The following is a 144,179-nucleotide window of genomic DNA, read 5'->3' on the forward strand; positions in this document are numbered from 1 at the left end:
CGAAATCGTAAATAGGACTGCTTGGAGATGGCAGCGGTTGTTAACTGCTGCAAAATGCCATCTGTTGAAAAATTCTGTTAAGATATAGCAACAAATTTGTAACCGCTGCCAAATGTAGAGTTATACTTTTTAAAAAAAAATCCAAATTTATAATAATATATGCCAATTTTTTTATTCCTTATACGTTCTTTCACTAAGTTGCTTTAATTTATTAAAATAACCAATAGCCAATCAAACTAAAACACCCAAAATAGAACATAATTATGTATGATAAATTATAAACAAATTTGTAGATTTAACTATTAATATTATTTAAAAAAATAAAATTTTAATATAAATATTTAATTTAATTATAAACTACAGAAATTAATTTATTTATGGAAGTTAAAAATGTAATGTTCAACAATATTGTATCATGGTGAGTAATCCACAAATGTGAAACTGCTGAAGTCAGTAACCTGCAAAACGCAGGTTACATTTTGACTGAGCTGACTTCAAAAAGGCTGCAAGAATTGTAAAACGCAGCTTGCGTTTGGCATGGGAGGAGATCGAAATGTTGAAACGTGTCCCTGTGCCCCCTTACATGCCAACACCTCGAAGCTCCAAAACACAACATGCGTTTGGCAGGGTGCACAGCAAAACGCAACCTGCATTCGGCAACCTCCCCACCTACATGTGTGACACGTGTGAAGGAGAGTGGTGGAGCCGGCTTATAAAACCAAAACGCAGGCCATGAGAGTTTCATGGTGATCTTTCATTTTACTTGCTGTGAGTGAGTTTTAAGAGTGAAAGGGTTGGGGTTAAGGGTGAAAGGGAATAAGTTTGTGAGGAGGAAGAATCAGTGAAGATTTGGGACTTCATTTAGTACAGAAGAAAAAATGGTTCATAATTTTATTTTACCGGAAGAACACATTATTGAATATTTGAATCATCCTCAATGGGTAAGTAAATTTTTTTAATTTTATGATAAATAAATAAATTTATTTTTATGTTCTTTATTTATATGTTTTAACTAATAAATTTATTATTATTATTATTATTATTACATGTTTATAATAATCATGTCTATCAATAATAGTTTTTTTTATCATACCGTTAGTCATGAGATATTATTATTATTATTATTATTATTATTATTATTATTATTATTATTATTATTATTATTATTATTAGTCATTATAAAATACCGTATAATAATAATAATTATTTTTAATAATTTATTATTATTTTTTTAATAATTTATTATTATTTTTTAAGATAATAATAATAATACTGTTTAATTATTGTTGTTATTTTTTTTTGAATAAATTATTAACTGATATTATTTAGAATTTAATAATTATCATTTTTTTTGCAGGCTATCAGGAATTTGTTACCCAGAAAACTCGATCCGCTAGATACCTTTAACGAGGTAGCAGCAGTGACACTGGCATTGATTGGGTTTCAACACGTTTCGCGAGTAGGCGAAATAAGAGGTCATTCTGCACTACTGAGTGCCTTGGTGGAACGCTGGAGGCTGGAGACTCACACATTTCATCTTCCGGTCGGTGAAGTGGCAATGACGCTGGAAGATGTGAGCTATATTCTTAGTCTCCCGATTAATGGGGAGGCCATTACGGGTAGATCAGACAGCAGTCACCAGTTTTTGGTGGAGAACTGCATTGCGTGTTTTGGTCGGGAGCTCGGTTCACAAGATCACATGTTGGGGAAGGTTAATCTCGCATGGGTCCGGAGGTGCAGAGACACCGAGCCTTGTGACACTCAGGAGTTTGTTGAGCGGTACGTCCAGGCGCACATTTTCTGCGTGCTCGGAACAGTAGTGTTTCCTGATAAGTCGACCACTTCATTGAATTCGAAGTTTCTATCACTACTTCGCGATTTTCACCGGATTTCAGGATACAGTTGGGGGCAGCCAATCTGGCACACTTATACAGATCGTTGTGTCGTGCTTCACGATACAACTGTAAAGAGATGAACGGCCCACTGATACTGCTTTTTGTTTGGGCGTGGGAGTGTATGCCGCTCCTGACACCTATACCTCGCGATCAGTTCGGCGACGTTGGTATTCTACTTGCGCGACAGTATTGTTTTTTATTGTTATTGTTGTTGTTGTTGTTGTTGTTGTTGTTGTTGTTGTTGTTGTTGTTGTTGTTGTTGTTGTTGTTGTTGTTGTTGCTGTTGTTATTATTATTATTATTAATTTGTTATTCTTATTAATATTATTATTATGTTTTTTGTTAGGTGGAGTCATTGGCGCCGACATACAAGATATATACGAAGGCCAACTGCGTATTTTAGGCGAGGACTCGACGACATGGGAGTTGACGATGTAAGTTGTAACCATTAATGTCCAATATTTTTATTCAGAAGAATAATTTTTCTAATCGGCCTCTTGGTAACTAATGTACAGTTCTATATGGCAACCGTATAGAACTGTAACAGCGAGTTGAAATACCTGTGTTCACCACGAGTTTATGCAAATATGGAGCCTTGAACCTCCTTAAGAAGTTTGACCCGATGTGCCTGATGCAGTACATGTGCCACATCCTTGGTGGTGACCATGCACTGTTACTGTGAGCTATTGCAGCGTCGATGGAGGTATGGCGGTCAGAAATAATACCCACACCATCGAAAACTCCCATGCGTCTGCCGTCTCACCCTCGACTATCGCAAATGCAATAGGCACAATGTTTTTATTCCCATCTTGTGCAACCACTACCAGCAGTGCACCTTTATATTTTCCGTACAAGTGCGTGCCATCAACCTGCACCAGTGGCTTGCAGTGTCTGAATGCTACAATACACGGATAGAAGCTCCAAAAAACGCGGTGCAGAACTCTTACACCTTGAACCTCCTCACTCTCACGGTAAACGGGGAGCGTTTTAATTTGAACACGAGACCTTGGCATCTTCACCGTCATTACTTTCAACCATACTGGCAGAGTCTGGTAAGAAACTTCCCAATCACCGAAAACTTTTGCGACAACTTTCTGCTTTGCCAACCAAGCCTTGTGGTAACTCACAGTGTGGTTGAACCTGGATTGAACTTCTGAAAAATAACAGACTTCACCTTTATCGAGGGGTCTGCTTCGACCAATGGCCTAATGGAATCTGTAATTGTGTTTGAGTCCAACTTCGCATGATCTTGTGAAATCGTGCCCACGGTGCACATGTGCTTGCCATTGTATCTTCTGATCTCCCAACAAGCTTTTTTTCGAATCAAGCTAGCTCGGTTAAGCCAGTCGCACCCTGCACCATACCCCTTGCATTTCGCATAGAATGTCTGCGGCTTAGACTCATACACAGTGTAATAAACTCCTCTAGAGATATTGTAGCTTTTGATTGCAGATATCACCGACTCTCTCGAACCAAATTCCATTCCGACACTAAACTCGCCATCCTTCGCCGCAGCGTTGCCTTCACCTACGACATGCGCACAACCATCAGTCAGACAAGGCAAATAAAATAAGCACTATAGGAAACTTGAGTTAATAATCATAACATACCCGTATTCGCATACTCAGGAATTTCCGGGGCATGCATGACTTCGAGATCTAGAGTCCGCATAAAAGACGGAACACCAAACGGGTGCTGACTTACAATCGCATTCGCTTTATTTTGCACCGCCGGATTGCCTGCCAAGTCTCCGCCATCGTTTTTGTCATCGACTTCATAGTTAGCTTTGAATTCCTATTCACTGTCATTATTATCTTCTTCCCAATCTATATCTTCGAGCTCATCAACATTGACCTCCTCGCCGACCGCACCCAACCTGACTGTTGTTCAAACTCAACGTACAGCTCTATCATCGGCACGTGAGATTGGGTTTGTTGATAAATACACAACATCTGCTGTATACTGGCATCATCAGTGATGGGCATTATTTGAAACTGTATTAGCCCACCAAATACTTGCACATGACTTCTGTATAAAAGATCGCTCAACCTTTTCAAAATGTGGCTTTGAATGTTATTACAAAGCCTATTTTGCAACTCGACAAAACTCATGGTACATGGAATAGCAAATGACAACGAACATTCACAAACAAAAGTCATTCCTTCATGTAAGTTTGATATAACCTCATCGTTATAATGTACTCGCAAATTTGCAATATTTTCCATAACTTCAACCTCACCTAATTCGACTTTTTTGACACACCTAACTGCCAAAAAAACTAAGAACTACAATATATGTACAAGAAAGAAGAATATGATGAGTAGAAGTGGAGTGAGGCCATTTGGGCGAGCATTGTTTCGTATTTATAGAGAGGCCTCTTGATTAAAATATTTTTTTTCACAAAACACAACCTGTATCTTTTGTTTTCCAAAAAAATAATCTGACACCACAAAAAACACAGCCTGCGTTTTGCATTTTCCAAAAAAAAGCTGACATACAAGTATACAACACAAAACACAAGCTATGTTTTGTTATTACAAAAAAAAAAATACTGCCCATCACAAAACACAGGCTGTGTTTGGGCTAAAACAAAATAAAAAAAATTGAAAACTATGCAAAACACAAAACGCAGCCTGCGTTTATTTTGTTTTCTGAACCAAAAAAAAAAATAATGAGCCAAAAATAAATCGTAGCTTATGTTTTAAGCCTGACATCATAGTAGAGAAAAATTTATTCATATATCCATTTCATTGAACAACACCAACATTCATTTCATAACCAAAAAAAAAAATGAGCCCATAAACTATATATTACTATTAATGAATATTTGTTATTCTTTAAAAACGTACAAATAATTTTATTGTTCATTAATTTATTATTTTTAATATTGGAGGTAGTTAATCTTTAAATTTAATTAACTTTTCTGTGCAAGTTCCTCTGTTCTGTTCTGAAACAGCCATGAAGGGAGCACTGTTCAGAAACTTGTCTCTGTTCACGCGCCATCTTCGTCTTTCTCCTTTCAATGCGACTCCTCCTTCATCATCCTTCTCTCTTTCCTTAGCCGCTTCAACCGCACTATGCACCAGGTTCTTCTCTTCTAGTTCCAGAAACACCGTTTCGGATCAACCTAATTTCTCTCACACCCACAACAAGAACGATCCCATCGATGTCGAGGACATTAGCAACGAAGGTAACACTGCTAAACTCATCTTGGGATTCCCCCATTTTAAGATTAAATTTCGTTCTTTTTTATGCGTGTGCTTCAGGTGTTTGATATAATGCCTCACTGAAAGTAAGTATCTAATATATATATTTACAGTAAATATTATTTGGAAAAGAGAAGTTCATTGTATCTTATACGAAGTTTTGAACAGGTTTGATTTGTATGAGTATGACTATATATGGGAGCTAAATTATATGCAGGGATGAAGTTCTTTTTGATCTTTTGAGTATTGTTGTATATAAGCTGAAAGTTTTAGTCTTTTTGTTTTGTTTTGTTGTGGGGTTGAAGAGCTGAAGAGGCGTGTGGCAAGGCTTCGAGAGGGTGATGACGAGGCTATACCTTCTTTGTTTGAGGCTATACTGCAGAGGTCTTTAGCCGGCAAGCCTATAGAGGATGACCCAGAGTTGATGAGGGACATTTTGGGGAAGGGGACAGATTCAGAAGTTGAAGATGAAGATGAAGATGATGATTATTCTGATTGGGAGGAAAGTAGTGACATTGATGATGATGGTAAATGAATGAATGAGCTTTCTATTGCCAATGGCACTCAACATTTTCAAGTCAACCGTGGATTGAATGTTGTATAAGAGTTACAACAAATAAGGGTTTCACCGTTTCAGTGCTACATTGATGGAAAAGTTTGGAACCTTTTGATTTGTCTCAACAATGAAAATATACAAGATAGAGTTGTGTCATTTTATTCATTTTGCAAATCAGCCACAAAAAATCTTCTCTTTTGTTATATGATTATGATTTGTCCTTTATTGTGTAATCTTCCTATAACTATATCCTGATTCTACTAATACGATACTTAATATTGAACCAATTACTCATTTAGCTACAACCTATAAGATGTCTTTAGGGAAAAGGGGTAACGGATCCACGATATAATATATAATATCCATGTAAAAAAAAAATGAAGAAAAGCATGCTTGAATTGTGGTTCTGCTATGGTATGGTGTGGTGTGGTGTGAAATTAACGATGCAGAATTGAAGATGCCTTGCTTCTGTTTGAGGTCATCCTCCTTCTGCAGCCTTGCGTTGATCTTCCTTGAATTGAATAACTTAATTTTCAATAGTTTCAGAATATTGTTTATAAATAGTAAAAGTGAAGAATCTGCACCATAGAGTAAACAAGTGAATTCTGCAAAATCTTTGGACCCCAAAGATCTGGTCCCAGAAACTCTGCACAGGACGTAAAGCATTCGATTCTCTGTTTCACACACTCAATTTTTAAATTGTGTGCACTGTGCACAACATCTATTGGTGTCAAGAATCGAATGGATAGAATAGGAAGCAAAAGAATTTTTTGTTCCACTTTTGCCTCTAATCTCTCCACTTACTTAGACTTTACAGTATGCTAAATTGGAATGTGAAAAGCATCCTTGGAAACAAAGATTCGTATCTGATGAAAAAGGGAGATGGTGAAGGTCTGAAGGACACAACAACTGAAAAATCAAATCATAAACCTTATGCACACAAGATTTACATGCAGGTGCTTCATCGAAGTCACGAAGTGCATCATTTTCAATTACATTTGATGGTGAATTCATGCCTTTAAGCAAAGATGGGTAGCAAACTTGCCCTTCAAGAAAAGAGAAAAAGGTTTACATTTCTCAACAGGAGGAGGCAGAGCCATGACTCTGTTGATCATCATGCAAGCCATGCCAACCCCAAGAAACAAGAAGAAGAAGGCATCAAACCCAAAGAAAAATTGATTGAATTCCTGTGTAGCTGTTGCTTTCTTTGTGTGTGTTGTCCACTGGCAGCTGTGTGTTGCTGCTGCATCAAGATACCATGCAGATTCTGTCACAAAGCGCTACAGCATGTTTGGCGGTGGGCTTCTTCTTGTGGAACAAAGAGAAGGGTTTTCGCCGAGTATTCTTCCTTTTCCGACATTGATTCTGATGTCGCGTCTGGTAAGGTTAAGGCTAGTATTCATGGAACATAGTTTACTAGAAATTAAAGCCAGTAACGGTAACTATTTCTTGTGGTTAGATTACAAGTATTTTATTTAGAGATAGTTTGATATGCATTATGCAAAACAGTATGAAAGAACTAAGGTAACTATGTTAAATAAACAGATTTCATTTTGCTTAGTGCACCTTCATTTTTTTAGTGCAAGAATAATCTAATGATTTTTCCATTTATTAGTTGACGTAGGTATATTGAATATAAGATACAGTCCAAAAAGAATAAAACGTTGTTCGAAGACATGTATGGTGATAGCTTTGTTGAAGATTAATGATCTACATGTTTAAAATATTCTGGGTATTAAACTTTTTGTTTAAACTAAGAAAAAGAAAAATGTCAAGAATGGGATTCGAACCCATGCCCTTTCGGACCAGTACCTGAAACTGGCGCCTTAGACCAACTCGGCCATCTTGACTTTTAAACATCGGATGAAATATTCTTTTAAATAACCGCACATAAGATCTTTACTTTCTATTTTCCATTGTGCATGTTTTTTTCAGAAACATAATGATATACAAATTATTCATGAATATTTGTTTATAAACTAAGAACTTTTTTTTTTTTCCATTTTGGAGGGAGAGGTAGGATGGAGAATTATTAGTATATAAACTAAGCGTGTTGTTTTAAGATAAGTTACAAAAATGTGATGCTATAATTTTAATTAATTTGTTTTATATTTTTAAATAACATCGTATTAAAAAAACTATTGAATAATGAATACTCCATTATTATGCACATATATATATTCCTTAAGCAAGCTTGCACTTAATTGATTAGGAAATAAAAGATCAATGTCTTAGAGAAACAAGCAACATGATGCCAACTTGCATTGCCAAGGATAGATTGTCAACTAAAAAAAAGGGTGTAACTTTGAACTTCTGATTGGATCAAAATGTTTCTAACTCAACTAGACATTGCAAAAACTCTTCTCCTTAATTAACATTATTAGTGGCATTTATTCCTAAGACTCATTTACCTTATAGCAATAAGCTGCTCATAATGTAATAAGAAACTAATTAACATTGTACAATAATACTAAAAATCCACTTCAATGTGAGGATTCTGTGTGATCCGTATAGATTTGTGGAAGAATATTGAAGTAAGTTCTCTTCTCTTCTCTTCTTCTCATGCACCGCAGCCTGCGCCGCATTCGGCGCCGCATCCGGCTCCATAAGGTTCCGGATCTGCTGCTGCAGCTGTTCTATCTTTTGAGACACCATCAGCACAAGAAAAGATCATAGCTGAAATGATGCACAAGGCAAACAACATCACCCACAATATTGAATATGCATTATTACCAAAGAAACCATTTTGAGTTGCATATTCCAAGTTGTTCACTTCTCTCCATAGATTCCTCACCATCTCTACCACCTCTTAATAACTATGAGTCTATGACTCTTATTGATGTGCTCTAGAGGACAGGCCTTTATGATCTTTTCCGATTGATAGCATAGCTCATCTTCATACCTTCTTATATAAGCAACAAAGTCAATGTTTTAAAGAAAAGATATAAAGTAAACCCTAATCTTTCTTATTTTATTTTTTTAAATAAATACACCGCTAAAGTCCGAAACTGATTTTTAAATAGCTTTTTAATCGGTGTAATTTATTAAAATGGTTGTCTGGAGTAATATAAAAACGATGAAAAAATAAAGTCTGTTTTTCGCAACTTGTAAAAAATCAAAAAACAACCACATATAACAAAATATATATATATATATATATGCTAGTTGTTCTTTAATTTTTAGTTTTTAATCAATTTTTTTTAAAATATATTATTATTTAATTAATATACTTATTTTCACATATTAATTATTTAAAAAATCAAAAAAGTTACCTATTTTTTATTTTTTCTCTTTACTACCTGCAAAATGTAGAAAAAGACAAAAAAAAATGATTTTCGCAACATGTAAAAATTAAAGAGAGACAACACATGAAACAAGTTACAACATGCAAAAAAGTGTGACATATATCCTTGTAATACACCTTGCATACTCATTTGGCGAAATTCATCAATTTTAAATCCATATTCAACTTTTAAACTGTAGCCAATAAAATTTAAAAGTGATATATTCATAATTTTTTATTCGATAAATTTTGTCCCCTTTTTTTTTTGTCTTATCTTGTATATGTATATACTAAGTAATAAATTAATCAATGTTATATTTTAATTATATAGATAAATATCAAAAATATTATTTGTATATAAAATTAATCACTAAAATTAATCACTAATATATTTGTGTATAATTATATATGTTGTTTAATTTATTGAAAATATATATTTATATTTCAATATGTATTTCATACTAAAAGCTGATTTTTGTGACTAATTTTAATGTATACCTAATATAATTGGATAAATATATTATTTTCAAATCTTGAAAGATATTTTATTTCTCCATATTTATTTTATAAGAATGCTATTGAGGGTTTATATATTTGTGCATGCTTTTGAAGACGTTTTCAAATTTTTTTGCAACCCTACAAAAAAGCACACATGATATTGACAGAACTATTGCTCCTTTAGATTGTGGTGTGTCACTGCTCTTTGTCATGAAAATTAAATTTGTGGGAGATAACATGACCTGCACTCAGTCATATTTTGGTGACAGCCAAATCTCATGTTCCCAATGTGACTCCTCTTGTCACTTCCAATTATCAAATTGGCATAATCAATGTTTTCTGTTGCATACTACTAATTATTCTTTGGTGTTGGACATGGGGGAGGCTGTAACTATTTCTGTTTTCAGCATATAGCAATTGAGAAGAAAAAAAAGTTGTAATTATTTGGGGTTAGTTAGTGGCTGCTACTAGCATCAGCCTTTTAGACTATGAAAAACTATATAATAAAGAACATTATTTGGGGATCCACTTATAGTTTAGTGGAGCATGGATAACAACAATGAGGTGTTTGATATTGGTTGTTCTAAGCAAAATGCAAATATGAATCCTATGCTTCATTGATTTTTTTTTTTTAATTGTTGATTTTGCTCCACATGTTATGTTTCCAATTCAGCATCAACAAGCACTACCACTTAAATTATTGATATTTAGGTCAAAATACAATTTCGCTTAGAGAAAGGTTGGGTGCAATTTTCTTGACCCTTTCTTTCAAAGGTAATTAAGGGTCAACTTAGGTATGGGACGTTTTAATTTTTCTACTACAATTTAATTCAAGCAAACTCTTAACCATTTTCGAATTCTTAAGAATCTACTCTCAAGAAAATTCATTGATTTTTTTTCTTTTTCTCTTTTTTTTTTAAATAAATTTTTCTGTTTATTTAAAGAAAGTTTCAACATAACCTTGAATTTTTGTTCAAAGAAAATTTCAATTTCTGGCATCTATGATTGGATGTTGCATCTAGTGAGCATTTCAACATAGCTTGGCGTGAAGATTAGGTTCATTGATGAGGAAAAAGGGAAAATAAGTAATATAAGGCTAGATTATCAATATTATAACAGTTAATTTCATCTAATATTGTAATAAGTTGTCAAAAAAACTTGGTATAAAATTCACTAAAATAAGTTTACGTTGAGTTTGAATTTTGAATATTTTTATTTTTAAAAGTTTTAGATTTTTTTTTATATGTTGAATATTGACTACTATGTAATTTGTGTAACGTTGATTCTCAATATTATTTTCTTATCAATAACATTCCTTTAAAGAAGAATACAAATCCAAAGCGAAAAGTTTATCTATCACTCAACTAACAAGTTGAATTGCTATATGCAGTTTATTTTCACCTTCTAAAGTGAATTTTCTCTTTTTCCCTACTTAAACTAAACTATGTTCAACGTTACATAATAATTATGCTATTATGCTATATCATCTAGAAGCAATAGTTAGTTCTCAGTAACCAAAGGAAACAACAAACACTGAAACTTGAGGACTATTGAACTTTTTAACTTCTGATCCCAAGTAAGTCAGAATGGTAGTGGGATCCTTGTAATTCAAAGACAGCCACATGCTATTTTATTGTGCTACATATGCATGTGCCCAGCACATGTGCTAACATAGGTGTATTTTATTTGTGTTAAAAAATTCTTCTAATCTAAATTCTTTCACTTGTACTGAATTATTTTTATATGCTGTTGAAACATCTTATACCAATTATACCAATTATAAGCTAGTGCAAGTCAATTCGGTAAATAAATGTCTCTGGATATTTTTTTAATTATTTTTATATTATTATGTACTGTACTATCGCTAAATAAAAGAATTAGTCAACCAGTTTTTTCTTTAGCAATAATTAGTAAATATATTTTTTAATTTCTCTTTTTCTCCTTTTAATAATCTTTGTTCGTCCACTATTTTTTTTTTTTTTTGATGTTGGTTAAAAAAGAAATTAATTCCCTAGCAAAATCGACCAAATAAATGCATACAGAAAGCTTAAGGAATTTATTTTATTTTATTTTTTCATAATATTATTAGTGTCTTCCTATTTAGTTTTTATTTTATTTCTGTTATTGCTACACGAGAAAACATATTTAAATTCTTGAAGAAACGATACAAGACTTATCTACAAAAGAAGTGAGGGGAGCAATTATTCAAACAAGAGAGAATAAATGATTTAATTAAGGAAAACTAACAAATAAATTACAGGACTCAAATTAATTAAGGAAATCACCTCCACACACAGTCACACCACACATATAATCCGATCCAAGTGGTACCTTAGACATAAAATAAAAACTAACATCAATACATACATTTTTGGCTTTGATATTAGCGCTACATATCACCATGTAAATCTTTAATTCATTGCAAATTGCAATTAACTTCAAAACAATTTATATCCTTTTCTTTTCTTTTACTGATCCTCTTGGAATTTTGCTGAGATATCTCTTCTCAAACTGTTTGTACTTTTTCCTAAGGTCCACTATGACATTGCCAACTAGGTTGTTGATTTCTTCCTCATAACGTTCATACATAATTGGCAGTGTCAGCATGCAGAGAAAACCTTGTCAAGAATCAACCATAACAAAAAAAAAAAAAACAACTTAATCTTCAGACCAAATAAATAATAAATATAGATAAAATGAGAAAGGTCTTAGATGCGCAAAGTTTAACATGGTGCACCATACACTAGTTTATAAGGACTTATCCTAGTGTATGGTGCACCATAGCATTTTTTTCCGATATAACGAAACAATGTGAAGTAATGCTTGCTTACCAATGTATAACAGATTTACAAAGCTGAGGTAGGTTCCAATCACTGACAACATGTAGAGACTAACAATGATCTGAAATTGATAAATTTTGAGAATAGAGATTGTTGGTTTGTTACTTTTTATTGGTTGAGAATTGAGAAAATTTATATTTATAAAAGGATAAATTTAAACAATATATATATACCAGGAGAAATCTTGGAAGGTCAATTCCACTTGAAATATAATGAAGCATTGGTAATAACTGTTTGAATCCTCTGTGGAAGATTGTAGCAAGATCCTCAAACAAGTAATCCTGTAAAATAATATCTGGGATATTGGGTGCATTCCTGAAGACCAAGATCAGATATGTTTAAGTTTAACCATACCCAGGAAACTTCATAAAAAGGATATATTAACCATATTATGTTATTTAATATTTGATGAAGTAATATGAAAAAGTTTTACATATGTATTCAATCCTATATTTAATCTTAAATCAATCACCTTTTATTTAAAGAATCTTACAAACATAAACATCTAATTAGATAAATGTGTAATTTTTTTATTTATTTATTTTTTATCTTGGTGTGAAGCAATTACACTTTTATGAAATATAACAAAAATTGAGTCTTATTTTAATGATGTACTTATAGAAACAGATAATGTATAATATCACAAATTCAGAATGGGCCATTGGTAGCAAAAGTAATTCACTGTGAAACTAAGTACAAATGATAGAAAATATCTTGTAAGAGTCCATCATAGACACAAATTTGATGTAAAATTAAAGGGAAATTAAAATAATAAGTACCATTTGAAAATTTGTGCCATAGTTGACCATATGAACAGAACAAGCATAATTGTGATGGAAATGTGACAAAGCAGAGGCACCAAATTGTACTCAACAACCTCAAATAGAAACCATATCACTGTCATTCCAATCAAAATTGCAGCTGATATTTTCTTGTTCCTCCATAACAAAACATCTGCCACTGCAATTAAGTCAAATTTCCAATTTATTGTCAATGTCAACTCATTGATAATCAAAAGTCAAAGCTTCAATAAACAGCTACACATGGCTTCCAAAATATCAAGAAAGAAAAGCAAACAAAAAGAATAACGCTAGGATTTAATTTTTATGCATTGTCGATGTAAAAATTTTGCTGCAGACATTCAATCGTATATTGCGACATGTTTTGTGATCTCAAAAGATTAACAATGGATTTTTTTTCACTAAGTCAAACATGAATAAAGTTCTTCACCTTCTCTTCCTCCAAGAACTTGATGTATATCATGTTCAAAGAGCTTTCGCTTTGTTGTTGTAATTTCATTATCAGAATCAGATGGATTGTGAGCCATAATAACTCTTTGATTAGTATTATTGTTCTTGTGCTGCTATTTATTATTGATTCATGCATGAACAAAAGATTCTATCCTCAATACTAAAGTAAAGAATGACTTGGGATTCAACTTAAGGTGTTATGCCCTGAATCTTGATGAGCGTGCTATGTTATATTGGAATAATTAAAGTTTTATTAATCATAAAATTATTGTTAATGTCAAATCCATGCGCTCCAAAAGAGAATGATTTATGGCAACATATCAGTAATAATTATAACTATATATTTTTTTGGTTGCCCACCATATTCTCCAGTCCTACAGGCTAATGACCAATCCGTCATGGATTTGAGCTCCATTTAAGGGTCTGTCTGTTTTGTCGATTTTTAGCAGATCGATGGTGGTTCGATATCTAGTGGTTTGGGAGCGAAACCTACTCTTCTGTGCATGTACCAGTTTTCTAAAAGTGCATCAAAGTGTCTTTCAATTAGATGTACATCGAGATGACAAATAAATAAAGATTTATAAAAAGATAGAGAAGTTTAAAATAATCGACTTCAAAAAATAAATTGACTAAAATTGAAAGATTTGTGTTAAAAATAAAAGAAAACAATAAAATGCCTTGGATTGGGTCAAAGGGGCTTGGACGGAGAACTAAAAGTGTTGGAAAGTAAATTGAACAAGGAAGATTAAAGGAATACTTAAAAGATGAAATTGTTTGAAAAAATAAAGTTTTACAGAAATGTTATTGAAAGTTAAAAATATGGAAGGAATCCTACAGAAATGTGAGTGTGCTTGAGTGTTTTCTGAAGTAAAATTCCAACCCTAATTTCCAAAGGCTTCCTAGTATTTATAATCTACTTTTAGTAACTGACAATTAATTATAATCAATTACAATTAATTACAAATTTAAACTTTCAAATGTTTTTTTCCTTGGTAACTGTTCCCATGATTTACTCATGTGATAGAAACCTTTAACTATTCCACTACCATAACCATTCGACCTACTTTTCGAATGCCTTACTCGATTATCCATATCGAATAACTTACTCGATTAAGCCTATTCAATTAATAAGTCGCTCGAGTTCCAATCTGCGCCAACTACTTTCATCCCCACGCTTACGCGTACATCTTCTCGAGACATTGTCTTTGACTTATTTCGAATCAACTTACTTTCATCGAAAATATTTTTCAATCAACACTGTCGTTAGCTAATGAGTTGCTGCATACACAAAGCAAAATTTAAACTCCCGACACTATATATGACATCATGCATGGAAGAAGTCTGTTTAACATTTTAGCTGTGGGTTTATTTGGGAGAGTTATCTTTTAACTATTTTACAGTTCATTTAAGAGGTGCAGATTCATCACGTGAAAATTTTCAACTTTAAACCATTCAAAACGGTGGATGTTAATATAAGATAGTTTATAAGGTAATTGTTTTGTTCTTCCTATTATCTCTCTTATTTTTCTCTTATTTATCCTCTGTTCCCCTCCCCTATTATTTGAATAGTGTTCGAATTATTGAGAGTGAAAAACTTTTTATTGGATATTTGAGAGTAAATGCTATATGTAATTAGTGGAAACAAATCTATGTTATTGGAAAGTAAAAAAATCTTTGTTATTAGTTTTTTTTTCTTTTTTGTTTTTTCATATTAAAGGTAATAACCGATAATACTTAGATTTTGCACTAAACCACAAACAATAATACACAAATCTAAAAGGAGATAGACACCCAAAAAAAAAAAAATCTAGAAGGAGATTCTTTATTATTATTTTCCTATTCATCAACTTTAAATAAATCTTCTAAAACTATTCGGTTCTATCAAAGAACGTTATTGTTAAAGCTTGAAAACTCAGACGTTTTTTTAATGGTGAAAGAATGCAACGTTGAGGAAATCATATACATATAATGGAATGCATTTCCAATTGGGTTTTAGTTGTTGAGTTCAATCCTTTAATAAAATTGTGAAAGAATAGGAAAATAAAAGAATTGTGAAAGAAAAAGATGAAGAAATTTTATTGATTATTGATTGAATGAATTGTAAACTATGAAGGTAAAACTAAGTATATATAGAGTATTGGCCTACGAAAGATAAAATTAGATAAAGATAAGATATAGATAAAGATAAAGATAACTATAAGATAAGATAAAGACTAAATTATAATTTAATTTGTGTATTCTGTTGGGCTGAATTTGTGGGCCGTGAGACGTCTTTATTGTTGTCATGGGCTAAGGTGGAAGAGTGGTTTAATACGCCTCCGCAAGCTGGAGGATGAAAGATGTCAAGAACACTAAGCTTATTCAGATTAAGATGGAAGGGTTGAGGAGACAAAGGCTTGGTGAAGATGTCAGCTAGTTGCCCAGAAGAGGGAATTGGGAGAAGTTTCATCACTCCAGCTTGAGCTTTTTGTCGAACCAAGTGACAATCAACCTCTAAATGTTTGGTCCGTTCATGAAAAACCGGGTTAGCAGCAATATGAAGAGCACTCTGATTATCACAATATAAAACTGGTGGGCGAATAGGAGAGATGCGTAAAAATTGTAACACATTTATTATCCATTGAAGTTCACAAGTTGTGTTGGCAAGTGCACGATATTCTGCTTCCGTGGAAGAGCGGGCAACGGTGGTTTGTTTCTTGGTCTTCCAAGAGACTAAAGAACTGCCTAAGAAGAAACAATAACCTGTTAAAGATCACCGAGTGTCAAGACATCCGGCCCAATCAGAGTCACTGAAGCCGAGAAGCTGAATTTCTGATTCCCTTGGAAAGAAAAGTCCTTTGCCGGGACTAGTTTTCAGATATCGTAACACATGCTTGGCAGCTTGAAGATGAGATTCAGTAGGAGATGCCATGAATTGACTTAATTGTTGAGTAGCATACATGATGTCCGGTCGAGTAGTGGTGAGATAGATAAGACGGCCAACCAAACGACGATATACAAAAGGGTCGGATAGCAAGGGACTTTGGTCTTGATATAGTCTTGTGGTACTATCCATTGGAACAGAGGCAGGTTTAGCACCTAATAAACCAGAATCCTCCAAAAGATCAAGACAATATTTTCTCTGAGATAAGCAAATTCCCTTCTCTGATTGAGCAACTTCAATACCCAAAAAATATTTTAATGGGCCCAAGTCTTTAATTCGGAAGTGTTGGTGTAAAATAGACTTGATGGCAGCAAGTTCAGAAATAGAATTACCAGTGAGAACAATGTCGTCAACATAGACTAAAAGGATAGAAATTTGATCACCAATGAATTTGACAAATAAACTATAATCAGATGAGGTCTGCTGATATCCATGAGATAGCAAAAGATGAGAAAGTTTGTCATACCACATACGACTAGATTGTCGTAAACCATACAGTGACTTTAGTAGCTTACAGCATTGATTCGGTTGAGGAGATATAAATCCGGGTGGCAGAGTCATATAAACATCCTCAGAAAGATCCCCATGTAAGAAAGCATTATTGACATCCAACTGATGTATAGGCCAATGCTTCATAGAGGCCAATGCCAAAACTAATCTGATAGTGGCAGGCTTGACAACAGGGGAGAAAGTTTCCAAGAAATCAACACCTTCAGTTTGAGTGAACCCTTTAGCCACAAGGCGTGCTTTATATCGATCAACTGAACCATCAGGCTTGCGTTTGATGCGATAGACCCATTTACAGCCAACCGGCTTAACCCCTGCAGGGCAATCAACAAGACGCCAAGTTTTGTTCAGCTCAAGAGCATCCAACTCATCTTTCATAGCACTACGCCAATTAGAGTGTTGATTGGCGTCCTTAAAAGACTTTGGCTCAACGTCAGAATGTAGAGATAAAAGAAACTTTTTATGTGAAGATGAAAGAGAAGAAAAAGACATGACTGAAGATAAATGATACTTGCACTTTGAGGGAGATTGATTTGTAGAGATGAGAGAGGAATTACACAAGTAATCAGAGAGATATGCTGGAGGTCGGTGAGGCCGGTCGGAATGACGAGGATGGGGTTGCTCAGGTGGTGAAGAAGGTGACGGGGGATGAGAAGGTGATGGTGGGCTGGTGTCTAGTGTTGAAAGGGATTCGGTGGTCATGGGTTCAACTTGGTTAGGAAACGATAGTGAGGAAGAAGGAGAGGTTGTTGGAGAAAATAAAGAACTAGGTGGAGTTGGGTCAATGGGTATAGGTGAAGGTTCAACTGGAAGACTAACCGAATCTTGTTTTTGAGAAGGTGTGTTTGGCAATGTTGGGCTAAGTGTCTGGAATTGGACATTTTTTGTGACTAAGGGCAAGATCTTTTCATAAAAAATTACGTTTCTAGAAATATCAATTCTTTTATCTTCTAAAACATAAACAATATACCCTTTAAAACCAGATTGAAAGCCAATAAATACAGCCTTTTTGGCTCTTGGATCAAATTTTGATCTATTTGCCATTTGGGTAGAAACAAAACATAAGCATCCAAAAACTTTAATGTCATGATAATTTGGTGGAAGATTGAGTAAAATCTCAAATGGTGTTTTAAAATTAATTGCGGATGATGGAACTCTATTAAGTAAATAAACAGCATGTCTAACAGCATAAGACCAAAAAGATGATGGTAAATTAGATTGAAACATAAGAGCACGAGCTATATTCAAAATATGTTGATGCTTGCGTTCTACCCTTCCATTTTGTTGAGGAGTTTCAACACAACTACGTTGATGAATAATGCCCTTTGAAGCATAAAAATCAGGTAAAATAAATTCTGGTCCATTATCAGAATGAATAGTTTTGACTTTGGAGTTGAATTGTGTTTCAATTAAAGTAATAAAATTTTTTATTTGATTCTGTACTTCTCCTTTTGATTTTAATAAAGTAACCCATGTAAAGCGGCTAAAATCATCAACAATAGTAAAAAAAATATTTATGATTATGAATAGAATTTTGTCGAAACGGACCCCAAATATCAAAGTGTAATAAATCAAAACTTGCATTGGCTTTGTTAAAACTTTGAGAAAAAGAAAGTTTCTTTTGTTTAGAAAGATGACAAATGTCACAAGCCTCGTCATGATGCATAGAGATAAAAGGAAATTGTTTATGTAAATGATTAAGTCTTTGCCCAGAAAGGTGTCCTAAACGAAAATGCCATATATTGGAAGGTGTAATGGGTGGAGATTGGATGGAATTATGGAGTGTGTAGTGGATGAATTTTTACCGAAATTAGGTTCAAAGACATATAATCCCTCTCTCATTCTGGCCAAATCAATTGTCCCCAAATTGTTGCTCTGTAGAGTGCAAGAAGAAGATGAAAAAGTGAGTTCACATATGAGTGCTGAAGTAATTTTTGAAACAGAGATAATATTAAAGTTGAAATGAGGTAAATAAAGAACATCATGAAGAACCAAGGATGGTGAAAATTGAACGATGCCTTTATAAGAAACAGTAGTTCGAGAACCATTTGGTAAATGAACAATAATAGGAGAAATTTGTGTGTAAGAAATAAACCAAGACAAATTTGATGCAATGTGATCTGTGGCACCAGAATCAATGATCCAAGTATTCAAGAATGAATCTCGATTTGAAGAATTGTTAACAGTAGAAAAGGTATTGAAAGAACAAAGATAATGAGTAGTTGGACTTGGCAGAAGCTCAAGTTGGTTTGAAGGACGAGCTTCTTCATTGAAAGGAAGTGCCATGAAAGAAAAGTGTTGGGCTGACGAAAGGTCCAAAAGAGACTCCGGATGAAGTTGCTGGTGTGCCCTTTCTCCTTGATCCATGGATGTCAGCAGAGCTCAAGAGGAGCTCTGATACCATAATAAAATTGTGAAAGAATAGGAAAATAAAAGAATTGTGAAAGAAAAAGATGAAGAAATTTTATTGATTATTGATTGAATGAATTGTAAACTATGAAGGTAAAACTAAGTATATATAGAGTATTGGCCTATGAAAGATAAAATTAGATAAAGATAAGATATAGATAAAGATAACTATAAGATAAGATAAAGACTAAATTATAATTTAATTTGTGTATTCTGTTGGGTTGAATTTGTGGGCCGTGAGACGTCTTTATTGTTGTCATGGGCTAAGGTGAAAGAGTGGTTTAATATCCTTATAGTCAAGTTTGAAGTGAAGTGATAATCATGATGATGATGAATCTAGTTTTTTTTGCTTTATGACATGTGGTTGATTTTTTTTTATCACAGTATCCCTCATTCTAGCTGGACAAAGATTAATTCGTCGCGAATATGAGTTCCGTCTAAGAGTTTGTCGCTAGTTAATAAATTTTTATATATACAAAGTGAGATTCCAACCTCCAGTATTTACTTAAGCAAGCTTAGTAAACTAACTTGATTAATTTAACTTGGTTTTTTTTTTTTTTTGGATAAGCCATGACGTGGTTGATTAAGGGGGAAAAGCGCTTGTTGTTATAGTAGAATCCTCAGTCAACGGCAAATCTAAGAATAAGGAATAAATGAAGAAAAACAATCATAAAAAAAAAATCGTATTTTTGGAGTCAACTAGAACTCAATTAAAAATATACTTGCACACCATCTTCGTGAAATTGTGATTCACAATAATCATCTAGAGTAAGTGTTTGTGACTTTTTTTTATGATACCTACTTTATTGAAAAAATATAATTAGGATAAAGTATTTTTTAGTTTTTAATATTTAAGTTAAATTTTAATTTTATCTTTAATATTTAAAATGTTTAATTTTTGTCCAAAACATCTTTATTTTGTCTTATTTAATTTTTTGATTAAAAATATATTTTTTTTCCAAAAATATTCATTTTTTCTATTATCATCTTCTTCTAAATATTGGGTTTGTTTGGGTGAGTTTTTAAGAAAAAAAAAAAATTCGAGTTATATTTTTTTAAAAGATCTTATGAAAAAGTAGAAGTAATTTTATATTTGGATATCTCATGTAAAAAATTTTTTTATCTATCAATTATGTTTAGGTATAACAATATAAAAGTATTTTTTGTTTATTTATTACATGAAAAATATTTTTTTTAAAAAAAAGATGTAAATTGTAGCTTTTTAAAAAAGATATTTTTATTTTTCTAATATTTTAACTTTTACTACTAAAAATTACCAAACACGCTAAAAAATAAAGAAATTCAATAAAAATAAATTTTTTTAATAACTTAATGACGTCCAAACAAACACATTAAATAGTAGCAACAATTATAATTATAATGATAATGATATAATATTTGTAATAATTTGATAATAAAAGTAGTAAGAAATAAGAAGATAATAACAGAAAACAGTAATAATATTTTAAAATAATATTTTAATTTTTGATCAAATGATAAAAATATAACGACATAAAATATCTAAAAAATATATAAAATATTTTAAATGTTAATAACTAAATTAAAATTTAATCTAAATTTAAAAAATTAAGACAATACTCTGTACGTCCATGTGAAAATTAGGAAACTATCTCCGAGTTTCATTTGGGAGCAGTCTTATGCTAAATGCCAACATATATATATATATATATATATATATATATATATATGATGTGCAGAGACTCCAAAAAAACCACGGGCATGACGATTACAACTTCACATGATTAAACTTACATAGGAAGCCTCAAATCTCAGTCCTCGTGTCTCCTTCAATTCAATATCGCTCATGCAATAATCTTTGTCTTCATGATCTTTTCAAATGAGTAATGGTCCCATGAATATTGAGTATAAAATGGGGGAAAGTTGCGCCATCTAGTGAATGATGCTCTTCGAATGATCAAGCAGCTACTCAAGACTGCATAAAACATTTGTTTTTCTAAATTGCTTTCAATTTTCCACCTTTAATTACCACTAAAAGCAACATTATTTAGGCTGCGTTTGTTTATAGAAATATGACACTGAAATAAAAATACAGAAATACAAAATTATATTTAACAAAAAAAATATAAACAGAAATAATATATTTAGAAACATTAAATTAATATATATATTTTGTGTTAAACCCCAAAACTTCGGACACCCGAATTAAAGGAGCTCCTAAAAGCCCAACTCAAATGGAAGAAGATCTCTCCTCTCCGACCCGAACTGAAGAGAAGCTATCGACCTCCTCAGCTCAATCTAGACTCTGGAGATGCTGTTGACTTGGCTTCTAATGACAGAATCCTCTTTAATTTTCTTTATATGTGTTGATGGTCCGATTTGTGGGTCTTTATGAAATAACTTGTTTTTTTAATAGTTTAGATTTTGAGTACTCTTTTGAATACTTGTTTTTGATGAATTTTACTTTTTGCGAGGGCTTCTTTTTGAAGTAATATTCTGCTACACCTATTATTGCTTTATAGATATTTTTATGACTTATAAGATACCTTTGTAAGTTTTTTAACCCTTTTTTATTCGTATGAATTTTATAAAGAACTTTGGGAATTTTTTCTTGACAATCTATTTCGAAGACTTTGGCCCGACCTTAATAAAGTCGGTGCTTATAAGTTGTTTTTGCGATTCGTTTTAGGGCCTGATAAATTCATATTTTACGATGAATTTTGGTTAGAAAAGAGTAGAATTTATCAACTTATCTTGCATTTATAGTAGGCATTGAGTTAAGCCATCCATGTACGCAGCCAAATCTCACATACACGGGACACAAAAAACGTGCTTCATTAAATAGGTACGTGACTCGCAGTTTAGATCTCACTTTGGGCCCAATCCAACTCATTTCTAATGTTATTGAACAAAGGATTAAAAGGAGAATGAAAAAATAGAGTTATTTTACTTTTACATGATATTTTAGGCCAATTCTAGAAAGAGAAGCTCCAACTTCTCTCTAGAATTTGGAGTTGTTAGCTTAGTTTTCTCTTTAATTTTTTATTTTGTTCTTATTCTAGTGTAATTTCTTTATATTTTCTTATTCTAGTGTCTTAATTTCACTACTCTTGTTAATTTCTCATTTTTGCCACTTTTAATTATGAACTTTCTTGTTAATTTCAATTTTCTTTAATACAATTTGAAGTTTTATGTTTTCTTGATGCTTAATTGAATTGTTGTTAGTAATTTCTTGCATGTGATAGCAATAGATTTTACTAGTTCTTGTCATTTGTGATACTTTATGTTTATGCACTTTAGGTGTTTGATAAAACGCCTGCATTAGTTATGGAGTAGATTTTTGTATTCTTGGCCTGGGTTGGTAACTTGGGTAACCTTGAGTTACTAATGTCCAAGTTGATTGATAATTTAGAGATTTTAATTAATCTTGTTTCCATTGAAGGTAATCTTTTGCTAATTCAATTAGTAAGTTAATTATAGGACTTATGGATTAGGATTAATTAAGTCTATTTGACTTTCCTCCCATGTTGAGGATGACGAAATGAAATTGCTCTTTATAATTATCATGTTGTGGTTAGTAACAAGGATAGTAATTCTTAACCATTTATCCTTACCAAGATCTTTCTTAGTTAATTTTCTTAATTGTATTAGTTTAATTGTTTTGATATTTAGTTATTACTTGCTTCTCTAATTTCTTGTCATTTAAATTTCTTGTTAATTGCAATCCAAACCCCCCCCCCCCCGATTTCTCCCATAGCCAATAATTGAGCACTCGATTGCAATTCCTAGGGAGAATGACCCGGGATTTAAAATTTTCAGTTTTTATTGATTTGAATTGTGACAATCATTTAAACTTTAATTAGGGTCATTTGTTAGTTTGGAACTATACTACTAATGAAAAAATTCTTTTTGTGAAAATTCTAAACCGATAGTTGGCTCTCATCAAGTTTTTGGCGCTGTTGCCGGGGAGTTGCAATGTGTGCTTGTTATTGGCTCTTGTTAATATATGAATATGTGAATAGTTTACTTTTTAGTTGTTTCTTAATTTTTGTTAGTAGTTAGAAGTTTGTTTTTATTTGTTTTTCGATAGCTTTTTGTTTTTATTTCTTGTTTTCTCTATGAATTCTCACCCTTTTGGCTATGAGTTTGGTTAAAACTATGTTACAGGAAATGAGAACTTTAATGACGGATCGCTGATGCCTGAGCATTTTGGCTAGTTTCACAAGCCATTTTTATTAAGTTTTAACCTAGTTTCATGCATTACCTTCATCAATAAGCAAGCATTTGGATGAATTATCTTTGCATGTCTTGATTCATCAAACATTAGTGAATTACAATCATTTTCATGAAATTAATACAAGAACTAAGTGATGTAATGAATGATGAAATATCTTGTGATTATTTATGAAATAGCAAGTTTTGAGGCACTTGTTTGATTGATGATAGGCAAGGCAAGAAGAAGCAGAATGAAAGCGTTACCAACGCTGATAACGTTGGCAATAACGCCAGCATCAACATTACCAACGCTGGTAACTCCAGCAACAACGCCAGCTCAAGAAGGAACCAAGGGCATTGCCAATGTTGGCAACGCTGGCAAGAATGCCAGCATCAACGTTGCCAACGCCAGCAACAACGCCGGTAACGCCAGCAACAACGCCAGCTCAAGAAGGAACCAAGGGCGTTGCCAACGCTGGTAACGCCAATAACAACGCCAGCACTAACGCTAGGGATAACGCCAGGATGGAAGTATTATAGCGTTGGTTAGGGGTGTTCGCGGTGCGGTTTGGTTCGGTTTTTGAAGGAAAAGCCATCCGATCCGATCGTTTAATTAAGATGCGGTTCGGTTTGGTTCGGTTTTTTTTTCAAGGTCATCCGAACCAAACCAAACCAATTAAAATTGGTTTGGTTTGGTTCGGTTTGTTCGGTTTTTTCAATCAAATAAAAAAAATTCTACCATACTATTATGCAATGTCATAAGATTGAAATCAACAAGCCAAAATACACAATAGCTAACAAAGTCTTGATATAATAAAATATAACGACAATAGAATTCAAATACGACAATTAAAGAAGTTTAATATCTCAACACAACTGAAGTTTAATTCCCTCGGCCTCTACTAGCAATCTTCCTTGTGTTTCGTTGAGGAGCTGGCACAGGAGGCAAAGCAGTCAGAGATCTGATGCTTGTTGATTCATTCGGAATAGGAACTGGAGGCAATCCAGTGTCGCCCATATTCTCACTTGAACTAACGTCAAACTACATAAACAAGCAATAACCATTAACCAGCAATAAACAAGCAATAAACAAAACAGAACAAAACTTGATAATGCAAACAAGCAATGAACAAGCAATAAACAAATTAAACCAGCAAGGCAGCAAACAAATTGAACTTGATAATGTGAACCAGAATTAAACCAAACAGAATTGGCACTTGATAATGTGAACAAGCAATGAACAAATTAAACCAGCAAGGCAGCAATAAACACTAAACAGAATTTGCAAATTGAACTTGGCAATGAACAAATTGAACTTGCCAAATTAAACACTAAACAGAACAAAACTTGATAATCTCAAAATTAAACCAGCAATACCAAGCAGCAAGCAGCAATACCAAGCAAGCAATACCAAGCACCAAGCAGCAATACTTATAAACTATTTTTCAGGTTAAAATTAAAACTGAACATTGAACAATAACCATTAACCAAACAGAATTGGCACTTGATAATGTGAACAAGCAATGAACAAATTAAACCAGCAAGGCAGCAATAAACACTAAACAGAATTTGCAAATTGAACTTGGCAATGAACAAATTGAACTTGCCAAATTAAACACTAAACAGAACAAAACTTGATAATCTCAAAATTAAACCAGCAATACCAAGCAGCAAGCAGCAATACCAAGCAAGCAATACCAAGCACCAAGCAACATTGCAGCAATACCAAGCAGCAATACTTATAAACTATTTTTCAGGTTAAAATTAAAACTGAACATTGAACAATAACCATTAACCAGCAAGCACCAAGCAGCAATACCAACAACAAGGTAAGAATGAATCAGTAAAGTTTACCTGAATAGATGGCTCGGGCTCCATATGCACTTGAATCGGTGGCTGGGTGGGAGGCTTTCTGGGCGGAGGCCGCGAGGTCGGAGGTGGTGAGGGGACCCTACAGAACCCAGAAACGCTGCTGGGTGGAGGCTTTCTGGGTGGAGGCGGTGACGTCGGAGGTGGTGACTGGTGAGGTCGGAGGTCTTGTGGGTGGGTGGGTGACTGGGTCTTCGACTCTTCGTCTTCGTGTTCGCGGTGGGTGGGTGACTGCTACCTTCGACTTCGAGTATCAAGGACAAGGAGTGAAGAAGGTGGGTGACTGCTGGCCGTTTGGGTGCGTGGGTGCGTGGGTGGTGGCTCCGATCTGGGGTTTGGGCGGCGGGGTTAGGTTTCCATGGGGGGAGCCGGGGAGGGGAGGGACTCGCGCAGCAGTAACGCGTTTGGGGGGGGTGGGGGTATGGGGGTGGGGTTGGCCGGTTGGGGTAGTTTTAATTTTAGGGTTTTCTAAAGAACCGGTTCGGTTTGGTTCGGTTAGGGTTTTGGTGGCAAGAACCGAAAACCGAACCGAACCGTAAAAAAAACCGCAAAACATCATTTTTCGGTTTTTTTGGTTTTCGGTTATTTCGGTTTTCGGTTTTTTCGGTTCGGTCCATCGGTTTAGTTCGATCCGGATCGGTTTTGAACACCCCTAGCGTTGGTAACGCTAACGCTGTCCCAATAACGTCTTCGACCATGCACAAAGCAGAAATTGGAAGATTTGGGGAGGCATGCGTACGCACATGCGTACGCACATATAGAAGATAGCGTTAGCAACACTGGCAATGCTGAAAAGGGCCTGGGCATTTTCCTAACTTGCTTCACTAAGGCCAAGGGCCCACATCTAGAGACTTGAAGACTCACTTGAAGTTAGAGAAGTAGTATAAATAAGTGAAGTTTTGAACTTCGAGGGGGCTTACGGAGTAGGAATTAGATCACTACACTTTACATTTCTGTACTTGCTTGTACTTAGCGTAGTTTTACTTTCTCACAAGTTTACTTTGATGCAATTTTACTTTCATGCACTTTCAAGTTCTTTTGAGTTTTCTTAGAGCGATGATCAACTAAACTCACACTCATTAGGGGGAGGAGCTCTATGTAATTCCAATGGATTAATGCAATTCTTCTTCTCAATCCATTTGTTGTTATCTAAGGGAAAGCTTTTGTGCTTCATAGATCCAATCACTACCGAGAGGGGGATTGGATCTACTTGAATCTCTATGTGAGCCTTGAGAAAGGGATCATAGGATTCAGATTGAAGCTTATCTCTCACAATTTTCTTGATCAATATACTCTTAGTTGGTATGTGACATGTAACCTCTTTGAGTTGAGATCCTGAGAGTTGTGTGGCCTTTGGATTAGAAACTGAGCTTCACCTCTTCTCATGAACAATTAGATCAAGAGATTGGCGATTGATTGTGTTGAGAGAAATTGAGTTGCCAAGAGATTGGAATTCAATTATTTACAATCTGTCATAGATCTACTTCATATGATTGAGAAAGAAGTTGAGACCCATTGATTCACCAAGGATCACAACATCTCCGATCCCTAATAAATCTCACCCATTAGTTTTCTTCACTTCATTGCTTTTGAATTTCTAATTTCCTTTGACTCCCAGTACCCAGAACCCCTTTACATCTATGCAATTTACAATTCCTTTTCATTTACATTATTGTCTTTACTTTCTTGTCATTTAAGTTTCCGCACTTTATCATTCCGCAATTTACTTTTAGCCCTTTATTATTCAGTCGTTTAGATTCAGCACTTTTACTTTCTATGTCAATTACTTTTCTGTTGAGTTAATCACACAAAAATCATCAAATATTTGTTTGACTAGAGAAACCATTTAACTTAAATTGCTCAATCCATCAATCCTTGTGGGATCGACCTCACTCAATAGTGAGTTATTACATGGCGATTCGGTATACTTGCCGGATGAATTTATGTTGAGTAAATTCTATTCATCAATCGCATCATGGATCGTGGAATCAATTGAGAGAGGAGCTATGCGCTTATAAAAACCTTCTTGGTAACAATCTCCTCCGGTCTCTTATGGTTATAATCTGTCCTGTAATGCATATCAATCCAATGGATATTGTGGATTTTCTTATGGTTATCAACCACCACCATATGCCTATGAACCACCTCCTCAACATTACCCTCAACCATGCTCACAAGCCTCATCTTACACCAAACACCTCCATATGATCCTAACTCATATTCACCACAATATCACCAACCATATGCACCTCAAAAATAACCATATGAACCATAACTAGAATCACCACTATTCCAGCACCAATACTCCTAAGAACCACCAATTTTATATACACCACCTCAATATGCTTACCAATATGAACCACCTCCTATTTATGATAGTTACCTTCAACACAATTAACCATCTTCTACACCACAAACTTCCATGGAAGAGCATCCGCAACCATTGATCCTAGAGCAAAATGATCCCAATTATAGTAACCAAGAGCAACAAGAGCCAAGGAATCGTCTCATGGAAGCAATGGATCGGCTTAACACAATCATATTTCTCAAGGAGCAAGAAGAAGCTCAACACAATGAATCCTCCTTTCCACCACCAACTCCCATGGATGACGACACTCTCATTTTATTTCTTCAAGAGCAAAGTGAGGCAAGAAGGGAAACACAAGAATCAATTGAGCGTCAAAGACACTATCATAGCTACCATAGCCGAAGCCGAAACCAACTTAGCCTCACAACGCTCATGCAATCAAAGCACTCCCATTGATGAGCGAGGAAAAATAATCGAAGAGCATAGTATAAAAGAGAGTTTAGAATCTCAATTGGAGAACAGGGAGTGGACGCATGTATTGTAACAAGTAGAGGAAGTGGAGATCCTTGAGGATGAAGAAGTGTTTGAAGATTTAGGAGAAGTTGAGCAAGAGATGGATTTCAAGATTGAAGACACTTCCACACCAATTAGTGATGTTGGTGATCTTGTGGAAGTTGTTAAACCTTCTTCCAATAAGTTTGAAAGTGATGTTAAGGAGAATAATACGCAATCTCCAAGACAGATTGTGAACAATGAAGAATTGAAAGAAGTTGACAAGCAAGAATTGCAAGTTGAGGAAGTTTGTCAAGGGATGGTAGCTATCAAAGAGGAGTCAAAGGAAGTTTCAATCACCTTACCAAAGCTGGTTGGAGCCTCTCTGGTGCACAGAATCGTGATCACACTTTTCACAACTCCGCACAACTAACCAGCAAGTGCACTGGGTCGTCCAAGTAATACCTTACGTGAGTAAGGGTCGATCCCACGGAGATTGTCGGCTTGAAGCAAGCTATGGTCATCCTGTAAATCTTAGTCAGGCGGATTCAATTGGTTATGAGTTTTGATAATTGAAAGATAAATAAAACATAAAATAAAATAAGATACTTTGTTGCTTCTGAACCTCTGCTTTCCTATTGTCTTCATCCAATCATGCGTGCTCCCTTCCATGGCAAGTTGTATGATCCTCTCAGATGAAAAATACCAGGTACGGTTTCTGCACGGCTAATCAACTGTCGGATTTCTCATCTCGGATAAAAAATACCAGGTACAGCTACCGCACGGCTAATCATCTGTCGGTTCTCACTAGCGTTGGAATAGGATCTCTCTATCTTTTTGCACACTGTCACTGTGCCCAACATTTGCAAGTTTGAAGCTCGTCACAGTTATTCCTTCCCAGATCCTACTCGGAATACCACAGACAAGATTTAGACTTTTCGGATCTCAGGAATGCTGCCAATTGGTTCTAGCCTATACCACGAAGGTTTTAATCTCATAGATTCGGATGCTCTGTTGTCAGGAGAGGCGATGCAAATCATGGATTAGAGACCCAAGAGATTATACTCCGGATGTCGTCCAATGACTACGTTGAACATCATGTAGACCGCTTGTGGTTGTCAGACACACGGATCTTGGCTAAGCGAGTAACGAAGATAGTGGGTGATTGTCACGGGTCACCCCTTCATTCTGACTTAACTGAATTAAGTATGAGAGTATATCTTGGAGAAGAAGTAGGCATGAATTGAAAGAGAAACAATAGTACTTGCATTAATTCATGAAGAACAGCAGAGCTCCGCACCTTAATCTATGAGGTGTAGAAACTCCACCGTAGAAAATACATAAGAGAAAAAGGTCTAGGCATGGCCGTGTGGCTAGCCTCCCTAAAGTCCAAGGATAGCTACCAGCCTACGAATACAATAGTAAAAAGTGCTATTTATAATAAACTAGTTACTAGGGATTACAAAAAATAAGTAACTAAGTGCAGATAGTGGAGAAATCCACTTCTGGGGCCCACTTGGTGTGTGCTTGGGCTGAGCATTGAGCTTTACACATGCATAGGCCTTTTCTAGAGTTAAACGCCAGCTTGGATGCCAATTTGGGCGTTTAACTCCAATTCTGGTGCCAGTTTTGGCGTTTTACGCCAGAAAAGGGTCTTTGGCTGGCGTTGAACGCCATTTTGGGCCATCAAATCTCTGGCAAAGTATGGAGTATTATATATTTCTGGAAAGACCAAGATGTCTACTTTCCAACGTAATTGAGAGCGTGCCAATTGGGCTTCTGTAGCTCCAGAAAATCTACTTTGAGTGCAGGAGGGTCAGAATCCAACAGCATCTGCAGTCCTTTCTCAGTCTCTGAATCAGATTTTTGCTCAGGTCCCTTAATTTCAGCCAGAAAATACCTGAAATTACAGAAAAACACACAAACTCATAGTAAAGTCCAGAAATGTGATTTTTGCATAAAAACTAATAAAAATATAATAAAAAATAACTAAAACATACTAAAAATTACGTAAAAACAATGCCAAAAATGGTATAAATTATCTGCTCATCACAACACCAAAAATTAAATTGTTGCTTGTCCCCAAGCAACTAAAAATAAAATTGGATAAAAAGAAGAGAAAACACAATAAATCTCAAAAATATCAATGAAGATTAGTTTCAATTAGATGAGCGGGACTAGTAGCTTTTTGCTTCTGAACAGTTTTTGCATCTCACTTTATCCTTTGAAGTTCAGAATGATTGGCATCCATAGGAACTCAGAATTCAGATAGTGTTATTGATTCTCCTAGTTCAGTATGTTGATTCTTGAACACAGCTACTTTATGAGTCTTGGCCGTGACCCTAAGCATTTTGGTTTCCAGTATTACCACCAGATACATAAATGCCACAGACACATAACTGGGTGAACCTTTTCAAATTGTGACTCAGCTTTGCTAGAGTCCCCAGTTAGAGGTGCCCAGAGCTCTTAAGCACACTCTTTTTGCTTTGGACCACGAATTTAACCGCTCAGTCTCAAGCTTCTCACTTGACACCTTCACGCCACAAGCACATGGTTAGGGACAGCTTGATTTAGCTGCTTAGGCCATGATTTTATTCCTTTAGGCCCTCCTATCCATTAATGCTCAAAGCCTTGGATCCTTTTTACCCTTGCCTTTTAGTTTAAAGGGTTATTGGCTTTTTCTGCTTGCTTTTTCTTTTTCTTTCTTTTTCTTTATATATATATATATATATATATATATATATATATATATATATATATATATATTCGCCATTTTTTTCCCGCAAGCTTTTGCTTTTCACTGCTTTTTCTTGCTTCAAGAATCAATTTTATGATTTTTCAGATTATCAATAACATTTCTCTTTTTTCATTATTTTTTCAAGAGCCAACAATTTTAACATTCATAAACTTCACTATCAAAAATATGCACTGTTCAAGCATTCATTCAGAAAACAAAAAGTATTGCCACCACATCAAAATAATTAAACTATTTTCAAGATAGAATTCGAAATTCATATACTTCTCTTTCTCTTTTAGAAAACATTTTTCATTTAAGAAAGGTGAAAGATTCATGGAACATTCATAGTTTTAAGACATAGACACTAGACACTAATGATCATGTAATGAAGACAAAAACATAGACAAAACATAAAGCATAAAAACCAAAAAATAGAAAAATAAGAATAAGGAGATTAAAGAACCGGTCCACCTTAGTAACGGCGGCTAGTTCTTCCTCTTGAATATCCTATGGAGCGCTTTAGGTCCTCAATGTCTCTTCCTTGCCTTTGTTGCTCCTCTCTCATGGCCTTTTGGTCCTCTTTGATTTCATGGAGGATGATGGAGTGCTCTTGGTGCTCCATTCTTAGTTGCTCCATGTTGGAACTCAAATCTCCTAAAGAGGTGTTGAGTTGCTCCCAATAGTTTTGTGGAGAAAAGTATATCCTTTGAGGCATCTCAGGGATTTCTTGATGAAGAATTTCCTCATGCTCTTGTTGAGGTCCATGAGTGGGCTCTCTTGTTTACTCCATTCTCTTCTTAGTGATGGGCTTGTCCCCTTCAATGGGGATGTCGTCCTCTATGATAACTCCGGCTGAATTGCAAAGGTGACAGATGAGATGAGGAAAGGCTAACCTTGCCAAAGTGGAGGGCTTGTCAGCCACCTTGTATAGTTCTAGAGATATGATCTCATGAACTTCTACTTCCTCTCCCTTCATGATACTATGGATCATGATAGCCCGGTCTACTGTAACTTCAGACCGGTTGCTAGTAGGAATGATAGAGTGTTGGATGAACTCCAACCATCCTCTAGCCACAGGCTTGAGGTCAAGCCTTCTCAGTTGAACTGGCCTGCCTTTGGAGTCTCTCTTCTATTGTGCTCCTTCCACACAAATGTCTGTGAGGACTTGGTCCAACCTTTGATCAAAGTTGACTCTTCTAGTGAAAGGATGATAATCTCCTCTCATTATTGGCAAGTTAAATGCCAACCTCACAGTTTTCGGACTGAAATCCAAGTATTTTCCCCGAACCATTGTGAGCCAATTCTTTGGGTTCGGGTTCACACTTTGATCATGGTTCTTAGTGATCCATGCATTGGCATAGAACTCTTGAACCATTAAGATTCTGACTTGTTGGATGGGGTTGGTGAGAGCTTCCCAACCTCTTCTTCAAACCTCACGTCGGATCTCCAGATATTCACCCTTTTTGAGCATGAAGGGGACTTCAGGGATCACCTTTTTCTTGGCCACAACTTCATAGAAGTGGTCTTGATGGACCTTTGAGATGAATCTCTCCATCTCCCATGACTCAGAGGTGGAAGCAATTGCCTTCCCTTTCCTCTTTCTAGAGGTTTCTCCGGCCTTAGGTGCCTATTAATGGTTATGTAAAAACAAAAATCAAAGCTTTTTTCCACACCAAACTTAAAAGGTTTGCTTGTCCTCAAGCAAAAGAAGAAAAAAAGGAGGAGAAGAAGAAGAAATGGAGGAGATAGAGGGGTGTTTTGGATTCGGCCAAGGGGGAGTTTATGATGTGTGAAATTGAAGGTGGTAAGGAGGGGTATTTATAGGGAAGAGAGAAAGGAAAGTCGTGTATGAGGGGGTTGGGTTTGGGAGGGAAATATTTTTGACTTTGAATGGTGAGGTAGGTGAAGGTGGGGTTTTATGATGGGAATAGTGGATGGATGTGAGTTGTGAAGAGATTATGGGGAAGAGGATAGGATTTGATAGGTGAATGGTGTTTTGGGAAAGAGGTGTTGATGTGATTGGTCAAGGGTATTTGGGGAAGAGTGTTATGGAAAGGTGTCAAGAGGAGAGAAGAAGAGGTAGGGTAGGTGGGGATCCTGTGGGGTCCATAGATCCTGAGGTGTTAAGAAATTCTGCTCCCTACACCATTTTGGCATTTAAACGCCCTCTGTATGCCATTTCTGGTGTTTAACACCATCTCTGCTACCTTTCCTGGTGTTAAACGCCAGCCTAATGCCCCTTTCTGGCATTTAACGCCAGCCAGACACCCTTTTCTGGTGTTAAACGCCAGTCTGTCTGCCAATTCTGGCGTTTAATGTCAGCCAGATACTAGACACCCTTTTTTGGTGTTAAACGCCAGTCTGCCTGCCAATTATGGCGTTTAACACCCAGAATGCTGCCAGACTGGGCGTTAAACGCCCATTTTGCTATCCTTACTGGCGTTTAAACGCCAGTAAGCCTGTCCTCCAAGGTATGCTGTTTTTGATGCTGTTTTTGATTCCGCTTTAATTCTGCAGCTGTTTTTATGACTCCACATGATCATCAACCTAAAGAAAACATAACATGACAATGGAAAACAAATGTCTATAAAAATAAATATAATTAAATAACATTGGGTTGCCTCCCAATAAGCGCTTCTTTAATGTCAATAGCTTGACAGTGAGCTCTTAGAGAGCTTCACAGAGACTCAGAGCTTAGTGGTGGCCTTCCAACACCAAACTTAGAAGTTGAGTGTGGGGGCTCTGTTTGACTCTGTATTGAGAGAAGCTTTTCATGCTTTCTCTCCATGGTTACAGAAGAAGATCCTTGAGCCTTAAACACAAGGTAGTCCTCATTCAATTGAAGGACTAACTCTCCTCTATCCACATCAATCACAGCCCTTGCTGTGGCTAGGAAGGGTCTTCCAAGGATAATGGATTCATCCTCATCCTTCCCAGTGTCTAGGATTATGAAGTCAGCAGGGATGTACACGCCTTCAACCTTCACTAAGACATCCTCTACAAGTCCATAAGCCTGTTTCATTGATTTGTCTGCCATCTCTAATGAGATTTTTGCAGCTTGTACATCAAAGATCCCTAGTTTCTCCATTACAGAGAGTAGCATGAGGTTTATACCTAATCCCAGGTCACATAGAGCCTTCTCAAAGGTCATGGTGCCTATGGTACATGGTATTAAGAACTTTCCGGGATCTGGTTTCTTCTGAGGTAATTTCAGTTGAACTAAAGTATTCAGTTCATTGATGAGCAATGGAGGTTCATCCTCCCAAGTCTTATTACCAAATAACTTGGCATTCAGCTTTATGATTACTCCTAGATATTGAGCTACTTGCTCTTCGATAATATCTTCATCCTCTTCAGAGGAAGAATACTCATCAGAGCTCATGAATGGCAATAGTAAGTTCAGTGGAATCTCTATGGTCTCTGTATGAGCCTTAGATTCCTTTGGTTCCTCATTAGGGAACTCCTTAGTGGTCAGTGGATGTCCATTGAGGTCTCTCTCATTGTAAATCACTGCCTTTTTACTCTCTCTAGGTTCTGCCATTTTGGGTACATTTATGGCCTTGCACTCTCTTTTGGGATTCTCTTCTGTATTGCTTGGGAGAGTACTAGGAGGAGTTTCAGTAACTCTTTTACTCAGCTGACCTGCTTGTGCCTCCAAATTTCTGATGAAGGACCTTGTTTCAGTCATGAAACTGATAGTGGTCTTAGATAGATCAGAGACTATGGTTGCTAAGTCAGAGAGGCTCTGCTTAGAATTCTCTGTCTGTTGCTGAGAAGATGATGGAAAAGACTTGCTATTGCCAAACTTATTTCTCCCACCATTATTATTATTGAGGCCTTGATTAGGCTTCTGTTGATCCTTCCATGAGAAATTAAGATGATTCTTCCATGAAGGATTGTAAGTGTTTTCATAGGATTCTCCCATGTAATTTACCTCTTCCATTCCAGGATTCTCAGGGTCATAAGCTTCTCCTTCAGAGGAGGCTTTTTTAGTACTGCCAGATGCAGCTTGCATTCCAGTCAGATTCTAAGAAATCATATTGACTTGCTGAGTCAATATTTTATTCTGAGCCAATATGGCATTCAGAGTATCAATCTCAAGAACTCCTTTCTTCTGAGTCATCCCATTATTCACATGATTTCTTTCAGAAGTATACATGAACTGGTTATTTGCAACCATCTCAATGAGTTCCTGGGCTTCTGCAGGTGTTTTCTTCAGATAAAGAGATCCACCAGCAGAGTGGTCCAATGACATCTTGGACAATTTAGACAGACCATCATAGAATATACATAAGATGCTCCATTCTAAAAGCATGTCAGAAGGACACCTTCTGATCAATTGCTTGTATCTTTCCCAAGCTTCATAGAGGGACTCACCTTCCTTCTGTCTGAAGGTTTGGACTTCCACTCTAAGCTTGCTCATCTTTTGAGGTGGAAAGAATTTGGCCAAGAAAGCATTGACCAACTTTTTCCAAGAGTTCAGGCTTTCTTTAGGTTGTGAGTCCAACCATATCCTAGCTCTGTCTCTTACAGCAAAGGAGAAAAGCATAAGTCTGTAGACCTTGGGATTAATCCCATTGGTCTTAATAGTATCACAGATTTGCAAGAATTCAGCTAAGAACTGATGAGGATCTTCCAATGGAAGTCCATAAAACTTGCAATTTTGCTGCATTAGAGAAACTAATTGAGGCTTAAGCTCAAAGTTGTTTGCTCCAATTGCAGGAATTGAGATGCTTCTTCCATAGAAGTCAGTTGGTGCAGTAAAGTCACCAAGCATCTTCCTTGCATCTCCATCAATGTTGTTGGGTTCGGCTGCATATCTACTTCTTTTTCGAAAATTTCTGTAAGGTCCTCTCCAAAGTGCTGTGCTTTAGCTTCTCTTAGCTTCCTCTTCAGAGTCCTTTCAGGTTCAGGATCAGCTTCAACAAGAATGTCCTTATCCTTGTTCGTGCTCATATGAAAAAGAAGAGAATAAAGAGAATAGTGGAATCCTCTATGTCACAGTATAGAGATTCTTTTATGTGAGTATAAGAATAGAAGAATAGAACAATGAGGTAGAGAGAGAATAAGAAGAATTCGAACACAGAGAGAGGGAGAGGGTTCGAATTATGAGTAGAAGAGAAGTGTTAGTAAATAAATAAATAATTAGAGAGAGATGGGAGAGAGAAAGTATTCGAATATTAATTAAAAGAAAAGAAAAATATTTTTGTTTTTATTTTAATTATAAGTTAGAATTCGAAATTTAAGAAAAGAAATAAAATAAAATTGAAAACTAAAGAAATTAATTAATTAAAAAGATTTTTGAAAAATTTATTAGTTAGTTTTCAAAATTAATGAGAGAGAAAAGTAGTTAGGTAGTTTTGAAAAAGATAAGAGATAGTAAACTTTTTGAAATTAAAACAAACAAATCAAGTAGTTAGTTAAAAAAGATTTGAAAATAAATTTTGAAAAGATAAGAAGTTAGAAAAAGATTTTGAAATTAAAATTTTACAAAGATATGATTGAAATTTATTTTGAAAAATAATTGAAAAAGAAATTAAAAAGATTTGATTTTTAAAATTAAAGTTGATGACTTGACTAACAAGAAACTAAAAGATATGATTCTAGAATTTAAAGATCGAACCTTTCTTAACAGGAAAGTAACAAACTTGAAATTTTTGAATCAAAACATTAATTGTTAGTAAAGTTTTCGAAAATATGAAGTAAAATTAAGAAAAAGATTTTGAAAACTTATTTTGAAGAATTTTCGAAAAACATGAAAGAAAAATGGAAAAGATTTGATTTTGAAAAAGATTTGAAAAAGATGGAATTTTTAAATTGAAATTTTGACTTGACTAACAAGAAACAACTAAATTTTAAAAAATTTTGACTAAGTCAACCCAAAATTTTGAAATTTATGAGTAAAATAAGGGAAAGAAATTATTTTTGAATTTTTTGAATTAATGGAGAAAGAGAAAAACAACAAAATGACACAAGACATCAGAATTTAAGATCAAAACAACTAATGTATGCAAGAACACTTTGAATGTCAAGATGAACACCAAGAACACTTTGAAGATCATGATGAACATCAAGAACATATTTTTGAAAATTTTTAAGAAAAGAAACACATTCAAGACACCAAACTTAAAAATTTTTAATGTTTAGACACTATGAATTCGAAAATACATATGAAAAATAACAAAAAGCACAAAACAAGAAAATCACAAGATTAAACAAAAAAAATCAACAAGAACAACTTGAAGATCAAGAAAGAACACATGATGAATTTTCGAAGATTTTAAGAAAGTTTAAAAACATGCAATTGACACCAAACTTAAAATTGACACAAGACTCAAACAAAAAATTTTTTGGTTTTTATGATTTTGTTAATTTTTTTTTGTATTTTTTGAAATTATTTTGGAAAAAGAAAATAAAGAAATTCAAAATTTTTAATAAGAATTTTAGGATTCATGCAATGTTAGTGTAAAGTTTCGGTCCAAAAGAATTAGACATGGCCAAATGGCCAGCCAAGCTTTAGCATAACAATTACAGACATGCCCTTTCTACAAAGGAAAGTGGAAACCTCGGTCCAAAAGATTAGACATGGCTTAACAGCTAGCCAGGCTTCAACATATCTCATGAAACTCTAGAATTCATTCTTAAAAATTTTTATGAATTTTTCGAAAACTATATTTTTTCTCTTTTTTTTTCGAAAATAAAAATAAAAAGCTTAAACATAAAATAAAATTACCCAATCTAAGCAACAAGATGAACCGTCAGTTGTCCAAACTCGAACAATCCCCGGCAACGGCGCCAAAAACATGGTGCACGAAATCGTGATCACACTTTTCACAACTCCGCACAACTAACCAGCAAGTGCACTGGGTCGTCCAAGTAATACCTTACGTGAGTAAGGGTCGATCCCACGGAGATTGTCTGCTTGAAGGAAGCTATGGTTATCCTGTAAATCTTAGTCAGACGGATTCAATTGGTTATGAGTTTTGATAATTGAAAGATAAATAAAACATAAAATAAAATAAGATACTTATGTAATTCATTGGTGGGAATTTCAGATAAGCGTTTGGAGATGCTTTGTTGCTTCTGATCCTCTTCTTTCTTATTGTCTTCATCCAATCATGCGTGCTCCCTTCCATGGCAAGCTGTATGATCCTCTCGGATGAAAAATACCAGGTACGGTTTCTGCACGGCTAATCAATTGTCGGATTTCTCATCTCGGATGAAAAATACCAGGTACAGCTACCGCACGGCTAATCATCTGTCGGTTCTCACTAGCGCCGGAATAGGATCTCTCTATCCTTTTGCACACTGTCACTGCGCCCAACATTCGCAAGTTTGAAGCTCGTCACAGTCATCCCTTCCCAGATCCTACTCGGAATACCACAGACAAGGTTTAGACTTTTCGGATCTCAGGAATGCTGCCAATTGGTTCTAGCCTATACCACAAAGGTTCTAATCCCACGGATTCGGATGCTTTGTTGTCAGGAGAGGCGATGCAAATTGTGGATTAGAGACCCAAGAGATTATACTCCGGCTGTCGTCCAATGACTACGTTGAACATCATGTAGACCGCTTGTGGTTGTCAGACACGCAAATCTTGGCTAAGTGAGTAACGAAGATAGTGGGTGATTGTCACGGGTCACCCCTTCATTCTGACTTAACTGAATTAAGTACGAGAGTATATCTTGGAGAAGAAGTAGGCATGAATTGAAAGAGAAACAATAGTACTTGCATTAATTCATGAAGAACAGTAGAGCTCCGCACCTTAATCTATGAGGTATAGAAACTCCACCGTAGAAAATACATAAGAGAAAAAGGTCTAGGCATGACCGTGTGGCCAGCCTCCCTAAAGTCCAAGGATAGCTACCAACCTACGAATACAATAGTAAAAAGTGCTATTTATACTAAACTAGTTACTAGGGATTACAGAAAATAAGTAACTAAGTGCAGATAGTGCAGAAATCTACTTCCGGGGCCCACTTGGTGTGTGCTTGGGCTGAGCATTGAGCTTTACACGTGCATAGGCCTTTTCTAGAGTTAAACGTCAGCTTGGATGCCAGTTTGGGCGTTTAACTCCAGTTCTGGTGCCAGTTCTGACATTTTACGCCAGAAAAGGGTCTTTGGCTGGCGTTGAATGCCAGTTTGGGCCATCAAATCTCGGGCAAAGTATGGACTATTATATATTGCTGGAAAGTCCAAGATGTCTACTTTCCAACGCAATTGATAGCATACCAATTGGGCTTCTGTAGCTCCAGAAAATCTACTTTGAGTGCAGGAGGGTCAGAATCCAACAGCATCTGCAGTCCTTTCTCAGCCTCTGAATCAGATTTTTGCTCAGGTCCCTCAATTTCAGCCAGAAAATACTTGAAATTACAAAAAAACACACAAACTCATAGTAAAGTCCAGAAATGTGATTTTTGCATAAAAACTAATAAAAATATAATAAAAAGTAACTAAAACATACTAAAAATTACGTAAAAACAATGCCAAAAAGGGTATAAATTATCCGCTCATCACTCTCTCACTAAGCAACCATCCATCACATCATTTGAGTAGGTAACAATCATATCCTTAAGCTTTAATGTCCCACTTGAATATGGTTTGCTTGAAACATATGGTTAACTTAAAACTCTTTGTAGATTGAAGAGTAACAGAGATTTGTGTAGTGGTTGGCAAAATAATACTAGGCTCATTAAAGTTGAACCTTCAAGGCCTAGGTCCTATGGTTGGCGGAATGCTAAATTGAATGGATTTAGGAGGATGTTTGGGTATTCAAATGAGAATTCTGAAGTGAGCTCACCCGGATGGAATCACAAGAGTCAACTTGAAGACGGGTGTGAAAACAAGGTTTAAGATCTCGAATTACAAGATGAGGATCAATTTTGGGAGCTCCTGACTTGTGTGGAACTTCATCAAGGTTTGGTGCACTTGGTTGGAGACTCTGGCAATCAATTGAAGTCCAAGAATTGGTGGAAGTTCAAGGATGAATTCAAGCACAAGCCACCTTGACAAAGAGCTCACCAAAATGTCCAACTTAAGGTCTTTAACCAAAAGTGCTAGGTGGGAGACATCCCACTATGATAATATCTTTTCATTTTCTCTTTTTGTAAAAAGTTGGTTAATAATTTAAATCTCCTTTTTAGATAGGTTTGTTAGATTTTCTTGATGGTTTAGCATGTTTAATAAGGTTTGGTGTTGTTTTGGTATCTTGTTAGGTGTTTAAGAGGCTTAGTTTGGTGTAAGAAGTATGGAAAAGTCTGAAAATAAATAAAGAGCAATATCGCGTACGCAGCCATTTATCATGTACGCGAGACAAAGGGGTAGTGGCAATAGCTCGCATCGCGTGTATCTTCTCGCGTACACAGCCATGTCTCGCGTACGTGACATAACGGGGCAGTGGCAATAGCTCGCATACGCGACCCTTTGAATTTTGACATTATCGCGTGCACCGCATTTCTCGCATATGAAAGTTTAAATAAAAAGAAAAAAAAGCCAATTTGCGCGTACACATGACAGATGTATACGCACGACTTTAATAACATGAAACCTTCTTGTGCGAACCCTAATTCGCACCCCACTCTTCCCTTTCTCATCTCTTTCTCATACCTTCTCTTTATCATTATCCACCATCTCCTTTAGTTAGTTAGCTAGTTAGTTTAATTTCTTGTTTTAGTGGATTAGGTGTTTAGAATAGGTTAGATTAAGTGAAGAGTGTTGGGATTATTAATCTGATTTGCTATTTTTTGCTGCTGAATTATTCTTTCTTGGATTGAGATTGAAATTATAATTGATGCATTTATTGTTAGGTGATGCTTACTTACGTTGATTTTTATTTACATCACCAAGTTGATGCATTGTTCTTGCTTGAATGTTTTTTATACTCTTTTATTGCTTGTGTGTTTACCTTAATCTACAAGTTTTCTTTCAAGTATCTCGAGCACACTAAAATGAGTGAGTTACATATCTCTTTTAAATGATGGTGACATAAAGCTTTTGCTGCTAGTGTGTGAGTTTTAAACCACGCGCAAACTTAGAATTCACACATTTGCTTTCCTTAAAAGTCACAAACTCATCAACTCACTTCATTTTAGTGATTATTACCTCATTCCAACAATTTATACTTTCTTATCTCCGAGTTAACTCATCTTACTATATCCTGTTTTCTATCTTTCAGGATGAGTCATCATAAGTAAAAAAGAAGTCAAATAAGGAAAGCGCTACGACGAAAGCGAAGGGAGAAGCATCTTCCTCAGTCATAACAACTTGAAGATTCACCAGCTGAAGGTGGCAATCCGTTAAATCTACCCCCTAATTGTAGTAAGCGCACGGAGGACCGTGCAAATTTTTAAGTGTGGGGTGGTCATCTAACCGAATCGGCATTTTTTGGGTGAAAAGTTCTAATCCCAAACACTTTTACATTTGATTTTTTCTGTTATTACTATGTCTTTTAGAATTCTTAGTTGCATTTTTTTAGAGCTTTAATTGCATCTTATTAGTTTATTGTATTTCTTTTCATATATACATATATATAATAAGTTTAGTCAAAATAATAAAATTTTTCAAAGAATTTATCTATAAGGCATCCCAATTGATTTGAGTTGAAAACCTTTCATTGAACTTTCTTGAACAATAATTATAGAACATAGTTTAGAGCTAGAACACACAACCTTGTGAGTTTTTTAGCTTTAATGAGTGGTTACCTCATATTAACCACTATTTTTCTTCTTGTGTGTTATTCTCTTTCTATGATTGTAATATTTAATTTGTTTGATTCTTTATATTCGTTATTCTTTGTATAAATACATTTACATGATTGAGGCCTTTAGTTCAAGTTAGCTCACTTACTCATATAGCCTTACCCTTTTATCTACCATTGTTAACCAATTTTGATCTTCTTTAACTCTTTTTGTTCTTAATTTCAGTACATCACTACCCCTAAGTAAAAAATAATAAATGTCCTTCATTTGGATCTTTGATTAGTTTAGGATAGTGAGAGTGTGCATTATCTTAGTGTGGAAAAATTTGAGAACATTAGTAGAGGACAAAAAAGGAATATTTTGTATTTTTGTTGAAATTTTAGAAATTTGGTACATACTCATGCATCCAATATTGAACCATATACATGAATATTTTTGTATATATTATGTTATTGAAAAAAAAAAGAGAAAAAAAGAAGAAAAAAAAGAAATGAGAAAATAATAAAAAGGGGACAAATTTTATTTTAAAAAGAAAAGTTTGAGAAATAAAAATGCATATGTGATATGAATTGAAAGAATGCATGGGTGTGTGAAAAATTAAATAACGGATAGTTAGGTTTACATTATAGTTGAATAGGTTGTTGTAGGTTAGGTGAGAGTTTAAGTTAATCAAAGATTCAAATTCTAATTCACTTGACTATATACATCCTCACCTTTACCCTAATCCCATTACAATCCTTGAAAAGTCCTCATGATATTTGTATGCATGTATTGAATGATTGTTGATTATTAGAAGAAAAATAAGTCTTGGAGAGCAAGATTAGAAGAGAATTGAGTGAATCAACCCTATACACTTGAGCAATTAGAGCGTACACACATCTGGTGAAGGGTTCGATTGTTTAACTCTATGTTCCACATGTGATTATCTCTTATCTTGCAAGTTTGTAAATACTTTTTTATGACTCAATCAATTGTAGATTTGACTTGGTTGTTATTGTTTTCGACCCTCTTTGTTTATATATTTTCTTGAAAATTGATTTATTTTGACCAAATAGAAATATATAGATTTGGTAGATACATATAGTTAGATAGATAAATAGAATAAGAATAGGTTTAGATAGTTTATTTTCAATAAATGTTGATATCCCTTTCTCATGTCTTTCTTGACGTATACATGAGGATATACTTTTGTTTAAGTGTGGGGAGGTTGATAAAATCGTATTTTACTATGAATTTTGGTTAGAAAAGAGTAGAATTTATCAACTTATTTTGCATTTATTTATGAAAAATGCATGTTTTTGTGAATTTCTCCTAATTGTGCTTGATTATAAAAAATATATTTTTTATGCCTTTAAATTGTCAAATTTAATCCATATTTATTCTATTCAATGCCTTGATGTATTTCTTTAAGTGATTTAAGTTTTAGAAGGCAAGGATAGCTCGAAAGGATGAAGAAAAAGCATGCAAAAGTGGAGAATTCATGAAGAAGTGAAAGATTTGTAAAGTTGTCAATCTTGACCTCTTTGTACTAAAGTGATTATATCTTTAGCTATAGAGTTCCGAATGAGGCAGTTTTAATGTAATTAAAAAGCTAACATCCAAGGTTTCAAAATAATATGCATATGTCTATAGTGGACGTTGAGTTAAGCCGTCCACGTACGCAGCCAAATCTCGCATATGTGGGACACAAAAAACGTGTTTCATTAAAGAAGCACGTGACTCGCGATTTGGAGTACATTTTGGGCCCAATCCAACTCATTTGTGATGCTATTGAACCAAGGATTGAACGGGGAATGAAAAAAGTAGAGTTAGTTTTGTTTTACATGATGTTTTACGCCAATTCTAGAGAGAGAAGCTCCAACTTCTCTCTAAAATTTGGAGTTCTTAGCTTAGTTTTCTCTTTAATTTTAGATTTTGATCTTGTTCTAGTGTAGTTTTCTTTATATTTTCTTATTCTAGCATCTTAATTTTACTACTCTTGTTAATTTCTCATTTTTGTCACTTTTAGTTTATGAATTCTCTTGTTAATTTTAATTTTCTTTAATACAATTTGATGTTTTATATTTTTTTATATGCTTAATTGAGTTGTTGTTATTAATTTCTTGCATTTGGCAGCTATATATTTTACTAATTCTTGTAATTTTTGATACTTTATGTTTATGCACTCTAGGTATTTGATAAAATGCTTGCCCTTAGTTATGGAGTAGATTTTTACATTCTTGACTTGGGTTGGTAACTTGGATAACCTTGAGTTACTAATGTCCAAGTTGATTGATAATTTGGAGATTTTAATTAATCTTGTTTCTATTGACGCTAATCTTTTGCTAATTTAATTAGTAAGTTGATTAGGACTTATAGATTAGGATTAATTAAGCCTATTTGACTTTCCTCCGATGTTGGGGATGAAGAAGTGGGATTGCTCTTTGTAATTATCATGTTATGGTTAGTAACAAGGATAGTGATCCTTAACCATCTACCCTTGCTAAACTCTTTCTTCATTAATTTCCTTAATTGTCTTAGTTTAATTATTTTGATATTTAGTTATTACTTGCTTCTCTAATTTCTTGTCATTTAAATTCTTGTTAATTGCAATCCAAACCCCTAATTTTTTCCATAACCAATAATTGAGCACTCGATTGCAATTCCTAGAGAGAACGACCTGGGATTTAAAACTCCCGGTTTTTATTGATTTAAATTGTGACAATCATTTAAATTTTGATTATTAGGGTCATTTTTTGGTTTAGAATTATACTACTGACGAAGCAATTCTTTTTGTAAAAAATCTAAACCGACATTTGCCTCTCATCAGGCCCTTTCTTTTACCGACTTATAAGTGGTTTTCCGAGTTGTGGCCATGATCTGTGTATATAACTTCTTTACCCTAACTTGGACCTCGTCGCTTCATCTCGCTGACCATCCAGGTCGGGCAATGATTTTCGCATTTTTTCGAGTTTAAGTTAGGGCGTATCGTAATAGATAATAGAATAGAAATGAATTATCATTACTTGAAAATGATTTACAAGTGTTTTTGCTACTAAGATTTTTAAACAACTCTCAACCCTCGTTATGATGCCTCATTAAAATTCCCTTTAAGAAAATCCTTTTCGGTACAAAACCATGAAGTCGGAAAAAAAATACGTCAGAAAACAAGGATCGCTTTCTAGCTGTAATATCTCTTCATGTTGCATGTATGCCACAACCTACGGAGCAAGTTCCCTTGCAGGCCGGACACTTTGTAGTAACCTTTTTCCAAAATTTCTATGATCTTAAAAGGTCCTTTCGAATTTGCAGCTAGTTTTCTTTCACCCGACTTCTGAACCCTGATGTCGTTCCTTATCAAGACGAGGTCGTTTGTGGCGAAATTTTTTCTGATGGCCTTTTTGTTGTACCTTGTGGACATCCTCTATTTTAACGCTGCCTCTCTTATCCGTGCTTATTTTCGGACTTTCAGAAGGAAGTCGAGCTATTTTTTTGAACTTGGATGTTTTTCTCTTCATTGTAAAACCTTACTCGGGAGCTTTCTTCATTAACCTCAACAGGGATCATAACTTCTATGCCATAAGCAAGTTAGAATGGAGATTCTCTTATTGTAGAATGGGGAGTTGTCCGATATGTCTGTAACACCCTACCACACAGAACTTTACACTTAAACCATAAAATAGAGATGGTGTTATAACATCCCAAAATTTTAAAAATTTCATTGAGTTATTCATGATTTATTATTTTATTTAAAAAAATATTTTTTTTAAATAATTAAATTAAATTTTATGATACTTTGAATTTAAAATTTATTAGAATTTTTAAATAATTTTTATTATAATAAAATATTTCAATTATTACCTTCTTTTTGGCGAAGGCATTAAGGAAATTAAAGAAAAGAAAGGAAGGTGGCTTATATACGAATAAGCTTGACACCTAACCTTATTTCATGCATATAATTATAGTTTCCATTCAATATGACCGAACCAAAAACAAATAAAAAGAAAGAGAGAAACACCGTGAGAGAGAGGAGAACGGAAACCATGGAACCATTGAGCTTTCAGTTTCGATTTTTTGAGATTTGTAACTCTAATAAAAAATCTAAACTGATAAAAGTGTTCGTATTTTTTTTCTCTATATATTAGCGTTATTTTTGTTCAGTAAAAATTGACGGTGACGTAGTTTCCCTTCTCCTTAAGTTCGACAAATTGAAATTCTAAGAGGCATAGACGATTTCTGATGTTTTTTTCAACAGTTCGATAAAAAAGCTTTTACGGAGTTTCTGTGATTTTGATTTCGTATGGAGGTAGGGTTTGGTAACTTTATAATAATTAAATATGAATTTGATAAGTGAATGTTGATTCCGTTGACTATTGAATGAGTTTATGTTGAATTATTATTGTTGCTTGTGATTTGTTGGTTTGGCTATGAGGAACAGCTCAGCTGTTGTTGTTTTAATGGTTTTGAGACTGTTGTGATGTGGTATTTTTAGAAAATTGATGAGATTTGGTGGTTGAAAGATTAAATTAAAAGTTGAGAAAAATCAAATTGAAAGACTCGAAAACGGATTAAAATACAAGTAATATTTTGAAAGGAAAGGGTTAAGAGTTTCGGTTTTGGTATAAAAGAAAGATTATAGTAATGACATTTTATTTTTGAAGGGTAATATTGTATTTGTATATAAAAATTAAGGTACAATTTGTAATTATATAAGATTTTGGGTATTTTGGGTAATAAATAAAGTACGAGGGTAAAAATAGGTATTTTATAAAAGTTCAGGGTTATTTTCATAAATATGAAAATAAGTGAGGGTTTCAAATATAATTTTATAAAATATTAAGGTTAAAAATAGAATATTAAAAAGTTCATGATTTAAAAAGTAATTAATAAAAGTTTAAAAATAAGGTTTTATAAACTAAGTTTTAAGTAAAGATATATATTTATATATATATTATTTATTTACCATTTAAATTATTCTATTTATATTATTGTTAATATTTTATTACGAATATTAATTAGTAGAGATATTATTAATAATATTATAAGTCAAAGAAGAGCAAACAGAGTGATCTTAAAATCTTTAGAGGACGCAAATTTAATTAAAGTACTTTATAATTCTTTTTCATAAGACATTTAGGAAAAGGCGAGGTAAGAATGCGAAGTTGAGTTATGATAAAGAATTAAAAGATTAAAGAAAAGAAGAAGAAAGAATAGAAGATTATGTTTACGAGTTAAGTTGTTAGATTCTATTTTCCCCTCTCGTTTATGATTTTGGTTTTTAGAGGGATAAGACTTGTATTTGAGGATCTTTTGCTATATATATATATATATATTTGTGATTAAGTGGTTTAAAATAAAGAATATTCATTTTTTTAATTAAAATTTTGGTTCATATTCGCAAATGCTCGATATTAAATAAAGATAGTATAAAATAAAAAGGGTTGGAGGTAAATAATGCCTGAACTTTTAGTATGATCATGAGGTGCTAAAAGTTAGGGTGTTACAGGTGTGGTATTATGACCTCTAAACTAGAATATGCATAATATAATAATTAAAAGAATATAATATTCGATGAGTCTTGAAGGTTGGTTAAAGCAAAAACCGCAGAAGAAAATTGTATCATACTCAAAAACGTAAACCGATAAACTGATAAGGATGGAACATGAAATATATAAAGGATGGAGTACCAAAATATAGAATAGCAAGCTCCGGGCTCAACTTGCGGAGTCAATGTCGGCCGGAGTATAAGTACATATACTTATATACATATACCCAAAATTAACCCAAAACACAATTGACACTTATTTTCACCAAAAATATCCTATAAGAGGTACAATATCCAAAATACATAAAAGGAGAGTCTAAGTACATATATATAAAATGGCCTAATACAAGATATAGAATCATACTGATATTTCATCATTCTCAATTAACCAACATCATTATCTATCAATTATCATTATCATTATCATCATTAATTGTCTCATTCGTCATTCTCAATATTGCATTATTCTCAAAATTGCCTCATTCATTAACTTCATCATCTCATCAAATCAAGTATCCCATTCTTCAACCACAATTCATCTATTCAAAAGCTTTCTTTACTTCCAAATTGACTACTTCTCTAGGCTTAACCCCTCCCTAAGATTAAAATTAGATTTTAAGGTCTTAAAGAATAAAAATATATATTTAGAGGTTTAAAATCATATTTAAAACACAGAAGCTCAAAGTTACGAAAAAACAGGGTCTTACGTATGCATGCCATGTTGCACATACGCGGGAGTGCATTTTTGCCTTGCTCACATACGCGTGTATACTCCCGCGTATGCGGGGCATCAAAATAGACTAGAATGCCTGCGTCGCATGCGAGTGTCCGCGTATGCAACCCCCTTAAATTCTCATTCTTGCATACGCATGCATCCTCTCGTATACGCAGGACATCAAAATAGAATGAAATGCCCGCGTCGCATGTGTGCTCGCGTATGCGAATTCTGCAGAATGGCTAAATATTGTTAAGTGCTGCAGAATTTTATTTTACACACCAAACTTTCGACGCGCATAACTTTTTCATAAAAATCGATTTTCATCTATTCTTTGAACGACGTAAACTTTACAAACCCAGTTTTCATTTAAGAGAAGTTTGGAAAAGTTTGGGAGTCCGGAAGCCGAGTTATGGCTCGCCGAAATTCGATCAAAAATTAATTTTTCTCAACAAATCTCAAACCTCTATTTTTACCAATTTCTTTTACCAAAATCAAACTTTTACCACTCAAAATAACTCCAACCATATCCAACACAGCCAATATCCTATCATAACCATTCATACCTCAATTGAATCATCTTTATCTAAAAATTCTCAATTATACAAACAAAATTCTCAATTTATCAATATTCATATACCCTTATTCATTATTTTCATTCATCACCATCAAAGTCATCATTCATCAATCTATTTCACCAACCATAATCACATTCACATCATGATTCATCAATCTAATTAAACATCATCAATTCTACATACATTGTCAACTAAATTACTAAACATGCTCCAAACTCATGATTCAACTTATCCTAGGGCGTCTAGCCTAAGTTTTCACAAGAAATTATATATTACATACGAGAAACCAAAATCATACCTTGGCCGATTTCTCTTTACGCCAAAGGTAACCCAAATTAGCAAAATCACAAGCCTCTACCACCAAATTTCAACACCCAATGCTCCACCAAGTTTCTAATATCCTCAATTGTGTTCCAAATTCACACATACACAACCTAATACATATTACTACATTCATATACATAAGATTAATGCTTAACCGTAATTAATCAATGAATTCACAAGGGTTTGAGGATTCTTACCTTACCATGCCTCAATTCAACAAAAATCCGCTAATTCCTCAAGCTAATTGGACCCTAGAACATCAAAGAATAAAAAATTTCAACACCCACAACATATGATTTTTGAAATTGGGGAAGAGAGAACCGAAATTGAAAATGTGACATCCTTACCAAATTGATTACTGAGCTTTGTAGAGCTCGACGTGGTGGTCGCGTGGACGTAAACAGTGCGACGATCGGAGCTCTGGATTGAGAGATATGTGGATTTGAATGGAGGGTTAGGGTTTGGGAATTTTCTTTTTCTCTTCCCTCATGTTTCTAGCGTGAAGTTCATAATGTGGGGGTGAAAGTGGCTGAAGCCATTCATTAATATGATGTTGGGTTGGGCCTTGGGCCCGGTTTGGACCCGATTCAATCGGTTCGATCCATTCGACCCAAACAAAATCTTTAAAATTAGTTCAAAATTCGTATTTTAATTATTTCTTCCATTGTAAACTATAAAATTTAATTTTCTAATTTCTTTAAATAATAGTTAATTTATTGGTCATTTATTTATTTATTTTGCGGGTTTTAGAATGCCCATAGAACTTGTGCGAGTTCTTCATCCGATGCTCATTTTGCCTCTTGTAATCTTTTCTTGAGTCATATTAGTATGACTTTGTTTGCAGCCTCTTCTTGTCTATTGGCTTGAGGATATTCTACCGAGGTGAATTGGTATTTGATTTTGAGGCTTGCGACCAGGCTTTTAAAAGTCGAGTCACTGAACTAAGTGCCATTGTCCGTAGTGATGGAATATGGCTCCAAATTGGGTGACGATGTTCTTGTAGAGGAACTTTCGACTTTTTTGAGCTGTGATGGTCGCTAGTGGTTCTGCCTCAATCTACTTAGTTAAATAGTCAATTCTCACTATAAGATATTTTACCTGCATGGGTGCTTGAGGGAAGGGTTCAAGTAAGTCTAGCCCCTCATCTTGCAAAAGGCCATGTGGAGGTGACACTGATAAGTTCTTCTGGTGGGGCCACGTGAAAATTGGCATGCATTTGGCAGGGTGGACATTTTTTGACAAAGTCTGCCGCTTCCTTTTGCATACTCGACCAAAAGAAACCAGCTCGTGTTACCTTTTTTGCTAATGATTGGGCTCCCAAGTGGTTTTCGCAAATACCACTATGGACTTCTTCTAAGACTTCTTCCATCTTGGAGGTCGGGACGTACTTTAGTAAATGTGTAGATACCCCTCTCCTGTAGAGAATGTTATGGACCAATGTGTAGCTCTGTGCTTCCCTTATGAGCCTCCTTACTTCCCTTTCTTCTTTGGGGGATGATATCGAATTTAAGATATTCGATAATAGGAGTCATCCATCCTAGATTTAAATTGGAAACTGCTAAGGCTCCCGACTTGTCAAGTTCCTTTTCCACTAATGGTGTATGAAGAGTTTCCTAGATCAGACTCTTGTTATTGCCTCTTGGTTTGGTGCTAGCTAATTTGGAGAGGGCATCAGCTCGGAAATTGAGTTCACGAGCTATATGTCGGACTTCTATTTCTTGAAACTGTCCGAGTTGTTCTAGTGTTTTCTCCAGGTATCTTTTCATATTTGGATCCTTTGCTTGGTAATTTCCATTAATTTGAGAGGTCACCACTTATGAGTCACTAAACACTATAACCCTTGATGCCCCGACTTCATTGGCGAGCTTTAAGCCAGCAATCATGGTCTCATATTCGACTTGGTTATTGGAGGCTGGGAATTCAAACTTCAGAGAGAGCTCTATACGAGTTCCTTCTTCATTCTCCAAAATAATTCCTACTTCACTACCTATTTTATTAGAAGATCCGTCTATATATAAGTTCCAATTCTTTAAACTTCCTTGATTTTCCTCGTGTATTCGGCCAGGAAGTCAGCCAAATACTAAGACTTAATGGCTGTTCGAGTTTCATACTTTAGGTCGAACTGGGATAGTTCTGCTGGCCATTGCAACATCCGTCCTGCAATATCTGACTTGCTCGCAGGAAATAATGTTAGTTCAGACCTTAAAGATGTGGGCCTGAAAATAAGATCGAAGTCTTCTAGAGGCAAGGATGATGGCATAAGCGAACTTCTCTATTTTTGATAATTCAGTTTTGCCCCCTGTAGGACTTTGCTAGTGAACTAGACTGGCTGTTGTCCATCCTGATCTTCTCGAATGAGGGCAGAGGCTATGGCCTTACTTGCAACTGGCATATATAGTATGAGCTCTTCTCCTTCTTCAGGTCAAGTAAGGATTGGTGTTTGACTCAGGAAGCTCTTGAAGTTCTGAAAGGCCTGTTTGCATTTTGGAGTCCATTCGAATTAACATCCTTTCTTAAGTATTGAAAACAGAGGCAAAGACTTCAAGGATGATCCTGCTAAGAACCTGTATAATGTTGCTAGCCTTCTGTTTAGTTTGACTTCTTTAAGGCAAGTCGGGCTTTTCATTTTGATTATTGCTTGGAATTTGTCCAGGTTGGCCTCAATTCCTCTTTGGGTAAGTATGAATCCCAAAAATTTTTTGCTTCTACCGCGAAGGTGCATTTTGTGGGATTTAGCCTCATACTGTGCTGCTTTATTGTGTTAAACACCTCAGTGAGGTCAGACAGTAGACGAGTTTCTTCTTTAGTTTTTTTACGAGCATATCGTTTATGTAGACTTCCATTGACTTTCTGAGATGGGATGAGAACACTTTGTTCATTACTCTTTGATAAGTGGCTCTAACATTTTTTAATCCAAATAACATTACCACATAGCAACAGTTAGCCTTTGGAGTGATGAAAGAGGCTTTTTCTTGATCCGGCTTATACATTGAAAATTGGTTGTATCCCGAGTAGGCGTCCATAAAGGACAAATACCCGTATCCTGAAGCTGAATCCACCAAGGCATCAATGCTACGAAGAAGGTATGGATATACTGGGCAAGCTTTATTGATATTAGTGTAATCAACACACATTTTCCATTTCCCATTCTGTTTCTTTACCAGCACAACGTTAGCTAGCTATAAAAGGGTACTTTACCTCTCGTATGAACCTGGCTTCCAACATGGCTTGGATATGTTCTTCAACGACTTGCGCTATTTCAAGGCCTAGCTTTCATCGTTTTTGTTGTATAGGTCGTGAACCTGGATAGACAACAAGCTTATGACTCATGAGGTCAGGATGTATTCCTGGCATATCAGAGGGCTTCCAAGAGAAGAAGTCGGCATTTTCCTAGAAGAGCTTTATAAGGTCGGCCTTTAACTCATCATTGTTTATGTTAGCTCCTACGTTTGTGGTTTTCTTGGCTTGTTCTCCAATTTATACCGTTTTGACTTCTCCATCAGGCTGTGGTCTTAGTTCTCTCTTGTTCGGACTTCTTTGAGCTTGATAGTGTTGAGAATTTCATGCAAAGGTGATGAGTAAAAACGACCACAGCAAATCGATTTAATATTGTCCGACCTATCAGAGCGTTGTATGCGGATGTTACATCTACTACAATGTAGTCTACACTCAGAGTTCGAGACTTCATTCCTTTGCCAAAGGTGGTGTGCAATCTAGAGGTTGCATGGTTGTGTCTCCCAATCCGAAGAGGATATCGGATATGCCCTTAACTGCTTTTCTTCAAATCCTAACTTGTTGAAGGCAGGTTTAAACAAAATGTCGGCGAGCTTTCTTAGTCTACCAAAGTCCTGTGAAGGTTTACATTGGCAAGTATCATTGTGATTACCACGGGGCCATCATGTCTCAGTGTTATCCCTTAGGCATCTTCTTTTGTGAAGGAGATTATAGGTAGGTTGGGGGCTTCATTATCTTCTCCGACTTGGTAGACCTCTTTTAAGTGTCTTTTTCGAGAAGACTTGGTTAGCCCTCTTCTGCAACCCTCTAGCTATCATGTGGATATGTCGCTCAGAAGTTTGGGTTGGTCGATCTCGCCAGCTTCCATCTTCCTCTTATATTTTCCTTTTGCCCCGGTCGTTCAATCTTTCTCTCAGGTATCTTTCCAACCGATCTTCTCTGGCCAGTTTTTCTATTACATTTTTCAAGTCATATCAATCATTGGTGGAGTGCCCAAATATCTTATGTTACTCGTAGTATTCCGCCTGATTTCCCCATTTTTTGTTTTTGATGGAACGTAGGGGTAGAACCTTCTTAGTGTGGCAGATCTTCCTATAGATATCGACAAGAAAAACTCGCAGGGGAGTGTAATTATGATACCTTTGAGGCTTGTCTTCCTTTTCCTTATCCCGAGCTTGATAAGGATGGTTTTGTTTGGGAGTGGACTCTCAAAGTCGGGCGTTTTCTTCCATGTTGATGTATTTTTCTGCTCGCTCTTGCACCTCATTCAGGGAAGTCGGGTACCTTTTTTATATGGATTGGGAGAAAGGTCATTCTTTGAGGCCATTGACCAGTCCCATTATTACTACTTCTATAGGCAAATTCTGAATTTGCAAGCAGGTTTTGTTGAATCTTTCCATATAAGCTCGGAGGGTTTCTCCGACCTCTTGTTGAACTCCAAGGAGGATGGGGGCATGTTTTACCTTATCCTTCTGAATGGAGAAGCGAGTGAGAAACTTTTTCACGAGGTTCACGGAACAAGTTAGACCTAGGACGTAGACTATCAAACCATTTCGCTGCTTTAGTTAGCGTTGTTGGGAAAGCTTTGCAACAGGTAGTATCTAATGCGTCGGCCAAGTACATCCGACTTTTGAAATCACTTAAATGATGTCTTGAGTCGGTTGTTCCATCGTAGAGATTCTTGTCGGGGCTTTTCTTCTAATTCTCTTCATTGTCGTACCTCTCTCCTCTGATCTCTTTCGACTTTCTTTTGTCGTTCTAACTCCCGTTCGAGTTGTTCAAGTTGCCCTTGGTGGCCATGCACTAGACCCATGAGTTCTGTCGAATGTGGATGCTTTTCATTTTCTGGTGAGTGTACCTTTGAGTTTATCCTTCTAGATTGGGGGTTTTCCGATGTTCCCTCATTAGAACCACCTGTCCTGTTTTGTCGAGGGGGAATCATTATTTCTCGGTCATCGTTGTGAGGCTCTGGTTTTGATTCCAAAGCCGTGCGTCCGTTTTCGAACTAATTGTCCGCCATGGTTGGGTGTAGACTTCCAGGTCCCCGGCAACGGTGTCAATATTCTGAGAGTTACCTGAAATTGGGTTGCTTTGGGCCTGAACGTGAGGTCCATGCTTCTTTTAGGGCAACGTCTGAGTTCCTCGTGAGGAGGTGGGGGTGGTACTTGTAAGGGACTCCGATACTTAAGTTAGTAAGGGTTTGAGCAGGTTTTTTAGTAGATTGGATTCTAAATATACTTGAGAGAATTTGGGTATTTATAATTGTATAGTTGATAACCACCACCTTTGATGGTATATAACTGTTTCTTTTATTAGGGGTTGTTGAGATCTCTCTTCTAGAAGTAGGTGAGAGATAGTAGGAATCAGTTATGACTTGGATAAGTAGAGCCATTTTTATATTTGTCACGTCCGACCTCTATCAGGTCGGGTATGTGTGGTTCATAGTATGTAAATACATTTGAGCTTTATTCATTTTGGGCCTGGCTATATTTTGGGATAGGGTATGAACAGGCGCCAATGTATTTAATTACAGAAGGGATGTGTTCGAATCGGATCTCACATTTCTTGGCTCCAATGGCCTCTCCTCCGTGGGCCTTTTATTGATGGGCTGCTTTGGGGGCCGCAGCCCGAATGGTTGAGAGTCATGATCGAGAATAAAAATCTTATGTTTAACTTATTGAAATTTGTTCATAGTAGCAAATAAAAAAAGAGCGAACGTTAAGAGCAATAGTTGTGAAATTAAAATTTAACCGTTGGAAGGCCAGGCATGCAAAAGTTAAAGCAAAATAATTATGTGGGTTAAGTACGGTTTTAATCCCTAAGGTATAGGCTAAAAAAAATTTTCGTCCCCAACTTTTTTTTACATACAAAATCGTCCCTAAAGTTTAACTTGGTTTTAAAATCGTCCCTACCTGAGGGACCAAAATCGTATAGAGGTGGCGGCGGAAGCGGAGACAGAGGTGGATCGTAGATAGCTTCTTCTTCTTCTTCTCTTCCCCTTTTTCTTCTTCTCTGCCCCTTCACAAGAGCAGAAATACTCTCTCTCTTATTTTTTTATTTTATAATTTTTTTTGTTATAGGTAATTTAGTCCAAAATTTTAATATTTAAGTAAAAGGATAATTTTAAAACTTGGTTTTGAGCCTGAGGGATGATTTGTATGCAAAAAGAGGTAGGGGACGAAAAAAATTTTCTGTCTATACCTTAGAGACCAAAATCGTATTTAACCCTAATTATGCTAAAAGGCAAATAGTTAGCCATATTTTGGGTCTTAGACAAGTCAAAGTGTTGAACCTGTTTGAAAGTTGAAACCAATGATGTATGGATACTGACACAAATACGAGACACGACATAATACAGGATACATAGATATACAAATTTTATATTCTTATAAGACATGAAACAAGACATATATATAAAATATAAAGTATTTCTTAGATAAATTATAATAATATTTTAATATTTTATTGATATAAAAATATAAATTAATTTTTAATTTTTTGTAATGTCATTTTAATTATATAAAATATCTTTTCATTTTAATAAATAATAATATATACTATTTTTAAACTTATTTCAAGAATATATGTTAAGGATAAGGCTGAACATACTAACACGTGATAATATTTAAGTGTATCAGCGTATCTAAACATGTCCAAAAATAAATGAATTTTTATTAAAATACGATTGGACATAAAAGACACGCATCGAAGAAGTATCATGAATAAGGCATATCGGATCGGATCGAATATGACCAAAATTTCGATTATTCGATCCGATCCGCACTAAAATCATCGCATCGAATCCAATATTCACAATTTTTAAGTGTAGATCCGATTTAATCCGCAAAACATAAAAATATTTTTAAAAGTCTATTTTTATTAAAAAAATATTAAATTTTTTTCTATTTTTTTAAATATATTTACTTTTAAAATAATATTAAACATATTTTTTTAAATAATAAAAATAAAATACTACAACATATATAATAACTATTAGTTAAAATAAAATATAACAAGAATATAATTTTATTAATGTGGTCAAATCTAATCTAATTAGATAACTTTGCAAATCAAATCTATATGCTCAATTTTCAAATCATTTTCAAATTGCATAAATATGGCGAATATGTAAATTAAATCCGCCCCATGAATATCCCGAGTCGTGAGTAAGGTTGGAATTTGGAAATGTATCCCACTCGCACAGACACAGGACAAGAGTGAAGTACGATGAGTGTGGCTAACTTATTCTTGTCCGAACACACTAACAAACTCGGCTTCCATTTCCACTTTTACCCAACGCGCCGCCTTGCTCTTTAACCTCCAAAACCTCTCCAACCCTCGTTTCTCTTCACTTTCTCTCGCGTTTTTCTTGAATGGGCACGTCAGTCATGTTTCCCATTCTCACAATCCATTCTCTCCAATTATTCTTCATTTTGTTATGCGTCGGATCCTCCAATCGGTCGTTTTTCTTTGTTTGAGAATTATGATCTGTGCTGCGGATTGTTTTATCCATATAATAGAAATATGCTAACTTTGAGTTATGGCTTCCTTCAATTTGTTCATTATGTGTTTAATTATTTAATTTATTATTGTTATTTTATTTGCCAGTGTGCTCTTCCCCCCGCCCTCTTTAGAATTCCTTTTGAGATGGGTTGGTTTAGCTTAATTTGTATTTAGAATAAAAATAAATGGCAGTTTTAGGTTTAAAAGTTAGTAAAAACAAAACCTGCATTGATATGTGATTACATTGAGATGTCACAATGGGTGATTTACATTGAGACTGAGGTTGTGAGGTTCCAATTTGTAGTCTTGCATTGTGCCTTTAAAAATTTTGACTTAGATGAAGTAGTTAAAAATTGAATGTTTTTCCTAAAGTATGGCAAAGCAATTGTACTTTTTTTCTCTTAAAGAAAATGGGACAGTTGATGTTAATGCTTATGTGAATTTTGTTTGAATGCTAGATATCGAGGAGGACATTCGTTCTTTACAGCTTGATTCTGTGGGTAACTAAATATCCTTGCAATCTTTTCAATATCTTTTAGTGGTTTTCAACTATACGAGAGTGTTTAGGTTCCTAGTTCTAATATCCCCCCAATGCAGAAGAGACTAATGGACCTGTAAAGCTAGAGGATGTGAAGCCAGGAGTAGTTGATAAATCTGAACATATGGATGAAGGTTGGTAGTAAAAAAGTGGTTGATTCCCATTATTTTTGCAGGAGTATGCATTTCCAAGGAAGAATACTTGAAGTCAAAACAGAAAGTAGAAGAAAAGTCAAAGGTTTTTTGTTTGTTGCAGGATTTTATGTAAAAAGATGTCATTCAGGCTCGGGTGTGAAAATTTAGTTTAATTCTTAGCTACCGTCATGATTTTCAGGAGAAGGAAATAGAGTGGGGCAAGGGCTTGGCTCAGAAGAGGGAAGCTGAGGCTCAGCTGAAGGAACTTGAAATTGAGAAGCACAAGCTTTTGCACGCAACAGGTATACAAAGAGGAACTAGCCTCTTGCCTAAGTTTTTGACTCATTTATAACGTAAATTGACAAAGTTTTTTATTTTGTCTCTTGAATCAATTGAATATTTTATCTCATTTTTATGGCTTTTCTATATTTGGCGATCTCCTAGCTTTACTGTTACATTTTATGAACATGGATTACTCTACCAAACTCTCAATGCTACTATGTTTTCTAAGCAAAATAAATGGATTTTCATGGCAATTTGAAATTGGCAAAGGTAGCAAGGTTAAGTATGAACTGGACAAGGCAAGTGGTTCACATCTTTCATTGCTTAAATTGTTCTTCTGTAGGTGTGTTTCCAATTCAGCGCTTTTAGTTTGTGATTGTTAATGTTCTTTTTAGTATATCATGCAATATCATGCAATCATTTGCCACCTTACTATACATTGCTACTTAGCAAGTGCATGTCGAAAAAGGATACTTACAAAGTGCTGTTTTTTATGATTGATTGTTTTTCATGTATACTGAAGCATAACTAACTCGTTAGTTGAATATCATAGGTTGATTATGTTATTTTTTCATGGTTTTTGCTTATTAGTTCTCTGTTGTGCATTTTGTGTTAAATGAAAAATAACTTCTTTATATTAATGCCAAAGTTTCACATTACAAGTTATGTGAAAGAAATACAACATAGAATCTCTGTTGCCTGAGCTATTTTTTCTGCATTATAAATAAACAAATATTAGCAACTCATTAAAACTCACGTAGGATATTAGTCCGATAAAAATCTAGATTAGAATTTACCGATGCATACCTCATTAGCATTTTCTCTATAGAGAACCTCTATAGAAAAAAGAACATGGAAAATGAAGTAATATTTGAAGGTGTATCATATGTTTACTAACTATGTATCCCTGCAATGAAGTTACATTCCCCCCCCCCCCCCCAATTATATGTTTCGCGAAGTACAGGTGTACCATAGCAAAACAGTTGTGTTTCTAAGGTTACACATTAATAGGAAGTAATAGTTTTGTTGATCGAATTATTGTATTGGTTCTAATATTATGTTATTATGTTTGTTAGTAGGTAAGACAACATTGGCTGTTTTATCTTCCGTTGTTTAAACGATTAATTTCTTCAGTAGGTTTTTTGATCGAGAAGGAAAGCTTCGAGCTATTTATGTTGGTGGCCGGTGTCATCATTTGTTCTCAACTTTTGGTGCTGATGGCATTCCTTCCTGTGGTTTTGGATTTGGTGATGCAATTGTAGTGTAAGTAAATCTATAACTTTTATGAATTACTTACTTCCTCCATCCTTCTCACTTTATTTTAAGTTTAGCACTAGGTGACGCAAATCATGGGAAATTATGCAATTTATTCTCTACAGTTCTTTTGAAAGCCATATCTTTTGATGCGATGTAATGGGTTTAAAGGCTTTTGACTCCAATAATATTCTCTTTCCTATTCCAAATTGTACAACTTGCAGTTAAATTGGTTTGTACTGAGATTTTTTAGCAATTTTAGAGCAAAGAAGATTACACCAAAGAAGTAAAAAAGTAAGAAGGGAGCAAAGAGGATAATGTATTTAAAGAAGGTTACTTACGTACAAGTTTTCAACTAATTCCATGCTTTTGTTGCTTTTTTATCGGACATAATTTGCTGGATACTGTTACTCTTCTTATTTTGACGAGAAATTGTTTTCTTAAAGTTTTGAGTGATTTCCTTTCTCATTCCTTATACTGAGTGTAATTCTTTTTGAAAAGCTTTGTGCAATGGGGGTATGCTACTACGAAGAAGGTGAATTTTTTCCTTATATACTGAAGAGGCGTGGCAGTTCCTGACTTCCTGGAAGGTGACGTGTGTGGCGCTTGTTTTCTGAGACCCAGGCAAAGGCTGCTCAATGTGCAGAAGCTGTGAAAATGATGCTGGTAATTATGTGGGATTAATTAGCGCATATGATTAATTTGTTCGGCTATTTTGCTCTGTGACGCCCAATTTTTGGTAAACAGTGTTGTTTTTTTTTTTGGTTTGGGGGGGGGGGGGGAGTTGTGTTTAGCTTAGAGTTTTTGTTGATCCATGAAATAAACAAACATGGCTTTTGTCTTAATAATAATAATAATAATAATAATAATAATAATAATAATAATAATAATTATATCAAAGGTTTACTGTGCCCACCCACTTTAACATTTTAGCAAGTTTCGATAAAATTTCAAAAATAAATTATTCACCACCCAACTATTTTAATAATTGTCCAACTTTTTCCTTTTTTTTTTTCCAAATTTTCGGTTATTTTGAATTTAAACCACACTTTTCTTTTATATATATCTATTTGTTTACATTTTGATTTTCAAATTTCATATAAATTTATGTGCAAAGATATTAGACCGTTGAAAATATAAGTTTAATTTTGAAGTATTGACAATTTAAAATATTGTACGAAATCGTACAATTATATTGTACTATTAACGCAGTTAACTTAAACGAGAATTATTTTTATTAATGTGTCATTATGTAATAAGATATATGTGTAAAATTTTTTTACATTGATAATATATTAAAATTAAATTCTAAAAATATTGGTGGAAAACTTTTGATTAGTTAAATATCATATTATAAAACTTATTTATCCATAATTTATGAATTAAACATTTACCTAGTCACTAAAATTAATTTTAAATACCTGTTTAAATTTCTTATGACGATGGCTTACTTTAAAAAATATTTTTTTTATCATAAATAATAATAATAATAAATAAAAGCAAATACATTTGAAAAAATTATTTTAATTACCTGTTTAAATTTTTTTATCATGACTTTCTTTAAAAAAAATATATCCTTGCTTTTTAAATAATTGATTATTCGACAATAAATTAGTAGCAATCAGTTTTTGTATTTTCGTCATGAAAATGTCAATTACATCAGTTTGTTCTCCATAAACCAACAACAAAAACGTAGCCCACACTTACAAAATATAATTCGGCTAGCCTAATAAACATAATCACAAGCATTAAGAGAACATTAATCTATTGTATTGTACCTAATCACTCTCACCGTAGCATCCGCGGAATTAGCTATTCATGTTGTTCTCTAGTATTTTTCAATGAGTGCTAGGGGCCAGCAACTTTTGTGATTTGTAGCCATCAAATAGTCATCAATAATGATTTTAATGGTATGAGATTGGTATGAGATTTCATCTAATGATTCACTTTATTTTGCTGGTTATATACTGGCTAGAATTTGATAAAGTTGCTGGTCCCCTAGACTTTTCCATTTTGAATTTCTCATCTCCAGTTAGCTACTCTGTGGCACCTATGAAGAAATCTGAGTTATTCACTCAATGGGAAGCTTGCAATCGAGGAGTTCCCAGCGATAGCAGCGGCCAAGGTTTTGAAAATCTTAAGAAAAACGAGACAATTGCTTCATGTAATTCAGGTATTTTTTTACTAAATTCTTAATTTACTTTTGCAAATTTTGAGTCGGCAACTTCATCTAAGTACATTATTGATTCTCCTCTAATTTTATCCAAACTTTTTCTTTTCTTTTTTTTATTATCATTGTCTCAAAATACCATCTTATATATAGAAAAAAAAGACCTTTTGTTCTTTTTGTTAATCCGATGATTATTATGTTGAAATTTTGATACAAATATTTGGATATTTCTTATTGTGGTACTTTTACGATGAATTAATTTCTATTGTGTTTGGTATATATTAGAACTCTTGAAAGAATAATATTACGAATTTTTCTTTTAATTTTTTGTAAAATTTTATAATCAATTACTCTTTGTTTCATGGGAAATAAATGGTTGGATGTTCTTGAAATTTCCAAAATGTTCTTTTCGATTGAAACTATTATCACTTATCCTACTGCAATGCATGAGGAGAAGATATTTATAAAATAATTGTTGGTCGAATATTTTTCGACAAAATAAGTTGATTAATGTAAATCGAATCGAAGAGAAGGAAATCGATAATTGAAAGCTTTAATTTGCTAAAAGTTAAGGAAGTTCGAGTTTAATGAGTTGAAGTCTCAAGATCGAAGACATGTTGTGTGAAGGTAGCAGTTATTCGAATCTGTATGTGGCGGGAATGGTTATTTTGTATTTGCTAAAAAAACCACATTTGGTAGAGATTGGTCGAATTGTTCTATAAATAGTCAAAACTTGAAAGGAACAAAGGTTTAAATTTTTCTTCAAAAAACATTCTTGCACTCATATTCTTAGAAATTTTTTGAGTTTGCTTAGAGCTCTTTTTTTTAGGATTTTTTCTATGTCTTTTAATTTCTTTTAAATTCTTTATAATTTTTTTTTTGCAATTTATTCTTCTTTTGCAAATCTTTGTTTTTTTCTTATATATTTTTGCATTGTCTTTTAAATTCAAAGTCTTTTGGCTTTTGTTTGAGGCATTTTATTGCTTTCATTTAATTTAAAGCCAGTAATTTTAATTTCTAATCATTAAATTTCTTTTACATTTCAAGTCTTGTCCTTATCTTTTTGTTCACAAAATAGGATTTTTGGTGCACATTCAGAAACTAGTACTCATAGAAAGGAATAGATTTCGCTCCCAAAATTTAGATATCAAACTAACTCAGATTTAGTAAAAATCTGCATAACAGTAAATAAGAGTGAAAGTTCTTATGTTATAGAGAAAATATCAATAGAAACTTGTAATGTAATAGAGCAAATGTCTCTGGTAGGTTACTCCAGACAAATTTATTGGATGATAAAACCCGAAGGCGTATGACATAAAAAAGTAAAAACCATTGTTCTCACCCTAGTGGATACATTACATTTTTCATTTTACGACACTCCTAAATTTTAGGGTATAGTTGAGTCTTCTCTTAAAGCTGGCAACGAGTAGGCTAGGAATAGGGTTTGGATTCTATTTTAACCTTACTCGCGAGTTGAAAACTTTTTTAAAATTCTATCTTATCCTACCTACCGGGTTGAGAATCTCTCAACTCTAACCGTACCCATATTCTAAAGTTCTAAACCCTATCTTACCCGATCCTACCCGCAAAAATAAAATTTTTTTTAAACAAACATGAAATTTAACAATTCCAAATTTCATACATATTAATAAAATAAAAAATAAAAAACTAAATTCAAATTAAAATTAAAAACAATAAAATCTTAAAGAAATCCAACATAAAATTACAAATGATATGATCATCAACTAATTTAGTGGTTATTTCAAATTTTATAAGAAGAAGATTGTGAGTTTAACAGTCACTTTCTTCACTACATACATAACTTTTACATATATATTATATAATATATTAGGAGTGCGGCTAGAATAGGGTAGGCTATGTCCTGAACTCGTATTCTACCCGACCCGTAGGCAAACTTGCACCGTACCCTACCCTACCCGAGAGGGTTGGTTCGGATTGAGTACCTGCGATAGGGTATATATTGCCAGCCCTATTCTCTCGCTCTCGTAGGTGAAAACCACCCACTGCATTTCCTTTTACGATACATCTCTTGGTTGCAAAAATGTTTTCATTGTTCTCATCCTCACCAGTCAAATTAAGGTATGCTCTTCAAATGCCAAAGCTCTTTCCTTATTCTGTTCCCCATTCCGCTCTCCGTCTTTGCTTCCCTTCAACATCATCCCTACACTCTCACTCTCATCCCCAATCACTTGATGAAGCTGTTGATTCCTTCACTCGCATGCTCTCTTTGCGTCCTCCTCCATCCATCATCCAATTCACCAAGATTTTGGGATCTCTTGCCAAGACCAACCATTTCCCCACCGCCATTTCCCTTTTTCAGCAATTGCAAGCCAGGGGAATCACTCCCAACTTATTTACTTTGAGCATAGTAATTAATTGTTGTTGCGGCATGGGTCGTATGGCGCTTGCTTTGTCTGTACTGGCCAAGATTTTTAGGATGGGTTTTCAGCCTGATACTGTAACATTGAATACACTCATTAAAGGTCTCTGTCTCGGTGGTAAGGTTGAAAAAGCACTGCACCTTCACGAGAGAATGCTGGATCAGGGGTTTCGGTTTAATGAAGTCACTTACGGCACCTTAATCTTAATCAATGGACTCTGTAAGACCGGACACACAGCAGCTGCTATTCAAGTGTTGAGAAAGATCCCACTGTATGGGATTGTTCCTAATGTCGTAATGTACAGCTCAATTATTGATAGTCTGTGCAAGGATACACTTGTAAGTGAGGCTATTCATTTATACCTTGAAATGCTTGCTAAGGGAATTTCTCCCGACGTTATCACTTACACTACTCTAGTTGATGGATTGTGCCTTGTGGGTCAACTAAAGGAAGCCATTGATTTACTAAATCATATGATGCTGAAAAACATTATTCCAAATGTTTGTACCTATAGTACTTTGATTGATGGACTATGTAAGAAAGGAAGAATCAAAGATGCTGAGAATGTGTTTGCTATTATGATAAAAAAAGGTGTGAAACCAGAAGTGATTATTTATAATAGTTTAATGGATGGATATTGTTTGGTTAATGAGGTAGATAAGGCAAAATATGTATTCAGCACAATGGCTCAAAGTAGAGTGTCTCCTGATGTTTGGAGTTACAATATCATGATCAATGGGTTGTGCAAAAGTAAAATGGTTGATGAAGCCTTGAATATCTTTGAAGACATGTGTTGCAAGAACCTGTTTCCTGATCTGGTAACTTACAATACCCTAATTGATGGCTTGGTAAAATCAAGGAGAATCGATGATGCTTTGGAGCTTCTTCAAAAGATGCACGATGAAGGTCATCCAGCTGATCTAGTCACTTTCAACACTCTTATAGATGGCCTGTGCAAAAATGGAAGAATTAAGGATGCAAAAGAGATTTTTGAACATCTTTCCACTAAATTCTATAATCTAGACACTTGGACATATAATATTATGATTGGTGGATTTTGCAAAGAAGGCCTCCTTGATGAAGCATTGTCATACTTGTCAAAAATGAAAGACAATGGTTGCTTGCCAGATGTTGTGACTTATGGAATAACCATCAGTGCTTTACTTGAAAAAGGTGAAATAGTTAAGGCTGAGAAACTTGTTCATGAAATGATATCTAAAGGTCTAGCTATATAAAGAAAAAAAGTAGGTGAGATTGTTAGACATCGCAAAATGTTTGAATCTGGTGTGTTACATAGCAATGATTTTATAATGATCATATTCCTCTTTTCTTTCTTTTAAATTGTTCCTGCCATTTATGGGAAAATTGTTTCTATTGGAGATATAGTTATTTGAAGGTTGAATCATTTTGTCAAACATTTACTTTTTGTGTTCAAGCCTTTATGGTATTTGCTCTAGCTCTACTATACAGATGCTAAGCATAGTGAATCATTATGGACATGCATATGTGATCCCAATGGATTCTCTAAACTGGCGGTAGGTGGCCATAACTCTAGTTGCTTTAATCCTGCAACTGCCTGAGAGGTATCTTCCTTTTTCCTTTTTGCTTCCATCTTGAAAGTTCATTAATGCTGCTAAATCAATTATTACTGAGCTTCTGCTAATATATATAGATAGATTATAGATTATATATAGATAGATTAGATGCTTCTATTAATCTATCTACTGTTTGATTTGAGAGCTACGAGTATATCTATTGTTTTGAAACTTGTTCTTCACCTAATATATAGGGGGTTCACTAGGTTACAGAGTTCAATGTATCTATACAAACTAGAATTCATGTAGTTTCATGTAGTTCACATGGAAGGAGATCTACGTTCTCCTAGCATTGTTAATTGTTGCTCAGCTATGAAGCAGGGATTCAGATTGATAGGATTCAACCAATCAGTTTCATAGGTTTGCGCTGCTTTCTACTGTTAGCTTCTTTCTCCTGGCATGGTCAGAGAAGTGGGTGAAGTCAAAGAGAGTGGGTGAGTTACTCGTTGCCCACTCTCCTTCTCTCTTTTCCTCCCCATCTTACCCTTTCTTTAATTTTTTCTCTAAAACTCAGATGCCCTTTCTTCATCAAATTTTGAAACCTCGCGGTACCAATTCTTTGTCTTCAACCTATCGCAGAAGTTACTTCAGGAAAACGCCGCAGCTCGATTCTAACTCACTTCGCGCATTCACTCTCCGTACGAGGAGCATGGGCAACCCGACGCGATGACGAAGCTGGTAGAGTTTCCAAGTGTGGAAGTGAAGGAGAATGATGTCTGTGTAAAGATGTTGTGTGCACCCATAAACCCTTCGGACATTAACATAATACAAGGCTTGTATTCCGTCAAGCCAGAGCCACCCACGGTGTATGAAGGTGTTGGAGAGGTTTACTCCATCAGCTCCACCGTCATTTCTCTCTCTCCCGGTGACTGGGTTTAGGGTTCTCCACCCTCCTATGGTGCGATCTTTTCTTTCTCCTTTCCTCAACTTTAATTCACTTGATGAATAAATTCTATTGTATTTTTTCTGTTTTGAAAATTCACGAGTTTTCTATTTTTGTTAATTTTTAGTTTTATATTGTCTTGCGTAATTTTTGAAAAGTTTGTTTCATTTTTACCAGGTTGAGACCAGAGTGCAGAACTCTTGAGGAAGTTAAAGAAGTATTACATTATATTTTCCAAACGAACACCTCTTTGACCCAGATAATGTTAAAGAAGTTGAAGTATTACATATGGTTTTACCTCTACCAAATGGGGATGTGGATATATCAATGCTGAATGAAGCTGTGCAGATACTCGATGGAAAATTTGAGACTGAGTCACAAGGATCACCCATGCAAAATTTGACCTTTATGTGTTGAGTAAGACTCAGACTCAAACATGGGTGGGTAGTTAGCTGTTCGAAACTTCAAATAGTTTCTGATTAGTTGCAACTTGTAAGGTGTACTCTGATCCGATATAATATTGTAGTGATTTCTCCTGGTTAACTATCCAATCATTACTGTAGTCAATGGTTTTTCTGCCATGTCTTTTACCAACTTGTTATAGCATAGTTATGCTTTTCCCAAGCACTAGGCTATAACAAGAGGCCTTTCCTATTATGCACCCACTATATGCAGGAAAAGTTAGTCGAGCCAAGTATCCATTTGATGCATAAAACAAAATTTGGACCTGTAGACTCCAGCTTTTTTGACGAGTTGTTATTAACAATTCTTGGATTCCACCATTGAAAGCGTCACTGAGATGAGTGTTGGAGAAATCTATCTTCTGTTATCAAATATGTGAAAACAGAAACAAGTAATCTAGTCTTGAAACAAATAGCTGTGTTGTAATGGTAAAAAAAATTGTTTATTGGAAACTGTCCCAACTGCCTCTTAACAATTCTGACTCTTGTATGATGAACCATAAACTTCCTTTTTTCTCTGCGTACAATGTACTGCAATTTTGATCATCAGCATGTTAATAATAGTTGTTGGAATATTTAGACATGGTTAAGTACTTTGTGAGTATTTTGAATATCAAGGAATCTTATCTTCTGTATGGTGTGTAGGGAACCTTCGTTGAGGGAATAAAGGAAGAGGTTGTACTCTCCCCTGCTCATGCACTGTCCCTGATAGCTGCTGGAGAAGGTAAAAGCATCAGCTATGCTCATTTTCTTGTGGATTATTTAGTTTGATGGTCTGGCTATACCGGAATAATCTGGCAGTTCTGTTGTTTGATTGTGACTTGTCTTCTATCTAGTGATGTTTTCTAGTTTTAAAATTGAGTTAGTAGCCCTATGAAGAAAGGGGCTGATAAATTATCCCATCCCTTTCCTTTAATTGGTTTAACTCAGCTGTTTCCTTTTGATGCAAAATAGGTTATGCTATGCTTTATCATTTTTTGCTAGGCATATATCAATTAACAAATTTAATATGGGATTCTTACAAAGTAGCTGAATAGTGGTTAGACTGTTATCAAAAAGAAAAATACGAAAGCTAAATAAACCTGTTTTAGTGGTTCTGTGAATTCTATGATTCATAAAAATTGAGATCCTCTAAAGTCCTAATTGATGGTCCCCACTGAATTCTGCTATTTAGCTTAAGTACCCAATCATTTCTTTATTCTTGACAAATTTCTACTTTGATCACAGAGCACAGACATGTGGGATCCACAAACTTCAACCTACTCAGCAGCAGGAGCCATACAATATTTACCCTGGTGGGTTTGTGCTAAATAGACAAATGACATTGTTTTAGCTGATTAACATGATTATTATACTGTGCTCTAACTATAATACTACATTGACGTTTTATATTTAGTCCATTGTGTTTACATCTTGACGAGAAATATCCCTTATTATTGATCTTACTTTCTGTTATGATTTATCAGTATTATTTTTAACAAGTGACCTGTTGTTGGATGGGGTTGTTCAGTAAAAATATATCCAATATGTCCAGCTAGATCATGAATTATGATCTAGCATGAAAAGAAAAAATGTAACAATAACATAAAGATGTAACTTATTTCTTTAACTTCCTTTTGTAAAAGATGATATTGCTTGTATTATTTTTAACCAGTTCATGTATTGTATCAGACCATAGAGAGTAGTCCATGTGGTGAAAATAGTGAAGGAGAAGCAGTGACACTGTCACAACTGGTAATCATTTTGAACTTTTTCGTTGCACGTCATTTTGTCCTCTTCAAAGTTTTACCATGGGTTATCTGTTCATGCTTTACGTTTTATAAGCTTCTTACATTTTTTTTTTAAATATTTTACTTATACCTGCAGAATCTCATCGATCTGGCAGGTTCTGAGAGCTCAAAAGCTGAAACAACTGGCATGAGAAGAAGAGAAGGATCTTATATCAATAAAAGTCTTCTAACTCTTGGAACTGTGAGGTCTCAAACCTTTTCTTGGTGTACGTAGGACTCTAATCCTAGTTTGGGGAGGGAGATGGTACATGGTAGGGTGAAGTAGAAGTAAAGGCCCTGCAACTTTTGGGTTGCATGGTCTATTGGTCTTACACTTTGTTGCTGCCAAGACTATATCATATTGTCTCTCTGTCTAATTCCCAGCAGAGATATCTGTTTCTTTTTATTAACTTTAATGTGATTGACTACCATGAAATTAGTTGCCATTATTTAAATAAATTATCTGTTTCTATTTGGTTTATTTTGTACTGTCAAATGGGTTGGATGGCCTGGCTGTCCTAAAGACCAACCTATCTGTTTAAAGCACCATTGCATGCATTGTGTAAAGCTTTCTTTATGGTGTTTATTGTCATTGTTTAAAGCTTTTTGTATGCGTTGTTATCTATGGACCTATGTTTGTGCCTGTATTAAAGTGTAATTATCTTTGTTGAACACAGGTCATTTCAAAATTAACCGAAGATAAACCCAGTCACATACCTTATAGGGACTCCAAACTGACTAGACTACTTCAGTCTTCACTCAGTGGTCATGGACGTGTATCTGTAAGGCTTTCCTTCTATAGATATTTGTCATGAATTTATATATACATGAAAAATACATCAAGTTATTATAAAGATCTTCATGGTAGAAATGTTGAAACACAAATGGAAGTTCTGATAGTTCGTTGTTATTGAAAACCCAGCTTATCTGCACAGTGACTCCTTCCTCAAGTAGTACTGAGGAGACACATAATACATTGAAGTTTGCTCACCGGGCAAAGCATATTGAAATCCAAGCAGCACAAAACAAAGTAAGATAAATCATAACACTGTTTCTGAATAAAAAAATTGTTTTCATAATCCTTAGACATGTTTTATCTCTAGTTTTTTTTATGGAAGAAATGTTTAAAATGGTTATTTTGAGTGCACTGGGAAGAAATTCCATATGCCTGTAGAGTTTAAATTTTACTCGTGAAGGTACTTTGGGAGATTGTCTATGTTTGAAGTAGTTGATTGAAACAAGGGGCCTGAATCTTGAAAATTCAGCATTACCTTTGTCTACTTCAGAAATCAATGGTGTGTCTTGACTTCTCACGTTTGTGTACTGCGTCTATGTTAAGAAGTTGTACTAGTAGGTACATAGCAAAGTAGCATGATCAGAGAGTTGCGATTATTTTCCTTTATTGCACCCATTTATTGCGTCCTTTAAGCATATGTTCCCTCTGCTTCATTCTTTTTTTTGTCGTCCTTTAAGCATGTGTTTCCTCTGCTTCGTTCTTAGTTTTATTTTAATTTATATTGAATCTGTAGATAATTGATGAGAAGTCACTTATCAAGAAATACCAACAAGAGATTCAATGCCTAAAGGAAGAATTGGAACAACTAAAGAGGGGTATTGTTACAGTTCAACCAAAAGATACTGGGGAAGATGACATTGTGCTTCTAAAACAAAAGGAAAGTAATTATAGAGTGAGTGAGAGTGTGTGCACACGCCCGCATCCGTGTATCCACTGCCTTCTGTTTTTGCTGTCATTTACATTTACAATGGCGTCGTTTAGTTCGTGTAGCTGACCCCATCTAGTGGGACAAGGCTTTGCTGTTGTTGTTGTTGTTGTTACATTTATTACTGTCATCATTATTATTTAGAAGCACTTATAGATTAAATTAGATTTCAAAGTGCAAACAGTTCTATCTTTGTTTTTCTAAAATTTGAGCACAAATATTACAATATCACTTGCAAAGAGCTAGTCATTTAAAAAAAAAAGATGATAAAAGCTTCTACAAGGAATAATGATGGGTATAGAAATGAATATATTTGAAGTAAATTTATGCACATTGAGTTTTTTGTACTCTGAAATAACCATTGTGAGTTTTTGGTGGTTCTAATTGCTGTGAAATGTAAAGTTAGAGGATGGTCAAGTTAAGTTGCAATCCCGGTTGGAACAAGAAGAAGAAGCTAAAGCTGCTTTGTTAGGAAGAATTCAACGGCTGACTAAACTGATTTTGGTCTCCACAAAAGCATCACATTCAACCAGATTTCCTAACAGGCCTGGTCCTCGTAGAAGACATTCCTTCGGAGAAGAGGAGGTATTTCTAGTTTTTGTTGGTTATCCCTGTTGTTTATCAGATGCAATAACACCAGGATCCTATACTCCGTTTTTAAAGACAGGGCAACTCTTTCCCTGTTCCCTACATATTTTTAATTATCAATTATGTTTACAGCTGGCATACCTTCCATACAAGAGGCGGGATTTAATCTTGGATGAGGAAAATATTGATTTGTATGTTAATCTGGAGGGAAATGTTGAATCAGCTGTTGATTCTTTGAAGGAGGAAAAAAAGACAAAAAAACATGTACTACTAAACTGGTTGAAGTTACGTGTAAGTTGCCCATCGTTGTTTGCTGATAGCTTGCATCTACTTTGACTTCATCTTCTTAACCCCATTGGTGTTGTTTGACTGATCATCACAGTTGTTGTCTTCTCCCATTCTTTTCCACTCTAATTCTTTACTCATTAAGGTCTTTTATGCATTCATTGATGTTATTCTACTAATGTTCTATGATAGTTCTTATATATGTGTATTGAAATGAAATATTGGATCTTATTTTGGGTATTGTTCACAAGTTAATTTTCTTTTGTCTAAGCTTGTGCATTTCAATATTTGTTTCAGAAACGAGATGGTGGCTTGACAGGCACTAGTGGTAAATCCAGTGGTGCAAAATCTACTAGCACACCTTCAACACCTCAAGGAGAAAGTGGTAACCATGCAGAATCCCGGCTTTCTCATTCTCTAGCTGCAGAAAGTTCTCCATCGGCTGATCTTATATCAGAGGCAAGAGAGGATAAAGATACTCGCGAGGATAGTTTATTGGGACCAGAAACACCTTTGGTATGTAGTTTAACTGCAGGTTTGGAGAAGAAGGAAAATTCCCTAGTATTTTGAAAAATTGATTTTTACTCTAGTGTAACTGGACATAGAAGAAGATTGTATGTTTTATATATATTTAGCCAAAAACAAGTAAAACAATTATTATTGAGAGGCACTTAAATGCTTCAAGAACCACTATAAATAGCCCCAATTTGTCTGGTGATGCATATATGTTTTTGTATTCAATATTTACCCAGTCAGTTTAGTCCTTCATTGTGAAAAGTACTTCTTGATATGGTGATAATTTTATTTCAGCTTTAGTGTTGTTCCTCTGAGCATAGCGATGTCTTGCCTATGTTTTTGAAAGATCTTAAGTTCTTGTGGGAAGATTTATATGTTTCTTTATCATAAAACAGAGAAATAGCACATTTGTTCATTGAGACATCTATATTTTACCTTCATAGCTTCCCATGTGCTTGTTAATGTTGTAGACAAGCATCAAGTCAGTTGATCAGATCGATCTTCTAAGGGAGCAGCACAAGATTTTATGTGGAGAAGTTGCCCTTCATTCAAGTGCTTTCACCGAGGTATTCATGACTAAATTTGTTTTTAGTTCAATCGTGCCATCTTTTTTGAATTATTGTACAACTAAATGGTTTGGAATATTTGCTACTGATTTGATATTGTATATTGATTTCTTATTTTGATTTTGAGGTGGTTTATGATCTTAATGATGAATGCAAGAGGGCTTTGCTGGAAAAAAGTGTTCTTTGATGAAAAATAGATAACCGTCATACACTACCACTACGCTATATATTGAAAAGAAAAAGATTTCCAGAGCATAGTATGCGTATCACATTATTCTCTTATAGTAATGTATGCTTCTTCTATTATAACTTATGCTTTATGATGATTATTTATTATATGTTAGGATGTGATTACCGAGTTATCCATCCACCCATACAAACTAGAATTCATGTAGTTTCATTGCCAATGTGGAATTTTTAGGCCTTTTAGGGTTTTCTTCAAAAATGAAATTTGTCGAATCCCAGGTTTCTCGGGCGATCACGTGTTGATGCCGATTTCAGAGGCTTGATTCTGGTATCAGTGACCTGCGATTGGTTAGTCAGAAGTCATTCAAAACAGTTGGGATCAGCTAATTTCTTGCATTATGGTGACATCATTGGTAAGTGGTCTGGTGTGGATGAGGTGTTGTGATGATCTTCTCTCAATACTTTTGTGTTAATTTCAAGTTAGTTTCTTTTAATTTTGTTTATCTTTAAATTGCCGCAAATTTGGGGGTTTTGGATTTTTTTTCTTAGTCATGCGTGTATTAATCGGTAGTTTCAACTATTTAACTATTTCATTGCAAAATCCATTTTATTGTTTCATCAATGGTGGTTTATATATTGAATTCCATTTATGCAGAATTTTGCTCATTCATATGTTTTGGAATTCATTTTTTCAAAATTACTTCTTTAATATATCTATACATAATTAGTAACATCATATGAATTCTTCACGGAGGTGGATTCTTCTCCCACTTTGAATTTTTCTTCAAAAAGGAAAAATGAATTGATTGCGCTTGGTGGGGAAAGTAATTATCTTAACTCACATGGAAAATCAAATTTTGGTGGTTTGGGGGGAGAAGTGACATCATTTGCTATAACAAATAGTACTATCTTCTATTATTCTGTCAGAAGAATTATTTTGTCAATGAGAGTAGGTATCGTAACTTGTGGCTTACTCTCACTCCCACTCTCCTTTGTCATTTTTCTTTTCTTATTATTACTCCATGATATAAAAGAATGTGAGAAGAAGATTTGTGTGATTGGCGAGTGAAGTGAAGATGAATGGAAGAGGTGGATAGAGATCTGGTGTGCTGGGGTACAGCACCAGCAAAGCACTTCTAACAACGTGACTTTTTTTTTTGCTGCTCCCTTTTGGTAAATTTTTTTAAGCATTTTTTTATGCTCGAGGTTATGTCAAAGTCATTGTCTTGGATCTTAACTGTTTGGAATTAGTTTGCTTTTATTAGTTTTGCTATCCAGGGTGGGACAATTCTTAATTGCTTAAATTAAGGAATGCTGGTTTGTTTTTCATAATGGTTATGCTGCACTAGCTCATTATTGTTGGGCTTGCCGTTTTGTTGTTTTGCTTTATGAATGGCAATATGTTTTGGAGTCATACACTCATGCTTAGGTGGTAGTTATCCATGGATCTATTAAGGATGGACATACCAATTTGAATATATGTCTACTTAAACAGATCATCTTTGTTTGCTATTTATATACAGGGAATCATTCAATAATATCAAGATTTGAAGGATTGGATCCTGTCATGAGGCTCAAACTTGATTTGGTTGAGGTGATTATTTTTAGTTTATTATTTTTTTAGATTATTTTTTCATGTAACTGATATTTTGATATACTTGTATATAGAGGTGTGGAGTTGAAGTAGGTTAGTAGGTCACATAAATTTATTGAAGTTGTCTACTAAAGAATTTATTTGCTATATTAGGATATTTCCAGTGATTCTATCATAATCTGAATTTTGGTAAAGAGTGTGATCATTTTTGCCCCACCAAGAGCATATCCTTGATAGTAGAAAACTCCATTTTAGGTGAACTAAAAACTGGATTCAGAAAAGTCTTGTGATCCTAAAGAAATAAAAGTAAACAATTTTCTCATTGCCCCGGCTGAGAAAAAATGCTTCAGGCATGCAATTCCAGAAAAATAGGAACATTAGAAGTGCCACTATCATGTTCATTCAGAGTTAGTTAATTAACTATTAACTATAACCATGTCTCTCATCTACCCTCCAAGCTAACACCTAATTTAATTTCTAAATGTACTTGGAACAAAAATAACGATTAATCCATTGTTGTGTCCCACTATTACCGATGAATTGTGAATAAAAGATTTGATTATTGTTAATGCACAAATTAAACCTGCTTCCTTGAAAGACTTTTAATTTGTCTTTGTTTCGAAGCAATGAAATCCTTATAGCTGAGAGGATTCAAGGCCTTATGCTGCAGTAGTTGTAGGAGGCTTAGTATGTCTTCCATAGAGGAAGCAGAGAGTTCATCAGCCTCTGATTGGTTGCCTTCGGTGTCAAGCATTGCACAAGCCATGGTGCAAGAGAGACTTGAACAATTGATTAGGGAGAGAAGGCTGGAAGAGAGATGCAGGAGGCACCAGCAAAGCAGAGTCAGAGAAAGAACTAAATTTGTTGTTATGGTGGCAATAAAGAAATGTTTTTATGATCCAAGAGAGGATTTTAAGGAGTCCATGATGGAGATGATAACAGCAGATCACATTAAAGAAGCCAGAGATTTACCTACTCAACAATTATATCTCCATGAACTCCAATGAGTACCATGGTCTTATACTTGAGCTTTTTCATGAGGTTTGTACTAATTTATTCTTATAATGTAATGGCATTGGTAATAACCATTCATCAAGCTAAGGCTATTGTGTGTGTTAGCCTTTAATCCACTCTCGCTTAATTGAAGTAGAAGCCACTACTCACACTCGTGCCTTTTATGTGTCCGAAAAATATTATATTAGACACATGCGGCTGTAGCTACATGCAATTAAGGATTGATTAATATTTCAATGAATTATATTAAATTAGAATTAGATAGGTTTTGTTTTTCTTTATCTTTTATTTTTTATATTTTTAATTTCTTGTCTAAAGACCTCTAATTTCTTCTTCTACTTTGTTTGATTTGTACGGATACACTCATTGGCGATGTTGTTGATTTTGAAGATGAAGATAAATCATTGTTGCGCCAGTAAACTCCACTGCTGTTTTTAATTTTTTTTTTTTGTCTTTTTCATCGGTTCATTTGATTTTCATTATTTTGGTTATATTATTGGTTTCAGTTTTCTATTTTACTTATTGTGATCAGATATATTAGTATTTGGTAATCAAACGTCAATTCTTAGATTTATTTTCTATATATTTTAGATTTTCTTTCTCTCATGTGACTCGGATGCCATTTGTACATTATATTGATATATATTTCCATTTTATTGTGCCATTCCTGCTCTGAAAATAATAAAAGTTGATTGAATGAAAAAAAAAAGTAGGCTTATTTTAAGAATTGTTGCATTTTGTTTAGATTGTTTTTCATTGAATCCATGAACTCAAATGAGCTTATGCTAATGCTGGTCTTCTTCCAAAACAATGGATTAGATTAGAGGTTAGCAATGTCTTCATATGCTTTTTTAAATTTCCATGCTTCATATTTTGTTTTTTCTTTCATGTTAACTATGATTAATTGTAGGTTGATTAATTATGGGTTATGTTTATATAATCCTTTGCCTCCCTCTGTTTTTTTGTTGTTCTTACTATGCTATTTTCCTGGTTTAATTTCTTTGAAGGCCTAAATAGTTGTCTTGTGTTATCAATTTTTTACTATTGCTTTGCACACCAAATACTCATAAAAACAAATAGAGAAGCTTTTCAACTAATTTATTTCTATTTTTACACATTAGTTCTAAATTGATTTTTGTCCAACTTTTCAATTGTTACTTCAAGTTATAGTCATCACAATTTAATATGATATATGTTCCTTATATTTTTCTATGTTCTTTAATGCAGCTTTGAGGAATGTGGCATTCTTGCTAAGTTTGTTATAATTGAGGATGGATGGCAATCTGTTGGTATAGATCCTAATGGTATTGAATAGAAAGCTGATAATTATACAAAGTCAGTATTTCTTTTCTTAATTTTTTCCTTTCTGAAATTTTAAGCTATGTATGCTTATTTGTTTATATTAGTTTATCAAAATCTTGAATGGGAGGAAGCGAACTACTGTTGACTTAGTGAATTCTATATAGATTGATCATTAATGTAATTGAATGAGCTGTACATGTTAATATTAGATCCAATGTGTTTTTGGTGGAGACTTGTAGCCTTTCTTTATAAATGTATATACTAGAAGCAGGGCTTTATGCCTTTACTATGTGGTTATTTTTCATAACTTTGTTAAGAAGAGAAATAATTTGATGCAAAAATGATCATTTAATCATTTTCTATTATATGATTTTGTTGCAGCCGGGTCTTCATTCATGGAGGCCTTGGAGGGGGAATTGACCCAAGTAATCAGATTTTTTTTTATCCTGAATTTTATAGAATTATTCTATTTGATCAGGTTAGGTTTTGAACTGCTTTTAGCCAAAGAATGCTCCACCCTTTTGAATAATGAAATTTATTCTCTGTCAGCGGGGTGCAATTGACGACATTGAAAAGCTATGAGAATACTTGGAGATTCTAGAATGGCAGGTCTCTTTTCACCCTCTGGTTGTTAATCATCATATATTTTATCATCATTATATAATGGGCTATGATATTTTCCTCTGTGTATTATGCAGGTATTTGGAGGATCATAGGAAAGCACACTTGCTCTTGCTTACAGCCAAGCTCACCCAGACAAGGTGTACTAATTTGTTATTATTTATCATATTTTTTTTATGAAGAACCAATTAGCAGGTCGGTAATGTATAATTTTTTATTCCCCCAATATTTGTTGTTAGTCTTTTAAAATATCTTTTTAAGTTTTACTGACATGATCCTCAGGGAAATTTTCCTCTTAAGGAAGAAAGAGATTGACTGGTTTATGAAGGTGGTAGTGTTGCAATATTCCGTGATGGTTGGTACATATAGAGCATTCCTTTTTATTTATTTATCTGGGATTATGTTTAAATACCTCTAGCACAGTGAACTTTCATTTCGAAGTGAAGACAATTTTGACTTATTTAATATATGGAACTATGTTGAAACTTTATTTTATGCCACTTTCATTGGATATCAAAGATTTCAATTTTTCCATTTGAGAAAGTTTTTCTTTAATGATTTTACACACATTGATTCAATCACATGACTTGGTTGTTGTCTAATGCATGGTTAGTGTTTAAGGTGGTTGGACAAAACCCTTATTATGAATATAGCACATTGCTATTTGGATAGCAATGCTGATGCTATGGAATTTTACCCTTATTTTTTTTTCATTTTACAGGACATGGAAGTATTATATTTCCAGGCTTATATTGACGGTGTTGATTTTGTTTTTATTGACAATCCAATACTTAGCCATATAGAGAATAACATATATGGTGAAAACCGAGTAGTAAGTTTGATATAAACTATATAACATTGCCTAATACCTAATGGTAGTGTAAGGAATATATTATGTGAGGTTACCTCCTGACAATAACAATAACAAATGTTACGCTATTTAATTTCATTAAAGTGACGTCATTATTGCTACCCCCTTATTGTTAGGCACCATGGATGGAATCTAAGCATAAGCTAGAAAAGGATCGTCAAGGACGTGCAACTAATCCTGATCTAGATCTAGCTGACACTGAAAAGATCTTTCGGTAACATATCAAGATGCTTCAGGAAGTAAGTGACTATGAACTATTTTGTGTGGGTTTTTCTTAGAAGTTATGGCTTGTGTCTAAGGCTCTCAGCAGGTTTTTGGTTTGTAAAAGAGTGTGCTTATTGTATGAATCAGTAACAACATATGCAGTAGTTGCATCTTCAATTTCATGATTTCCTTTTTAATTTTCTGTTTTTACACATTCAAACTTTATATTATAATATGGAATTTTGTTATTGCTGTTAAATTTTGTTATAATATTTTGTTTGTTTTGAGTTTGGAGGTTCTTTGTTGCCAATCTCTGAACACATGTACCTTACGTCTCCTGTTAGGTATAGCTGGCAGGCATTTTACATCAACAATGGATGGTGTTGGAGCACTTTTAATTCATTAGCTAATTATATAACTAACTCGATCCCTATATATAAGACCAAGATCTGGCATTGAGATTAATGTTTCAACAGCTTAGCATTGCCTTTTAAATTCATAATTAAGCTATTATATTATTCATAATTAACCCCCATTGAACAAGCCCAGCTAGAACGTTTATATAAGCTTACCCAAGACAAGAAGAATCTCTGCCAATTTAGACAAATAATTAAGGAAATGTAGAAGAGTATAGTTGGATCAGTTGTGCTATGTTTAAATGTTAATTTTTGAAATTTATAATAAAAGCATTACAAATTTGATGTAGTCTTTTTATTTTCAATTTTTTTTCTAAATTATTCATTTTATTATGTTAAAGTTTGATATGTATGTCTTTTTAAAGAAAAGAAAAAAAATCTCTATAATTAACTTGTTAAAAGTAAAAATGATAGCGTTTTTCTTCTATATACTGTATGTATCTCCCAAGATTTAGCTATTTATAATATTTTAACTTTTTTTTATTTTTATAAGATGCCATTGTACGTGTAACTAGCTAGGTCTTGGTAAAAAAGAAAAAAGATCATTCACATTATTGTATCTAATAAACGTATATATATATATAGAATTAATCTTAGCATACAAGCCATTAGCATTTACAAGTCTTACAAGTGTGGAACTTACTAAAATCCTAAACGCGCTCCAATTCATACGTACAAGTCACGCGCTATATAACAGACTTTAGTTTCAATCAAAATCAATTAACGCGCGAATATCTCTCTTCCAATCTTCAAAAGATTTCCTTACCTTCTTTGAATCTCTTGCCAAGTTTCTTCGTTCTTCTTCTCGCGTTCTTTCCTGGTCTTTTGGATCCTTCTTTCTTCTGCGTTTATCACTTCTTTAGTCTTCGTCATTCGCTTGAGTTTTGCGAACTGTAACGCTAGCTTTGTTTTATTTGGATTTTCTGGTTTCTGAAATCAAAATTTGAAGTTCTTTTGAAGATAATGGATGATTCAACCTCAGATTGTTAGCGCAATCATGGCGAAGTGGATTCAATCTCAGATTGTCAGCTCAATCACAGCGAAGTGGATTTTGAATTTGAATCGAACGAAGTTCCTGAAGTTTGATTTAGTTTCAGTTAATTTTGATTGTCTAGCTGAATAATTCGTGAAGCTAGACTGTGAAATTAATGCGTGAACATAATCTGTGGATTGAATCTAATGTATTAGTTTTGATTAATTATCTGCAATTTATAGCAGACGCTCGGGTGTAGATCAGAACTTTTTGGGTGTATTTTTATAGAGGTTTGGGTGTATTTACAGTTTATGGTTTTTCTTGTTATTTTTAATTGACTTGTTGTCGTTCGGGTGTATATCAGGAGTCCTTGGGTGTATGTTACTTTGATTGTTATTTTTTTTATGAGGTGCAGAAATTCTATAGTATTTTCTTGTTTTTAACATGTTGTATTTTGCAGTCTCTCTCTGTTGTTGATGAGCAACTTATTCCCAAGGTAGGAATGACTTTTAAAAACCTTGAAGATGCTACAAAATTTTATAAGGACTATGCCAAGGCTGCAGGTTTATTATATCCAGTTAAACCTCTTTCATGCTGTATCAGTGGTACATCCAAATTTCAGCCAATATCAAGGACGTGTTATGAATTACCAGTTCAGGGAACCAGCAGCAGTGGATAGTTTTTTGGGTGTATAGTTACAGAATATGGGTGTAAACCATAGTTTTCTTGAGTGTATTTATGAATTTTCTTGTGTTTGACATTTTACATATATATATATATATATATATATATATATTTTTTTTTTTTTTTTTCAGAATCTGCTGTTTATGTTATAAATTATTGTTTGTTTTTTTTTTATTTTGGTATAGGGTTTAGGGTTTAAAGGTTTAGGGGCTTAGGGTTTAGGGATAAAGCATCAGGGGATAGAGTCTGGTGTATATTTAACTTTTCTTGGGTGTAAAATGAGATTTTATGAGTGTAAAAATCAATGATTTGGGTGTATAATAGGTGGGGTGATTTAGGGTTTAGAGTTTAATGTTTAGAGTTTAGGATTTATGGTATATGGTTTAGGGTTTATGGTTTAGGATTTTTAGGGATAAATCATCAGGGGGAATAGATGTTTGGGTGTATAATCAACATTCTTTGGGTGTAAAATGTCAGGTTATGGGTGTATATTTGGTTTGATGTTTTCCTTCATATTATAGTACCTGTAAATCAGACATTTTCAATACACCAGAGAGAGTTTAATTATGGAAAAAAAAATTTACTTATAATTGGATCAAATATATTTACAGTATGTGTTCAATTTCTTACAAGAGTATATAACAGTTACATTAATCAGTGTCAATATCATTAGAATCTATCTGACAAAATGGACTCAATAACAATGAGTGTAACACCCTAACTACCAGATCTCACACTTCCGGCTGCGCGACTCTGATAGCTCGGACATTACGACGACACTTATACTATTTAATACTAAAATATGAGCCTGTTTAAAACTTTAAACCGCACTACCGCTCCCAAAGATACTTTCGTTCGATAACGTACATCCATAAATACCATACAACTTACAAAAACTCATAAAGGGTACATACATATATACACTTATATACATAGATAATATTATAAGCATTATCCAATACAATTCCTATCCCTCTTACAGAATATATCAAGATAAAGGCGAGGGTACAATAAACCATAACTAAAATAATACAGAGCATCACAACAACAATTAAATAAGCTCTTCGTAACTTCTGCACCCATATCCTGAAAGGGGAAAAATGTAGGGGGTGAGAACATCATCCTCGAAAGGGTTCTCAGTAGAGGGTTTTTGGGAATTACTGTAATAGGATACGTGAAGATAAACCGTACCAGTGATTAATAACCTTCTTATGCCTCTTTTCAAAAACACGGTTTTCAATAAACGTAAAGTCAAAAATCTTTACTGAAAGAGGAACCATTCAATTCTCAAAACTCAAAAGCCCTTTCAAAAAGGTTTATTTATACTGAACCAAAATAGCCTTTCGTATCCTTCCAAACCAGAAACACGAACAAAACCAACCATCGATCTACCTCATTTCAACCACGGCCCTAGGCCCAAACAATCCAACCATCAACCAATCACCACAATCCAACAGAGTCCCAGTAGCAAACACAAATAGGAAGTTCAAGCACAAACAAACAGTTATTACAAGTAGAACAGTTAGCAATTAATCACATAGGCAAACCAAGTATAATATGCACACCCAACCAATGTCACACAAATGCATATGATGCATGCCTGTCCCTAGTGGCTGATGATATCATCTGTCGGTTATAGAGCCAACCCGACAAGTCATGGTAGCTAACCATTGGACTGTCCCTCTGTCGTGCATCCCCAACTCGAGTTATACTCATCATAAACTTGATCATAATCATGATCCATATCCATCACCCTCACTGGTGAATATTTATCCATCACCATCACTGGTGAATATTTATGGGGGCGAGCTCATCCGGGCCTTTCACAGTGCCCGGCCACACTTACGACATAGGGTCAACAGAGTATCAAGTCTCGACCTGGAGCACGTGGTGGCTAGCCACTGCTACTACCCAGGGAAACTCGTATCTCAGATAGTGGAAGTGCAACATTCACATTTATCAATGATTCAGCATAAACATGCATTCAATCTCATCCATGGATCAACATCCATCTCAGCCATCCGGCTCACGGTTCAGTCCAGAACCAGCCAATATTCATATCATACACAGCCATTCCGGCTCATGGTTCAATCCAAAACCAACCAATATGTATAATCATACACAGCCATTCCGGCTCACAACAAAACAGCACTTCCACCATTCAACATCATTAAATTCACAAAGTCGGCATTTAAGCCATAAATCATTTTCTCAATTCATTTCACTTTGAAATCGAGTTTCAACTCTTTTCAGCCTTGGCTTTAAAGATCTCATTTCTCAAATCATCTCAGGCTCATAAGCCACTTTTACTCAAGGTAAATTCCCCTTTGAAAACAATGCCACTCTCGGCATCCTCTTTCCAAACTTCCATAACCATGGCAAGTTAAAGATTTATTTTGAAACATTCAAAATCATCCATTCAACAATGGGATTTTATAACAAAGTTTCTCGGCAGAGTCCCAAGTCTTTAGGGGAGAATAACATATCTCATTTCGCCAAATTCATTTAAAATCATTAAAACATTGGCTTTCTGATTTGAGTAAGAAAATAGGATCTAAGCCAAACCGAGTCACGTAATCTTTACTTCTTTCAAAACCATTTCCTTTACTTAAACAAAACCGGCTTCAATTCCATAATTAAATCTGAAGCGTTTCAAACTGATAAGAGAATCATTTTTGTTGTGTTAAACTAGAGTTCAAAAGATACTTTGAATCTTATTTAAAACGTCAAAATAATGAGGCTCATCAATCGAAATCCAATTCCTTTTAAAATCACGAAAACTCTCCCAAGGGACAATCTTTGTGTTTAATAGAGAAAAACATAAACCCGTTTTACCTTTTAAAACAGCCTCAAAGCAAAATTCTCTTTCAAATGACTTGTATCCAAAGACATACTGTTCTCCTTGGAAAATAAGGATAAATCATGATTCTCTTTTCAATAATTCTTTCAAAGCATAACTTCATTGCTTTCTTAATTGTTCTAAGTAAAGGTAATAAAGAAGCCATAATTTCACAATCCTCAAAATAGATAGGAAAGGCATTAAACTCAAAATTCCCTAATTAACATTTCAAATAAGGACTCGGATCCTATAGAAATTTCGGCAGCACCTCCCCTAAAACTTGGACTTTTGCCACCCGGTTCGGGTCCCAACTAAACCGTTTCTCATTCCTTTTCAACAGCTCAAAACCAGAAATCAATTCAAAAGCAAGCTAACTCCAACAGTCGCCTCAGTGGCATATCTCAAGGAAGCCATTTCAAAAATCAACTCAATATCAACCGATTTAACTCATTTCTAAAGCTTTAAAGAATCAGTTCAGCAATAAATCATTTATCAAAACCAAATCAATTAAAGCAACCCAGGCTGAATTTCAAGAGTATTCTATCTTTCACATCATCAAAATAATTAACTCAATTCAAACCAATCCTCAACGGATTAAACTCATTTCAAATCTTTAAAGAATCAACTTCAAACATTACATTTCACAAGCCACACAACAATTCGGCCAAACCAATATCCATAGTCATTCGAGTCAATCAAATAATACATAAGGCAGATACAATCACCAAATACACAATATCTCACATCAGTACCCATATGTAATAATTCCAATAATAAACTATAGTGTTTGGAAAGCGCCCCTACCTCAACGCAAATCCATAACCCAAAAGTCTCATAGAGTCCTTTCCGCCTCAACCCGAGATCAACAATCAAAATCCCAGCAGCCAAAACCTCGGTTCCAAGCCACTTCCGCAACAGTCTCAACAACTCTAATCGCAACATACAACAACCGAAACTCAATCGTATAGCGATTAATGCCACAAACCTCAGTGCATGATGACAGAACAGTAACAAAAGGCTTTTCGAATCGAAACGCTTACCGAACCAAAGGAGAAATGGCTGAACCGAAATGGCAGCGGTCTCCGAACCGGTTCAACGGCAGCCCGGCAGCCACCTCAAGCGGCAGCGACGACAATTTCCGATCGCGCCAACTGAAACCAACACGCAGTGACTATAATATTCCCGGAATTCAAAAAGGACAGAAACCACAATTAAAACCCTTACCGACAACCTTTTCCGGCGACGGCAGCAGTAGCCAGAAGCTCCGGCGGTGGTCCCTAACGTCACAAAACCACTCCTGGCGGTCGGAATCACAGAGATGCAGCTCCCTTCTTCGGCAGTGACACCTGCGGCGGCCTGAGCCCCTTTCTGATGGCGACAGCTCCGGCGGAGGCGGCACCGGCAACACAGACGGCGGCTGGACACGGTGGTTGGACTCCCAGCCCAGCCTAAAATCTCTCTCTTTCTTGCTCTGCTCCTGAACTCTCTCTTTCTGGCTCTGCCATACATGACAGCGGCTGACCCTGTGGCAAGGACGACGGTGGCGCAGAGAGGACGACGGCGGCTTCCAGTGGCGTCTTCTCCCCTCCAACCATGGCTCGCATCTCCTCCCTCTCCAGATCGCGATTCACGGTGGTGATAGCAGCGCCGTTGGGAGAAACGGTGGCAACAACAGTGCCGCCCTCCACCCGCGCTCACACTCTCGGCTCGTGGGTCAACATGGACAGCGACGACGGTGCGGTCTCAGGGAACGGTGCGCTTCCCTTCCGCGGGCCCTTTCTCTCTCTCCGTCGTATCTCTCTTTAGCTGGCGTCGATGAAGACAACGACACAGTGATGGGCTCGGCGGCGACGCTCCTTGCGGGTCCGGCGACGAGGATGACGGCGCCTCTCTCTCTCTCCTCTCTTCCTTCTCCCTGTCGCACGCTATTCCCTCTCTCTTGATTTTGTTTTGTTTCTTCCATGGGAAAAGGGGGAAACCGTGTTTGTGTGGCACGGCTGCTACTGGGTTTTTGGGAGAGGGTTTCAGTGGCGGCTGCTAGGGTTAGAGAGGTTAAGGTGTTGAGTGAAATTAGGGTTAGGGGTAAATTGGTAATTTCACTTAAAATTAGGAATAATATAGTAATTGAAATCCAAATTAAATCCAACACTAATTATATATAGAAAATACTATTTGCTCACCAATTTCACAAATTATTTTCAATAAAATGCCCAAATCTAAAAATTAGAAATAGTATACTTAATTTCTTCATTTTTTCAAAATAGCAGTAATAATATTTAAAATATTATTTATCTAATCCAAATCATATAAAATCCTTATTATTTCATAACTATCAACCTTATACTTTAAATATAGAAAATAATCCAATAATTATAAAATTGGATAATAACCATAACTTATCTCAAATTCAATAAATCAAAACTTGCCTTAATCATCTTTAATAAAATGATTTCCGAAATTAAGGCTATAAATAACTATATGATTTGAGACTTGATCATAATAAGACTTTTCAAAAGTTCTGGGTCTTACAATGAGGATGGTCTGAACAGTTTTATTGCATGACTTCCGCTAATGGCTTCAGCTTTGTCTTGATTCATTTCATGGAATAGAAGACATATATTTGTTCTTACATTTTTTTCAGGTTATTTTTTGCCTTCCATTTTTACTGCAATGAAAAATACACCTATGGATATCAGTAAGATACACTCATAGATCAACCAGATACACACAAATCGATTTCATAAGTATTTGATGAGATCAGTTCAAAATGATGTCCAATTGAATCAAACATCGATAAATATACAAGTTCAAGCAATATTACAATGTCAAGCAATATACAGCCAAGGACAAGCAGTATTAGAACATTTGCAACAGTTGACTATATTAAATTATATGAGTTCAGAAATATACACTCAACAAATTACGCCATATACACCCAACACATTACGCCATATACACCCAACAAATTACGCAATATACACACAAAAATCAGTTAGGAGAAGAACTAGAACAAGAAGAACTGTAAAAGCTAGAACAAGATGAACGATAAAAACTTAGATTAGGCACATACACCCAAACCAATTTCATAAGTATTTAATTAGATCAGTTCAAAATTATGTTCAATTCACTGAAACATGAATAAATATACAAGCTCAAGCAATATTACAATGTCAAGCAATATACACCCAAGGACAAGCAATATTAGGACAGTTGCAACAGTTGATTATATTACATGATATGGGTTCAGGAATATACACCCAAGAAATTACGCCATATACACCCAACAATCAACCATATACACCCATACAAATTACTCCATATACACCCAACAAATTAAGCAATATACAACTAAAAATAAGTTACGAGAAGAACTAGAATAAGAAGAACAGTAAAACCTAGAAACATTTTGAAGAACAATAAAATCTAGAGGAACTTACAAGAAGAGTAAAACCTAGAATAAGAAGAACAGTAAAAACAGTGATATGAGATTTAGAACAAGAAGATCAGTAAAACCTAGAAGAACATGGAAGAACAGTAAAACCTAGTTCTTCGATTTCGAAATCAGAAACAAAAATGTGAAAAATGTACAAGATGAGTAAAATAGTAACGTACCTTGAATAATATTTCTTCGTTTTTTCTGAAGATTGTTGATGGAGAGTTCTATCTTCGCAACGAGTTCGACCTTGAATAATGTCTCTTCAGTTTGGAATGTTGCTCGAAACTTTGTGGTTTGTGTTTTGTTTGAAGGAGAAGAGGAAGAGTTAGCCATGACGAGCGCTTATTCCAAAAAGTAACCGTTTGAGTGACGCGCGTGGGTTGACGCTCATTCAAAGGGAGTGAGTACGCGTGGACAAGTTATTGGGCTGAGTTAACTTATAAGGCTTGTAAGCCTTTTTTACTTGTATGTGTAGCAGGTCCATATATATATATATATATATGCCATATTCTTTTATTTGGTTATGTTATTGCAGCTAATGTGATTGTGTTTATAGTCTGCCTGATTAAATTTTTATAGGAACTAGGATATGAAATTTTGACCCTTTTAATGAAGCCCACATGTCATAGCAAGAAATATTTGCCATTAAAAAAAAATTAGATTATCCTTTTGTTTTTCATTAGCTTAGTTGTTTGATTATGTGAAAAACTGTAAATGCATATGTGCAATAAGAAATTTCAATCAAAGACAGTAGGTTAGTCAAAAAGAGTAGATAATGTACTTCTTTTAACTTGTGCCTCGGTCTTCTTTCTCTTTCTTTTTTGCAGCCAAGAGTAACTTTTGTCAATGGTGACCTCTCAGCTCACCGCATCATCCATACTAATAGAGAGGAACTTGAGCTGATTTCAAGGTTTTCACTGCACTTCTTCAACTCCCTTCTTTTTGTTTCCTTAATTTTTTTTAATTCAGTTATTTTTTTGCTTTTAAGTTTGGAAATTTTTTCATAGTCTTTGAAATTTGGATAGAATTTTAATCTCTATTTATGTCTTGATTTTCAAAGTGATTATTGTATTAGGCATGTATTCTTTATCGGAAACTATTGAGTTTTAATAGCTGGAACAAATTTTTTATTTTGTAAACAATGTATGAAAAGCATTAATTAATAGTTAATGAAAAAGAAGCCAGTGGTGTATAATAGTTAGTGAGAACATTCGGACAAAATTGTATTATTGGTTAGTGCAAGCATATCAACAAATTTAATGTATGCAGGAAAGTTTTAAGGAAATTGTGATATGCTTTTTATATTTTATTTTTGTTATTTTTTCTCTTTTTACTCCCCTATTAATCATGTTATATTGACATCTTAAATATGTGACATCATTCACAAGCAAATATTTATTATTATTATTATTATTATTATTATTATTATTATTATTATTATTATTATTATTATCAATAGTAATAATAATTTAATCATTCAGTTTGCGTCATTTACACATACTAATTAGAGTGCTACTATTAAGTTTAAATTTAAGTAATGTTATACATTTAAATTTTTTTATCAATTAAGTTTAACTAAGTTAAATAATAAAACTTAGAATAATATTAGTCATAACTAATTTTTGTTATGTTAAATCAATTTAGTTAAATTTGGTTAACAAAAAATTTGGATAGGTAATATTATTCGTTAAATTTAATAGAAAAGAATCAGACTAAGGCCGTGCCAATGCACTCTTCAACTCATTGCATTCCATTTTAGCTCCGGTTTTGAAAATTGGATTGATCGAACTGTTTGTCATTGGTCTACTAATTCAACTGATTTTATTATGGTTCAATTGAAAAAATTATTTTATAATAAAATAATAAATAAATATTTTAAAATATAATTATAGTCTAATATAAATTTTAAGATGTCTTCTAAATTTAAATCATTACATAAAATATCATTAATCAGAGTCTTATGATAAGATTATCTCAAAGTACAAATTCAAGTTAAATAACAAGAAAATGTTCAAATATAAAATACCAACATAAAAGTACTATGTTGGGATTATTTTCACCTATATTTTTATGTTAGGATCATCTTTACCTATATTTCCATCTTTTTGGTAGGACTGGAAATGAGTCAAGTCAACTCATGAGTTAGTTTAAACTTGACTCGTTAATAGTTCGATAAGTTAAACTCGTGAGTTGATGAGTCAAGCTTGAGCCGAGCTAAGCTCAACTCATTAGTTCGTGAGCTGGCTCGATTTTATATATATATACATATCCTATATACATTTAATCTATACTTTTAATATTATATATATATAATCTTAATTATTTAAAATTTTATATTTATTTTTTATATATAATTTTGATGTAGGACATAAATAAAAAATTTATAATTTATTGATAGATAAATAATATATAAAATTGATCTTTTTAAATATTTTTTAAAATATATAAGTTATAATTTATTGATATAGAATTATCGATTCCTATTATTTGAGTCAATTCGTGAGCTCGAGCCAGCTCGTGAACTTTCGGTGAGTCGAATTTGAACTTAAGAAATAAGCTTAATTGTTAATGAGTCGAGTTATGAACCAACTTCAATTTTTGTAAACCGAGCTTGAGCTTATTTAGCTTGGCTCAATTCGTCTCAGTTCCAACTCTAGATTTTGGATAGAAGAATCAAAAGATGCAGTATAAATTATGAAGACGGTCATAACCTAGATATAATTAAGTCGCAAAACAGTTCAATAATCAATTAGACGTTCAATAATCAATAATTAGCAATCCAACAATCCAGTAGCACAACCACAAAATCACAAAACAGTTCAATAATCATCAATCCAGCAGCACAAACACAAATAACAAAATCACAAAACAATAAAGTATGAAGACAATCACAATCTAGACATAATTAAGTCATAAAATACTTCAATAATCAATAAAACGTTCAATAATCAATAATCAGCAATCCAGCCGTACAAACACAAACAAAAAATCACAAAACAGTTCAATATTCATCAATCCAGGATCACAACAAACACAAAATCACAAAATACAAAACAATAAATCATGAAAACAGCCATAATTGTGTTTTCCATTCGAATCGGCCGATTCTGATTTGATTGGATGGTTCAATACTCACGGTCAGATCGATCCAGTTTTCAGATCCATGTTCATTTCAGACTTCAGAACCTTCACTAGGCCTGGTTGCTGAGTAGGGTCTGGATCTGGGTCAGTCCTTGCTACAAGAGAAGTGTGAAATGAAGCAACAATAGAGATGGGCCCAATCGGTCACCAAAAACAAAAAGAGAAAGGGCCAATCAAGAGTTGAAGAGAGAGGAAGCCCCTGTTTGGAATGATAACACAGTAGGAATGAGGAACCAAGAAAGGGGGTGGGTGTTGGCGGTGTAATTCTCATGCACAATAATCATTTCTGTCTCGTACCTTCTTCAATTTCTCTAATTCTCACTGCATTAATTCTTAATTCTGTGTTTGTGAATTCATCTCTTGATTGCAAGAATGTTGTCATTGTTCTCATTCTCACTCTCACGAATCATGTTAAGGTACTCTCCTTATTCTGTTCCCAACTCCGTTTTCCGTCTTTGCTTCCCTTCAACTTCATCCCTACACTCTAACTCTCAGTCCCAATCACTTGATAAATATATTGATATCTTCACTCGCTTGCTCTCTATGCGTCCTCCTCCATCCATCAACTCTTTTAACATGATTTTGGGGGCTCTTGCCAAGAGGAACGATTTCCCCGCCGTCCTACCCCATGTTCAGCTGTTGGAAGCCCGGGGATTTCAGTTTAATGAAGTCACTTATGTGACCTTGATTCAGGGACTCTGTAAGACCAGACACACATCAGCTGCTATTCAAGTGTTGAGAAAGATCCCAATGCATGGGATTGTTCCTAATGTCGTCATGTACAGCACAATTATTGATAGCCTGTGCAAGGCAGGACTTGTGAATCTTGCTTTTCGTTTATTCTCTGAAATGCTTGCTAAGGGAATTTCTCCCGATGTTCAAAGTTACAATATCATGATTAATGGCTTCTGCAAAAGTAAAATGCTCGATCAAGCCTTGAATCTCTCTGAAGAAATGCTTCATAACTACTTGGTTCCAAACACGGTAACTTACTCTATTCTTATTGATAGCTTGTGCAAATCAAAGAGAATCTCTTGTGCTTTGGAGCTTTTTGGCAAGATGCATGATAGAGGTCAAACCGCTAATATAGTCACTTACAATTCCTTGTTGAATGGGTTGTTCAAAAACAAACAACTTGACAAGGCACTTATGTTATTCAATCAAATGAAAAAGAGTGGCATTGATCTAAATATAAACACTTACAGAGTACTTATTGATGGCCTATACAATGCAAAAGAGATTTTTCAAGATTTTTGCGTTATAGGCTGTCCTCCAAATGTGAGGGCATACAATATTAAGATCGATGGGCTCTGCAAAAAGGGCTTATTTAAAGAAGCATTGACCCAGCTGTCGGAAATGGAACACAATGGTTGCTTACCAAATGCTGTGACTTTTGTAACTGTTATTCATGCTTTGTTTGAAAAAGATGAGAATGACATGGCAGAAAAACTTCTTCGGGAAATGATTGCCAGGGGCTTATTGAATTTAGATAAGAAGGTAAGATACATCAACTGAAATTGAAATTACATCTCCAATGTTGCTGAATATTATCATAGTTCTGTAAATTCTGTGTCTGTTGGGTCAGATGACTTTGGCAATGCCATAACATCAATTAATTTTGCAATTGCTATCATCCTTTTTAATTCCATTGCTTTGTTGATTCTTTAGATGATATTCCTAGTTATAGCTTACAGTTTTAGTGTTTAAGCTCTCTTTATAGCAATTGAGTGTTCTTTACTGTTATTCTACGAGATGATATATTTATCATGCCAAGCAAAACTAAAAAGATTGAAAATTTTGTTTTGTTGTTTGTTCTCTGATATTCTGCTATCCAACTCATTTTTCCTTTTATATATATATATCAAACTAATACCTATGACTGTTTTATCATAAACCATGAACTATTGTTTATTTGATTGAATCCTCCAGGAATTGTCTCAAAAGGAAATTTAAGTAGGTATTGAGAATTTATTCTTAGGCCATGTGGTTTTCACTTCCATCTTAAAAATAAACCCACCTTCTAAAATGCATGTCCCCTCTTTTCATCAGCCTAAGCAACATCAAGTTAAGGTTAATATGGTTCAGTTATCTCAAAATTTTTGGCCATTTTCTTAATTAATGCTACTCAGATGTATTGCTTGGAAATTGCTCCTGCTGAAAATATGTACATTATCAAATACTTTTTCAGAGACATTATTCCATTGTCTCTAAGTCTCTGTTTATAAGCATTTTCAAAAAACTCTTACTGGCTTGGAGTTTTGTTGCGTGGTGTTGTGATGGGGATGTTAAAAATGAAACAATACAGAATTCTTTGGAATTGCATTTGATTTTATTTGGTGAATTTCTTTGCATAATTATTGTATTTATTTATTTATTTATTTTCTATCAGATGTTGGACTATGATATAGCTTCACTGTTCATATTTATGAAACTGATTTTGATCTTGTATTGGTGGTTAACTTAGATTGAGGCTTGACATGGCTTTCATCCTTGTTACATATGGGTAAATATCAATCTACCATGTTACATGTATAAATTTAACTGGCTACACATTAATCCAAACAATGTTGAAGCTCTCTAGTGTGAATTTTCCTTTATACTTTGATTTGTGTTTGGCCTCTTCGGAATCAAATTTAATACTAATGCTTTACTTTAAAATTTTGTTTGGTAAATTTTTATTTCAAAAGTCAATTACATTATTTTTGTCAATTCGACTTATTCAGCCATCATAACCTATATGTATAATAAATATGTTATGTAATTTATGTAATTATACTACAACTTCTATGTTATTATTTTTATCGTATTTGTTATGTATATAAGAGCATTTAAGTAAATTTTCCTTTGTTGGAATTTCACATGTTCCTCACTTCCTCCCCATTTTTTCAGGGAGCGGGTGATGGATTCCCATTAGTCCTCCGTCCCAGATAATCACCGCAAGTATCTACGGGTGCAATTGAATGGAATTAAAGTTAATCAGAACATATTTGAATTGAATAAAAGTTAGCAGACCAATCTGTCTTATTTCATGCGATGTTTTTCAACTTCATATGTTTGGCTGGAGTGAATATTTGAATGGAATTAAAGTTATCACAACAAATTTGAATGGAATTAAAGTTAGGAGAACAAGCTGTCATATTTCATGCAGAGTTTTTCAGAACAAAAAGTTACTAAGAAGTTTGGGCGGAGTGAAGGGTTAAATGGAATTAAAGTTACGAGAACAGATTTGTGTTGAATGTTAGTATACTAAATAGATTTTGATAATCAAGGGTGTGCTAGGACTAGTTGAGAAGTGGTTAGCCATTAAATAGTTTGTATTTGGACTAGTTGATACTATTTAACAATGACATCTAGAAATAGAAGATTGACAAGTGTTTCCTATGTCAGCGACAGTTCTAATGTCATGGGGGAATGTTTTTCATAGTCTTGTTTTTTAAACTTTAAGGTTGCGTTTGTTTAAAAGAACGGGACACTGAGACAAGGACACATAGATACAAAGTCGTGTTTGATAGATGAGACATGGAGAGACATTGAATTAGACTCATTTCACTCATTCTACTTGAGAATGGATCGCATTAATGTACTCTTTTGAGTTGACCCAGATGAGCGTATTCAGGATGGTCACTAGTGCAACTTCCGCTTTCTTCATGTTCATTACAGCTATATCAAGTCCATCAATCACTTGCTCCTCGTCAATTTTGAACTCAAATGGCTGCTCATCATCGTGACCCTTCCTCACAAACAGTCCCATCTTGCAGCTTACCAATAAGTTTCACTGCAACAATGAAAATAATGAATTCAACAACCACAACCAATAAGATAGTAAATCGAATAAAAAGAATCATAATGCTGACCAAGAGCTTTACCTTGAACCACAGCTCCATCATTGGGCCTTTCATACTTCATATCCCTCTCCCTCGTTCAGGGTCTTCTTGAGAACCTTCTTATCCTTGGTTATGTCGGATACAACCTTCCAAGATACTAACTCGAGATCAATTTGCAGAGAAGCATTCCGAGGCACGGCACCTTCATCACCTGATGCTGGCCTTCCATTCTCACCAAACGCATCTGCAAAACTAACATGCCAATGAACTTGCACAAGCAAAATATGTCATGTACGTTGATTCTGTTAACAAGTTAATCTAACTCACATTCTGGCTTCACGGTCAAGATGACTCTCTCTCCCTTCTTCATTGTCTTCACAGCCTTGGCCAATGCAGGACAGAAATAACCTGCACAACAAGAAAAAGCCACATATTATTAGTACATGCAAAATAAATCATAAACCAATTAAAAGCACCACGTATTATTAGTACTTGCTCTTTCTCTCTCAAGCACATCTTCTTCTATGTTTCTGCATTACCATATCGGACGCGTCTTCCTCGACCATTTCATCAGAACTTATTGAAGTTGTGGATTATTGAAATCTTCCATCCACCAGTTTATGGGGGGATATTAAATTTTTATTTTTATTTGTTATCTTATCTTTTTTTTCTAGAAACATAATTTGTTATGCTTATCTTCTTTTAAGTTAGTTATTCTTATCTTTTTCTAACAAGTTAGTTATTCTTATCTTTCTCGGCACTGGATTCGATGGTCCCAGAACGTTTGGACCATTAAATGGTCCCAAAACAAAACATGTTTTTAAAATTTTTTTATAACTGCTAAATAGTCCTTATCTAATTTTAATTACAAATTAACCCCATATATTTTATTTAATCATAAAAATTATTTTTTATTTTATAAATTATTATTTTATCATTAATCTATTATGTTTATTAACAATAAAAAACAATTGGCTATTCCAATCGATTAAAAGATTATATTTGATCCGTGACGTTCATCCAAGACTGTGAAATCGTGTTTCTTTGAAAATCAATCAATTGGACTACAGGTTGTCATCACAAAACAATCGATTGAAAATTGAAAGGCAGCATGATTTTCGCAAAAATCAATTGATTGGTCATATTACCCAATCGATTGAACGATGACTAAAATGTGGGTTTTTTATAATTCAATCGATTGTTTATACTACCCAATCGATTGAATGCTTCAAAACGAATATGGATTTGCCAAATTCAATCGATTGGTTGTACTACCCAATCGATTGAAGTGTGTACTACGCCTATTTCAATTTTGTTATCGTTTTTATAAATTATTATCTTATTATTCATCTATCTTATCTTTAAAATTCTATCTTCAATCACATTCACATGCTCAAGTGAATAAGCTCAAGAAGACAATGTTATACGAATGCAAAATTGACATCACAGTTCTAAGATCTGAATATAGCTAAAACCAATCGATTGAATTCGGCAAATCCATATTGTTTTAATGAATTCAATCGATTGGGTAACACAACCAATCGATTGAATTGTGAGACCTCAGGTTGTTTTGAAGCATTCAATCGATTGGGTAGTATAAACAATCGATTGAATTATAAAAAACTCATATTTTAGTCATCGTTCAATCGATTGGGTAATATGACCAATCGATTGATTTTTGCGAAAACCATGCTGCCTTGCAATTTTCAATCGATTCTTTTGTGATGACAACCTGTAGTCCAATCGATTGAGTTATGGGAAACCTGAAATTCAATCGATTGTTTTGATAATCCAATCGATTGATTTTCAAAGAAACATGATTTCACAGTCCTGGACGAACGTCACGGATCAAATATAATCTTTTAATTGATTGGAATAGCCAAAAAGTTTATTACGATCAATGGAAGATCTAATTCGTTATTGTTTTTGTTTTTTATTGTTAATAATCATAATAGATTAATGATAAAATAATAATTTATAAAATAAAAAATAGTTTTTATGATTAAATAAAATATATGGGATTAATTTGTAATTAAAATTAGATAAGGACTATTTAGCAGTTATAAAAAAATTTTAAAAAATATGTTTTATTCTGGGACCATTTAATGGTCCAAACGTTTTGGGACCATCTCTAACAGAATCATTTAGAGATTCTAGTTATTTTAGCTTATTTTAAAATTCAAAATTAATATAAATAGGTAACATTATTCTTCCATAAAACAACAACAACATACCATAAAAATTTTTTTTTTCTTTTCTTGTTCTTTCAAAATTTTATTAAAAGGAACAAAAATTTAAGACAACAGTGAACAAAAATGTGCCCAAACAGGTGAATGGATAACATGGATGACAATACAACAACAACAAATAACATGCCATTGAATCCCATTCCGCCCCTTCTCCCCAAACCATATTCAATCTAAGATGATGTTGTATGGCTCAGAAAATCATATTTCAACTCTCACAACTAAAATTCAAGAGTAATTATTTAAAGTGTCAATTGTAAAAAATAAAATGACTCTCGATGAAATAAAAAAAAAAAAAAATCAGTTCACTGATTCTTTAAAATATGACATTGATGTTTTTAAAATAAAATACAATGAAAATTCAACTAAAAAGGAATGTAATATAGCATAGGTAGCAAGTATTTTTTTTTTTTTTTTTTGAAAGAAAAAGCTTAACATAACAAGTGGAGCATAAGAAGACTACAAAGGGAACCAAACTAAAAAGATTAAAGGAATGCACCCAATGTAAGGAACCTTATAAAATATCCCTCTATCGTCTTCGGCATTGCCATCAACAATAAAAGGAATCTACACCTAGCCACTCCTTGTAGTTCATAAAGGACTGATGGATAATATCGTCGACTCCTTTTCCTAAATTCTGAAAAATCTTTCGATTCCTTTCTAGCCAAGTTTCCAGATAACTGCACAGAAATACACCATCCATCTCTTGCGCTTCTCCTTACGAATTGGTAGCCCAGTCCAGCTTAGAAAATGTTCCTTGAGCGTCCCCGGGCATGACTACTGCCTTCCAATAAATGACAGCCATGCACACCAAATCTGCCAAGAAACATCACAACCAAGAAACAAGTGGTGACCATGTTCAACACCTTTATTACATAACACACATACAACATCTTGCTGGTTAACCACCCCAAATCGACTCATCCTCTCCTTTGTGTTGACCCTTCCAATCAAAGCAAACCAGACAAACAGTTCAACTCTTGGTGGAACTAGACCTTTCCAAACTGTCCTAGTAAAACTGTAACTCGCTATATTCTCCGGAGTCATTTCCTCTTACAACACATGCACAAAAGAGTTAGTAGAAAAAATACCTCGTTTATCAAATTTTCAAACAACTCTATCCTCTCTGTCATTAGCAAGATTGACCAGTCTCAGTGTTTCATGCAGTTGGTTCACTAAATTCAGCTCCCATTGAAAAAGCTCTCGCCTCTATTGGAAGTTTCATCTCCACTATAACCCATCCCACAATCCTCTATAACGGATCCTGTTTGGTTCAAAACTGAGAAAATCCTCGGAAATTGATCTTTCAGAGAACCACCACGCAACCATACATCCTCCCAGAACTGAGTCTCTCTCCCATCACCAACCTCCATAAACAATCAAATAATCATCTTCTGTCTTACCTGTTGATCCTTGAACTGGATATGGCAAATATCCTTCCATGGACCCCCGGGTAGGTAATACTTGGGATGACAACAATATATTTGGATTCAGGTTATTACAAGAGCATATCACCTTCTTCCATAAGGTAAAATCCTCCTTCAAAAAATGTCACCACCACTTAAATAAAAGGGCTGTGTTACGCACCATGTCATCCCCGATGCCCAGCCTACCAAACTTCTTGGGAGTCTGCACCACCTCCCACCTGACCATGGCCATACCATTCCTTCCGTCTTCCTTACTCCATAGAAATATTCTTTGTAAGGAAATTAGTTTCTCTCCAACAGCCTTCGGCATTTTATATAAATTCAAATAATAGACAGGGAGGCTGTTCAGCACAGATTTAATAAGCACCAGCATACCTACTTTATTGAGAACCTTGACTTTCCACATGCTCAGCTTCTCCTCCACTTTTTCTATGATGGCCTTTCAAGTCTTGACCAACCTCAGGTTAGCTCCTAACAGGATCCCCAGATATTTCACTGGAAGAGAGGCTCCTTTACAACCCATCACTTTACACATTCGCTGTACCCATTGATCATCACAGTTAACTGGAATCAAGCTAGATTTATCATAATTAATACTTAGCCCCGACATCAATTCAAAACAACGAAGGATCCTTCTGTAATTCTCGATCATCTCTTCCTCTGGGGGGCAGAACAGAACAGTATCATTCGCAAACTGAAGATGCAACAGCTCAATGTGATCCCTACCAACCATCAGCGGCGAAATGCGCCTGTTTCTTACCGCCTCCCTAAACATCCTATGTAGCACATCAACAACAAGCACAAACAAAAAAGAGATAGTGGATCTCCTTGTCGCAGGCCCCTTTCCATCTTAAACGGCTTAGAAGGCGAGCCGTTTATCAGAACTGACATTGAACACGTACTTACACACTCCATAACCCAACCCCTCCATCTCTGTCCAAAACACATATTTTGTAGTACAAGGTCGACAAAACTCCACTTGACTCTGTCATATGCTTTCTGGAAGTCTCACTTTATTATCACCGCTTCTTTCTTCCTCAATTTAATCCATTGAACAGTTTTGCATGCAATAAGAGCCCCGTCATGAATCTTCCGGCCCTTAACAAAAGCACTCTGAGTCTCACCTACTAACCGTGGCATTATTGCTCGCATCCTCCTAACCAGCATTTTCGAAATGACTTTATAGACACAACCAACCATGCTAATCGACCTAAGGTCTTTGATTTCCTTAGCACCAGTAAACTTAGGGGCCAACGCCACCCAAGTGAGATTAGCATCTGCCGGCAACTTGAAAGTCAGGAAAAAATCCAACACCGCTGTCGTAAATTCTGAGCCAATTTCCTTCCAACACCTCTTGATGAAATTCATGTTGTACCCATCACTTCCTGGAGCCTTCGATGATTCACAATCCCACACTGCTTCTCTAACCTCATCTGGAGTCGATAATACCTCCAACGCCAAAGCATCCTCATCACTAATCCTTTTCACCAGACCGTCCCTGAACCCTACCGTAGGAGACTCTTCCTGATGATATAGTCTCTTATAAAAGTCCCTGATTGCAATCTTATATCTAGGTTGATTCCTTATCAATCTTCCATTAATGAGTAGCCCATCAATCCTATTGTTTCTCCTTTTCGCAGAAGCTAGGTTGTACCTCGTGTTCTTATCAATGTCCATCGCATATCTAGAGCGCGACATCTGCTTCCAATGTAGTTCTTTCCTTACATATCATTTCTCACAGCAAACCACAAGCGCCCTTCTTTTTGCCTACACTGTTCCATCATAAACCCCATCCCCCACCATATCATCAATCTTCTTGATCTCTTCCTCAAACTTCATGATTTTCTTGTGCATGTCGCCAAAGTTGTCTTTATGCCATCTTCCCAGAGGAACTATCAAGGCCTATAATTTATCCGTGAATTGCGCCTCTCCTAGTCCTCTCCATTCCTCCTTGACCATCCTCAGAAAACCTTCATGTGTAAACCACGAGTCCAGACTTCTGAATGGCATCGGCCCATCTCTTTGCCTTTTATCTTCTACTATGATAGGACAGTGATCAGACAAACCCCTGAGACCACCTCGTAATCGAGTCTCTGAAACTTCTCAAGCCATTCCAGGGTAACCAGAACCCTATCAATACGGCTACAGGAACGACCTCTAAACCATGTAAACTTGCAGTCAGTAATCGGCAAGTCCACCACACCCATGTCATGTATCCAATTCTTGAAGTCTTCCGCTGACAAGGATAAACTATCGGTGCCTCGTCTTTCTTCCACCTATACAATCTCATTAAAATTTCCCATAAAGCAACAGAGAACCTGGCATAACCCAGCTATGTAGCGCAGCTCTTCCCACACAACAAGCTTCTCATCTCTAACATGTGCACCATAAACTAAAATAAAAGCACAATTAAAATTATTCTTTAACAACACCCCTTCAACATATAACCATCCCTCCCTTTATGAATATTTCTTATTTTAAAAAACTCCTCATCCCATAATAACAATAACCCACTAGATGCACCATCAGACTCAACATAGTCCCACCCCGAACAACTATTCTCCCAAATTTTTGGTATATCAAACTAACTATCTTTTAGTCTCCACCAAACCTAATATGTTTGACCTATATTTCCGCTTCAAGTCCTTTATCATTCTCAACTTTTTGTCACCCCTCAACCCCCTAATATTCTAAGAACTAAAAATCATTTCAAAGAACTATTGCACACTTTTTATGAGCTTTGGGTCTGCTCTACCTTACTTTTGCCTTTAGTTTCGCCAATCTTTTTTTCTGAGCAATTTCTTCATTCTGTTGTTGGAGAATCGCCATAATGTCATCTTCTTCATTATATAGCACTACTCCTAACTCCCTTGCTAATTCCCAGATTATATTTTCTATCATCTGCTCCTCCAATGTTGGCCCCTCATTATCACTGGCTTCATATTCGTTGGCATTTGCTTCGTCCCCCAATTTGTCAAATAGTACTGAAATATTCCTGTCAGCAACCCTTCAATTCCCAGCCCTGAATTACCACTTTTTTTATTAACTTGAATACCCCTGCTACTGTGATTAGAGTCATCACCATCACCGAACCCGTTAATTGAATCATCTTCTGGTCCCACATCCCCTTGTCACCCATTCACCCCTACAATATTATTCAAAAAATAGCATCTCCCCTCCTCTACCGCGCGTCTCCCTCGACAAACCTCTTTATTCCCGCCATTATTTGCCAATACCGGCGCACCCTTAGGGAAGTGCAGCCCATCCTCTAACTGGACATTCCTCGCCGTCAGTGTATCCGAAGCAACCTGGTCAAGTCGCCCTCCATGTCTTCGAGTTGCTCCGTCACCGTTCGGCCCGCTATCTACCCCCCAGCTTTTGTAATGGCCGACGCGCAGCTGCTGTACAAGGTGCCATCAGTCGTTCTTCTCTAGGGATAGATCGTGCTTCACCATGACTTGAGGTCGCGCCCGCCAGCTCCCGAGATTCCCTGGGAGTTGTGGCTTCCGTGGCAGGTGAGGCGCTATCCTGCACAAGCGTCCTTCCCTGATCCGTTGGCTTCAGACCCAGCCTAGTACGCTTAAGAGCTCTGGACACCTCTAATTGGGGACTCTAGCAAAGCTGAGTCACAATCTGAAAAGGTTCACCCAGTTATGTGTCTGTGGCATTTATGTATCCGGTGGTAATACTGGAAAACAAAATGCTTTGGGTCACGGCCAAGACTCATAAAGTAGCCGTGTTCAAGAATCAACATACTTAACTAGGAGAATCAATAACACTATCTGGATTCTGAGTTCCTATAGAAACTAATCATTCTGAACTTCAAAGGATAAAGGGGGATGCGAAAACTGTTCAGAAGCAAAAAGCTAAAAGCCCCGCTCATCTAATTAATACTGATCTTCATAGATGTTTTTGGAATTCATTGTATATTCTATTCTTTTTATCCTATATGATTTTCAGTTGCTTGGGGACAAGCAACAATTTAAGTTTGGTGTTGTGATGAGCGGATAATTTATACGCTTTTTGGCATTGTTTTTAGTATGTTTTTAGTATATTTTAATTAGTTTTTATTATATTTTTATAAGTTTTTATTTAAAATTTACTTTTCTGGACTTTACTATGAGTTTGTGTGTTTTTCTGTGATTTCAGGTATTTTCTGGCTGAAATTGAGGGACCTGAGCAAAAATCTGATTCAGAGGCTGAAAAAGGAATGCAGATGCTGTTGGATTCTGACCTCCCTGCACTCAAAGTGGATTTTCTGGAGCTACAGAAGCCCAATTGGCGCGCTCTTAATTGCGTTGGAAAGTAGACATCAGGAGCTTTCCAGCAATATATAATAGTCCATACTTAGCCCGAGATTTGATGGCCCAAACAGGCGTTCTAAGTCAGCTCAAGAATTCTGGCGTTTAATGCCAGAACTGGCATAAAAACTGGAGTTAAACGCCCAAACTGGTACAAAAGCTGGCGTTTAACTCCAAGAAAAGTCTCTACACATGAAAGCTTCAATGCTCAGCCCAAGCACACACCAAGTGGGCCCCGGAGGTGGATTTTTTCACTAAACACCCTAGCTTACTCATTTTCTGTAACCCTAGGTCACCAGTTTACTATAAAAACTACTTTTAGTGATTCATCTTGTACCTCATGACATTCTACACATTTCATATTGTATCTTCTACGGCATGAGTCTCTAAACCCATTGTTGGGGGGAGGAGCTCTGCTGTTCTTCATGAATTAATGCAATTACTACTGTTTTCCATTCTATCACGCTTGCTTCTATTCTAAGATATTCATTCGCACTTCAACCTGATGAATGTGATGATCCGTGACACTCATCATCATTCTCACCTACGAACGTGTGCCTGACAACCACCTCCGTTCTACCTTAGATTGAATGCATATCTCTTAGCCTCATGATTCAGATCAGAGTCTTCGTGGTATAAGCTAGAATTATTGGCGGCCATTCCTGAGATCCGAAACATCTAAACCTTGTCTGTGGTATTATGAGTAGGATCTGGGAAGGGATGACTGTGACGAGCTTCAAACTCGCGAGTGTTGGACGTAGTGACAGACGCAAAAGGATCAATGGATCCTATTCCGACATGATCGAGAACCGACAGATGATTAGCCGTGCGGTGACAGTGCATTTGGAACATTTTCATTGAGAGGACGGGAAGTAGCCATTGACAACGGTGATGCCCAACATAAAGCTTGCCATAGAAGGAGCTTTGCGTGCATGAAGAAGAAGATAGTAGGAAAGCAGAGATTCAGAAGACAAAGCATCTCTAAAGCCTCAACCTGTTCTTTATTACTGCATAACAAGTATTTATTTCATGTTCTTTTACTTTTTACAATTAAATCTGAGAATTATTGATATCCTGACTAAGAGTTACAAGATAACCATAGCTTGCTTTAAGCCAACAATCTCCGTGGGATCGACCCTTACTCACGTAAGGTATTACTTGGACGACCCAGTGCACTTGCTGGTTAGTTGTGTGGAGTTGCAAAAGTGTGATTGTAATTTCGTGCACCAACGCGTACGCGTAGTGTGGCTTGTGCGCCACGCACCCCTCCCGCGCGTCTCTCGCACAACTCTCTGTTCAATTGCGCATACACATACGGCACGCGCGTGTCGTGGACGCTTGCGCGTCGATCCCCCCTTTTTTATGCAGTATGCAGAATGCAAAAATACAGAATGTATGAATGAACATTGACAAAAATAAAATAAAATAAAACTAAGAATAAAATAAAAGATCATACCATGGTGGGTTGTCTTCCACCTAGCACTTTTAGTTAAAGTCCTTAAGTTGGACATTTGGTGAGCTCCTTGTCAGGGCGGCTTATGCTTGAACTCTTCCAGGAATCCCCACGAACGTTTGCAACTCCAATAACCTCCAAGATCCTATACTAGGCACCTAAAACCTTCAAGCAAAACAAAGCAAGTGACATGGCCCCAAGAGTGTTGATTGTTTGAATGAATTTCGGGGTCCCAAACCTTGCTTTTGCACCCGTCTTCTTGTTGATAATCATTTTTCCAACCGGGTAGTGAGCAATTAGAATTCTCACTGAGACATCCAAACAACCGTCTAGACCCATTCAATCAAGCTCTACACCAATCCTTGCACTTCAACTTTGAGTATGCAACCGTATTGAACCTTGCATGACAACTCTTACCACGAACCATCTCCCTCTTACTCTTATAGCCACAAAGAGCTCTAAGTTGCCCGTCCATCTCAAGCAAAGCATATTCAAGTGGGCTAATTAAGTTTAGAGATGAAAGATTTACCCACTTGAATGAAGGAATGGATGGTGATGGTTTTGGGGGAGAGGCCTCCAACAACTTGGGCAAGGTGATTTCCAGCTCTATTCCCTTGAGCTCTTCCTTGACAACTTCCACCTCTTTGTAAGCTTCTTCAATTTCAACCTCTTCTTCTTGGTAGCTTTCTTCCAATTCAATCTCTTTCATTACTTACCAAGGGCATGGGAGGTTGTGCTTCTTCTTCTTTAATCTCCACCTCTTGATCAACCTCTACAAAGTCTTCAACCATGATATGCCTCGGAGGTTGTACACCCTTCTCAACATCAACATCAAACACCTTAGAAGGAGGCTCTATGACTGGACTTTCCCATGGAGGTTTCGCATCTCCCAAGTCTTCAACCACTTCCTTTTCTTCTATAATTTCGGCTTTCTCCACTTGCTCTAGTACAAAATCAGACTCCTCCTTGATGTTTTCCTACAACATGATTGTAACCAAACTCATAGCGAAAGGGGTGAGAATTCATAGTAGTCAGAGAAATAAAAATTAATAAAAATAAACTCCTAAAACTAGAAACACGAACAAAGAGCGAAAAAGCAAAATTATTTAAAATAACCAATAATTGGGTACACGTTTGCAATTTCCCGACAACGGCGCCATTTATTGATGGAGGAGAAAATCAACCAATTAAGAAATTATAGTAAGAACGGCGTTGTAAGTACAGTTCTTAACCGACTAAAATCCGCTTATCAATTTAGAAATGTTGTCACAAAATTTGAATAAAAATACTAGGAGTATGAATCCCAGGTCGTCTCCCAACGAGTTGACAAAAGGGTGCTATCTTATTAATCATGAGGTTTCCGAGAAATTTTGAGAGTTGAATGACAGAAAATAAATAATTGTAAATTAGCACAATGAAAATTAAAAGAGATTTATATATTCAAAATAAAAAGCCTTGACTGGGGGAATGATTAATTGGAAGTTCTATCCTTGTTGGAATTCTTTCAAGTGTAGTATCAAGAGGTTGTTGTTTTCTCTTAGTTAACCCTTACTAAATAAAGGAAAGTCAAGTGATTGAGCTAACTCTTATTCGCAAATCCTAATCCTCTCCCTTGGGAAGGACTAGCGTTAGTAAATAGATAATTAGCCAACAACTTCCAATTTAACTAATCACTTGAGCATTCCAACTCAAGGGTCTCCTTTTAATCAACCCCCAAGTCAAGTTGGGAGTCTACTCTGTCAACATGAATACCATCTTCGTTGTTTTATAAGAGAAGTAAAAAAGAGATCATAGTAATTAAAATCAATTGGAAGCAATTAAACAAATAATAAAATTTAAATGGAAAAATACCTCTTGCATTAATAAATTCTAAAAGCAATCCAATTGTAACTCTGAACAAAGATTAAGGATATGGAAGAGTAAGGGAATAATAAAACAAACTAGAATAGCAACTTCAATGGAGGTAATGACTCTTCTCAATATCCAAAGCAAAAGCATAAAACTAATAAACTATGAATGTGTAGAAAACCTAGAGGAAGAGTGATTTCTCTCTAAGATTCTAATCTAAAATCTAAAACTATGCTAATGAGAATGTGTATTGAGCTCTGCATGTCTCCTGGCTCTAGTCTGTGTTTCTGGACCAGAAACTGGGTCTAAACTCGGCCCAAAATTGCCCCTAGTATTTTCTGTGATTTCTGCAGATCGCGCATGTCACGCGTACGCGTCAATCACGCGTACGCGTTGCTGGTCATCTTTGCGTGTCACGCGTACGCGCCAGGCACGCGCACGCGTCGTCTTGCAGAACTCCAATCCACGCGTACGCGTCAGGTACGCACACGCGTCGCTGTGAAAATCTCCAGATCACGCGCACGCGTGAGCCATGCATGCGCGTCAATGCTCGCTGGTTGTCTCCTTTATTTCTTGTACTCCTTCCATTTTTGCAAGCTTCCTCTCCATCCTCCAAGCCATTCATGCCCTATAAAGCCTGAAAACACTGAACACACAGATCACGGTATCGAATGGTATAAAGGGGAATTAAAATACACCAATTAAAGGCTTAGGAAGCAAGTTTTTAATCATAGAACAAAACTAGGAAGGAATTGTAAAAACATGTAATTTGTATGAATAAATGTGCAAAGACTTGATAAAAAATCACTCAATTAAGTACAAGATAAACCATAAAATAGTGATTTATCAAAAGGGCATTTGGAGTATTGAAAGCAAGATGAGAAATTTTAAAAGGAAGATCATTTTATCTTATTAAGCCTCAAGAAAGAAGTATAACTGCTTGTTGCCTTTTGCATAAGGACTTTGCTAGGTAGACAATGGCTTTTGTGAACAATGTAAATACTAAATAATGAGCTCTAAAATTGGCCCAATAAAGTTAAAACGCACTACACCCTAAATTACCCACCTAAATCTTAATATTAGGATAATCATCCACACACCTAGTGAAATGAACATCCGATATATCCATTGTTCACATTGTTTAGTATTTTCATTGTCTACCTATACTTTTTCTTTGTATAATCATATTAGAAGAGTGATGGTTGTGAATCCTATTGATGAGATAGAAGATCAAAATATGCTTGGAGTAAATAGTGAGATAATCCACAATATTTAGACGAATGATGCTTAGGGTAGATGGAGGAATCAACTTGTATAAGAAATGTGGAACCAATAGAAGAGAAGACATCACGCTTGATAATTGTGTTCATTTTTCTATGTGTGAGACCGTCTATTGTAACATTAATTTCATTTTATTGATGTTTTTGTGTTCTTGTATAAGAGATGTGCATGCATGCTTATTAGTGCTAGTAATTTTTGGCTTTTGAAACTTCTTTGTAACTTTGATTTGGATAATGGTGAAGTTTTTTAATACATGTGATTAGAATGGTTGAGATTTGTTTCATATAAGTTTAACTATGGATTATGAGATGAATTATGAATTATAGAATTTTTAGAAATTTAGATAAGTATTTTTGTGCTAATTTTAATTGTGATAATATTAATTTTAATTAAAAATATTTGTTATTAGATGTATTTTAGTAAATTTAAAAAAAAAAGAATTGATAATATTTTAATTAAATATATTTTTTATTAAGAGTATTTTAGTAAATTTATTATTATAGGTATTTTTGTAAATTCAAAATGTAAAAAAATAATATTTTATTAGATTTATATCTAGTTTTTTAAGAAAACTAGAGTCAATAATAATTTTGGTTAAAAATATTTGATATTAGGCATATTTTTAAAAATAAAAATATTTTTTGTCCAAAAATAATAATATTAACCTTTTAATTGAAAATATATTCATATGTAAATTTTTTTATGTGTTTATTAAGTTTAATAATTATTATTTTTTTAATTTGAATAATTAAGGATAATTTTGATATATTATATAATTAGATAAATATTTTGTACTAATTTTAATTATGATAATATTAATTTTAATTTAAAAAATTTGATATTAAAAATATTTTAGTAAATTTAAAAAAATTAGAATCAATAATAATTTTAATTAAACATATTTTGTTATTAGGAGTATTATAGTAAATTTTTTATTAGAGGTATTTTTATAATAAAATATTAAATGTAAAAAACTAATAATATTCAATTAGTTTTATATTTAATTTTTAAAAAAATTAAAAACAATTGTGTTGAGTTTGGAAAACTTATATGATAATCAAATATTATTAAAATATAAATTAAAAAATTATTAAAATTATTATTAAGTATTTTATTTAATAATTTTCAATTTTGATGATTTTTGTTTAAGTGTGCAGGCATCAAATTAGTTTTTAATATTGAGCCAAAAGCTAAACAAGTCTAAGATGATTATTGAATTAATTTAGGCTTGTGCAAAATTATTCAAGTGGCTGAAATCCAAAATTGGCCCAAGTGATAAAAGTCCAGTTTGGTTACTAAACATGTTTAATCCAATAATATTTGTTCTCTTCAAGTAGCTAAAAGGCAAAGAAACAAGTGGCCCAAAAGTCTTGATGGAAGCCATTCGATGATCACAAGAAAATTTTCTCAAGATACCAAAAGTTTAATACGTGACTTTATGCCTTGGTAATTGGAAGCTAAAATTCAATTGAGTTTAATGTACTTTGAAAGCTTCACACGTTACTTTGTCTTGGGTGATGGAAGTGGGAATTCAGTTTGATATAATACTATTTAATGCTTCCACAAAAAACTTTCTTTTTTCTCTTCTCTCTCCTCTCTCCTTCGATCACATCTATCCATCAGAGAAGAAGATTGAAGAAAAGTGAAGCCTCTGAAAAAAAGCCTATGAAAAAAGGTTAAGAAAGATTGTTGCTACATAAGGAAAAATTTGGAGAAAGACTTCAAGATTTTGTTACCAAGAAAGGAAGAGATCGGCCTCGATCAAGAAGCAGATCTACCTTGGTAAAATATTTATTTTTGTTTTTGTTCCACCAAGAAGAAGATAGCCTCTGAGTCTCAAGCTGGAAGAAGCAAAAATGGAAAGCATGAAGCTAGCCTGGGTCAGACGCTCATCAACGATCAGAATCAAGACTTGGAGCCAAAGTAAAGTTCAACGGTTCAGATTCAAGATGCATGAAGGAAAAGGTTGAAAGAGAAGATTGAAGGTAGGGTTGCATGTTTGATTTAGTCACTGCTTCTACCCTCTCTCTCTTCTGTCACGCCGTTGTTGCATGTGTATTGGGAGAAGAGAACTAACATGTGTTGAAGAAGGTTTCAAGCCCTGGAAGCTTCACTCCTCTATAATAGGGGTGAACGGCCAAGGATTGAAGTAAGGAGTGAGAGCAAACGTTTGGGTTCCCATAACTCTTTGAGTTATTTATTCTTCTCCTTCATGGCTTTAATTGAATAATTCTTTTTCTCAATTTAGTCTGTCTGTGTTTCATTAGTAAAAAGAAAAATGTGAGGTTTTGTAAGAAAAAGCCAATGAGTGAAAAAAGGCAGAGAGTTAAAGAAAAAGTCATAGTTATCTCAGAAATTCTTTGTATGTATTTCTGTTTTGTTGTCATGATCCTGAGGGGATTCCCTTGCAAGTTGGTTTAGCACTTTGCGGATTGAAAGCTAGGTTTGAGTCCTAGTCAAGTTCAGGTTGGGTTGGAATCTGCACTTGTTTCCTTGCAAGTTGGGTGAACATTTTGCAGTTGAAAGCTAGGTTTTAAGTCCTAGTCAAATTCAGATTGGGTATAGAATCTGGATTTGTCCCAGCTTCTTTCATGTCTCTCAACTCGACACGAGACAAAGCAAAAGTGTCTCTCAACTCGACACGAGACAAAAGCAGAAATATCTCCTTAAAGTTCTCTAAAAAGCATAAATTAATATTCAGCAAAAAGGGGTTAAGATTCACCCCCTTCTCTTAGCCACTGATTACCATCAAATTGATATTATAAATATTTTTATCTAAAAATAATTATATTAAATTTATCTTAAAATATATTTATATGTAAATTTCTTTATGTATTTATTAAGTTTAGTGATTAGCCTTCTAATTTAAATGATTAAGAATAATTTTAATATATTATATAATATAACTAAAAAAATTAGATCCAATTAAAGAAAAAATTATTCATTTTCAAAAATATTATACAAAATTTTAAAATATTAGATTTTATAAATTCAACATAAAAATATTATACGCCAAATACTTTTATTTTTAAATATTATATTTTCAAAAATGATATTTTTAAAAATAAAAACTAATGAGAAGTGCTAGGGGCAGCAAGTTTTGTAATTTGTAATAATCATTAGTATTTTTATTGGTGTGAAATTCTATTCAATAGTGTAAAATTATTCATTTTTTTTACTAGTTAAGTGCTGACCAAATTTTAATAAAAATATTGGCCTAGATTTTCTCAAAACTAATATGTGAACCAAAATACCAAATGCATATGAGTATCATAGGTAGGAGCACTTTTCAGTCTTGAACTCTTTGCATTCCATTTTATCATATTCTTTTCGGGGAGTGGATCATCTCCAGTAAAAAAAAATTGGATGGTGTCAATTGTTTAATTTTATCTTTCATTATTCTCTCTTATATTTATTTTTGGTCCTACTTATAAAATCTCTCTATATATAATCTCTTTATATATAATAGGAGAGCAATACATGGTTTGTTGAACGACAAGTATATTAGTTTGTTGAATGACAAGTGGTGCTTTAAATAATCAATAAGTGTGGCACCTGTAAATAATAACCAAAAATCAATTCTCTAAAATCAATTCTCTCTTTTCTTGACCTTTGGTCCTTTGCTGCGTCTAGGTCACACACAAGCTTGACCACCGTTTTATCGAGTAAATACCCATAGTCGTCTCTGAGATTTGTGTAAATACTCAATGTAATCCTCAAGACCCTGATTTTCCTATTATAGTCCTCCAGATAGTGATGAGTCATCACCAGAATGCTGATGTGACCTCTATTTGCCACGCTGGAGGGGTCTAATAGCTATATGAGCTGGCCAATTTTCAATTTGTACTCAAGTTGGTCCCTCCCTTTATATTTAACCCTAAATTTTCAAATTTTCGTAAACTTCATCTCTTCTTCTTGTTCATTGCACTCTCTTCATTCCACAGCAATCAAATTCCATTGCCGAATTGAAGAATGTGGTGAACGGCAGTGAAGCTTTGATGACAAGAATGTCTGATAAAGATGGCATTGATTCTGTGATGTTGGGTTGGTCGTTTGATAAAGTAGACAAGGATACAGTTGATTTCCAGATGGAAAGAGATATACTTGACAAGTTACGACCTCACGCTAATTTGAAACAGTAACAGATCGAGGGTTATAGGGGTACAAGATTTTCAGATTGAGTGGTACATTCTTCCTACCACAACATCACCAAAATATCAAAGAGTGTTCATCTTGACAACCGGGTTGAAGGTTTTAAAATAATCCACTCCAGCAGTTTGAGTGAATTCTTGAAAAACTAGTTTGGCTTTATGTCTATTTATACTCCCGTCAGAGTTTAATTTAAGCTCAAACACCTATTTACATCCTACCGATCTCTTTTCATTGGACAATGTGGTAAGTGACCAAGTCTGATTTTTTTGTAAGACAGCAAGCTCTACATTGATTGCATTCTGCCATATCTTGTTATTGATAGCCTCAGCATAGGATCTAGGTTCTATGTGTTTAGGCTGTGATGTGAGAGTGATAGACAACTCAGAAAAAAAAATGGTAGGAAGTTGAGTGAGTATTTGGGACTCAAAAAATAAAATGGTTGAATTTTTAAAATAATATTGTGTCAATTGTTGAGAATTATCAATTGTGTCAGTAAAATTTGATTCATAAAAGTTATATGAGAAATTCAAGTCATTGTTGTGCAGCTCATATGAGGTAATCATGCATTGAAAGTCCTCTAAGTATGCAGATTTTCTCTTTTTCCTTAATGATCTTCTAATATCATTTAATTTAAGGTTGTAATATGTGTGCAGCATTGTTGTTGTGACATGATGGAGGTGATGATGCAGATGCTTGCTCATTGGGTATAACATGCAATGTAGGTGCAGTATTGGTGTTAGAATTTGATTGGGTGAATGAGGATTCAACGGATATATTATTAATAGTGTAGAAAGAATCATCAAATATAATGAGTTTATGCATATGAGATGGTTGAGTAATGTCAGCAACAATGTTTAATTTGGCATTATACATAGAATCTTGTAATGTAACTTTTAAATTACTTTGATATTAGTATAACAGTCAATATTTACTTCTCATGTAAGTTAAGACTTTCATTAGACATGCCTCTGTATATTGATGAATATTGAAATGTTCTATTGGATTATGATTTCAGAAAAAAAAGTGGTAATGGTGTTGAAGAAGGTTAGTGCAAAGGGTCAGATCATGAACTGTTTATTTTCTTTTTTATCTTGGTGTTCTTCACCTAAACTCATTTGAGATTGGCCCTTATTTGTACATAAAAGAGAGATACCTCAGTTTTTGCAAGAGGATACAAGATTCTTGGACATGCTTTAGTGTCTATTAATCAAATGAAAGCCATTTTGGTATTTCAAGGCAGTAGAATTTTATATATCGTGCGTCTTTAAATCTATTGTGGTGTCAAGCTCTCTTTCATGTCTCCGTTATTTATATATCGACAATTGTGGGAGTTTGAAATCTGTGGCAACGCTATGGATGACAGTACCTCAATTTGAACAACTCTCATTAGTGGCTTGCCTAGAGATTGATTTGTTGATACAAGGCATCCACACTGTAGCCTCAGATTTTTTAAAATCAGCAACATCAAGAAACTAGTGAGCTCTGCAACATTCATGCAAACGAAAAATTTGGAGATTTAGGGTTAAATATAAAAGGAGGAACCAACTTGAATACAAATTAGAAACTGGCCAGCTCATATAGCTATTAGACCCCTACAGCGTGGCAAACAGATGCCACATTAGCGTTCCGGTGATGACTCATCACTAGAAATATGTCCAAGGACCACTTTGAGTACTCGAAATTCCATCTAAAGGACTAAAATAAAGAAATCGAAATCTTAAAAATTACATTAAATATTTACGCGCGAATATCAGAGACGACTATGGGTATTTCCCTTTTTATCCATCGTATAGAGCGACAAATCAAATTTAATTCAAAATTTAAATCTGGGATTTATTTCTCTTCGAAGCCCGTCCCTTTTCTCTCCTCTCACACGTTCTCCTTCCAGCTCATTTTCCCACCGTAGCAGTGAAGAAGAAACCACGCCGGTGAAGGGAAGCGCCATGGAAGAAGCAGAAAAGGGAGATGACGGATGCAACGGCCGCGGTGAGAGAGATTATCGTCGCCCCTGAATCAATTGAAGAGAGAAAATAGAACAGTTAGGGAGAAAGGAGGCTACACCGAAAGAGAAAGGAAGAGGAAGGAGGTGACGACAGTGATGGAGGCCATCGCTGCTGCTAAATCCACCGACGGAGAAGAAAGTCATTGGAAAGAGGGGAGAGAAAAAAAATTGTAAGAAGAAAAGTAGAGAGGAAGACCTGAAGCAGGGAACGTGGGAGAGGAGGAACCCTTCAGCTACCATACACCGCCGCTTCACCGTCGTCACCGCCGGAAAGGACCATAGCCACCGTGCCATTGACCTGGTATTTCTTTGCCCCCCTTATCTGTTCTGCCTCTTCCATGGTATTGCTTTACACGGTATAGTACTACTACATAAGCTAAGAATTCCCTTCAGTATAGAAAAAAATTTTAAATCTGCAATTTAACATTTTTGTTCTGGATATATCTTCTGTCTTTTTTTTGTCAATGAATCGGTCTCATATGTTCTTATTTTGCAGATCCATGCCATGTTTGATTTGGGTTATCTGTGGGGATTTAATTTAAAGTGAGATTTGATCTAGGACAAAGTCATAATTTTGGTTTTGCAGTCTAATTCTCATTCACAATAATCATTTCTGTCTCGTAGCTTCTTCAATTTCTCTAATTCTCACTGCATTAATTCTTAATTCTGTGTTTGTGAATTCATCTCTTGATTGCAAAAATGTTGTCATTGTTCTCATTCTCACTCTCACGAATCATGTTAAGGTACTCTCCTTATTCTGTTCCCCACTCCGCTTTCCGTCTTTGCTTGCCTTCAACTTCATCCCTACACTCTCACTCTCACTCTCAGTCCCACTCACATGATAAAGATGTTGATTTCTTCACTCGCTTGCTCTCTATCTCTATGCGTCCTTCTCCATCCATCAACTCCTTTAACATGATTTTGGGGGCTTTTGCCAAGAGAAACGATTTCCCCACCGCCATTCTCCTTTTTCAGAAATTGCAAGCCAGGGGAATCGCTCCCGACTTGTTTACTTTGAACATCTTAATCAATTGTTGTTCCAGCATGGGTCGTATGAAGCTTGCTTTCTCTGGGTTGGCCAAGATTCTCACGATGGGTTATCAACCTGATACGGTAACATTGACAACAATCCTGAGAGGTCTCTGTCTCTGTGGTAATGTTGAGAAAGCACTACACTTTCATGATAGAGTCCTGGCTTTAGGATTTCAGTTTAATAAAGTTACTTATGGGACCTTGATTAAGGTACTCTGTAACACCGGATACAGATCAGCTGCTATTCAAGTGTTGAGAAAGACCCTACCATTGCTTGGGATTATTCCTAATGTCATCATGTACAGCGCAATTATTGATAGCCTGTGCACGGAAAACCTTGTAGCTGATGCTTTTTATTTATTCTCTGAAATGCTTGCTGAGGGAATTACTCCCGATGTTCAAAGTTACAATATCATGATTAATGGCTTCTGCAAAAGTAAAATGCTAGATGAAGCCTTGATTCTCTTTGAAGAAATGCTTCGTAAGTATTTGGTTCCAAACACGGTAACTTACACCACTCTTATTGATAGCTTGTGCAAATCAAAGAGAATCTCTTGTGCTTTGGAGCTTTTAGTCAAGATGCATGATAGAGGTCAACCCGCTAATGTAGTCACTTACAATTCCTTGTTGAATGGGATGTTCAAAAACCAACAACTTGACAAGGCACTTAAATTATTCTCTCAAATGAAAGAGAGTGGCATTGATCTAAATATAGGCACTTACAGTATACTTATTGATGGCCTATGTAAAGGTGGAAGACTTTCAGATGCAAGAGCGATTTTCCAAGATCTTTCTGCTAAAGGCTGTCCTCCAAATGTGAGGACATACAATATTATGATCAATGGACTCTGCAAAGAGGGCCTGTTTAAAGAAGCATTGACCCTGCTGTTGGAAATGGAACACAATGGTTGCTTACCAAATGCTGTGACTTTTCTAACTCTTATTCATGCTTACTTTGAAAAAGATGAGAATGACATGGCGGGAAAACTTCTTCAAGAAATGATTGCTAGAGGCTTATTGAATTGATAAAAGAAGGTAAGATACATCAACTGAAATTGAAATTACATCTCTATTGTTGCTGAATATTATCATAGTTCTGTAAGTCAGAGGACTTTGGCAATGCCATAACATCAATTAATTTTGCACTTTCGATTTTTGCAATTGCTATCATCCTTTTTAATTCCACTGCTTTGTTGATTCTTTTGATGATATTCCTAGTTATAGCTTACAGGTTTAGTGTTTAAGATCTCTTTATAGCAATTGAGTGTTCTTTACTGTTATTCTATAAGATGATATATTTATCATGCTAAGCAAAACTAAAAAGATTGAAAATTTTGTTTTGTTGTTTGTTCTCTGCTATTCTGCTGTGCAACTTATCTTTCCTTATCTTTGTAGGAACCGTGTGTATATATATATATATATCAAACCAATTCCTGACTGTTTTATCATAAGCAACCATGAACTATTGTATATTTGATTGAATCCTCCAGGAATTGTCATTAAAGGAAAATTAAGTAGGTATCGAGGATTTATTCTTAGGCTTTATGGTTTTCATTTCCATCTTAAAAATAAACCCACCTTCTAAAATGCATGTCCCTTCTTTTCATCAGCCTAAGCAACATCGAGTTAAGGTTAATATGGTTCAGTTATCTCAAAATTTTTTACCATTTTCTTAATGAATTCTAATCAGTTGTATTGCTTGGAAATTGCCCTGCTGAAAATATCTACATTATCAAATACTTTTTCGGAGACATTATTCCATTGTCTCTAAGTCTCTGTTTATAAGCATTTTCAAAAAACTCTTACTGGTTTGGAGTTTTGTTGCGTGGTGTTGTGATGGGGGTGTTAAAAGTGAAACAATACAGAACTCTTTGGAATTGCATTTGATTTTATTTGGTGAATTTCCTTGCATAATTATTGTATTTATTTATTTATTTATTTTCAATCGGATGTTGTATGATATAGCTTCACTGTTCATATTTATGAAAGTGATTTTGATCTTGTATTGGTGGTTGACTTTGATTGAGGCTTGACATGGCTTTCATCCTTGTTACGTATGAGTAAATATAGCTGGCTACACATTAATCCGTGTTATATGTATAAATTTAACTGGCTAGTGGCTACACATAAATCCAAACAATGTTGAAGCTCTCTAGTGTGAATTTTCCTTTATACTTTGATTTGTGTTTGGCCCCTTCGGAATCAATTGTGAGACACTAGAATTCTTCTCAACTTATTCGGTTTCTAGTTGAATCCATACTCACTGGATTTCAAGCTTCAAAAATCACTTTTCTCATGAAACAAACAAAAATCACTTCATCTCAAACGAATAAAATATTGATGTTGGTATAAACTTTGGAAGGTCGATCTTTGCATTATAATTAGCTTCATTTATATACTTTCATTCTAACTTTGTGTGGTGTGTGCTGCATAAAACAGTTTTTGACTTGAGCAAACAGTACTCCAAATAAACATTTGATACTGCAAAGGGCATAGTTTTGCTTTATGGTGAGAGTATGAATATACAATGTGTTTTGATATTGCAAGTTCATCAAGAACAAGATGGCTCTGTCATCAAGAGTTGTTTCAGATTCTACAGAAAGGGAAAAATTTAACATAGTTAACCAATTCTTTGTTCATTTTCACTGAAATACAAAATGGGAGCAAAAGTTGAATAGTATTTTTTATTTTTTATTTTTTTCATTTTTTTGGTTTTCGTTATGCAATCTGCAATGGAGTTCTTTTCAGGTTCTACCATTTGTAGGCACAGGTAATTTAACTTTTGTTATGTCATTGAGAAGTTGTGGTTCTACCTTGGAGCAGAAGGAAAAATTGATGGTGCTGGCAATTGTTGGCGCTATAAGTAGTGACCGCTAGTATATTTAAGAACAGTGCTAGGGAACTAAAAGGGTATTAGCCAAAAATTAGCCAAATACCTTTAAGTGAATCCAAAATCTCTACGAGTTAATATATATGGATGTTTCTTTTGCTAAGTATCAGAATGTTTCTTTTGCTAAAATATAACTGGATATGTAATTATTTTTGCTAAAATATAACTGGATATTTCTTTTGTTAAGTATTAGGATATATTTTTTTTCATATTAAATGAATGTTTTTTTTATATTTTTGTAATTGTTCAAGGACTCCTTTTGACTCTGATGAATATGAACGGGTGGAGTGAAGAACTAGAAATGGAGCTGAGGGAGGTTATTGAAGTTGTGAAGAGAAAAGATGTTGAAGATTATGAGAGGCTTGGAAACAAGGCACTGAAAGCAAACAAGATTCTGGCCATTGTAGGCCCCTTGCTCACTGCCATTGCAGCTTTGGGATCTGTGTTTGTGGCGGGAATAAGGGTGCAGGTGTGGTTTCTGCCATGGCTGGGTCAATGGTAGCTGTAGTCAACGCTTGAGCATGAGCGGGCAGTAGAGGTGGCAATATGTACCCTACCCGCGGGTACCCAACCCGACCCCACCCAATCGGGTAGGGTTGCCAATCCGATCCGCAGCGGGTAGGGTAGGGTGCGGGTAGGGTTTTCGTACGGATCGGGTAGGGTGCGGGTTGAGCCTCAACCCTACCCGACCAACCCGCACTCTATATATGTTTATGTTATATACTTATACAAAAATATGTTTTTAAGTGGATGTTGAATCAAAGACCTCGCATTAAATGCAAAAGATCCTTAACCACTAAAAGAAAATCATTAATTGATAATTTAATATTTTTTTTTTTACATAAAAATCAGTTCTATTTTAAATTATCATCAAGTTATATAATAATGTATATTTTTTGTAACCCGCGGGTTAAGAGCGGGTAGGGTTAGGGTTGGAATATTCTCAACCTGCAGGTAGGGTTACGGTTGGATCCAAATCCTACCTTACCCTACTCATTTGTCACCCCTAGCGGGCAGGTAGGGATGGTGTTTGAGATGTACAGAAACTGTGGTGGGTTCTTCAAGCAGTTAGAAGAAACAGTTGAAGCCACGCTTGAAGAGAATGAGTTTGACAAGAGAGAGAATGGACAAGTGTTTGAATTGAAGGTGGCTTTGCAATTGGGAAGAAGTGTGTCTCAGCACAGAGAACTCACTTCTAAATCAGCTTCTTGTCGAGCCGAAGGGATTTCCATTGATGAATTTGCAAGCAAGATGTTCTAATCGTTTATTAACTATATCTATATTTCTTAACCTGACACTCTGACAGTGAGAGAGAGGGGTCTATGTGTGTAATTGTTGGAGGTGGGTAGGTTAATGTGAGAGAGAAGAAGAAGATTTTTATAGATTTTAATTAAGTTTGTTTAATTTAATCAATTTTAAATTTTTAAATTTTGAATTTAAAAAATTTAAAATTAATTAATTATTAATATAAATTAATGTGGTTTTGTTTAGTTTTTGGCTGATAAACTCTTGATTCCGTATACTTTTCCTATTTCTATTTAAAATCTTTTGTTGCGTCATCTTTTAAATACTTCTCTATCTCATTTTTATTGAGTTCACTTGGCTTTATTTTTCGTGTTTGCTTCTACTTTTTCAAAGAATCTTCAATCATAATGCTATCATTGTCACTTGTCTCTAAACTAGAATTTGGTTCAATATCTGAAGAAAAGTTAGCATTTCGAAGGTTCGCTAATTTTGCCTCCAAATACTAATTTTTCCTGCACATGTCCTTCCAATTCCTAATTTTCGATTATCATCATTCAATCATAATTTTTCTGTCCAAATTGAATTGGAATTGAAAAGCTCAAGTTATCGCCACTTGATATAGTCTAATAGTTATTATCAAACAATTAGAAAAAGTTTGAATGCTTAATATGTACAAGTTGAAGAAAGTTCCTTGAAGCAAGAATGTTACTGCAAGTTGGTGAAGTAATGCACTGCTTATATCATTTTTAATAATTAAGAATGATTATTTTATTACTTGTAGTAACTTGTTACCTTATCTATAAAATGGCATGAATACTTTTATACTTTGAGATTTCTTCATATGAATAAAAATGTATTGAGTTGTTTAAAATTTTCTTTTTGAGTGTATTATTGATGAGTTGGAGAGTCAAAAATATAGTAGTGCTATTTATATGAGCAAGTAATCTTGAAGTCAATTAATAGTGGGTATTATATTTATATTTAGTATTAGAGTTGGTTAATCAAGCACTAAGTATTTGAGAGTTTGTGAGGTATGGAAGAGCTCTCACATAGTTCTTTGTTCATAGAATTAATATGACAAACACTTTCAATGTTATATGATTCGATCCTAAATTAGATGGGAAATTTGATTATAGTTATTGAAAGACTTTGATATCTACCCATTTGAAGACTCAAAACCTGTAAAAACTCTTATTAAATATGTTGCTATATGAGATTATTTTACATTTGTTCAGCTTATTTGTATCAGGACTGTCCTGCAAACATGTAGTTGCTGCTATAGCTAGACTATGGAGACAAAATTTAAAGCCAGAGAATTTCGCACATAAGTGACTCACAATAGATGCCATAAAGGCTACTCATGGGGAATTAATCAAACCAGTTAACTCTGAAGAGTTTTGGAAGGAAACTAATTTGCTGTGTCCTGAGGCACCAAAAATTAGGAAACCTTCTAGAAGACCAACTAAGAAGAAGAGTGTTGATGTGGTGGCTGAGTCTCAAATAAAAAGAACAAGGTCACAAAGTCAAGAAGGCCTTCTAGGTAATATGCAGTAAACGTGGACAGAAGAGCCACTATCATAGGACAAGGAAAGGTGCACCAATAAACCTGAATTAGCAACAAAAAAAAGGCAAAATAAACCAAATGGAAATCAATCAGAACAAACTCTTGCAAATCAGAACTCAGAACAGGTAAAATTGTGTTGTTTTGTTAGCATACTCTGTGAAGTCTTTTGTAACACTCGAGTTTTTTTTGCAAACTAAATAATAATTTATTTATAATTCATTATTTTTGTTTAGGATTTTATCTTCAGAAATTTATTTATTAATAGTAATTAAATCAAATTTTATGATACTTTGAGTTTAAAAAATTTATTAGGATTCTTATATATAATTTTCATAATTATTGAATATTTTTTTAATTTAAATTTTAAAGTTTTAGAAATTAAGATATAATGAGAATTTAAAAATTTAAATTGAATAATTAAAATATTCAGTATAACTTTAGGGTAATTTGCGTAATTAAAATATTTGGAGAAAAAACTTATCAAATAAATTTTTTTTTTTGCGTTTTACATATAAATAAAAAAATTGCAATTGCATCTGATATTTCAAAAAGTTGTAATCTGATAAGCTTTTTTTCCAAATATTTTAATTATGTAAATTGCTCATAATTTTATGAACTAAAAAGAATTTAATTAAATTATCTCTAATTTAAAATTTAAATACTTATTAAAAATTAGGGTAAAACACTATAATAAGCCAAGGAGAATGAAATTTTACACAAATTAGCCAAATGAAAAACTGGTTCATGAATCCACCAATGCACATTACTATATAGTTCGAATCAGGTTCATTCGAACTCTATTCACACATAATTCGAATCATGTTGATTCGAATTATACACAAACGCGCACACACACTAATTCGAATCATGTTGATTCGAATTACACTCACACACGCTGCATATAGTAATTCGAATTGACCAGATTCGAATTACTCATGATTTAAATCTGCTCATTTTTTATTAAAAAATTAATAATTGATTATAAAAATTAATAATTTAAAAATTAAAAAATATATGATGGTTTCAGTGGTTAAGAGAAGGGGGGTTGAATCTTAGCCCCCTTTTTATGTTGCTAACACTTGCTGAACTCAGAGGAGACTTTTCTGTTTTTGCTCGTCACTGGACACGAGCAACTTTGTTTTGTCTCGTCCCTAGCCACGAGACTTTTCTTTTTTTGTCTCGTCACTTGGCACGAGATAATATTAGTTTTTGCTCCTGTGCAGTAGAAATAGAAATGTAGGAGAGAAGAGTTGAAGATTACACCCAGATATATCCTACTTCAGCTGCTAAGTGCAGTGCAGTCTACATCCAGTCTCCATCACAAACATGATGGAATTTCACTATAATCAATCTGATTACAACTTGTAAAGTGCTAACCCAACTTACAAGGGGATTCCCACAGAATCATGAAACACAACATAGATGAACAAAGGAACTCTAAGACATCTATGGCTTTTTCTTTTAATTTTGCGTTCTCTGCCTTTTTCCGCTCTATGGCTTTTTTCATACAAACCTCACTGTTTGTCTTTTTCCATGAGACTCAAGACATGACAAAATTAAACATAAAAATACTAAACAGAATACATTGAAGGAGAAGAGAAAACTGTTAGCTCAGGTAGCTCTGAGAACACTGTGCCTTGCACTCTCAAATTTTCTCCTTGCTTCAAACAGTGGCTGTCCACCCTTAATATAGAAGAGGGAAGCCTCCACTTATTGAAGCCAAAATCGAACCAACTTCTTCCTCCTTCAACAAAACCGGTTCGGCCACAAGGAGAGAGAAGAGATAACCATGCATTAACCAACATGCAATTACCTCTAGTCCTTTCTTGATCATCACCCTTCATCAATCCGAGCTCTCCATCCTTGGCTTGCTCTCCAAGATGGAATTCTGGCCCTTGATGCTTTATGATGATGATGACTTCATCCGCTTCAATCTCTGCCTTCAACCATCACTTCGCTACTCTAGCTACTCCCTGTGGTGGTTGAGCAGAATCAAAGACAAGCCATGCTTCAAGAATCTCCCTTGCTGGCCGAGATCTTCTTCTTCCTTTTTGAGCATGCAAAGCTCAAGATAACCTCACCAAATCTGACCACATTTGGTAAGTATCTTAGCCACAGCTCATTTTTATTTTAGTATGTTTTCTTGCCATCATTATCTTGATGGTCTTGATGCATGCAACTTCATTTCGGTAGCTCCATGTAGCTTCCATGGCTTTCTTTGTTTTCTGGATATTGACCGAAAAGAAGAGAGAGATGAGAGAAAATAAACAGCTTGAAGCAAAAGCAATTCAAATGTAATAAACCAATTAGTTGGTGAAAGTTGCTTTTACTTCCCTAGCTTAGAGTGGCGTGTAGTCATTACACCCATCAATCAATTCAGCTGAACTTTTCTCTCTCATGTTCCCCATGCATTAATTAACAATGTAATAGATTTTGAAATCCATCACATGATTAAAGGCTTGGTTCCGTTGGAAGCATTTTGCTTTCATTTTTCTTTGGTTTCGGACCAAGTTTGGAACCATGCATCACAAATAGAGTTTGGGCTTGTAGCATTGAATTTGAAACTGGCCCGTTTAGTTAACATTTGCTTTCTTGATGAGATTTGTTTCGGATCAGCATGGAAACATTCATCAAAATTCAAATTGGGCTTGGTAGCAATAAAGCTTAATCTGACCCAATAAAATTTTGATTCCTTCAAACTAATTGGGCTTAGTGATACTATTTAAATTCTGGCCCAATAGTAACATTTGCTTTCCTGATGGATTTTTAGATCAAGCATTGTATACAAAGGAAAGCTTTCTTTGGGCTTGCTGTATTTCATTTATTTTCGGCCCAATAATAAAACCTGCAACAAAAATTATTTAATCAAATCAGATTATTAATTTTTGCAGTTAATTATTTTTAATAATGTTTAGTCATCATAAATATTAATTAAGAGTTTTCCAAACTCAACAATCTCCCCCTTGATGACAAACATTATTAAAATTGAAATGGAAAAAAATTTAGAGATTGAGTAAAGAATACTCCCTTTGATTTGAATTTCTCCCCCTTTCAAAATGTCACAATGCTCCCCCTTGATGTATGCTTATGTTACCGAGGGAAGTACTTAACCTGTAACATTTTTAAATCAAGCTTCAAGTAGTAATGTTAGTTAGCATATTTTATGATGCTAAATGCTTGATTTATGAGCAGTTTTAATTGATAATCAAAAAACTTATTTGATATCATAAACTGATTTACTGCTCAAACAATTTCATACAAAAAGTATCAAAATGTTTTTTAAATCCTTTCCTGTTAAAGATATCAGAGCAAAACATCATAATGGAAAAGTATTTGAACAAACAAATAGGACAGTTTTATTACATAGTTTAAAGGAACTGCCAAAAATAAGTTTTTAATCCAAAAAATTTATCAATGATGAATCAGTAATCAGGCATTAAAATAATTCCACCATCATTATAAACCAAATGCCAAATGATTATTAATTAATCCTGATAAACTAAGCAGCAACCATAGTGAATGCAATAACAACATGCATTCTTTGAACAAGGGTGATCATGAATTTTCAATTTTGAAAATTTCATCCCCTGTTCTCCTGTTTTCCTTCAGCCCCTGTTTCGTTCCAATTTCAATTTTGGAACTTAAATTTCCTCCCCCTTTTGTCATCATGGGGGCACCTGCACAAGACATTGTTATAGAAAACAGAATATGCCATATAACAGTCCAAAACATAACCAAATGGTGTCATCAAAGTATCACCTAGGTAGCTATTGTCAATTGCAACCCTAACAAAAAACAAAAGAGCTAATTGAGCCAAATTGTGCCAATATCAAATAGTAACCAGAGAGTTAATCATCGAAAAGATTAAAGTAAGGTTCCTCCTCGGCGCCATCACTGCCAGCTTCTTTTTCAAGGCTTTCCAACATTAGACTGACCCTCTCTTGACATTTCTTCCATGCCAATTCATTCTCATAAGCAAGTTTGCGGGTAGACTTGTGAAATTGAACCATGAGATCGAACATATTGGTGAATTCTGTGAGAATCTCTCTGAGGGAACCAATCGTCTTTGAGGATTCTGGGCGGCCTTCAAAGTCATCATCAGATTTCTTTCCTCTTTTTGCAGCTCCGTCTGCTCTGATCATGGAAACACGGTTCTCTACATCCTCATTGGTTAAATCTACCTTAAAGTACTCAAAAATGCATGTAAGAAACATTCCATAAGGTAGATTAGCCTTTTTTGTACTTTTCACAGACTCCCACATGTGACGAATCATAATATAGCTAAATGAAATAGGAGTTGAAGTAACTAAAGCAAATATTATGAGACAATCAGATACAGTTACCCTGTTGTGAGAACCACTTTGAGGAGTGAGAATGTGAGTTATGATGCGATGCAGCAGAGAGTTAGTTGGACCCAGAGCCTTATGAGTCGGAACAGTTCCATCTAGGCCAGAGAGATTTTCACAGATTTCATGAATCACTTGTTTGTATGTAACTCCCACATGTGAGTCCCATTTATCACTCATATAAACCTTTGGTCCTTCATCAATGTATCCAAGGGCAGAAGAGATTGTTTCAGAATCCAATATGATTTGAACCCGTTTTACATAAGAGTGAAGGCTGCCATCAATAAACCTTAGATTTGCATAGAACTGCCTAACCAGCCCTGGGTACACCATTTTATGAATATGAAGCAGAGGTGACCATTTAAGACCTTCAAACATGGGCTGTAAATCTAGTCCTTTGGATGTCAGAGATTTTAGATTCACTAGATAAGAGAGACACAAGTGCCATTTCTCTAGGACGTCATTGTGGAATTCAAAAGCAGCACACGTAGAGAACCTGGAAGGATCGAAATGTGAGTGTTGTTTGTGAAACTTGTTCTTGAACTCCATTGACCCAAGGTTTGCGGGTTCTCTGGTCTCATGGAACTCGAAACCCTTCGTCTTCTTGGAACTCTTTCCGGATGCATGTGGAGAGGTTCTTTTCGGCGATGATGGAGAAGGTGAGGTATGAGACTCCTCTACTTCCTCTTCAATGCTGGGCTCCTTCGCCTTCTCGCTCTTCCTTCTTCCAGAAGATTTTTGAGCAATAACTTTGCGCCTCATAGTCTCGGTTCTCTTGGAGGGGGTGAAAGAGAAGAGGAGGAGGTGGAATGGATGTGAATGTGGGTGTGTGATTGGGGTGTAGAAGGTTTTTGAGATTGGCGAATTCTCTCACTCTTCCTTGGGGCTGTTTTCTTTTTCATAATGAAAGAGATCAATGGAGATGGAAGTTGGAGATGAGAGGGTGGCCGAATAGTGAGGTGAGTGATGGGAGGTTAGAGAAGCATTAAATGCTTAATTGGAGAGAGAATGAGAGAAGTTATTACCCATTAAGAGAGCGGTTATTATCCATGAGGAGGTTTCAAAAACTGAAAAGAGGTTTCCCTAAATCAAGGGATTAGTTGGAAGAAAAGATTTGATTTGACAACATGCTTCTTCCAACAAGATTTGATGAGACAACCAAGGGATTTTGTTGATTTAATTTTTCAAAAGAAATGAAACTAACAAAACTGTCATGGTGGGGTCAAAGAATTTTTGGTGGGGCCCATAAAATTCGAATTCTGCGTTGCCTCCCCCTTGACCACAGCTCTTCCATTCTGCCATTTATTGTTTCTCGTCCAAACCTACGAGCAAAAACTGATCAGAATCAAATATTCACAAATTTTCAATGAAACTTAAATCAAACATTCCCAAACTTTTTCTCAAGGTACAGAATCTGTCTTCACAGAGGGGTTTTGTAAAAATATCAGCAATTTGGTCTTCTGATTTTACAAATTGAATATCAATAGTACCCTTTTGCACATGTTCCCTAATAAAATGATACTTTATCTCAATGTGCTTGGTTCTTGAGTGCAAAACAGGATTTTTTGAAATATTTATTGCACTCATATTATCACAAAATAGGGGTATACTATTGATTTTTAATTTGTAATCTTCCAATTGTGTTTTTAACCAAATTAATTGAGTGCAACATGCACATGTGGAAATATATTCTGCTTCAGCGGTGGATAAAGCCACTGTGGCTTGTTTCTTGCTTGACCACATGTTGAGTGAGCTTCCAAGGAAGCAACACATGCCGGACGTGCTTCTTCTATCCACTCTATCTCCCGCATAATCTGCATCACAAAACCTTACTGCACAAAATTCATCAGATTTAGGATACCACAAGCCATAATTACAAGTTCCCTTAATGTATCTAATGATGCGTTTAACAGCCGTAAGATGGGATTCTTTTGGGTGAGATTGAAATCTTGAACATACACCCACACTTTGAACAATATCCGGTCTAGAGGAGGTAAGGTACATGAGTGAACCTATCATTCCTCTATACCTTGTTTCATCCACATCTTGGCCATCGTCATCTTTTTCAAGTTTTGTATTAGGATGCATTGGAGTGCCCATTGCTTTGGAATTTTCTAGGCCAAACCTTTTAATAAGTTCTTTTGCATATTTTCCTTGGTAAATAAAAGTACCACTAGGAGTTTGTTTAATTTGGAGGCCAAGAAAGAAAGTAAGCTCTCCCATTAAACTCATTTCAACTCACTAGTCATGAGTTTTCCAAACTCTTCACACAAGAAAATGTTGGCCGAACCAAATACATTGTCATCAACATAAACTTGAACAAGAAGTATATCATCATTAGATGCTTTAATGAATAAAGTAGTGTCGGTGGTACCCCTTTGAAATTCATTTTCCAATAAGAAGGCACTAAGCCTTTCATACCAAGCTCTTGGAGCTTGTCTAAGCCCATAAAGAGCCTTAGATAATTTAAAAACATGATTTGGAAACTCTTTATGTTCAAAACCGGGGGGTTGTGCCACATACACTTCTCTATCAATATAGCCATTAAGGAAAGCACACTTAACATCCATTTGAAACATTTTGAAACCTTTATGGGCGGCATAGGCAAGAAGCAACCGAATTGCTTCCATTCTAGCTACCGGAGCAAAAGACTCATCAAAATCTATACCCTCTTCTTGATCGTAACCTTGGGCCACTAATCTAGCCTTGTTAAGAACAACTTGTCCATCCTCACCAAGTTTATTTTTAAAGACCCACTTAGTACCCGTTACCTTCATACCATCCGAATAAGGTACTAATGTCCAAACCTCATTCTTGTCAAATTGAGCTAGCTTCTCTTGCATGGCCTTGACCCATGATGGATCTTCAAGAGCTTGTTTGACATTGTTGGGCTCCATTTGTGACAAGAGAGCAAAGTTGCTAGGTTCGGTTTGCCTTTTGGTGGAGGATCTTGTTGTTACACCATGAGAGGGATCACCAATGATGAAGTCATGAGGATAACCCCTCATAGACTTCCATTCTCTAGGTTTTCGGCCAGGTGTTGAACTTTGATGAACTTCTGATGGTCTCACTGTTTCAGTTTCTCGTGTCTGCTCAGGAGATAAAATGGAAGTTTCTCCTACAATCTGACGAGATAAAATCGGGCTGACAGATTCTTCATTTTGTACAGATTTGGGATTTTCTTTACTTGTTGCAGCCTCTTCACAATCTGAATCAATATCCTTCACAATACTGGGAATTAAGTTAGAATCACAAAAAGTAACATGTATGGATTCCTCTATTGTCTTATGCTCCTTGAGATAAACTCTATAGGCCTTGCTTGTGGTGGAATATCCAACAAACATTCCTTCATATGATTTTGGATCAAATTTTCCAAGGTTTTCTTTATTATTAAGCATAAAACATTTGCATCCAAAAATATGAAAGTACTTAAAATTTGGAGGGGTTCCTTTCCATAGCTCATAAGGTGTTTTCTTTAACCCTTTTCTAATGATTGTTCTATTCAAAATATAACATGCTATGTTCACAGCCTCAGCCCATAAGAATTTAGGAATTTCACTCTCACATAACATAGCCCTAGTCATTTCTTGAAGGCTTCTATTCCTTCTTTCAACCACCCCATTTTGTTGGGGGGTTCTAGGACATGAAAAATTATGAGAAATCCCTAAGTCATCACAGAATTTTTCAAAATCTTGATTTTCAAATTCTCTTCCATGATCACTTCTTAAATGGGCAATTTTCAAATCCTTTTCATTTTGAATTTTCTTACAAAGGGTGGAAAAAGCATGAAAAGCATCATTCTTATGAGCAAGGAAAAGTACCCAACCAAATCTAGAGTAATCATCTACCACCACAAGACCATAATGTTTACCTCCTAAACTTTGAGTTCTAGTAGGACCAAAAAGATCAATATGTAACATTTCCAATGGCCTTTTGGTTGAGATTCCATCTTTTGATTTAAAAGAGGATTTTACTTGTTTGCCTAATTGACAAGCGTCACAAGTAAGATCCTTATCAAACTTGATGTATGGGATCCCTCTAACCAAATTTCTTTTGACTAGCTTAGAAATTTGATACATGCTAGCGTGTCCCAACTTTCTATGCTAAAGCCATTTTTCAGATTCAAAAGATGTGAAGCATGTTACATTTTGTTCCTTTAAATCCTCAAGAGTTAATCTATACACATTGTTGCATCTTTTAGCTTCAAGAAGAACATTCCCAGTTTTTTCACACACAACTAAACAAACAGATTTCTTAAAGATAACTTCAAAACCCAAGTCACAAAGTTGACTAACACTAAGCAAATTATGTTTCAATCCATGTACAAGGAGAACATCATTTATACAAGAAGAAAAGTTTTTACCAACTTTTCCAACAGCCACAATTTTTCCTTTTGCATCATCACCGAAAGTGACAAGTCCTCCATCATAGTCATCAAGCTTTATGAAGAAGGTTGCCTTTCCGGTCATATGCCTAGAGCATCCGCTGTCCATATACCACACATTTTCCTTCCTTTTGGATGCTAGGCACACCTACAAAACAATGCTTAAGTAACCTTAGGTATCCAAATCTTTTTGGATCCTTTTACGTTAAACCATCTTCTATGTCCTAAGCCATTGTAATCAAAAACAATTTTATAAACTTTGTCACCAACCATTCTTTCACCGAAAAAGCATTGAATGGGAAAGTGTCTATTCCGATTGCATAGTCTACAAAACCTTGGAGTTGCCTTTTTGTTAAAGTAGGTGGGATCTTGAAATCTTGTGTCATTAGAAGATGAAGTAATATTTTCAAAATGTGAATTTTCAGATTTATGAAACCCCAACCCAGCCTTATCATAAAGAGGTTTTTGACTAGCCAAGATGTGATTTAAACTTTCAGAACTTTGTGAAAATTTGGCCAAGTCTTCCTCAAGTCTTTTAACCTTTTTAAGCAACTCTTCATTTTGTTTAAAACAATCCACATATGCAAGAACACAATGGTTACTTTCACAGCTCCTAACTTGGGCTCTTAACTGCTTATTTTCTTCAACAAGATCACAAGTAGTTTCAGCCTCTCTCACTTTTTCTTTTAGAAAACTGTTTTTGGCCTTAAGAATGGTAATTTGCTGTTCAAGTTCTTGATTTTCCAGCAGAAAACATCTTATTTTTTTAGAAAGGTGGTCTATCATAAGATGGAGATCTTCAGTATTAGGGTTATGAAAGACTACCTGATCTATGTGGTCTTCCATGAGACATGTTTGTGACTTGGTCTCGGTTTCTTCATCATCATCATCAGAGTCATTCTCCAAGTCTTCCCATGTGGCCATCAGTCCTTTCTTCTTTCCTCTTTTCGGCTTTTCCTCCTTTTTCAGCTTGGGACAATCAGATTTGAAATGCCCCATTTCCTTGCAATTATAGCAAGTTACCTTGCTAAGGTCTTTCTTTATTCTCCTTGTGCTGCTGCCTTTGCCTCTGAGCTTAGCCATTTTCCTGAATTTTTTTGCAAATAAAACAAACTCATTTTCAGAAGAGTTATCACTGGATTCATCATCCAGAGGGTTAGTCACAGAAGAAAATGCAATTCCTTTCTTTTTTGTATCCTTTTTCAAATAGGTATTTTTCAAAAGCAAGAAGATTTCCTCTCAAATCATCAAGTGTCATGGAGTCTAGGCTACTGCTCTCAGAAATAATTAAAGCTTTAGTCTCCCACTCTTTTGTGAGACATCTCAACACTCTTCTTACTAGCACAGAATCAGAATGTGTAATTCCCAGAGCATCTAAGCCAACAATAATAGCATTGAACCGTTCGAACAGTTCATCAATGGACTCTCCTTCCTTCATTGCAAACATTTCATATTCTCTATTTAGCATATCTGTCCGAGTCTTCTTGACAATGGTGGTTCCTTCATGGGTGATTTGCAATTTGTCCCAGATTTCCTTTGCCGTTGTGCATCTTGATACCCGTCGGTACTCCTCGAAGCTGATAGCACAATTGAGCAGATTTATTGCCTTGGCATTTAACTCCACCTTCTTCCTATCTTCCTCGGTCCATCTTGCTTCTGGTTTGAGAGAAACAACTCCTTCTGCACTTGTGGTAGTTGGAAATTGAGGCCCTTCGAGGATAATCTTCCAAAGTCTGTAATCCACTGCTTGTACGAATATCTTCATCCTCTCCTTCCAATAGGTATAATTTTTTCCATTGAAAAGAGGGGGTCTGTTGCTTGATTGTCCTTTAGTTAGATTATAAGACACCACATTTGCGCCACTGTTTTCTGCCATGAGGATCTTTACTCCAAGCTGCAAAGCTTGATCTCTTTGAGACCAAGCTCTGATACCAATTGATGGTTTCAGTGGCTAAGAGAAGGGGGGGTTGAATCTTAGCCCCCTTTTTATGTTGCTAACACTTGCTGAACTCAGAGGAGACTTTTCTGTTTTTGCTCGTCACGGGACACGAGCAACTTTGTTTTGTCTCGTCCCTAGCCACGAGACTTTTCTTTTTTTGTCTCGTCACTTGGCATGAGATAATATTAGTTTTTGCTCCTGTGCAGTAGAAATAGAAATGTAGGAGAGAAGAGTTGAAGATTACACCCAGATATATCCTGGTTCAGCTGCTAAGTGCAGTGCAGCCTACATCCAGTCTCCATCACAAACATGATGGAATTTCACTATAATCAATCTTATTACAACTTGTAAAGTGCTAACCCAACTTACAAGGGGATTCCCACAGAATCATGAAACACAACATAGATGAACAAAGGAACTCTAAGACATCTATGGCTTTTTCTTTTAATTTTGCGCTCTCTACCTTTTTCCGCTCTATGGCTTTTTTCATACAAACCTCACTGTTTGCCTTTTTCCATGAGACTCAAGACATGACAAAATTAAACATAAAAATACTAAACAGAATACATTGAAGGAGAAGAGAAAACTGTTAGCTCAGGTAGCTCTGAGAACACTGTGCCTTGCACTCTCAAATTTTCTCCTTGCTTCAAACAGTGGCTGTCCACCCTTAATATAGAAGAGGGGAGCCTCCACTTATTGAAGCCAAAATCGAACCAACTTCTTCCTCCTTCAACAAAACCGGTTCGGCCACAAGGAGAGAGAAGAGATAACCATGCATTAACCAACATGCAATTACCTCTAGTCCTTTCTTGATCATCACCCTTCATCAATCCGAGCTCTCCATCCTTGGCTTGCTCTCCAAGATGGAATTCTGGCCCTTGATGCTTTATGATGATGATGACTTCATCCGCTTCAATCTCTGCCTTCAACCATCACTTCGCTACTCTAGCTACTCCCTGTGGTGGTTGAGCAGAATCAAAGACAAGTCATGCTTCAAGAATCTCCCTTGCTGGCCGAGATCTTCTTCTTCCTTTTTGAGCATGCAAAGCTCAAGATAACCTCACCAAATTTGACCACATTTGGTAAGTATCTTAGCCACAGCTCATTTTTATTTTAGTATATTTTTTTGCCATCATTAGCTTGATGGTCTTGATGCATGCAACTTCATTTCGGTAGCTCCATGTAGCTTCCATGGCTTTCTTTGTTTTCTGGATATTGACCGAAAAGAAGAGAGAGATGAGAGAAAATAAACAGCTTGAAGCAAAAGTAATTCAAATGTAATAAACCAATTAGTTGGTGAAAATTGCTTTTACTTCCCTAGCTTAGAGTGGCGTGTAGTCATTACACCCATCAATCAATTCAGCTGAACTTTTCTCTCTCATGTTCCCCATGCATTAATTAACAATGTAATAGATTTTGAAATCCATCACATGATTAAAGGCTTGGTTCCGTTGGAAGCATTTTGCTTTCATTTTTCTTTGGTTTCGGACCAAGTTTGGAACCATGCATCACAAATAGAGTTTGGGCTTGTAGCATTGAATTTGAAACTGGCCCGTTTAGTTAACATTTGCTTTCTTGATGAGATTTATTTCGGATCAGCATGGAAACATTCATCAAAATTCAAATTGGGCTTGGTAGCAATAAAGCTTAATCTGACCCAATAAAATTTTGATTCCTTCAAACTAATTGGGCTTAGTGATACTATTTAAATTCTGGCCCAATAGTAACATTTGCTTTCCTGATGGATTTTTAGATCAAGCATTGTATACAAAGGAAAGCTTTCTTTGGGCTTGCTGTATTTCATTTATTTTCGGCCCAATAATAAAACCTGCAACAAAAATTATTTAATCAAATCAGATTATTAATTTTTACAGTTAATTATTTTTAATAATGTTTAGTCATCATAAATATTAATTAAGAGTTTTCCAAACTCAACAATATATATTTTATTTCATGCATTAAAAAAAAAGCTAACAAAATATTTTATTTTATACAAAATAATTTTAAAAAATGGCTTAAAAGATATTAGGAGTACTATAAAAATTTGTAATGTCCTAATAATTTAGGATATTAAAAAAATACTCTACATAGTCAATAATAATTTAGAAATTAAAAAAATATAGTTATAACCAGTATTTACCTAAATTACTAGAATATTACAAACTTTTATAGTACTCTTAATATTTTTAAGCTATTTTTTTAAAATTATTTTGCATAGAAAATGGCTTAAAATTCCCTTTGTTCTAGGCAAAACAATTTAAAAAAATGGCTTAAAAAAATATTAAGAGTATTATAAAAATTTGTAATGTCCTAATAATTTAGGTAAATACCGGTTGTAACTATATTTTTTTTAATTTTTAAATTATTATTGACTATGTAGAGTATTTTTTTAATGTCCTAAGTCATTAGGACATTATAAATTTTTATAGTACTCTTAACATTCTTTTAAGCCATTTTTTAAATTATTTTGCCTAGAATAAATGACATTTTAAGCCATTTTCTATGCAAAACAATTTAAAAAAAATAGTTTAAAAAATGTTAGGAGTACTATAAAAGTTTGTAATATTTTATTAATTTAGGTAAATACTGGTTATAACTAATATTTTTTTATTTCTAAATTATTATTGACTATGTAGAGTATTTCTTTAATGTCCTAAGTCATTAGGACATTACAAATTTTTATAATACTCCTAATATCTTTTAAGCCATTTTTTAAAATTATTTTGTATAGAATAAAATATTTTTTTGTGGTATAATTTAAATAAATTTATTTAAAAAATTTATAAAAAAATATTCATGAGCTATTAAAAATGTGCAAAAGAGTATTATATGAAATTCGAATTGATAGCTCATTAATATTTTAAAGAAGTCTCGTAATAAAATATTTTGTTATTTTTTTTAATGCATGAAATAAAATATATATTTTTTAATTTTTAAATTATTAATTTTTTTAATTAATTATTAACTTTTTAATAAAAAATGGACAGAATTAAATCATAAGTAATTCGAATCTGGTCAATTCGAATTACTATGTGCAGCGTGTGTTAGTGTAATTCGAATCAACAAGATTCGAATTAGTGTGTGTGCGCGTTTGTGTATAATTCGAATCAACATGATTCGAATTATGTGTGAATAGAGTTCGAATGAACCTGATTCGAACTATATAGTAATGTGCATTCGTAGATTCATGAAACAATTTTTCATTTAGCTTATTTGTGTAAAATTTCATTCTCCTTGGCTTATTATAGTGTTTTACCCTAAAAATTAATTAACAAGTTGATAAATAAATAATATTTTTAAAATAATTTTATTAAAATACATTTAATTTTTAATTATTATTTTATCCTGTAATTTTATTAAAATTCCTAAAATATTATTATTCTTTTTTTCCAAATTTAACCCTAATCCTAATTTCAAAACATACTTGCTCTCACCTCTCTCACACACACTTCTCACTCTCACCCTTAAGAACCACAAAGAAGTAGGAGTGTGCATGGCCCGACCCGACCCAAAGACCTAGCACAGTCCCGAACACTTTAGGGGCTAATTTGATGTGATTTTACCGGGTTTAGGGCCGGATATGGGTCTCAAAAATAGACCCGATTATTGTTTCGGGTCGGGTCCGGGCCATAGCTCGGGTCACCAGAAATCGACCCGATGGCCCGGTCATCATACACAATTAATATTTTGTGTTATTAGTGATGGATGATGGCTATTCTTATGTGGAATTTAAGTATTGTAAACCTTAATATTTTGTGTTATTAGTTATTATAAGACTATAAGTTAATATTTTATGTTTAAAATGCATAAGATTTTAGACTAATTAAGGCATAATATTGTGTTATTTGTATTGATTTAAATATTTGGTGTTATTAGACAATATTAGTATTAATTATGGTTATGCTTTAATTTTAGAAAAGAGTTGGTTCTTGTTATATTTTTCTAAGTGAATTTTACCATGTCAAATAATGGTTGAAGTCTTAGAAATTTGGATATTTTCACATGCTAACTTATAAGAAGGTATCAAGGTAAGGTAATGTAATGTTAACGGCCCGGTTTTTACCCGGTATAATCGTGGCCCGAAAGTGTATAGGTTTCATCGGGTCTAGGGTCGGGTTCGTATCTAATAAATAGGCCCGATATATATTTCGGGTCGGGTCTGGGCCACATCAAATCCGGTTTCACCCGGCCCATGCACACCCCTACAAAGAAGGACAGAAAAGAGAGAGAAAGAAACGGAGGGAGAATGGAAGAAGATAGGAAGAAAAGAAGAAGAGAGGAGGGAGGAGAGAGACTGCACGGCAGCCTTGGTCTCGCCGCCGCCATTGCCATCGCTGTCGCGTCGTTGTCACAGGGGAGAGAGAGAAGATGAGCCCCCACACGAACTGCGATGGAGAAGAATGGAGCTGTGCCGCCGTCACCGCTGTCCACCGTCCCGCCTCTGGAGTCAATTGCAACCTTCGTCGTCGAGTCACTCCGTCGCCGTCACCGTCGTCGTTACAGCGGCAGGCGTGAGGGCCGAACAAGAAAAAATAGGTCGTGTGGAGGAGGGAGGAGATGCTACGCCGTCGTCGAGCAACTGCCACCGCTGGAGCTCGCCGTTGAGGCTGCTGGAGCCCCTGCCTGCCTGCTTCATGCTCTGCCCTTGCTCTGCTCCGCCGGGGCTGAGACCTGTCTCTCCCTGTTCATCAGAGCTTGTGGTGTTGCTGTGGGAGTCACTGCCAAAGGAGAGGAACTGCCGCCACTGCTGTTCTGCTGTTTCCTTCACCCTCGACGCTGGAGAAGGTCACCGGAGCTGCAGATGCTCCATCTCCTTATTTCTTTTGGTAAAACTAATCTTGTTCTTTTTTGTCTTGCCATAAAGCTCTATTATTGCCTCTGTCCTATGTCCCTTTCTGTCTTTGTTCAGTTTTAAACCACCTTAGGCTATTGGATTCGTTGTCATCGTTACTATGGTTGCTCCATGTTGATACTAGGGCTGATGTTAACGTTGCTACAGTGAGAATTAAATTTGTTGCTACTACCCTGTCTAAATTTCGTGCTCTTTCATTCCATTCTACTTCAACCTTTTATCTTGCACTTCGGGTTTGATCTCTTCGATCCTTTGAGACTAATTTATGAGTATGATTTATATTTATAATTGTTTAGCTATACGTCTATAATTATTTTGATATACATTACTTTGAACTTAGTTATACTTACAAAATTACTATCAAAGGAGTTTAAATTGGTTTTAATAATGATTTATTAGTATTAAATATTTATCCTTGTTAAGCTCATTTTAATATGCACATGAGACTATATATTTTTACGAGACTATATGTATGTTTGAAGAAGTTTTATATTATTTTAAAGTATTTGATTTTACTTGAATATGTATTTTTGAGGCATTGAAGTATTTGTTTGTATTAATTTATTTTGAAATTGTGAAATATGTTTGAAATGCCTTAATATTGAGAAAATATGATTTAGATGAAAAAGTATTGTTTGATTTGATTTATACCTCACGTTTGAAAAACCAAAGAATTTGTTATATTCGAAATTATATGTTTTGAATTGGTTTGGGAGGCTCGTATTCCGTACGGACGGACACACGAAAAGAAAGGACTACCCTTAGAGGTGGAGCCGCCCAAGTGTGAACTATTTGATTTGATTTCCTTATGAGAATTTCCTGATTCACTTATTCATATAAATTATTATTTTCTAACAAAAATTATTTTTATAATAATGTTTATATAGTCTTATGTGAATTATAGATGTATTGTCTAATTATTGGATTGCAAAAATCACTCTGTTTTTTCTAAAAATATTTTCCAAGAATAACTATTTGATTATGTGTGTCTTTCTATTCAAGAGTAATGATCTGCAATAGATATTTATTCTTTGTTGAGTTCTTAAACGTCATCTGCTCCATATTTATTTATTTATTTATTTTTGTTAAAAATATGTAATTATTCATTATAAAAACTGTAAATTTATCAAAAATATTTGTAACATTTTTATTTATTTTATATTCAAATCTGTTAAGCTTGTTAGGGACTATTTCTTTGAGCGTCAGTCATAACTCATTTTAGACTGTGACATCTTTTGTGCCTAAGCGAACATAAGTGGTATGTCAACGTTTTTTGAATTGCACAGAATTCAGATGGAGTTCAAATCAAATGGAAGCAACATTGTGGCTGGGACACCTCTCTGGACCTAGTGGTATCCCCACCTCATTTTTGTATTGGGTATTTTGATCCATTTGAAACTGCTATGGACTAAACCAATAACATACTATTGTGTTGAAATAAGCTCAGGAGCACACCAGCTGTAATCCAAGAACCAAGAGTGGAGATCAAAAATTTATACTCTGAGATGCTTGCTAAGAAAATTTCTCCAGATGGCCTTTCTAGTAGGTTCATTCGTAGATTGTGCCTTATGAGTCGAATAAACGAAGCTATTGATAAACTAAACCATATGATGCAGACAAACATTACTCCAAATGGTTTTATGTATAGTATTTTGATTGATCGACTATGTAAAGTAGGAAGGATCATGAGAATGTGTTTGTTATCGAGAAGGAGAAGTCATATATTTCTACTTCTTAAAAAACTACAACAAAATTAAAAAATCCCACAACAAAATTGAAAAATCCCATAGCGTGGCCGGTCTTACATTGTCCATTGATCAGGTCATGTAAGTGATTTGATCAAGTGCCATACGACCCATGCAGCAACAACAATTAATTGCGATGTTCAAAGTAAATAGGTTGGGAGGATTCCCCTGGCTTGCATTTGCTGAAAAAGGAAAATGACGGTGGGGAAATGGTTGGTCTTGGCAAGAAATTCCAAAATTTATCAACTCATGGACTGAGAGCGCTTTGGGATTTGAAGCGCATACATGATTGGTGAGGAGGATGAGAACGAAAACATTCTTCAATCCAAGAGGAATCGAGTAAAAGAAAGTGTAGTGTTTTTCCCTAAGAGAGTGAGAGAAGATTCATATATACCCTAAATTTAGGAGCATGTAAAGTAAAAGAAAATGTAGTGGGTTTTGCAAGTGAGAGTATTCAAATGGAAAAGTATAGGTGAACAATAAAAATATTAAACAATGTAAATAATAGATATATCGGATATTCATTTTAGGGATAAGTATTATTTTGGTTCCCAATGTAGAGGTTGAAAATTTATTTCGTCTCCGACCTTTTTTTCGCTCTAAAATGATCCCCAAAGTTTTAGTTTATTTTAAAATCGTCTTTTTTACCAATTTTATTTTTTTTATTACCAAATTACCTTTCATTAAAAAAATTATAAAATAAAATAAATACAAAATAAATATAAAATAAAAAAATAAAAAGAAGAAAGGGAACGAGAAGGAAGGGACACAGAAGAGGGGAGCGCAGAAAAAGAGGGGAGGAAGGGGGAGGAGGAGGGGAGAGAGAAGGGGGACCGCCGTCGCACCACCGCTCCGCCGCCCTGCCGCCCTGTACCACCGTACCACCACCATTTCCACTTCTTCTTCTTCTTCCCCGCCGCCCTGCCGCCTCGCCGCCCTGCACCACCGCACCACCACCATTTCTTCTTCTTCTTCTTCCTCTTCTTCTTCTTCTTTCTCGCCGCCACGCCGCCCTGCCTCCCTGCCGCCCTGCACCAGCACCACCACCATTTCTTCTTCTTCTTCTGAACTGGATTTTTTGTGAAATTTCTGGTTGTTGATTATTGTTTAAAGTGCATGTTGCTTGATTTTTCTGTTGATGATGATGATGATGACTATGATGATGCTGGTGGTGGTGGTCGTGGTAGTTCTGGTTAGGGTAGGTTTCTGTTCTGGTGGTGGTGGTGGTGGGAAACTGGATTTGTTTGTGAAATTTCTGAATTTTGTGAAATTTGTTGTGGAATATTGTTGTTGCTAAAATTTGTTGTGAAATATTGTTGTAGATTTCTGATGATGATGATGATGACGACGACTATGATGATTTTAAAATTGGTGGTGGTGGTGGTGGGTTCTGGTGGTGGTGGTGGTTCTGTTCTGGTGGTGGGGTTGGTGGTTGATTTTGGGGTGAAGGGAGAAGGGTATTTTCGTCCGAAGGACGATTTTAAAACAAATTGAAACTTTGGGGACCATTTTAGAGCAAAAAAAAGGTCGGGAACGAAATAAATTTTCAGCGTCTACGTTGGTGACCGAAATCATACTTATCCCTTCATTTTATTAGTGTACAGATAGTTATTTTAATATTAAAATTTAGAGGGTTAAATTGGAAGTGTAGTATGTTTTTATTTGATTGGTAGTTATTCATATTGTTCAACAAAGTCATTATCCCCCTAGCATTTTCCTATTCAAATTTACTCTAGAATTTAGAAGTGTGTAAAATGAAAAATAAAAAATGTAGTGTATTTCCACCTAAGAGAGTGAGAACAATATCTTTTACCTTTTTTTTTTTATGTCATACTCCTTCATATAGGGTTTTATACTTTTATCATCCAATAAATTTGTCTGGAGTAGCCTGCCAGAGATATTTGCTCATTACATAATAAATTTTTATTGATATTTTATTTATAATATAAGAACTGTCACTCTTATTTTATAATAATCTTCTCCTCATGCATTCGAGTAGGATATGTGATCATACTTAATAGTTTCAATCGAAAAAACACTATTTTGGAAAATTCAAGAACATCCAACCATTTATTTTACAAAAAATAAAAGAAAATTAGTAATATTATTCTTTCAAGAGCTCTAATGTATACCAAACACGCTAGAAATTAGTCACCAAAAAAAAAACACGCTAGAAATTAATTCATCATAAAGGTAGTGGTACCACAATAACAATTGTCCAACTATTTGTATCAAAATTTCAACATAATATTTAATAATCATCGGAATAACAAACAGAATGAAAGGTCCTTTTTTTCTATATATAAAATGGTATTTTGAGACAATGATAATTAATAAAAAAAAGAAAAGAAAAAGTTTGGATAAAACTAGAGGAGAATCAATAATGTACTTAGATGAAGCTGGTGCTCAAAATTTGCTATAGTAAATTAAGAATTTAGTAAAAAAATACCTGAATTACATGAAGCAATTGTCTCATTTTTCTTAAGATTTTCAAAACCTTGGCCGCTGCTATCACTGGGAACTCCTCGATTGCAAGCTTCCCATGATGATGATTATTGTTATTATTATTGTTGTTGTTGTTGTTTAAAAAAAATGGTTAAGCATTATGTTGCAGGTTGTGAATGCCTGAAAACTTGATTGGTTTGTTAGGGTTTGTGTTATTAGATTATGGGCCATTCCTCATAGGCATGAACTTCAATTTTACTTAAATGTGTCTTTAAATATTGCATTTATGCTGCAGCCAATTTTGTAACTGATTGCTTATGGTTATTACGTCAACCTTTTTGAATTTGCAGGGGTACTAAGATCCCTGCTTTGATACCAAGGTCATGACATGTTACTCATCACCTTGTGTTATAGCAGATATCACATGTAGCTGATGTGCAATTATTTGGGAGAATGAGGCCAAATCAATCCTTAAAGTTAGAAAAATCGAAGCCTTGGAACCATAGTTGTCAGAACCGAACCGGTGATTAAACCGATCAGATTACTGGGATACTAGGTTATTGGTTCAACTGGTGAGTCACTGGTTGAATCGATTGACTCGGTCCTATGTAAATAAAAATAAAAAATAGTTAAAAATTTAAAATTAAAATTTAAAATATATATTTTCACTAACATTTTAAGAATTTCAAACTATTTTAAAATAATATGGAATAAGAACAATAAATATTTTATTATTTTTACTTTATTATAGATATTTTTATTTTATTTTTTATATTAAAATAACTATTATTTTTAATTTTTAATAATTTATTAATTAATTTATATTTATTATATTATTATATACTACAAATATTTATTAAAAAATAATATTAATAGATATTATATAATTATAAAAAGATAAAATAAGTGAGTTTATAACTAAAATTAAAATAAATTATTTGATGAAAGTCATGAAAGATATATATATATATATATATAAATTTGCATATATATTGATAAAGTTAAGAGCAGCTTGGTTCGAATCCTGCCTCAAGAATTTTGAATAAATTTTCAATACCAAGCGGTTCGATCGGACCAATTTTTACCAAATTTGACTAATTTGTACTAGTTTTTTCTTTATACGGTCCAAATATCAAACCAGATTGATATAGGATCCGATTTTTCGGTCAAACTGACCGGTCCAATCCGGTTATAATAACACTGCTTGGAACCACCAAAATATTTTTTTTACCATTTGTACTATCAAATAGATAATACTAAAAATATTACAAATGTTTAATTTAATTCAATTTTGTCTCTAACGTTTTTGATTCATTGAATTTTGTCCCTAAAATTTTTTATTTGTGCTAAAACTATCTCTGAAAGTTTTTAATTTTATTCTTAACATTTTATATGGAGTCAACCTCTAGGAGTAATTTTGACACAAATCGAAAATGTTAAAAAAAAAATTAAATATAACTAAATGTTAGAAATATTTAAAAAAATAGCAAATATTAAGAATAAAAAATATATTTTATCTAAAAATAACATGAGACATAGGTTTTATTGTGAAAAATCCTCTAAAAGATCGACAAAAAATCATGGGGCTTTGTCCGGCAAAACCTTCAACAATCAAAACAATAGGTACACAAATTAATCTTTTTAGTAATATCAGAAAATCTCAACAATCAATCGAATTCATATAAATAAACATATATCCTCTATAAAGTGAATATTTCAAAACAAACACGAGAAAATAATAAAATTAGCAAGTTACATTTTAATATTTAGTTTTACACTAAGAATAATATACTAAAATTTTAAAATAAATTAAACAAATTTACCAATTTAATGTAACTTTACCAAAATTAATTTATTTAGTTTTCCACACTAGAGTTAAAAAAAAGTTAATATTAATTATTATAACACAGTCTAATTTTTTTAATAACAATTAAACATATCATAGAAAATAGCCAAAATATTTAGTTAAAAATCACTGTATAAAAAAGTGATATTGTGTGTAATTATACAAAGAGAGATCTTTTAAGTCATTGGAAAATACTTGCAAGAGACGTAAAGGATCACATGAATCCTCTATTCCTCTTACACACTATAAATATCCTCAATATACAATATTATTAGTGAGTGAAATAGAGATGAGTAGTATTATATATGTGTAGTGTATAGTGACAAAAAAAATATGTGTAGTCTGTAGTGTGAGAACACGATTATTTCTTATCAGCAGTATTAGGGGCACATTTTATAAGTTATAGTGATCAATTAATTATAATTAATATTTTTAATAGTATGAAATTATATAAGATTACACATTTATATAATCTCATTTTGAATAAATTTTAATAAAAGTATTAATTTCTGAGACTTTTTCTTTTACATACAATAAATCGGTAAGGATTATCGATCATGCAAGATCAATTTTAGATCTCTCTTAATAATTATTTTGAGTAAATTATATAAAACAATTAGCCTTTTCTTTTTCCCCTAAAAGGAATACGAATGGCCAAATAAACAAATCAAATAAATAATTTTATTTTATTTTTTATCTCGGCTTTATATAAAAGAATTTTATATTATTATTCAATAAAACATTATGAAAGGTTCAATAATTCACTTTTATTAATATGTTAACATTATTAAAAATTTATGTAATTTTTTTTGTACAATGAAATAAAACCCTAAATAAAATAAAAAAGAAATTGAAGGTTGTTAGAAAATTAAATCAAGAGGTATGCAAGTAATAAAAGTTTAGAAAAGTCAAAGGTAAAATTCAATTTAAATTCAAAGTGGTTACAAGTTTATGGTTCATCACTAAGATTCTACAAATTTTTTGTGCTATCTATCAACTTGCATGGATTAGAATTTTTATGAAACATTGAAGAAGCAAAGTTTGAGTTGAATACAATTATCATCAATTGGCTAGATATTGCTAGAAGCTAACATATTGGAAGCTTGAAGATTTTTAAAGAACATTCAAGAGAATAGTACAACTACAACATTTTACAACATTGAAGAAATTCAAAATCAAATTGAATTGAAATTAGAAGATTATGAAAACTATATGAATACAAATTGAAAGATGATTCATGAAACCAACTCCTGAAATGGTGGTCATTACAAAATTGATTTGTGATTTATAAATTATTATTTTAGTAGGAAGCATTACCTATATATAAAGGCACATATGCCTTGTGTATTGTATGTTCCATGAAATGAAAAAGATATGATTATGTGAAGTCCTTCTTGTTCTATTATTTCATATGAGTGTTGGTGAGTTTGAGAGATTGAAAATATGATAGTGTTACTTAAGAGAGTGAGTAATCTTGGGGCCAATTAAGTGTGGGTATTATACTTACAATTGGTACCAGAGCCGGTTAATCCAGCGCCTGGTGTTTGAGAGTTTGTGAGGTGTGAGAGAGTTCTCACATAGTTGTTTATTCATAGAGTTGGTATGTCAAACACTTTCAATATTATGTGGTCCGGTCCCAAGTTATTGGGAGACTTTGATGTCTACCCATTTGAAGGCGCAGAACCTATGGAATTTCATTGAATCGGGTTTGCAAGAAGGAGTAGATGCTGCCCAACAGAGGAGAGATCAATTGGCGCTATCTCAAATTCACTAAGGTGTAGATTATACAGTGTTTGGCAAAATAGAAAATGCCAAAAGTGCAAAAGAAGCATGGAACACGTTGAAGCTATCATGCAAAGGCGTAGATAAAGCTCAGAAAGCAAAGCTACAGTCTTTCAGAAGAGAATATGAAAGGTATGAGCTGTCTAGTTCAGAAACCGTTGAGAAATATTTTACTCGTGCTACAGACCTTGTCAATAAGATGAGTCTATGGAGAAGATATGTCCGATAGCAAAGTGGTGGAGAAAATTCTTCGCACCATACTGATGAAGTATGAGCATGTGGTGACTACGATACTAGAGTCCCACGATATGGATACTATGACGATTGCAGAGTTGCAAGGAACCATAGAAAGCCACATCAGTAGAATACTAGAGAAGTCAGAAAAATCAACCGAGAAAGCCCTGAAAAGTCGAGTAAATTTAAACAATGTTGCAGAATCAAGTCGTACACAAGAAGGACGAGGTCGTGGTTTTAATTTTCAAAATAGAGGCAGAGGAAGTTTCAGAGGTAGAGGTCATAGAAATTACAACCAAGGAAGTTACAATAATTTTACACCACCTAATCAAGGAAGAGATGGAACGAATTTCAGGCCTGTCAACCGAGGAGGAGGTCGAGGCAATTTTTATCATGAAAGAACCAATTTCAAATGCTTTCATTGTGGAAAGTATGGACACAAAGTAGCAGATTGCATATTCAAAATGGTGAATAACAATCAAGCACACGTTGCAGAAAATCAGCATCAAAATACTGATGATAATCCAGATGTTTTCTATGCTCCTGAACTTGATTACAATTTACTGAGTATGGGGCAATTATCTAAGAAGGGATATAAGATGATAACTTATCATGGATATTGCACTGTATTTAACAACAATGGAAGGTTCATTGATAAAGCAAAGATGACTTCAAACAGAATGTTTCCGTTAAAAATTCAACATGTTAATCCCTCTTGCATGAGCTCTATGATACTTGATGATAACTGGCTATGGCACATGCGGTTTGGACATTTTCATTTTTCTGGCCTAAACTACCTGTCAAGGAAAGGACTTGTTTCTGGCCTACCACGGATTCATATTCCCAATTGTGTTTGTGAGATTTGTCAACTGGAAAAGAAGCACAGAGATCTATTCCCTACAGAAAAGTCATGGAGAGCTAGAAGATTACTTGAAATTGTGCATTCAGATCTTTGTTCTGTAGAAGTTCCAAGTAATGGTGGTAGCAGGTACTTTATCACTTTTATTGATGATTTTAGTAGATATATATGGGTATACTTTCTGAAGCAGAAATCGGAAGCATGTGATATCTTTAAGACATTCAAGGCAATTGTCAAAAAACAAAGTGGCTATAAAATCAAAATTCTCAGAACAAACAGAGGAACAGAATATCTTGCGTGTTCAGAATACTTTAAGCAACACAGAATTCAACACCAACTAACAACTAGATATACTCCTCAACAAAATGGAGTTGTTGAAAGAAAGAACAGAACCATCATGGATATGGTCAGATGCATTCTCAAGTCAAAACAAATGCCTAAAGAGTTTTGGGCAGAAGCAGTCGCAACAGCAGTTCATATTTTAAACAGGTGTCCAACAAAAAGTGTTCGTGATAAAACTCCAGAGGAAGCTTGGAGTGGAAAGCGGCCTTCCATTCATCATTTCAGAGTCTTTGGGTGTATCGCTTATGTCCACGTACCAGATCAATTAAGGAAGAAGTTAGATGATAAAGGCGAGAAGTGTATCTTTATTGGCTATAGCACAGACTCAAAAGCATACAAGTTGTACAATCCAGAAACAAAGAAAGTAATCATCAGCAGAGACGTGACATTTGACGATTGTAATTTCAAATACATGTGATGATGAAGAAGAAAGACAACCGGACTTAACCGAACAACCAGAATCATCTAGAAGACCTCAAAGAGAGCGGAGACTACCTGCTAGATTAGCAGATTATGAAGTTGACAATGACAACAATCCGTCCGATGAAGAAATCATAAATTTTGCTCTATTTTTAGATTGTGAGCCGTTGAAATTTGAAGAAGCCTCTAAAGACAACAATTGGAAGAAAGCAATGGATGAGGAGACTCATGCCATTGAAAAGAATGACACATGGGAGCTGACAGATTTACCAGTAGATAAGAAGCCGATTGGAGTAAAGTGGGTTTACAAAACTAAGTACAAACCCAACGTTGAAGTTGATCATTTCAAAGCAAGATTAGTTGCAAAAGGATACAAACAAAAATCAGGTATCGACTACTTTGAAGTATTTGCTTCTGTTGCTAGATTAAACACTATTCGTATGATATTTCACTTTCAGCCCAAAATAAGTGGAAGATACATCAAATGGATGTTAATTCAGCATTTCTAAATGGCACTTTAGAAGAAGAAGTGTACGTTGAGAAACCTGCAGGATATGAAGTTTTTGGAAAAGAAGATAAAGTTTACAAGTTGAAGAAAGTTTTGTACGGGTTAAAACAAGCACCAAGAGCGTGGTATAAAAAGATTGATTCTTATTTCATTGAGAATGGTTTCAGAAGATGTCCATTTGAACATATTCTTTATATCAAGTTTGTTGAAAATGGAGATATCTTG

The 144,179-nt window shown here is 34.7% G+C and overlaps 9 protein-coding genes and 2 non-coding genes across 24 annotated transcripts; 8 read left to right on the top strand and 3 right to left on the bottom strand.

The window, feature by feature from the left end:
* Positions 1 to 4,620: 4,620 nt before the first annotated feature.
* On the top strand, positions 4,621 to 5,944 carry LOC112751069 (uncharacterized). The gene is made up of 2 exons (XM_025800065.2): positions 4,621 to 5,085; positions 5,407 to 5,944. The coding sequence occupies exons 1-2, from the start codon at positions 4,854 to 4,856 to the stop codon at positions 5,634 to 5,636; spliced, it is 462 nt and encodes a 153-aa protein (XP_025655850.1). The 5' UTR covers positions 4,621 to 4,853; the 3' UTR covers positions 5,637 to 5,944.
* Positions 5,945 to 7,426: 1,482 nt separating this feature from the next.
* On the bottom strand, positions 7,427 to 7,507 carry TRNAL-CAG (transfer RNA leucine (anticodon CAG)). Its single transcript has one exon. It is a non-coding gene; the product is annotated as a tRNA-Leu (tRNA).
* Positions 7,508 to 11,639: 4,132 nt separating this feature from the next.
* On the bottom strand, positions 11,640 to 13,666 carry LOC112747214 (reticulon-like protein B9). Its single transcript, XM_025795185.3, has 5 exons — positions 13,509 to 13,666; positions 13,058 to 13,238; positions 12,452 to 12,593; positions 12,270 to 12,339; positions 11,640 to 12,056 (listed from the first exon to the last, which is right to left on the bottom strand). The coding sequence occupies exons 1-5, from the start codon at positions 13,603 to 13,605 to the stop codon at positions 11,887 to 11,889; spliced, it is 660 nt and encodes a 219-aa protein (XP_025650970.1). The 5' UTR covers positions 13,606 to 13,666; the 3' UTR covers positions 11,640 to 11,886.
* A 21,610-nt stretch (positions 13,667 to 35,276) lies between these two features.
* LOC112753565 (small nucleolar RNA R71) lies at positions 35,277 to 35,384 on the top strand. The gene has a single exon (XR_003177948.1). It is a non-coding gene; the product is annotated as a small nucleolar RNA R71 (small nucleolar RNA).
* Positions 35,385 to 56,180: 20,796 nt separating this feature from the next.
* LOC140179009 (uncharacterized) lies at positions 56,181 to 59,650 on the top strand. 2 transcript variants are annotated; one of them, XM_072217106.1, is made up of 5 exons: positions 56,181 to 57,042; positions 57,256 to 57,317; positions 57,414 to 57,516; positions 58,631 to 58,759; positions 59,252 to 59,650. In XM_072217106.1, exons 1-4 carry the CDS (start codon positions 56,994 to 56,996, stop codon positions 58,756 to 58,758), a joined length of 342 nt encoding a protein of 113 aa, XP_072073207.1. In that variant the 5' UTR covers positions 56,181 to 56,993; the 3' UTR covers position 58,759; positions 59,252 to 59,650. The 2 variants fall into 2 exon arrangements, with proteins under 2 accessions (XP_072073207.1, XP_072073208.1); XM_072217107.1 differs by having other exon boundaries at positions 58,634 to 58,759.
* On the top strand, positions 59,280 to 75,164 carry LOC140172934 (kinesin-like protein KIN-7D, chloroplastic). 6 transcript variants are annotated; one of them, XM_072217092.1, is made up of 18 exons: positions 59,280 to 59,416; positions 60,837 to 60,923; positions 66,907 to 66,985; positions 67,489 to 67,556; positions 67,933 to 67,995; positions 68,128 to 68,232; positions 68,708 to 68,812; positions 68,953 to 69,060; positions 69,560 to 69,718; positions 70,154 to 70,336; positions 70,472 to 70,630; positions 70,922 to 71,140; positions 71,611 to 71,706; positions 71,834 to 71,995; positions 72,172 to 72,305; positions 73,416 to 73,486; positions 74,111 to 74,527; positions 74,891 to 75,164. In XM_072217092.1, exons 1-14 carry the CDS (start codon positions 59,408 to 59,410, stop codon positions 71,891 to 71,893), a joined length of 1,500 nt encoding a protein of 499 aa, XP_072073193.1. In that variant the 5' UTR covers positions 59,280 to 59,407; the 3' UTR covers positions 71,894 to 71,995; positions 72,172 to 72,305; positions 73,416 to 73,486; positions 74,111 to 74,527; positions 74,891 to 75,164. The 6 variants fall into 6 exon arrangements, with proteins under 6 accessions (XP_072073193.1, XP_072073195.1, XP_072073197.1 ...); XM_072217094.1 differs by lacking the exons at positions 71,834 to 71,995; positions 74,891 to 75,164 and having other exon boundaries at positions 74,111 to 74,760; XM_072217096.1 differs by lacking the exons at positions 71,834 to 71,995; positions 74,891 to 75,164 and having other exon boundaries at positions 74,160 to 74,275.
* LOC112751070 (uncharacterized) lies at positions 74,783 to 78,203 on the top strand. Of its 3 annotated transcripts, none has more exons than XM_072217104.1 (9): positions 74,783 to 74,915; positions 75,728 to 75,835; positions 76,184 to 76,227; positions 76,352 to 76,411; positions 76,501 to 76,618; positions 76,706 to 76,778; positions 77,145 to 77,255; positions 77,411 to 77,533; positions 77,843 to 78,203. In XM_072217104.1, exons 4-8 carry the CDS (start codon positions 76,381 to 76,383, stop codon positions 77,510 to 77,512), a joined length of 435 nt encoding a protein of 144 aa, XP_072073205.1. In that variant the 5' UTR covers positions 74,783 to 74,915; positions 75,728 to 75,835; positions 76,184 to 76,227; positions 76,352 to 76,380; the 3' UTR covers positions 77,513 to 77,533; positions 77,843 to 78,203. The 3 variants fall into 3 exon arrangements, with proteins under 3 accessions (XP_072073205.1, XP_072073204.1, XP_072073206.1); XM_072217103.1 differs by lacking the exon at positions 74,783 to 74,915 and adding an exon at positions 75,187 to 75,326; XM_072217105.1 differs by lacking the exons at positions 74,783 to 74,915; positions 76,184 to 76,227 and having other exon boundaries at positions 75,704 to 75,835; positions 76,281 to 76,411.
* A 2,222-nt stretch (positions 78,204 to 80,425) lies between these two features.
* On the bottom strand, positions 80,426 to 84,558 carry LOC114925378 (uncharacterized). Of its 2 annotated transcripts, none has more exons than XR_011872459.1 (4): positions 83,635 to 84,558; positions 83,451 to 83,561; positions 83,215 to 83,339; positions 80,426 to 80,657 (listed from the first exon to the last, which is right to left on the bottom strand). XR_011872459.1 is itself a non-coding variant. In XM_072217101.1 (4 exons), the coding sequence occupies exons 1-3, from the start codon at positions 83,917 to 83,919 to the stop codon at positions 83,273 to 83,275; spliced, it is 456 nt and encodes a 151-aa protein (XP_072073202.1). In that variant the 5' UTR covers positions 83,920 to 84,446; the 3' UTR covers positions 80,426 to 80,657; positions 83,215 to 83,272. The 2 variants fall into 2 exon arrangements, 1 of the variants encoding a protein (XP_072073202.1); XM_072217101.1 differs by having other exon boundaries at positions 83,642 to 84,446.
* Positions 84,559 to 88,659: 4,101 nt separating this feature from the next.
* LOC112751072 (uncharacterized) lies at positions 88,660 to 92,113 on the top strand. Of its 2 annotated transcripts, XM_025800082.3 has the most exons (3): positions 88,660 to 90,484; positions 91,452 to 91,490; positions 91,877 to 92,113. In XM_025800082.3, the coding sequence occupies exons 1-2, from the start codon at positions 89,360 to 89,362 to the stop codon at positions 91,461 to 91,463; spliced, it is 1,137 nt and encodes a 378-aa protein (XP_025655867.1). In that variant the 5' UTR covers positions 88,660 to 89,359; the 3' UTR covers positions 91,464 to 91,490; positions 91,877 to 92,113. The 2 variants fall into 2 exon arrangements, with proteins under 2 accessions (XP_025655867.1, XP_025655866.1); XM_025800081.3 differs by lacking the exon at positions 91,452 to 91,490.
* A 19,205-nt stretch (positions 92,114 to 111,318) lies between these two features.
* Positions 111,319 to 116,291, top strand: LOC112751074 (uncharacterized). 4 transcript variants are annotated; one of them, XM_072217100.1, is made up of 3 exons: positions 111,319 to 111,822; positions 112,018 to 113,588; positions 115,695 to 116,291. In XM_072217100.1, exon 2 carries the CDS (start codon positions 112,221 to 112,223, stop codon positions 113,577 to 113,579), a length of 1,359 nt encoding a protein of 452 aa, XP_072073201.1. In that variant the 5' UTR covers positions 111,319 to 111,822; positions 112,018 to 112,220; the 3' UTR covers positions 113,580 to 113,588; positions 115,695 to 116,291. The 4 variants fall into 4 exon arrangements, with proteins under 4 accessions (XP_072073201.1, XP_025655871.2, XP_072073200.1 ...); XM_025800086.3 differs by having other exon boundaries at positions 112,265 to 113,588; XM_072217099.1 differs by having other exon boundaries at positions 111,330 to 111,877.
* On the top strand, positions 115,745 to 116,703 carry LOC112749141 (probable F-box protein At4g22030). The gene is made up of 2 exons (XM_025797409.1): positions 115,745 to 115,912; positions 116,398 to 116,703. Exons 1-2 carry the CDS (start codon positions 115,745 to 115,747, stop codon positions 116,701 to 116,703), a joined length of 474 nt encoding a protein of 157 aa, XP_025653194.1.
* The last annotated feature ends 27,476 nt before the right edge of the window (positions 116,704 to 144,179 follow it).

Source organism: Arachis hypogaea, chromosome 15, assembly GCF_003086295.3.
Source record: "Arachis hypogaea cultivar Tifrunner chromosome 15, arahy.Tifrunner.gnm2.J5K5, whole genome shotgun sequence".
NCBI lineage: Eukaryota > Viridiplantae > Streptophyta > Magnoliopsida > Fabales > Fabaceae > Arachis > Arachis hypogaea.

Bases quoted from the DNA above. Each gene is read 5' to 3' on its own strand.
- LOC112751069 (XM_025800065.2), top strand. From the start codon at position 4,854: ATGAAGGGAGCACTGTTCAGAAACTTGTCTCTGTTCACGCGCCATCTT. The intron at 5,086-5,406 runs GTAACACTGCTA...GTGGGGTTGAAG, and splicing joins CGAGGACATTAGCAACGAAG to AGCTGAAGAGGCGTGTGGCA.
- LOC112747214 (XM_025795185.3), bottom strand. From the start codon at position 13,605: ATGGCTCACAATCCATCTGATTCTGATAATGAAATTACAACAACAAAG. The intron at 12,594-13,057 runs GTACTTATTATT...CTTGGTCTTCAG, and splicing joins ATGGCACAAATTTTCAAATG to GAATGCACCCAATATCCCAG. The intron at 12,057-12,269 runs GTAAGCAAGCAT...ATTCTTGACAAG, and splicing joins TGTAAATCTGTTATACATTG to GTTTTCTCTGCATGCTGACA.
- LOC140179009 (XM_072217106.1), top strand. From the start codon at position 56,994: ATGCTAGATATCGAGGAGGACATTCGTTCTTTACAGCTTGATTCTGTG. The intron at 57,043-57,255 runs GTAACTAAATAT...TTATTTTTGCAG, and splicing joins TTTACAGCTTGATTCTGTGG to GAGTATGCATTTCCAAGGAA. The intron at 57,318-57,413 runs GTTTTTTGTTTG...CATGATTTTCAG, and splicing joins AAGTAGAAGAAAAGTCAAAG to GAGAAGGAAATAGAGTGGGG.
- LOC140172934 (XM_072217092.1), top strand. The intron at 67,557-67,932 runs GTGGGTTTGTGC...GTATTGTATCAG, and splicing joins GCCATACAATATTTACCCTG to ACCATAGAGAGTAGTCCATG. The intron at 71,707-71,833 runs GTATTCATGACT...TTTGATTTTGAG, and splicing joins ATTCAAGTGCTTTCACCGAG to GTGGTTTATGATCTTAATGA.
- LOC112751070 (XM_072217104.1), top strand. From the start codon at position 76,381: ATGAGAATACTTGGAGATTCTAGAATGGCAG. The intron at 76,412-76,500 runs GTCTCTTTTCAC...TGTATTATGCAG, and splicing joins TGGAGATTCTAGAATGGCAG to GTATTTGGAGGATCATAGGA. The intron at 76,619-76,705 runs GTCGGTAATGTA...CATGATCCTCAG, and splicing joins TATGAAGAACCAATTAGCAG to GGAAATTTTCCTCTTAAGGA.
- LOC114925378 (XM_072217101.1), bottom strand. From the start codon at position 83,919: ATGTATGGCAGAGCCAGAAAGAGAGAGTTCAGGAGCAGAGCAAGAAAG. The intron at 83,562-83,641 runs GTTGTCGGTAAG...TGTTGGTTTCAG, and splicing joins TGCTGCCGTCGCCGGAAAAG to TTGGCGCGATCGGAAATTGT. The intron at 83,340-83,450 runs GTAAGCGTTTCG...TGTTGCGATTAG, and splicing joins GCCATTTCTCCTTTGGTTCG to AGTTGTTGAGACTGTTGCGG.
- LOC112751072 (XM_025800081.3), top strand. From the start codon at position 89,360: ATGTTGTCATTGTTCTCATTCTCACTCTCACGAATCATGTTAAGGTAC. The intron at 90,485-91,876 runs GTAAGATACATC...CCATTTTTTCAG, and splicing joins TATTGAATTTAGATAAGAAG to GGAGCGGGTGATGGATTCCC.
- LOC112751074 (XM_072217100.1), top strand. From the start codon at position 112,221: ATGTTGTCATTGTTCTCATTCTCACTCTCACGAATCATGTTAAGGTAC.
- LOC112749141 (XM_025797409.1), top strand. From the start codon at position 115,745: ATGGAGCTGAGGGAGGTTATTGAAGTTGTGAAGAGAAAAGATGTTGAA. The intron at 115,913-116,397 runs GTGTGGTTTCTG...CTCAACCTGCAG, and splicing joins TGGCGGGAATAAGGGTGCAG to GTAGGGTTACGGTTGGATCC.